The 144179-nt window shown below is 39.1% G+C and overlaps 1 protein-coding gene across 12 annotated transcripts; it reads right to left on the bottom strand.

Moving 5' to 3' along the window:
* Positions 1-869: 869 nt before the first annotated feature.
* On the bottom strand, positions 870-119851 carry L3MBTL3 (L3MBTL histone methyl-lysine binding protein 3). Of its 12 annotated transcripts, none has more exons than XM_033407459.2 (25): positions 119773-119851; positions 116157-116230; positions 110462-110507; positions 109103-109187; positions 97945-98060; positions 89773-89884; positions 89328-89402; positions 87728-87887; positions 86448-86580; positions 84487-84571; positions 82792-82883; positions 80756-80860; positions 75363-75498; positions 73143-73234; positions 70484-70635; positions 56914-56990; positions 53906-53991; positions 52024-52134; positions 43147-43261; positions 40402-40504; positions 32579-32728; positions 19320-19399; positions 8592-8761; positions 8093-8155; positions 870-2704 (listed from the first exon to the last, which is right to left on the bottom strand). In XM_033407459.2, exons 5-25 carry the CDS (start codon positions 98044-98046, stop codon positions 2561-2563), a joined length of 2343 nt encoding a protein of 780 aa, XP_033263350.1. In that variant the 5' UTR covers positions 98047-98060; positions 109103-109187; positions 110462-110507; positions 116157-116230; positions 119773-119851; the 3' UTR covers positions 870-2560. The 12 variants fall into 12 exon arrangements, with proteins under 12 accessions (XP_033263350.1, XP_033263326.1, XP_033263353.1 ...); XM_033407435.2 differs by lacking the exon at positions 119773-119851 and adding an exon at positions 117773-118068; XM_033407462.2 differs by lacking the exon at positions 110462-110507.
* Positions 119852-144179: the final 24328 nt, after the last annotated feature.

Below are 144179 nucleotides of genomic sequence, written 5' to 3' on the forward strand. Positions count from 1 at the left end.
GGGGGGGGTGGGGGGGCGGAGAGATAGGGGTGGAGCTGCAAGGTAACTGCAGTGAAGTTTGGCTCAGACATGCGCTGACCATGAGCTTTATTGTCTCTTTCTGACCATGAGCTTTATTGTCTCTTTCAATGGTGTATCTGTCTCCAGTGGACAGCATGGCCATGCCACTTGGCAAATATTCAATATTTCTTGACCAACCTAATCCTATTTTCTTTGGAAGCTGAGTCCACTGAATCTAGAAGTTGCAAAATAGCAACCTGGGGTAATATTTCAACCGGTAGACAGGACGGACTCCTTTGGCTTGCAGAGTGTTTGTAATTTTTTAAAATGCCTTTAGAGATGGGAAGGTTCTGTCAAGTTCCACATTCCCCATCCCTCCCTTTTGTCTTACTCCAAGCCTGCTTCTCTCATTTCAGGGACCTCCCTGTTTCCTCTGTTAAAACTTAGACTATACTTAGACTATATCCCAGGGATGGAATGGTGAAAGGTTTCCTCTTCTTGTGGAAGACTCTTCCACCCTAATAGGGATGCTTAATGCCTTGCCTCTAACATACAACAACATGCTTCTTAGAATGAGTAGATGTTTTCAGTAAGATTTAAAAGGCTCCTCTGTTACAATATGTGCTTTAAACTAGAAGGGAAAAGTTCTCAATGCGTGTGAATCCTACTTGACGTAACCATAAAATTGATTTTTTTTCCTTTTTGTCACTCTTCACATCATCTGGGACATAGTTTGACAAACAATTCCAAATCCTACAGATTCATTCATTACACAGGTATCTAGCGCCCATATGTTTGATATTGTTCCTGCTCTCATATGCCCCTCCTATCTGACAAGGTTTCTTAAGAATCATACATATATAAAAAAGTATCTGCAATTAAGATTTTATTTCATTCATGTCAGGTATAACAAGTGCAACTTGAATGTACAAATTCTGAACAAAAAAGGAGAAAAGAACTAACAACAAAAAACTTTTTTTAAAGCAGATTTATGCAAAGAAATGAAGTGGGGGGCGGGTCATGGGCCCTGTTTTACCTTGAATTATGACAAAAGCAAAGGACCACTCATAGACTTCCAATACAGGGGGGAATATCAAGGGAATCCTACATGAGAAAAAATGAAAGCAACTAAGGAAAGAGGTGGACCTTTCCCCAGAATTCAGACAACATGCTACAAACTTACTTTCTACTTTTAAAATAGTTCTTAAATAAATATCCAATCCTGGAATTAAAAGTTACATACATAGGCTGATAAAATAATTTACCTTTTGCGTTGGAGATGCATTCTTGCAAAAGTAACACTACCAGCTATCAGTTTATAGGTCATCAAGGGCTTTCATTTAAAGTGCATATGTATGCTTCTATACTGAGGAGAAAAGAGTCTCTCCAAAACAGAGCTCCTTGAATAACTGCTCTGGGAAGGTCGCCTCCCTCATCTGTGAGCATTTAGAATCTTTGTGTTGACTGGCGCTGCTCCCTCAAATCTTGCCTCTTGGGTAAAATCTATACACTCTCTCTTCAGCCAATCCTAAAAAAAACCTTTGGGTTTGGAGGACGCTGCAAGGTCTGAGACAGAGCTCTTTCCAGGTTAGTGTTTGTATCAATAGAATGAGCCCTTCATCTCTGAAGAGCACCACAGTTACTTCAATGACAATCAGAAGCTCAAGATCATCTCATAAATAGTTTAAGATCATACAAACAGCCCCCCAATATAACTGCATATTCCTTTGATATCACTGGAGTCCTGTAAACACACAGGGCACCACGATGGATGAGACTGATGTCATTCAAATACATCACCTAATTTATTTATGTTTATATATTTTATTTTTCAATTCCATTATTTATATACATGTTTTTGGTAATTAAGTCAAGATGCTGGTGAAAAGTAATTTGTTTAACATTTCATAATTGCGTGCAAAAGTAAAAACACTGATTTAAAGAAAGGTAATTTTTACAACTATTCAGCCCCAACAAATTATGACAAGCAGTTAGGCAATATCATGACTTGCAAAGTATACTTAGCATAATGTTGCAATTCAAAATATGGCACAGAATTAACAAGACAGATAACAGTCCCACTGGCTAAAGTTAGCCAGGTTTTCACAAATTTGGTTTAAGTTGAAGTTTGATTATATAAAAAGGTTCCTGAAAGTGTTGAAAAAGAAACAGTGTACATGAAAGAGAATTCAACAATGTTTACAAAATGCCAAAAATTCTTACTCTGCCCTCCCCCACCCCCGCTTTTTCCATAAATAATTAATGAAGTCCCCCTTCCCTCCCACCCCCCAGCCTCAAAAAGATTTACAAAGATAAATTTAGCTCAGTGAACAGAACCGAAAGAAGACTGTTGTACTGTTGTTAGACAGTACCTGGTTAAAAGCTCAAGCACTTTCGTAAGAATTCGTATATATTGTCTCTTAAGGAATATAAATAATCTGACAGCATTGCTCTTTAGAGTTTTGGAGACTTCTCGCTTAGGAGTTACTGCTGTCTTTGTGCTTTGAGTAAAACATGAGCTTTAAAGCAGAAAGCTGATGGCGCTCAAAATTCACCACCTTCAAAGTTCATTGTGGGAGTTCTTCTCTGCGGCTTTGAACATCAGGATAGAATTGAAAATTTTGAGGGCAGGGCCCAACTTAATGCTCATAATTTTCACAATGTCTGTCTGGGTCATAAGCAGAAATGCTTCTCCATCAATTTGCTAAAATGGGAGGAAAAACACAAAAGATTGTGAGTTAATCGGATGTAGGGTTATGGGACATATTCAAGGTTCAATTATCAGCTCTCTTCTACACGGTAACACTAAAACGGCACAGATGGGCAGTTCATGTGTACAAACAACAGTTCCTCATAAGTGGACCTTTCTTATCTACAACAACACCCCCAAATGTGGACTGGGAACAAAGTCAAGTTCATTCATCTGAAGAATCAGCTCATAGGAAAGCGGAAGGTGCTCGTATCTTTCTGTGATTATTCTGACGTAGGCGCTGAGTCAAGAATAATTTGGGAAAATCCAGGGTGCCTCAAATCCAGTCCTTATCAGGGCAGGTTTTAAAATGAGAGATGAGAATAAGTACATAAATACTTGTGGATAAACAAAGGAATTCAGGCAAACACATCGGCTACATGCCTTCCACCACGAAGAAAAGAAAATCAGTGATAACATTCATTTTTAGAGTAGCCACAGTTATTTTTCAAATACAGAAGAAAAGGAATTACTAACAACCAACAATGGCAACCACCAGTATAGCTGAAGGAATGTAAGCCTGGTGGGAAGAGGTGTACACTCTAGGCTGGTTCTTCTACTACTTGGGGAACGGTAAGAAGCATCCTTCCTCTCTCTGGGTCCCTTCTAAGACTAAAAGTCTACATTTCTACAGAATAGGATACTATGAGGTTCAAAGATACAACTCTGTGAAGGTGATGTTTAGTTCAGTGGGTAGAGCAAAGGAGTAGTCTTCTTTTTGTATAATTTTCAGCTCTTGGGGAGTCCATCATCTTAAAAAAATTAATTCACTTCTCTTTCAGTCTTCTCATTTTGTACAAAAAGTAAAACACACTTTTGCTCTCTGCCTTGGAGGACATTAGAAACCTTGACAGCAGTGTACTATTATGGGCCGAACTGTGTTCCTCCCAAATTCCTGTGTTGGAGTGCTAACCTCCAATAACCTTAGAATGTGACCTTATTTGGAAACAGGGTCACTGCAGATGTAATTAGTTAAGATGAGGTCATACTAGAGTAGGGTAGGTCCCTAATGCAAGATGACTGGTGTTCTTATAAAAAGGGGAAATTGTGACACAGACACACACAGAAGACAACAAGAGAACACCATCTGCAGGCCACAAAGAGAGGCCTGGAGCAGCTCCTTTCCTCACAGACCTTGAAGGAAGCTACTTGCCAACGCCATCATTTCTTGTGTTCAGATTTCTAGCCTCCAGAATTGGGAGGCATTACATTTCTGCTGTTCAAGCTACTGGTTTATGGTATTTTGTTACAGCAGCCCTAGCAAACAAATACTACTATAAATTCTGTCAGCAGTTCACTAAATAAAGCCTAATGTAATTAAGTTGCCGTTTCTTGAAATTTTCCTTTCCTCTAAAAATAAAAACCTGTAAGTCTAAATTGCTTATATGCTTAATCAGTAAGAACAAGAGTCATCTTATACAACTTTAAGTAACAATCATGTGGAAAAAGTTTGCTAATTTTCAGCAAGGAAACACCCTGCTGTCATAAACTAGAAGTAAAGACACTGCAGTGTTAATTTCTAAGTGTAAGACAAGTTAAGTGGCAGCTATGAGAAATGTTCTATTGTTTTTTTGGAAACATTTGCTTTGGTCTCATTTGCTTGTGCTGTGACAGGTCTCTGATAAACAAGTCCAAGCAGAGAGGCAGATCTACTAACACTTCACTCAACCCAGACAGACCTTGGTAGAATGAAGGGTCTGATAGAAGTCGTCTAAGACATTAACTAAAATGTCAACATACCGGGTTCCCATAGAGCTCACTACAAAGAGTGAATGGTTTATTATAACCTTGGGCCCTACTGAGTCTTCTTCTGGGACTAAGTAAGAATTTAAAGTGACAGATGACTGATGAAAAGGAACATGCAGAGAATGAGGCTGGAGTCTAAAAGCTAGGAGTGGGATGAGAAGGATAAGTTTTGGTAGATTATTATTTTTAAAGCTAACCTGGGAAGAAAAAAGTCATCTTGAGGCTAGAGCCAAACTTTAGTATATTACATACAAGCTGCTCTGATGTGTAGCCATAAGGATAAGCCTCAACTGGAAAGAAGTAAATAATTTAAGAAAGTACTTTCTGAAAACTAATTACTGCAATGGATTGCTGCGTTTATTTTTGGTTTATACTTTTGTAATGTATATAAACTGGTCTAGCTCCAGAGATTAAGTATCTTGCTAAAGGCCCAAAACTCTGAAGGAGGATTTGGAACTTGGGGTTCTTGCCTTCCATTTCATTGCTCTTTCCACTGTGCACTCATGGTTCTTTTCCAGTGTTGTAACTCTGCAAATCACAGCGATATGCTCTTTGAATGTCTTTCTCAGAGTGTAAAGGTATGAGTCTATTCATTAAACAGAAACTTATTAAATACCCATTAGAATCTAGATATTATTCTTGGGCCTGGGCATATAGCTCAGACTAAAACCGATAAAAGCAAAACTAAGCAAACAAATAAAAACTTGTAGAGTTTACATTTTAGTAGTAGGAGACAGACTATAAGAAAAACCATAATAAGCAAATTAATTAGTAACTAATTCTAAAAGGTGATTAGTGGTATGAAAAAACTGCGAGTCGGGGAGATGAGTGGACAGTAGGGCCAGGATGGATGTGTGGTGGCAGGTGGCAGATTGAAGGAGGATAGTCAGGATAGGATATTGATAAGTGGAGTAAGCTATGTGAGCACCTAGAGGAAGAGCATCCCAGGCAGAGGGGGGAGCCAGAGTGTACCTGGATAATCTGAGGAATGGCAAGGAGGTCTGTGTGTGGAACAGTGCAAGCAGGGGACAGAGTGGACGAAGAGGTCAGGCGGTGAGAGAGGTGATGGGGTGTCAGACTGTCGCCCTTGTGAGGCTCTTGGCTTTTGCTCTGATTTAACTACCGGAAAGACCTGAACAGAGGAGTGACATGATTTGACTTTATCTTGTAGCAGAATCAGCCCAGCTACGCTGGAAATAAATTACAGAGGAGCAGGGACTTCCCTGGTGGTGCAGTGCTAATGCAGGGGACACGGGTTCGAGCCCTGGTCTGGGAAGATCTCACATGCTGTGGAGCAACTAAGCCCGTGCGCCACAACTACTGAGCCTGCGCTCTAGAGCCCGCGAGCCACAACTACCGAGCCTGCGCTCTAGAGCCCACGAGCCACAACTACTGAGCCCGTGTGCCACAACTACTGAGCCTGTGCTCTAGAGCCCAAGAGCCACAACTACTAAGCCTGTGAGTCACAACTACTGAAGCCCACATGCCTAGAGCCCATGCTCTGCAACAAGAGAAGCCACTGCAATGAGAAGCCTGCGCACCGCAACAAAGAGTTGCCCCCGCTCACCACAACCAGAGAAAGCCCGCGTGCAGCAACGAAGACCCAACACAGCCAAAAATAAAACAAATAAATAAAATACTATTTTAAAAAAAGATCATAGAGGAGCAGAAATAGAAGCGGGGAGGCCGGCTAGGAGGTTATTGCTTTAATCCAGGCAGGAGAGGATGGTGGCTCTGACCACACGTAGTGGGGGAGGGGGGAGAGGGAGCTGGGACCCTTAAATGCTTTCAAAATACATCCAATAGGGTTTTCAACAGATTAAATGCGGAGTATGTAAGAGAAGGAGTCATCTGGGATGGTTTCAAATAACAGCCCACACCTGCACTTTGCCTTTTAGAGATGACTTACAAGACTTTAGCTAGATTTGTTTTCTCATTTTCATCTAGGACTCAAAACCCACGCCTGCTGACCTGGTGAGACATGTGAGAGCAAGGATCATGTCCTATCATCTCTGAATTAACCCTCTTACTAGAGCATGACATGGAGTATCATACAAATGGTAGGAATTTAACAAGATTTCACAGGGTGAATGAATAGTGGAATGAACACATGAATGATACATGTTGACAGAGAACATTCATCGCCTCATTCTTCAAAAGAAGGCTCTGTCTTTGAGGATATTAGGTGCCTGGGGAGTGTCTCCAAAGATAATATGAAGAAAAAAGTTATTCAAAGAAATAACATATCATTTGAATTTGAATCTTACTTAACCTAAATAACAGAGCAAATCTATATGGATTGGCTAGATATCAACAGAAGCAAAAGTAGAATTTATAAAATAGATGTGCTAGAAATTTATTTTTAAAATTGTTTCATCATTTTCAAAGGTAATGTTACTACATGGCTCTTTCAAAGAAAGAGCAACAGCTCCCTGCAGGAATCTAAGTCTGCTCAGGGATCGAAAATCGACTGAGAGTAACCCACAAAGACACCTGGGACCTGGGCTTTAAGAAACTCAAAATCTGAATAACTGCAAATTCTTTAATTTGACCTTCAACTAGAAAGACAGAACATTTCTGAAAGTAAGACCATAAATCAGAAAAGGGCTGATGACAATCAGATCCTTGTGCATTTTAACAGGCGCCCACATAAAGCATAAACGATACCTAACAGTATAATGACATTGGCGACCGGCGGCTCAATTCTTGGCTGTGCCGACACTCTTGCAGTGTTCTTAACTGAAAGTGTGCTATTTGAACAGTGGAGGCTAAGCATAGGAGCAAACAAGGTATCTTATAGCTGCAGACAGCAGATGCTGGACAAAGCCTTCTGAGACGACTTAGTCCTCATTGTACCTTCTGAGATCAGGGTGATAACTGACTGGTCTGCTTGGAGGAGACGACAGGCAAGTGGCTTATTTTTAAAGGTCTCTAGTGAAGAGTCTCCTGCTTCTAGTGTAGTTAGAAGTAGAATTCCTTTTTGTCCTAATGCTCACTAGAGGTGGTATCATTATTAATCATCCCTTATAATTGAAGTTTTGGACAGGCAGATGAAAACAACTAATAAAATCATCTTCCAACAGCAGACGGTAATAGATGTAATGAGTATCAGAATAAACATCACTGAGAAATGTATAAGATCTAAGGGATTGTTTTAGTAATAATGGTAATATTAATTATCAGCATCAAATGAAGTTAATTTTGGTGTTAAAATGATGTTTGAAAATAAAATGGGAACTAATTTTACTTTGTTAAAAATGAAACGTTGCTTCTTTCTTGCGTTGGTTTCTTTCTGTGCTATACACTATATAAATGCATGTTTTTAAGTTTTGTGTTTGTTTTGTTAAATAATGAGCTTAGTGCTACTGCTGTGGGGCGTCAATAAAATGGCACAATTTCCTTTGCATCTAATTTTATACAAACACAATTTTATACAATTGATTAATGCTGCTTGTTAGACAACTCGATATCACTTTGTCAGTTTCAACATAACCCGTCTCTTCCTTCCTCTGCCAATTTAGAACATTTCACCATTCACTGCCATTCAGTGCTTTGTCCCCCCTTAAGTAACATCCTGCAATTTAGTGGAATACTTACTTCGTCTTTAAATACCTTTCCATGTTCTTCACATCCAGGTAAGCTCTGTATGAACTCTGACACCTGTTAAAAATATGATTAAAATTCCAGTTTAAAAAAAGAAGCCGGGGGCTTCCCTGGTGGCGCAGTGGTTGAGAGTCCGCCTGCCGATGCAGGGGACACGGGTTCGTGCCCCGGTCCGGGAAGATCCCACATGCCGCGGAGCGGCTGGGCCCGTGAGCCATGGCGGCTGAGCCTGCGCGTCCGGAGCCTGTGCTCCACAGCGGGAGAGGCCACAGCAGTGAGAGGCCCGCGTACCGCCAAAAAAAAAAAAAAAAAGAAGCCAGGATCTACATGCTACAGGTTCAAAATATTTAACCTATACTTTCATTGTTTCTCTCAGAATAATTTCTTCTCTTTCAGAAAAAAAAGACTAAATCCCACATGCATTCATGTTGCCCTCTCCTTAAGCCAGTACTCCTACGTCTGGCCCCTGGCAGACCAAGAAAATAAAATATACCTCATCTGTGCTCCATTTGGAAACTTTACTGGCAGGGATGCCGGCTACAGTTGGGAGAAGTTTGCTCTGCTGCTCCCAACGCAAGGGCAGACATGGAATTGGGGACTTAAAGGACAGAAAGACCGCCGACCGCCGCTGTGCCTGCTGTACGCTGGGTTCTTCCCGGGCACCTGGTTGACAGAAACAATCAGGAATTCACTCTCTGAAAAGCAGCCAAAAAAGCCCCCAATGCCATGTGTCGCCCCCAAACAATGAGTAGCATGGAAGCAAGGTAAAGCATTGGTTCAACATTACATTCATTGAATAATTACACTCTCGTTCATCTTTACTGAAAGTCACCATAAGAAACAACCTAAAGTTCAACTGACATGTCTGCCACATCACCCATCACTGAAGACATGCATCATTACACCATTCAACGTTCCCTCTTCAATGCTTCAGATAAGAAATCTGCCCCCGAGCTTCAGTGACAAGGAAAATAACTCTCACCCTACGAAATTATATTTGGTTCCCTTTTGGGTTTGCATGTCCTAAAAGTAAGAGCCAAGTTGCAGGCTCAAGTCCAGCCGCTGTGTTTACCCTGCAGTTACCATACCTGTTCTCTCCTTTTACTTCAGCCCTGTTCTGTTCTTCCAATTTCTATTTACTAATCACATCGATTTTTCAAATAGCCAACTTATATTTTTTGAAAGGGGATATGAAATTATTGAAATAAAAATAAAATAGCATAAAGGCAAATGCTTTTGTCATTCTTCACTTGTGAAGATCAAAGTTAAAACTACAGAATATTCTATTTATCTGCTAGTTCTTCTGAATCCAAACCTAGTTTACCTGCTGCTCTTCTAAAACAGCTGTTTTCTAGCCAATGTTTTTTTTTTTTCCTTGGGACTCTTGACTTAGAGTTTGTCCATCATTATCTCCGTAAGATCGGATCCTTTAGAACGGAAATCTTTTCTGAAAACTACTGACTCAAAGCCCATCAGAAGAAGGCACCTCCCCACACTTACTCTCCGCTCTGCCCACCAGCTCAGCTAAGAACTGAAGGTGGCAGCACACCTAGAACCCCCTCCAATCACACCCCACCCAGCAAGGAAGCCACTTCCCTGACTTCGAACACCCTCGCTTCTTTTGCCCTGGTTCTGAACTGTAAGTTTGATGGAAACTTGGTATCTGGCTTCTTTCTCTCAATAGTGTCTGTGTGATTCATCCACATTGCTGTATGTAGTTGTAGCTCACCTGCTCTTTGCTGTGTGGTTTTTCGTTGTTATGAATATTTCACAATTAATTTGGAGCTGATGGACATTTGAGTTGTTTTAAAGTTTTGGCTAAGACCGACAGTGTTGCTGTGCACGCTCTCGTACATATCTTTTCTTGAATATATGTATGCCTTTCTGTTGCATACATACTGAAGAGTGGGACTTTGTGGTTATGACGTTTGTGTACATTAAGTCTCAGCAAATTCCACCAGTTTTCCAAAACAGCTGTGTAGTACACACCTACTAACAGCATAAGTGTTCCAAATGCTCCATACATGTTCTTATCAGCATGTGGTACTGTCTATCTTGCTCACTGTAACCCTTTTGGTGCGGGTGTCATGGCATCATATTGTGGTTACAACTGCATTTGTCTGATGACAAAGTTGACAATCTTTTTGTAAGTTCATTGGTCATATGGAGAACCTCTTTTGTGAAGTACTTATCTATTTTATGCCCATTTTTCCATGAGGCCATCTTGCCTTTTTCTTACTGATTTGTAGAAGTTATCTATATATATATATACTCTGGGTAAGAATCCTTTCTTGAAAATATGTATTACTTATATCTCCTCCCACTCTGTGTCTTCTTTTTATTCTCTTAAAAAGGTCTTTTGATAAACAGAAGTTCTTAATTGTAGTAAAATTTATTAATTTTTTCTTTTAGGGATAGTACTTTTGAAGAAATCTTTGCTCACCCCAAGGTCCTGAAGATAGCCTCCTCTGTTTTCCTCTGAACACTTTATGTTTTACCTTTCACGTTGAGATCACAATCTGTCTGAAATTTATTTTTGTTATGGTATGAGGTAAAGATCAATATTCATGGTTTTTTTCCACATGGATTTCTAATTGCCCAACCATGATTTAATGAAAAAGACCAACCATCCTTTCCCTGCTGTACTGCAGTGCCAGTTTAAAAATAAATCTAAATGTGTTTTCAAATATTCTCTTCTGTTCCACTGGTCTCTTCACACTGACCCACAGGCTTTAATTACTCTCATTTTATGAGTGTACTGATATCTGTGATCTAGGTCTTCTTCAAGACTCCTTGACTATCCTTACCCCTTTGCGTTTCCAACTTTAGGATCTGCTTGTTAAAAAAAATGCTAGGATTTACATTGGGAAAACCACTGAATATACATCAATTCGGTGAGAGATAACATCTTCACAATATCAAGCCTTTCAATTCAAGAACAAGGAATCTCTCTCCATTTCTTTGGATCTTAAAATACCCCTCTTCAATGTTTTGTCATTTTCATGTAGAGGTCTTGCATATCTTTTGTTAAATTTATTTTTGTGTGTCTGATGTTTTCTGTTGCTATTATAAGTGGAATAGTTTTTTAAAAACTACTTCCTACTGTTTTATTGTGGCTCTTTGATAACTTTTCTCTTCAACTAGCCTAATGTAAATTTGAATTGCTCTGAATGTTAGAAAAGTCGCTATACTGAATTAAAAGAAAAAAAAATCTATCTTACTGGAGTTAACACCCACTGGTCCTTGCTCTACCTGAGTGAGCTCATATAGAAAACTGTGTCTGCTCCCCATGAAACCTTCCAATGCTTCAAATATTTTATAAAAAACCCTTCATGGTCCCTCTTTCCACATTTCATCCACCGAATCTCATATAATTGGTTTTAAGGTTTTAGGTCTTCATCCTATTTTACTGAAAATCTATTATGACCCAAATATACAAACCTGTACCAGTTTGTTTTTATTCTTTTAAAATTGCCCAGAGTTCAAGAAAGCTTTGTTTTGCATAAATATGGGGTAACTTTAAAACATTCCTTAATCTCAGACAGTCCCAAGAGTTCAGCAATTATTTGCAACACATTATTTGTAAATCCTTCAGGAGATGGACTTACATGAAATGGTAAGAGTTCTAGTTCCACACTAGAGTAAAACAACACAGTCTACTTTGTAACTTGTATTTGGATTGCCTGCCACAGAGTGTCAGTTTTTTCCAAAGCCATACACTTTCTTCTATAACTATTTATGTTCTGTTGACACTTGGCACTGTTTCCTCCTTCACTGAAGCTCCATTCTATGTTCATTCTATTCCTGCTAAAGTTGTATTATTCACAGTTCATTTCTAAAGCTCCTACATCATTATTCCTTAGAAAAATAACTGAGCCATTCTAAAGAAGTGACTAAAAACCCTAAAGCTCCTATATTTCTGGTAGCGTTTGCATGTCTTCGAAGCTGACATCATACATAGGCCTAGACTCATACTCCAATACTAATACCAACTTTGCATCCTTCACCTTAAGACCCCCCTTCCTTTTGCTGATTCTTTCATGTTGACTGATGCCCAGTGTTATTTTCTGACGAATGGGGCAACTGTAGCATTTACCAACCACAGAATATGCCATCTCCTCAGAAGATGTTAGGTACACGCTCCCAATCCAAAAAGGATAAAGAAAACAACTTCATTTGAGTGGCTATGTATTGGATCCCTTGAAATGCACAGAAATGTGACTCCAGGTGTTTATTTTAACATGTGATATAGACTAAAATAAACGCACAGAGACTCTGGCTCAAGTAGCTGGCTCAGTGCAAAGAGGAGGGAAGAGTAGGTTTGAATGTGTATAATGTGCTTTAGAAAACAAAGCTTTTTTATTCTGGAAGACATTTCTGCCAATAGCATTTTATGAGGGTCAGATTTCTCACCACCCTCCTCTCAAATGATTTAGCTGCATGAAAAATAATATTTTTTAAGGAGTTCTATGTATTTTTTTGAAGTTTCCCAAGAAGAAAATTTACCCAAGGTATATGGTCAAACTTCTTCTCACTACTCCCACACCCTGACTCTCTTTCCTCCTGGGGGAGAACAGTAACTGAATAACTAGCCCCCCAGAACCACCCTTGACCAAGATAAGACCTTGGGAAAAGACACTCTGCAAAGGTGAGCAACAAGATACATGGAACCTGACTTCCTAATACTGTTGAGCACCATTAAATCCTGGAGCACCTACCTTTGAGCCTCCTCCATGTGAGAGAGAGATAGACTGCTTTTTCCTGATATAAACCACTTGTATGGGTTTTATGTCACACACACACACACACACCCCCCGCTAATCCTAATCACTACCAAGGTTTACTGCAAGAGTGTTTATAATAGTGAGAGACAGGAAATAACTAGCTTAGATACCCACTAGAGATTGGTCCATTAAATGATGCTGCATTGATCATCGATCCACAGAGGGAATATTTAATATTATTTTGTAATTAGTATAAATAGTTATGTAAAAATGATTGTAATATTATGTAGTTAGAAAACTGCAGGTTACAAAGTAGTTAGTACAATATTTCAGATATTAAAAAATCCCAAAAAAACTCCCCAAAATTCAGAAAATGGTGTGTTGGAAAATAAAATTACAGATAATTTTGATTTTCTGCTATTTGATTCCCTGTATTTTCTAATTATTCTATAATAAATATGTTATTTTAACAATAAGTTATATAAAACCAGAAGCTGATATTGGATAAGATACTTATTGTTACTCAAAAATAATAACAAAAAAATGAAAGCCTCACTTTGGTGACTTGGAAAGCAATTTAATGCATTTTTGGAAATAATTATTAAAACATCAATTGCTGGGCTCCCTTAATAACAGAAGCAAGAAAATATTAGATGGGAGTAGCGTTAAGAGAAATAACTTTGTGGATCTTTGGTCTTACTGCTATTTCATCTCTCTAGACAATTATCAAATGAGGAATATTTTTCTTATGTTGATACTTTATGGATGGATAGTAAAGCCCTGCCTCTACCATTTACATATATTGTTTATAATATGGAAATCACTCATTCAGCAATTACTTATTCAGCACTTACAATGCAATGTGGAGGGCTACATCAATACGGCATATTCTTGTAGACTTTCTTGAAATGAAGTTTAATAGATAATAATGTAGTTATCCAAAGCAGAAATTTGCAAATACAAATGTCTCTCAGTTCTGGCTGAGAATAGAGGTATTAAAATCCTTGATTTGGCATAGGGTAGGAAAAAGTGAAGGAGAAGATTAACTCTTGTGAGAAGACAGGTCTGATAAAGGTGATCCTGAAGAAATATATCCTCCAATGTTTCATGCAGAATCAAGACAATAAATCTTCAGAATAGAGACCACCATCTAAACCAAACATGAAATCTCCCAGTAGAAAGAGATGTCTTCACTACCATGGAGCATGAGAACCTGCTTCCTACAGGACTGTTCCCATTCGGGCCCAGTAGAACCACAGGGAGGGCAAGATCCAGAGAAAAGGAAAAGTTCTCTTCATGCTCCCTGCTGCTTTCGGACTCAGATCCCATTCTGCTTCCTGTTTCCAAGTCTGAACAATGCTAAATCAACAAGCCACAGCATGACTTTCCACTTGTCCTGACTCATTCCTATCCCTTGAAGCCAGTGACAGAAGTGAGACCAGAATCTCCAACTGCCTTGTTTCATTTTAGTTTCAAAACAATGCTAGGAGGTAGCTAACCCGAAGATGAGGAAAACACATTGTGAAACAGGGCAAAGCCCAAAGCCACCCTGTGAGATAGGGGAAGCATCAGAAAGTGACCCTGGATCTTCTGTCTCCTAATAAGAAGTATAGGGTCATGGTCAAGGGGGTGAGTTTAAGAGTCTGATATACATGGATTCAAGTCCCTGTTCTGCCACTAACTAGCTCTAAATTTTGGCTAAATCAATGGAACAGGATCACTGTAACGACTACATGATATTTTTAAAAATGCTTATTCCAGTGTCTGACATATCGTAAAGACTCAGCAAGTGGGAAAACTTATTCCTATCTTGAAAGAAAGGCATGCCACTGAGAGTATCCTGAATATAAAAAGGCAAAGATGAAAAGGAATCAGTGACCCTTTTAAGCTAATATTCCACGAGCCTATAAAAAAATGCTCTTAATGTGAAAGGGAAAAAAGCCAGGAGAAATGGGATACATCTGTCAACCAAGTTTTTTTTAATGGAGTTACTAACTGGTGACTAAATATAAAAAGGATGAACAATAACAATGATTGGGCAAAATAAATGGATCACAGCATCAAGGAATGTGGATAAAATTAGCTCCAAGATCCTAAACGCGGGCGTGAAAAATATTTGAGGATCATTTCAAGGTTAACAACCAAAATAAAAACCAATTGCTATGGAAGCAAAAGGCAAGCCTGATTCTTCAAGTGAGAATCTAGTACATTACAAAATAAAATTCAACTCTTTCTGCATATCAGCACCCCTGAGAGAGAATATTTGCAGAAGGGAAAAGAAAATTACACGTTTCCCAGGAATACAGGAGTTTAAATTTGAAGGTCAATTTATAGGATCCTTTATTAATGGACCTTCCTACAATGGAGGAAATGAATTAGTTTATCTTTCAGGCAAAGGAGACAGAAGCCAACAAAAAGAAAAAGAAGAAAAAGTGATGCATTGTATTCAGTAAAGGTCCCCAGAGGTCAAATTCGGTAGCATAGTGGCAATCATCAAAAAATCAAAAAGGCTCATAATCACACATGTTGTATGGAATTAAACTGAATTAACTGAAGAAACAAGGTAGGAAGACGTTTTTCTAGGGGGAAGTGCTTTTAAAAATCAATTTGCTGTAAGACTCCAAACAAAATAGTTCTCATGGGCTTACTGAATCTTAAATCCTACTAGCTATAAGGAATACAGGGCGGCTTCTTTTCAGACTCCTCGATACTAAATAGGGCACAAACTGCAAGAAGATTTCTCTCCTTTCCCCTATTCCACCACTGGTGAATGATATTGTGAATGAACACTGGTGAGCACCTACTAGGCTCAGCATATCTACCTGACCCTCAGGCTCAGGTGTGAAAGAGGAATTCTACTGGCACCCAAATGGGAGCATTGAGGGGTAAGTGTTCTTCACAAAAAACCTGGGGAAACTTCTCTGCACTCAAAAATGATAAAATAAAAAACAATCACCAGGGGCCTCTGATAAGTTCTACAAAACATTGGGAGAGGACCACTGATTTACTGACAGAAGCGTTTCATGATTTTAGTAAGGCACAAGGGAACATGACGTCTACAAAACAAAACAGGCTATGAAAAGAAAAAAACAAGCCAGTGCAGGAAATTAAAGGAAAATAAAAACCACTATTAAAATTCATGTTAAAGGCAGTAACTAGTAGACTTGACAGAGCTAGAGTAAGACATTTCAACTTGAGAAATATGTCTAGAATATCAAAAAATGCATAAGCTGTTGAAATATTAAAATACTTCCATAATGGCTGGTACTAGTCCCCTCCATCCTCAGCAGTCAGGCCCTTGCGGGACTTCCAGATGCTGCACCGAAGTACAGCAGGGAGCTTCCAAACTCTGCTCCAGCACTAAGGCTGGTGTTTGTTTTAACTGTCCTGTGCAATGTTGGCTGTCAAACCAATTGTTAAATATTTTGAATAACATCCTTTGGATCTAACCCAAGAGTAAAAGGTATTACCAATCAAAAAGGAGAAAAAAACAAAAGTAATAACAAAAATAATAACTGAAGGAATTTTTCTGAATTAAAAAAAAATCCTGAATCTAAAAAGAAAAGGTAAATAAAGCGCATGACATCTCAGGCAAAATAATGAAAAGACTGAATTTAGGAGCCAGATTCATTGTCTAAAACAAAAAGATTGGATTGAATTGGGCCTAATCCCACATATGTGAAAGGATGTTCTGGTTTGTTGTTCAGTTTTTTCCAGTTCTGTTTGATTTTTCTTAAAGGAAAGTCAGAGACCAAATGACTAGCTAGGTGTAGTGGACACTGTGGTGGGCTCCCTCTTCGGAACCCAGAGATTCATTCTCCTACCTGCTGACTGCTGATGCCTCAGAGCTACCTCCCTCTCCAGGAACTGCCCTAAGGCAAAGGGAGGCTCCTTGCCCAAGGACACGGCCCGTCTCAGCCAACATCCAAGGACTGGTCAATACAAAGGCCTGGTCCTCATGCCTAAATTCGGGATAACTCGGAAGGGTCATCTGGAGCTCATTTGTGGGATCGACTGAGGCTTCTGCTATAACTGCATCACAGCTCATTCTGCCCACTGTTGCTTCTCTCACTCTCTCATTGGTATCGTTCCCAAAAGTACCCACCAAAAACCTTCTGCACACAGCACTCCCAATGTCTGTTTCCAGAGAGCCCAATCTGAGACACTGGGTCATGGCTCTACTGAGACCTGAGAGGCAGGAGGACAGAAAAAACTAAACGCATGCACCCGCTGACTAGGATCTGAGATATCACCAACATCACCAAGATACAGGAGCCCTCAGACACCATAAGATCTCATTTTGGACTGAAGGATCATGGGGTCCAGGGAAAGACAACCAATGAACTCTTAAATGGTAACGTCAGGAAGTGAAATTCAAATCTTTTCCATACAACATGAATCTGGAAAAAATTTTCAAAAAAAAAAAAAAAAGAAAGAAAGGAAATCTAAAGCTGAGAAAGCAGTTAAATAAAAGCTGACAATCATAATAACATGATTTCACTACAGTAAAAATTAACTTTATGGAAGTTTTACATAAAATGTTTCAAAAGAGAAGGGAAGTCATCAAACTCATTTTAGGAGGCTAAAACTGGATGAGATATTAATATGCGAACCTTACTTAGGAACATATGTGCAAAAATTCTCAAAGCAGCTTGTTTTTATGAGGCTCCCTTTCACTAATGAAAAATAAGACAGTAAGTAAAATACGCATATTGAACTATAGGTTTTATGGGTGACAAAAATAACAGAGTTATATATGGATCCTAGCAATGTTTCTTTGGAAAGAATTGTAAAACAGAAAAACTCAGGCAATTCAAATTTAAAAAATAGGATAAAAATATACAAAGTTTGAAAAGACATAAAACTATCACAGAAAAAGAGAGAACACCATGCATATCATGTTAATAAACCTGAAATTCTCCATTAATTAGACTATGTTCAGAAAAAAGTGATCAAAATCAGCTCAGCAAATAAAATGAAAAGTGAATTGCATCATGAAATTAGGAAGAAACTGAAAAGGTTGTCTAATTATTACTCCCTCAAAAAGTCAGCCCAGAAGATTTTATTATGAATCTATCTAAACCTTGCAATGATCAGATAATTCCATGCAATAGACACTCATTTCACAATACTACTACTACTTCTGCTATTACTACTACCACTAGCAGCTAATACTTTGGCCACTGATGCATTTATTCCTCATAATAATCCAGTGATGTGGGTACTATTAAGAAACTGAGGAACAGAGAAGTTAAATACTTTTCCCAAAGCCAGCCACACAGCTAGTACTGGTGGAGCTGAGAAGAGAATGAAGGCCGTGCTCCTAACCACCATTCACAAAGAAAGGCTGAAGCCTTTGATTAAGAACCCGATATACCCTGATGACAAAAGCTTCGTAAATTAAATGTTTTTCTTCCTTTCTAAATGACCAGAAACATTATAGCACTTATTATGTGCCAAGCACTGTTCTAAGCAAGTTACAAATGTTACTGTACTCAATCCCCATAACAACTGTGGGAGGGAGTTACCATCATCAACCTTCTGGACAGATAAGGAAACAAGCACTGAAACGTATTCCATGAAATGTCCAAGATTACACAGCTAGCAGGTGGTAATAGATCAGGGATGCAAACCCTGGCCATCTGAAGGGTTTGTATGTGGTGCAAGACTAAACACCATAAAACATGTTGAGGACAGCAGAGAATATAACTTTTAAATTAATCATAAATTACTGCTTTATGACAATCAGATATGGAAATCAAAGCATCACTTATGGAATAGGTCATTATAGGCAAACAGTCCTTAGGTGCCATTCTACAATCTTATAAACAGTCTAAACCAAATAAAGCACATGACAAGCAAAGTCCCCAGGGACAATCATTAAATTCATAATCGGGACAACATTTTCTTATAAAAAATAATTATAACACTATGCATAAATTATAAATACCGTTTATACTATGAGTAACAGTCATTACGACTTCATTGTTCAGTTAAACCACTGTAATATCTATTCAGCAAAGATGTAAGACAAATTACTTTCTCCAATACAACTTAAAACTTTTGTTCAAGCAATTTCCTTTTCATTTTGTGGTATTAGATTAAGACCATATTAGTTCTATTGGAATTTCAACACATTCTGAGATGAGTCTGAAACATATGAAGCAAATGATATCAACAATATCAAAAAAATTTACGACAAGGACCAAACAGAATGCCTTATCCAAACTTTATATACAATATTGTACAAATATGTGAAACAGACTGTAAATACAGGTCACAGATGGACCCATATCATTGTGAAGTATACACCAAATTTATCCTGAACAATAAACTTTTATTGCCTGTGGTAACAGAACCAACCAAATGAAGTTTATCTTTAATATATAAAAGGGACTGCTACATTCCAGTTAAGTTTTGATTGTTGAGTACTAATAGTAATACCCATCAATACCCATCAATAATACCCATCAATAATATGAGATTATTATGGGTACCTGTGGCTTCATGTGATGTCCTCATTTCACTCTCTGTTCTCTCTTCAAAGTCTTCTTTGACATCATCAGCATGCTGGTCTCTGAGAAAAAATAGGTGTTTTAATATTTTGTAATAGAAACGTTTAAAGAAATGGGAAAGTGGGGGTGGGTGGTAGTGGTGGGATGAACTGGGAGACTGGGATTGACATATATACACTAATATGTATAAAACAGGTAATAAGAACCTGATGTATATAAAAAAAATAAAATAAAAATTGAAGTACAAAGAAAAAGGGAATGGCTCAAAACTGCACCTCAGCAACTGTTTTTTTTTTTAATTTAAAAACAAATGATACCATTAAAATGTTAGAAAGGATTTTCAGTTTTACTAAGAAGCAGTTAATACTAAAAACACCTATAGGGACTTCCCTGGTGGCGCAGTGGTTGAGAGTCCGCCTGCCGATGCAGGGGACACGGGTTCGTGCCCCGGTCCGAGAAGATCCCATGACCCATGGCCACTGAGCCTGCGCGTCCGGAGCCTGTGCTCCGCAGCGGGAGAGGCCACAACAGTGAGAGGCCCGCGTGTCGCAAAAAAAGAAAAAAATAAAAAATAAAATAATAAAATAAAATAAAAACACCTATAAATGTTCATTTTCCTCATTATCAATTTTCATTTACTGTTCAGAAAGATTTTAAAGCTAAGAATGGTATTAAGGTTAACTATTACGGAAAATGTGGCCACTGAATATTTCAACTTCAAATTGGGACATGTATCCATGAGGAATTTTACTTGTACTGTATGGTAAGACTACAATTTTAAGTAGGAAAATGGTTTTAAAGTCCATACCATTTAATCAAGTCACTATATACTAATCAGCTCCAGAATTTGCGATTGAGGCTGAGATTGCCCAGGAGAATCAAACTCAATTCTAGGAAGCTTTTCCTGGCTTAATCAGGTCAAATTCATAGGCTGAACTGATTCCACCTCTTTCTCACCAGGAATGAACTAATGCTAATCTAACCATGCCAAGAATGCTCTAAAGTGGAATGGACCCATTCCAATCCTAATTCAGAGCTTTACCCTGAAGTCAGTGACAAAAATGGCTTTAAAGGAAACCAGGCACAGGCTACTTATATTTTCTTTAAAACTAAACTTCAGGGATTTAAAAATTTTAACCTAATGTATTCCGTTCTCAGGGTTCAAAATAAATCCTTTATAATACTCTATAATACTCTGTACTTACGATGTTCTGTTGTTTCAAATGCTGTTACCTTTACAAATATATCCTTAGTTTCTTGAAGACTCAGACAACACTTCTGTTCAGTGTCAAGAAAAGGGATAATATCTTTGAAACCAAATATCCCAACAAAATATAAAGGAGTTCTATAGTCTTAATTACCAAGGCACTAATTTACTCCCTTTTTGTAACAATAATAATTTAACACAATGATGCCAACACAGTAAGCATGAGATAAATAAAATGTTCACTAGTTCTTAGAAAGATCATTTCCAGGGACACATGAAATTTCACTGGAATCTGAGCTCCCTGGCTTACTTCATACTAAAAACAACTTATCACAACTGCTCAAGAATACTTGCTTATCTGAGAATGGGAAGAATCACCGTTATTATGCAATAAAAATTTTTTTCCAAGAGAAATCAATTAATTACTATGGAGGCTCTTACTCCATAGAAAGTGGGGAGATGGAGGTAGAGTGAAAATAAGAAAATTGCTGATAACTGGAGAAAGGACACTAGTTGAAGTGAGAGTAGAAAACTGTCTTCTCTGTAAAAACAGTGTTGAAGTTAGACTTGGTAATTACAACATGTTAAAAATCAGCTTATTATGCTAAAATTAGCTTATGTGATCTTCTGAATTTGTTTCATATTAAACTGGAAATAATAACCTTTGAGCCCACAAATCTATCCCAGTAAGTACTGTGGCCACTGAAATAAGTGGTTTGTGGATGGCTATATTAATAGTTATTAGAAACAATCACACATTAGAGTGACATAACTTAAAATTGGCATTTTTCAGAGTCAAAGAAAATAAATTCCTAATTAATTACTGTAGATTGCCTAAAAGCTTTAATGAATGGTTAAAAAAAAACCAAAAAAACCCCCCAAACAAACAAACAAAAAACCAAACTGAGCCCAAAGGCTAAAATTATATCTTAGAATTTTCTGCATATTTCATTTTTCATGATTGAAATTGTCCACTGATAATTAACAGTTACATGTTTGTGGTTTCCATAATGCATATTATATTTTCCTTTAAAGTAAACTTTAGTAAACTAAAGCTATAAGACCTAAGTATGAGGAAAGTTCTTCTGTATTCTTATACCCAAATACAATGCCAATGACTTATTTTATGAAATGTAGGAAAAGAATCATTTTCTAGGAGGGAACAGAGATAGAAAAGGAAAATAAGATGATTGACCCCAAAAGTTTCTTCATCCTAAATGTGCCATAATCCATCGCTGAAGAGAAGCACAAAAGCAGCCTTCTGCTTGTATATTCGTGTTCCTTCATTATAGAAGCGTGTTCAGTTCTTACTCTCCTTACTTTAACTCGTGATATTTCATTAAATTTAACCCATATAACTTGGGAATATATACATATGGATATTTATCTTCACCGAAAAACAATTCCAATGCAGGACTCCAAAAGAAATGTTCACTGAATGTTTTATTTCCAATCAATAAATTGATTTTGCTACCTCCTTAAAATTAAAAGTGACTAAGCCCCTTTGGGTTCTGATGCTTCCTTTAGCTAGAGGGTTGGCAGGGTGGGGTCAATATGAATAGTCTTTTAGAAGGGGTATTACGAAACAGATGGATGAACAGAACCCCTGAAGGAAACAGAATCCTGACCAAGCACATCCAGAAATGTGGAAACAGTATTAATAAGAAGTAATAATAAGAAAACAATATACTTAAGAACATATTATGCACCAAAGATTGGCCGAGTTCTTTACATGTCCATTATTTCATAACAATCACTGAAAGAAGGTTCTGTTGTTATATCCACTGAAACTTAAAGAGGTTAATCCCAAATTTTCAGGGCAAGTATAGCACCAGGTCTTACTCACACCAAAATCTATAATTAGATTTAATTATTATTTGTTTTTTTACCCTTGTGTTTTTCCAGAATACAGTACCATATCCTTGTTACATGCAGTTAAAGGGAACTGGCCCTCTGGTGTCATAATCTTATTTTCAAACCGTCTTTTATTGATAAGGTCAGGAATGAGGAATCTGACTCACTAATATTCTTACTTGTTTTATATTTTATTTAAAATAAAAGTCACTTTCTCAACTGGGCAACCAATATTTCTCTCACCTATAAGGTTAGAAATTTCACTGCTAATTCTCACTGAATAGGTACTGTGATTAATTTCTCAGTGCAAAAATGAAATGCTTTATCTAGGATATCTACTTCCCAAGCAAAAAGTTATTCTAGCTGCACAGTCTTCCAATTATAAACAAAACACGTTTATATCACAATGTCAAAACTCTGTGATAATATTGTAACACTCTGGAACAGAGTGCAAGATATGCTTGTTGACAGATTTTTTTTTTTTAATGACAAGCAAAAATATTTTTGTTGTATTTTAATATGACAATTTTCCTCTACTTTAAAACTCCTTTATCTTCTCCTCTTGATCGACATTTTTCATTACCAACAATTTTGTTTAGGAAGGGAATACAAGCTGATTAGGCACAGGGGAGTGTATCGTAACATGGAGAAAGCAGCCCAGCAGTGGTGACGCTGATGGTCTTTGAAAGTGAAGAGTCCTGGTTCAAATTTCAGCTCTGCTACTTACAAGTTCTATATGACCTTCAGCAAGTTACTGAACTTCCCTAATCCTCAGCTGCATCTTCTGTAAAACAAGGATAATAAATCCTTTACCTCACAGGCTTTTTGAGGACTGAATAAAACGATGTATAGGAAGTGCTTAGCATACAGCCAGATACATAAGTAGGAGCATGATAAGTGGCAGCTATTACTATTTAAGAATTACTTATATTTTAGGATAAAATTATCTACTGACACCTATTTTCTTTAAGTAACCTGTTCCCCTCAAGTTTTAAAACAGCCTTTAGAGTAATGGTTATGAGCCAGCCTACAGTCAGACTGCCTAGGCTGCTACTTACTAGCTGTGTAACCTGTAACCGAGAGAGGTCTGTCTGCTGAATGGGGATGTAATAATAACGCCTACCCCACATAGGCATTATGAGGGTTAAATGATCTAAACATAGCTAAAAGCACCTAGAAGAGTGTCTGGAACACAGCAATTTCTCTTGGGATTTTAGAATGTTCAACAACCAATTTATTTCAGCATTTCTTTAGCCTGAACTGAAATATGATCATAACTAAAATCTTACTCAACAATACTCTTTAGGCTTTTAATTAAGACAGTGGAATACACTCAAACGGAAAAATGTTTTCTTTTTGAGTCAGCATTCTCTTTTTCTGTGTAATTATGTGTCATGCTTTAGATGTCTTCCTATCTTACTCAAATGAGATTTGTGGTAAATATTAGTGAAACAAACATTAGAAGAGTAAATACATAATAACAGGATCGCATTTGAATGCCAACAGCTGTTTCTTCAATTTTATTTTTCATTTAAAAACAATCCCTAGCCCGTTATGTTTCAATCAGTCATCAGTTTGTTAAAAATAATATTGAAACAATATGAAACAATTCTTTTGCTTCAGTTCAGGGATTTCAGCCAGCTCTCTGACTCCAGCATGAGTTTGGCTTGGCTCGTACCTTAAAACCTCCCAATCCTTCTCTTTCCAGAAGAGCTTATTCTAGTCTCACAGGGGCTTTGTCAGAGCTGCAGAGTACCTGTACTCCCCAGGAACAAGTGGGGACACAGTGAATGTACAGAGAGCTATAAAAAATGTAGGGTTTCCTATTTTGAAGGTTAAAATGATGTCTCTTTGCATGCCCCCAGCATTTTGAAAAAAAAATTCTGGGCTGAGGTCACTCACAGGTAAAAAATCAGAGAATGGGAATCTCAAGGTTGTATGTTAGAGGTACTGTAAAAGAGAACCTGAATTGTCTCCAAAATGCCCCCTACAAATAAAGAGAAGACTGTGCTTTATGGCTCCAGGATAAGGAGGTCACCATCTTCAAAGGGATTCGGAAAAGATGGCAAATAGAACCAGTGCAATTAAAACTTCCATGTCTACAGGTAACATTCGAATAAAGAGTTTTTATAATTAAATCCCTTTTGAGACTATACATGAACAATAGTTTTAATAGAGTTTTCATAAACACAGCCCAGGAGAGATAAGCATAGTTTACTATTTATCTAATGACTACAAATAAAACATTTTGATTAATAAGGCTATTAAATTAAAATTTAGCATAAGGAACATACGTTAGTGAAGAAAGGGATATAATGAGTAAGTAAATAATAGTGGATGTTATCAAGATGCCAAGGAAACTCCCCAGTAAAATGAATTCATCAATTAATTAATCAGTTCTCTTATAAAATGAAAAGCCCTAACCAATAAGGTGAGATCTGGGACATAAAGATCAGGTAGCATAAGAAGAGCAGGACTGCACTGCTTTCACGCTGCTGTCACAGGAAAAAGAACAGATATCATTGCTTTTCTACTATTTATAAAAGAGTCTCCTGAGTCAAGAATAAGTGCTATTCAAGGAGAGAAAATCAGACTCTGTTACAATATTGTTCTAACAACTTCCCGGGCATCAACAGTAACACAGTCATCTCTTCCTTACACTCTGAATGGTTGCCTTGTGTCACAGCCGTTGGCATCAGGACTGTGAGTGTTTTAACCAAAACCCAGCTTCTCCCTGGTGCACACAAACAACTACATAGATTTGACTCAGATTCCCAAGAACTGGAATATTTGAAAATTTCCACAGCTCCTAATCCATATCTGGCAGCCCATCAACAAAAGGAGGGAAGAGGCTTTACAATAGGCAGGGAATGACCAATCATTAAAGGAACTTTCTGAGTGTCAACATCAAGCCCTCAGGACCAGAAAACCTTAGGAAGCAAAACAAAGTTTCTGAAGAGTCCTAATTAACTTTTGTAATCTTTTAGAACTTCTGTCTCTAAATTAATTTTATACTACTAGATTTTACAGTTTTGCAAATAAAGAGATGTATATATGCTTATAGTTCCATATTTTATGTTAGCCTGTATTCCCATCTGTTTCACAGGGCCCTTCTCATGGGGTACAGATGGGCAAATCTGATTCATCCTAAATATATGAATTAGATTGAAGCTGCAATTCCTGTCACTGCTCCATGTAATTCTGAGAGTACAAACACTAGACCTCCAACTTGAAAAGCTGTAGGTTTTAATGGCCTATAAAGAAGTGAATTGAATTTTTTCATTGGCTATAGGTTAGTAATTACCTTTGCCTTGCAAGGTAATACAAGCATTAGCAGGTATTTTTAAAATGCTTTATTGTACTTCTGTGGTTATCCCTAAGCAGGCATAAACAACATGGAACCTTAAAACATGATGTGGTTTTTAATAGCGATAGCACCTAATTTAGAAACACAATTACAAGCACCTCTAGAATATATTTCATGAGTGTAAGACTATGTGGGATAGATGCTGATGTTCTCTATTTGGTAACACATTGTGAACTATTACTCCGCAAAAGGGTCTTTATATTCAGTAATGATTCTCAAGGCCTGGTTTATAGATCACTTGCATCCAATCACCTGGGGATGCTTGTTAAAAATGAACTGGGGGCTTCCCTGGTGGCGCAGTGGTTGGGAGTCCGCCTGCTGATGCAGGGGACATGGGTTCGTGCCCCGGTCCGGGAGGATCCCGCGTGCCGTGGAGCAGCTGGGCCCGTGAGCCATGGCCGCTGCGCCTGCGCGTCCGGAGCCTGTGCTCCGCAACGGGAGAGGCCACAACAGTGAGAGGCCCGCATACAGCAAAAAAAAAAGAAAAAAAAAGAAAAATGAACTGGGATGCAGCTTACATTTTCTGAATCAGTATCTCTGGAGATGGTACCTCCAAGGTTGGATTTTAACAAGCATCTGATACTTCTGATGCAACACAAAGTTTGAAACCCACAGGTTTTATACAGCTATACAGAGAAAAATAAACTTTCTTTTACTCAGCTGTAGACACATAGAGACTTAAGGTTATTGGTCCCCAGGAAAAGCTCCTCCACCGATTGGCAGAGCCCAGACTAACCACCTTGCTGCCAGCAGCACGGCAAGGGCAGAGATGAGCTGCTGCTCTCCCAAGTAAGAATATCTCACTGAAAGCTCTAGATGCGGCACAGACACTTCTTACGCGTCTGATGAATGAACGGATAACTGGGAGAGGATTACATCCTCACATTTCTACCTAAATACACACTGGGAATTCATTCCTCAGCTGACCACCCATCTGACGAGTCTCTGTAGGAAAATAGACCCAAACATTCAGCACACCCACAAAAGGACTCAAGGTAGAGCCCTCTTAATGTGAGGCAGAGCTTCCCAGCTAGGATGCCCTGACCCTTGGGTACCAGTGCTCTGAGATACTGTTGCCTGTGGCCCCAGCCCTTGACAGCCAGAGGCAGCCCTCTGTGTCATACAAATGTGGTCATTTCCACAGTACCATTTTCTCCGTGGGCAGGTAGTTAAACAACAGTTTGGGAAACACTGTCCTAATTCATACAAGTGTAGGTATGTGTTTGGGGGATTTACCTCTTAGATATCCAGTGTGGGGATTTTACAAAGTTGAGAAAGTAGCAAGTTTTACTGGAATAAAAAGAAGGTTATGAAGCAGTTGCCTCTTAGGCTATGTCACTGATAACATCTCCTTTGAAGGCTGGTGGGTGATTCATGGTGGCCTTCCAACCTCACTGAGTGCCAGGTAGTGTGCTCGGTGCTGAGGGCGTCTCAGGATCACAGAAGACGTGGCCTCTGCGCTCATGGAGCTTATCATCGAGCAAAGTACACAGACTCAGAGAATGTATTTACGCAGAAGTGTCAGTTGTGTTGGGATGTGTAACACAAAAGCACATAATAATGAGGGATCTGACCCACAGTCTGGAGGATCAGATAAAGCTTCTCTAAGGAAACGGGAGTTAACCTGAAGCCTGAGAGGTAAGAGACTCGCTAGGAAAGTGTAGGAATGGGGGTTCGAGGTAGAGACAAAAGAATGTTTGAGGACCAAGGTGGCTGAAGCGTTAAGTTTAAAAACAGCCTAGTAGAGGGCTTCCCTGGTGGCGCAGTGGTTGAGAGTCCGCGTGCCAATACAGGGGACGCGGGTTCGTGCCCGGTCTGGGAAGATCCCACATGCCGCAGAGTGGCTGGGCCCGTGAGCCATGGCCGCTGAGCCTGCGCATCCGGAGCCTGTGCTCCGTGGCGGGAGAGGCCACAGCAGTGAGAAGCCCGCGTACCGCAAAAAAAAAAAAAAAAACAGCCTAGTAGAGAAAAAGCTGGAGAGTTCGGCAGGGGCCAGATAACACTGGTTTTGTAGGCCATGTTCAGAATTAGGGTCTTAATTCCAAGGGTAAGGGGAAGTCGTGGAAAATTTTAAGCAGGAAGATATACTCCCAAGTGAATTTTTTAAATGCAGACTCCTAGGCTCTAGCCTGAAAGATTCTGGCGGCCTGGGCTGGGCCCTGTAATCTGAATTTTAGAGATCTCAGGGAATCAGACGTGGAGTCAGGTTTGGGAAGCATTGCTATGGAACACTGGTTGTCCATGGGTCTATCCCAAGCAGGTGGCCTGTGAACTGGCCCTTAAAATACCATTTCTGGTATGGAAAGGACATACATATTCCTTGCATTGTTCACTTATCTGGCCCTATTATGTCTGCTCCTGGATCACAAGCTACGCCAGCATACTTCATTCTGGGGACCGGCTGGCATTTGAAATGGGTGAATGGGCTGGTGCGGCAGACATTGTCAGGGCTTGGCCCATATCTCCTAGCCACACGCTACCCCTTCAGTGCACAGCGGCCGACTCCTACCTACCTCTCACCTGCTCTGCCTTCCCACAGGATTTACTGGGGCTCTGACCGCTCTGCCTGCTGTGCGGCAGGGGACGTGCTGGGGAAATTAACTCATCCTTCCTCCCCTGGAAGCCTAGCTCCGTGACCGAAGAGGAACTCGTGTTTTAAAATAGCTCAGCTCCCTCATCCCTATGGTGGGAAAACCTGAGATGTGTGTTTTACACAGCCTCCCACAGTGCCCCCAGCAGGGCTGTGTTCCCGCTGTCCACAGTGGTAGCTGGGGTGACAATGAAGCTTTTACTGGCTGCCTTTCCTTCCCGGTCTCACCTCTCCACTCCCCTAGTGGCGTTTTCCTCACCTCTCAAGTAAACCACTTGCCGTCAAATCTCTGTCTCAAGGTCTGCTTCTGCGGGTGCAACTGTCTCCTGCTGTGCCAAATGCCTTTTTTTTTTAAAAAAAAAGTAGAGTCTGGCAACCAATTTTTAGCAAGTTATTAAGAAGGATGCAAAGAAAATGTGTTAAAACCTGACTGGGAAATTCCATCTACGTGAGCAATGATTATGGAAAAAGAGGAGAGACCGTAATCTGACATTACGAGAATCATCTTGTTTGAGTACTCTCTACTCAAAGTTTAACCTAGGAATATTAAAAAAGAAAATGGGCCAGCCTTACTTTGCTCCTCTGAAATAAATATTGTGAAACAAATAAGCAACCTATTCCTCTTGCAACAGCACTAATAAAAACTAACATTTATTGAGGGCTTATTGCTTATCAGTCACTGTTCTCAGAGCTTTGCACAGCTCACGATTTCATTCTTAAGTCCAGGTGAAAGAATCAGTGATCAAAAAATTTTATGTTTGCTATACACACTACTATATATAAAATAGATAACTAATAACGACCTACTGTACAGCACAGGGAACTCTACTCAATACTCTGAAATGGCCTATATGGGAAAAGAATCTAAAAAAGAGTGGATCTATGTATAACTAATTCACTTTGCTGTACACCTGAAACTAACACAACATTGTAAATCAACTATACTTCAAAAAAAAACTTTTTTTAATTTTAAAAAGGAAAAAAGTAATTAAATATGTTCATACAGATTCACTTAAAGCAAAGAAGCCAGATAACTGCAACTCTATTAATTCTACATTAAATCAACCATCCTCAAGCCGTAAGATGAGGCTTCTTTGTTAACAACCTTTCATTTGTTAACATCTGCTGTGCTGCTACCCCATGATCATTTATACCTAAAATACCACGTATCATTTTGATTGTTGTTGAGAACTAGTGACTGCCTGGAGAAGAAAAAAAATAAAATAATCTGAAGCCAACTTTTTAAAATTTAAAAGAATACCATCTATATTTAGAAAAGTAAATAAATCGATGTTATTTTGGCTATTTTGGAAATGTTGTTTTTATTCATAATGAAGTGCTTAGATTGAAATATCATGATATCTGTAATCATTTCTTAAAAATACTTAGCATAAAAAGTAAAGCAAAAAAAAATCTCGGTCAAAAATGTTCACCTTAAAAAGTCTGGGATCATTAAGGGATTGTCTCCCTCATGTTTCCTTCGACAACGTAATAACTAATCAAATCTCTCCGGTTACTACTAGCCTCCAAATAAATAAATAAGTGAGTCAGAATAAATAAATAAAATAAAAATAGTTAACCTGGGAAGTTGAAGACGAGAAGAAATCTGAACAAACTCTTCAAAACCATGAATAACATAACGCTCATTTACCAAACCCTGGTACCCCTGAAGCAATTTAACTTTAACACAAATAAGTGTAAATATTAATTCACAGAGAAGTAATGGCAAGTTAAAATTCACTGAATCAAAAGACAGTATGGGCTAAAAATCTATGTAATGTAAAAATTATTTAGATATCAAACATGTGCCATGGGTTACGATAGAAACCTTAAAATCTCTAAGACTGTCTCCTTAATGACGGGTGATGATGTGAAGAACCATGCTCACATCCTCACAGAAGACAGATCCCTGGAATCATTAGAGCCACTATAAACGTCACTCTTTTCTAGAGATCAGACTTGTGGTTACCAGAGGCAGGGGATGGGGGAGGGGGAATTGGAGGAAGGCAGTTAAAAGGTACAAACTTCTGGTTATAAAATAAATAAGTCCTAAAGATGTATAGCATGATGACTACAGTTAACACTGCTGGATGGTGTATTTGAAAGCTGCTAAAAAGTAGATTCTAAAAGTTCTCATCACAAGGAAAAAAACATTTTTTTCTTTTTTTCTGGATGTACGTGAGGTGATGGATGTTCATTTACTGTGGTAATCATTTCACAATATACGTAAGCCAAGTGATTATGTTGTACACCTTAAACTTACACAGTGCTATATGTCAATTATATCTCAGTAAAACTGAAAGTAAAAAATTACTCTTTTCTTACAAATATTTTGAGTTAAAAAGGACCACAAACATCACCTAAACCAACTAGGTCTTTCTGCTGTGAGGAAACTGGACCCAGGTATCCAGCCCAGAGCCCAGAAAGTTAGTGAAAAGCCTGTGAGATGAAACTGCTAGCCCTTCAGAGTATCCTGATAAAATTGTAAACAATATCTCAGCTTTTGAAATCTAAACTTCAGGGATCCTTACCTCCTTGTGAGTCAATGAACTCTGTTTCTGTAATTATTACTATGTGAATTAGTACTTTATTTGTCTTAAAGTAAATTTCCTCAAGTGATATGCCCTCATTACAGGGCACTGAGTTGGGTATATGAATTTATGTTACATTAGTCATGGTTTTAAGGATTAAAGACAAATCATCAGGGACTTCCCTGGTGGCGCAGTGGTTAAGAATCCGCCTGCCAATGCAGGGGACATGGGTTCAAGCCCTGGTCTGGGAAGATCCCACATGCTGTGGAGCAACTAAGCCCATGCGCCACAACTACTAAGCCTGTGCTCTAGAGCCTTCGAGCCACAACTACTGAAGCCCACGCGCCTAGAGCCCGTGCTCCATAACAAGAGAAGCCACCGCAATGAGAAGCCCATGCACTGCAATGAAGAGTAGCCCCCGCTCGCCACGACTAGAGAAAGCCCATGCACAGCAACGAAGAACAAACACAGCCAAAAAAAAAAAAAAAAAAATCACTGTTGTTGATAATTAAAGAAGTTACAGCTCTCCCCGATCCATAGGGCGAAACTGCTTTTCTCTAAGGATTTTGATACTTTAAGTGCCATTACTCCAATAACACTGCTGTGAGCTAAGAACAAGATTTAAAAAAAATTTTTTTAAATTAATTAATTTTTGGCTGTGTTGGGTCTTCATTGTTGTGCGCGGGCTTTTTTCTCTAGTTGCGGCAAGCAGGGGCTACTCTTTGTTGTGGTGCATGTGCTTCTCATTGCGGTGGTTCCTCTTGTGGAGCACGGGCTCTAGGGTGTGCGGGCTTCAGTAGTTGCAGCACACAGGCTCAGTGGTGTCGCTCGAGGGCTCTAGAGCTCAGGCTCAGTAGTTGTGGTGCACGTGCTTAGCTGCTCCGTGGCATGTGGGATCTTCCCGGACCAGGGATCGAACCCGTGTCCCCTGCATTGGCAGGTGGATTCTTAACCACTGGGCCACCAGGGAAGTCCAAGAATCAGATTTATTAATTCAAATGTTCACTTGGTTCATCCATGAGAACAAAAGTTACAAAATATTAACCAAAGAACTACATTGTCTTAGATTTTAAAAACTCTCCATAAAAGAAAGCCCCAAAGCCTAAGGATCATCTTTCTATTAATGTTTTCTTTTAGTAATATCTTTAGTTAATATAAAGGCAGAGACCATTTACTTAAAACATCAAACAAAACTTGGTTCTTTACCTAATAATCCACGGAGGTTAAAACATTCCAACTCAACTCTACAAGTGATATCAAAACCAAATGACTGGGCATACAGTACAACAAATATCCTAATAATTAAATGAAATAATGTAGATGCAAGTAACTTGGCATATAATGAGCACTAAAAAGAAATGTCCATTCTTCACAGGGAATCTACCATCTTCTTTGTGAAGGATGCTTTTATACAAATATTGATCCGTTCATTCAGAGTATGAATTGGCATGAAATAAAAAGGGGATTTCCAAACTTCTAACATCAAGCAAGTTCAACTAAAAGATGAACAAGTAATACGATATCCTGCCTGATTTGGACATACTTTTATAAGTACCATCGGCCTCACGTTAAGTCAGGTGCATTTTCAATAATGTACTAGAAGACATCACTACAGAACATAAATCACCTAAGGAAAAAAAAACTTCCAACTACAGTACCTCTAAATAACACTAATATTTCCACTTTAGTTACCTGGTTTCAGGAGATGAAGAGATTTCATTTGTGTCTGCCCTTTTACTTCTTGGAAATGATGGACTAGCCGCAGGCATCTCACCACTTAAGCGGTCTGGGAAAATTCGGTCTTTATTCAAATTGATTTCTGAATAGGGACAGGTGGCAGCACTAAAACATTGAAATTTTAAAAAAAACGAAAGAAAAGAACACTCCTGTTAGAGCATAATTACTTCTTCCAATTAAAATGACAAGCTAAAAATATAAAATGCAAAAATTTAACTGGATATATATATTTACATAGATTAAACATACAGTATGAAATATTTTATCTTTAAAACATAATTTAAGGGCTTCCCTGGTGGCGCAGTGGTTGAGAATCTGCTGCCAATGCAGGGGACACAGGTTCGAACCCTGGTCTGGGAAGATCCCACATGCCGCGGAGCAACTAGGCCCGTGAGCCACAACTACTGAGCCTGCGTGTCTGGAGCCTGTGCTCCACAACAAGAGAGGCCGCGATAGTGAGAGGCCCGCGCACTGCAATGAAGAGTGGGCCCTGCTTGCCGCAACTAGAGAAAGCCCTTGCACAGAAACGAAGACCCAACACAGCAAAAAATAAATAAATTAATTAATTAAAACAAACAAACAAACATAATTTAAGTATATTCTGATGGAAAATATGTCTTTGCATTAGATTTTTAAATGCAGTCTTTGGAAGTGTGTGATGGTCACCGAAGGACTCCCTCCTGTGTTGTCCAAGGGCAGGGCCTGTGCATATCTCTAGGAACCATCAGCCCAAGAGAGAAATGCTTAAATAGAAGGGTGGGTGATAGAGGTGGGACAGAGACAGAGTGATTGACAGATGGAGCAGATCCCTTCCTAAAGTGATCTTCCAGGCCCAGGGCCATCACAAACTGTTTAATTTCCTTTATAACAGCTGCTACCCTCCAAAGGAAGGAGGTTCCCCCCATTTCCTGTCTCCAGGCCCATATGTATACCTGATATCCTAGAAGAAAAAAATCAATCTGTAGCTATTCCCATCCCTAATATGAAAACGGACCAGAAGCCAACTTGGATAATGACCCATCTAGCTCCCTTCCCTTCTATCTGTGACCACTGGTTCGTCTCTCAGATTCCATGGGGGGATCACTCCTGTTATCCAAGCAAAGGGAATCTAGGTCACTAACTGTTAATTCAGCATTAAGTCAGCATACTCCTGTGCCTGGGCCTCAGCTTTCCAGTCTCCAGAAAAACTGGGCAGCCTCTATCTCAATACATAATCAGCCCCTCCAACTAACTCCCTATCTTGCCCCTTGTATTTTTTTTTTTTTTCCCAGTACGCTGCCCTCTCACTGTTGTGGCCTCTCCCATTGCTGAGCACAGGCTCCGGACGCGCAGGCTCAGCGGCCATGGCTCACGGGCCCAGCCGCTCCGCGGCATGTGGGATCTTCCTGGACCGGGGCACGAACCCATGTCCCCTGCATCGGCAGGTGGACTCTCAACCGCTGCGCCACCAGGGAAGCCCTGCCCCTTGGTTTTTAGGAAGCCTCCTGAAATCTGGAAATGATTGGGACTTAGGTAAATTATATTAGTGTCTTGCATATTCTTTTCCTCAGGTTAGGTACTATTTGGAATGTTGATAATCACCTAGGGAAAATTTTTAAACACTGACTTTCTGCCCTCTACCAAGGGAATCTGACACATTCTCCTGGGAGGAGAGAAGAGTCTGCAAATGCTCCCAAGTGATTCTGATAATGGTCTATAAAATTTATCACAGATACCTTGTAAGCAAAAGTACAATCTTTATTTTCTTTACTTACATGCTACTTTGATATTTATGCAAAAGAGGAAAGTAAGTAACATTTGACCATGTGTTGACATAAATGTATATAATGCTAACCCAACAATAACAAAAACAAAACCAGTGATATTTACGGAGCATTTACTATATATAGAACACCATGCTAAGTATTTTACATCCAGTATTTTACTTAATCTTTACAATAACCCACAAGGAAGGCTTTTCATGTGACAAACTAAGTTTAAAATGGTTAGATAACTTCACTCTTGAATTATTTCATTCATTTGATCGACAAGTATTTATCAAGTAACTACGATGTGCTAATCACCTTTCTAGCCATGGGAAACACAGTCAAAATGAAAAAGACAAGCTGTCTGCTCTCATGGAGCTGATATTCTAGAAGGGGATGGGCTATACATGATTTATGTAAATAAACTGGACAACCCCACATAGTGACAAAAGCCAGAATATAATGTAAGAGAGACTGAGGGGCTACGAGGGGGGCGGTGAGGAAGGGCCTCTCTGAAGAAGGCATTCCAGGAAATGGGAAGAGTAATACAACACAGGGAAAGCCAGGCATGAGTAAGGGAAAGACAGACCAGCTAGGCTAGAGTGAAGTGATCAGGGGCAGGAGATGGTGTAGAAGCAGGCAGGGAAGTATTATGTAGGTCCCAGCAGGTCATAGTCACCAGTTCATATTTTTATTTTAGGTTCAATTTGTAGCCATTGGAGGACCTTTGAATAAAGAAATGATATGGTTTGATTTACAACTGAGAATAATCACTCAGGATTCTAGATGTGCTCTGCAGCTTTATCCACAACGAGCGGGCACAACTTGGAGGACTCTGTTTTCTCATTTGTAAAACGAAGATGACAACGACAAACATTACCACAGACTGAGCGCGTTACCCGGGCTGCGTGCTTTACTTGCATGACCTCGTCTAACTCCTGGGAAGTCACTCCTATTCTAATGCTCAGTTTATAGATGTTGAAACTGAGGCTTTAAAAAGGGAAATTGTGGGCTTCCCTGGCGGCGCAGTGGTTGAGAGTCCGCCTGCCAATGCAGGGGACACGGGTTCGTGCCCCCAGTCCGGGAAGATCGCACATGCCGCGGAGCGGCTGGGCTCGTGAGCCATGGCCGCTGAGCCTGCGTGTCCGGAGCCTGTGCTCCGCAACGGGAGAGGCCACAACGGTAAGAGGCCCGCGTATCGCCAAAAAAAAAAAAGCCTGGGCTGAATCCCAGGTCTGCCACTCTCTGATCCTGGGCACTTTCTCAAGCATTCTAAATCTCTCCTTCCACTTCTGTAAAACAGAGATTAGAACAGTGCCAGCTTTATAGAACTGCTGAGAGAATTAAATGAGATAACAGATCTAAGTGCCTCACAAATAGGAAGCCACAAAAAAAATCTTGCCTAGGATTATTATTTTAAAAGGAGAAGAAGAGTAACACTTAACCCCTACTGTGTAAAAGACCATCAGTAAAAATAAACAATAGCATTAAAAACTCCATAATATGCCCCATTTATGGAGGCTCTCTGCTTCCCTCAGGAAAAGTTGATGCTTCCCTCCGAGTGCTACTCATTCATGCCTTTCCAAAAATCTGTTTGTACCACACTGTTCTTAGAAGTAGGGGCCCTCTCCTCTGTACAGCCCATCACCTAACCCAGTATCTGCATACAGCAGACACTCAGTAAGTGTTTGTTCCACGAATGGATGGATGTTGAACGAATATGATGACTCTAGTTTGCAGGTATAAATCCAGAGTTACTAATTTTTTAAAACTCTCCATGGACTTTATAAATATCCTTTAAGGTTGCAGGAAGTACTCTCTGTTTTTTCTTTTCTTATTTAATTTCACCAAGACAAACCTTACATAGGAAACATTTCCTTCTGAAGGCATTAGATATGTAGAACATTTAGTTTTATATAACTTTAGTTATCCTTTAATCTCCTCCCATTATGACCTCTCGGTAGGCCAAATGAATGAATCAACAAAGGGAAACACCATGACACAACCAATATTAATGCTGCCTTGCTAGACACAGAATTAAGTCATCTGGCTCCTGAACATCCCTAGAAATGAGAACACCGTATCCACATCCAACTCACTCACTGATTGTTTACATTTCAACATTGAAAAACATCACATTCTTACATTTCATTGTTGAGAACACATTTCTGTTTCTAACACTTCTTAGATCAAATTCAACTATTGTAATTTCTGGAGACTCTAACAACACATGCTAGTCAAAACACAGGCTTTTGCTTACACGTTCATAAAATTGATTATTCGTGCCGAAAGAGCAACTTTCCTTGTTATCTAAGCAAAGAATGCATGTTTTGATTTATGTGGTTTCTCAGTAGATTAATCCAAGCAGAATTTTCTCGTTGTTTTCCTAAGCACAGCATTCTCAGTAAGGACAAAACTAAGCGCCAGGGAAATGAACCTTTTAAAGAACAGCCATGATGCAGCAGCTCGTCCACAAGCCTACCAAGGAAATGGAAAACAGGCTGTGACTGGTAAGGATTAATATCCTGCCAGATAAAGAGCTTTGAGTGCTGAAAAGAGAACAGCATATTCAGGGAGACTAAGAAAAGCCAGCTGAGAGGGCTGAAAAGAAGGGAATATAGGACACAGGCAGGAGCTGACACTAGTTCTCTGGATCGCATCCCTGCCCCAGAGTTATATACAGATCTGCCGGTTATGTCTGATACGTGACAAGGAAATGAACACAATGAACACGACTTCTTTATCAATGCATGGCTTCTAAGCCATGAGGTGTACTTCTTCCTCTCTCATTCCAGAAAACAATGAGTCATTCTCCACTATGGTTCCAATTATACTGGTAGATTTTTTTTTTTTGGATCACATTTCTCCATAACATCTTTCATGATCCTCCCCATAATTTCTCCCTTCATTTAGCAAACACAACACTGCATCTTTGAAAAAAGATTCCAGAGACAGTCACTGAAACTTTGTGAAATGGGTGTGGACCAGGTGAAGGACCCTCAGAGGTCCACAGCACACTTAGGGAAAGGCAGCCTTAATGAATGGCTGCTGCCATCAGGCAGGGGACAGGACTGTCACCACAGACCTTGTTGTGACAGGCAAACCTCTGTGCTCAGACCTACAGCACTCCTAAAGAGATTATGGACATTGTTACAAGGTGGATTTTCTTCCCAGAAGACCAAAAAAAAAAAAATTCTTTGTACATTTTTCATTGTATCCCCCAAAACATAATGTCAGTATTCACCCATTTTTAAGATTTCTTTTTTTCCTTCATAATTTGAGCAAATTGCCTTTGGTTCAATGAACATCTTGGGGTTGTACAGTAGAGAGGTACATATGTCAAAGTTTCAATATTAGTTACTATTTTGTATCTTATATTTTAATAAAATTATGTACAGCTTTTATAGGTCCATTAGTCCCTGAGTTCTTTGAAGGCTGGATCTGTGACTAATTCAGGGAGCCGTGCCCTGAGAGTCAGTGAGAGGGGTTGGTCAAGGGCACAGTTAGACTGGGCACCATTCCTGGCTCCCCCGTCACCAGCAGTCAAGTAGGCAAGTTAGAAAAACCTCTAGAGTGCCATGGTGGCTTCATCAAAAAAAAATGGCGGAAATAATAGTTCCGTATTATAGGGTCACTTGAAGGTTATCCAATACATGTAAAACAATTAGTGCAAAGCTCAGAGAGAGTAAATAAATGCTCAATAAATCTTACTAAAAAAAAAACCCACTGCTCAAAAATATGTACTAAATGGAAGAATTTATAGATATATAATGGAAATTTAGCATACTAATGAGTTTTTGGACTTATATACAGTAGTCACTCCCTACCCGTGGTTTTGCTTTCTGTGGTTTCACTTATCTGAGGTCAACCAAGGTACGAAAATATTAAATGAAAAATTCCAAAAATAAACAATTCATAGGTTTTAAACTGTGCGCCATTCTGAGTAGTGTGACGAAATCTCACGCTGTCCTACTCTGACCTGCCAGGGAGCAAATCACCCCTTAGTCCAGTGTATCCCGCCCGTTAGTCACTTAGTAGCCACCTAGGTTATCAGATCCACTGTCGAGGTATCACAGGGCTTGTGTTAAGTCACCCTTACTGCACTTAATAACAGCCCAAAGTGCAACAGTAGTGATGCTGGCAATCCAGGTACACCAAAGAGAAGCCGTGAAGTGCTTCCTTAGGTGAAAAAGTGACAGTTCTCGACTTCATGAAGAAAGAAAAAAATCATATGCTGAGGTTGCTAAACTCTACAGTAAGAACAAATCTTCTATCTGTGAAATTTTGAAGAAAGAAAAGGAAATTCATGTTAGTACTGCTGTCACACCTCAAACTGCGAAAGTTAGTGTATAATAAGCATTGAGTTAAAATGGAAAAGGCATTAAATTTGTACAATGAGATATTTAGAGAGAGAGAGACCACATTCACATAACTTTTAATATAATATATTGTTATAATTGTTCTATTTTATTATTATTGTTGCCAATCTCTTACTCTGCCTAATTTATAAATTAAATTTTATCGCAGGTATGTATGTATAGGAAAAAACATAGTACATATAGAGTTCAGTACTATCTGAGGTTTCAGGCATCCACTGGGGATCTTGGAACATATCTCCCACAGGGATAAGGGGGGTAAGGGAGATACTACTGTAATGCCTAAAAGTAATCCAGCTGCTTTCACTTGCCAATACTGAATCACTTCTAAGATGCAGTATTTTTATGTCCCTTTAATCATACAGCTTTTGGTTTGCAGTCATACAAGCCATGAAAAGGATTTTTAAATGGATATTTGCAAATGGAATCATTATTCTGTCTATACATAGACTTTTACTCTGGAACACACTGAACCCCATAAAAAAACTTGGCATGGGCTTCCCTGGTGGCGCAGTGGTTGACAGTCCGCTTGCTGGTGCAGGGGACACGGGTTTGTGTTCTGGTCCGGGAAGTTCCCACATGCCGCGGAGCAGCTGGGCCCATGAGCCATGGCTGCTGAGCCTGCGCGTCCGGAGCCTGTGCTCCGCAACAGGAGAGGCCACAACAATGAGAGGCCCGCGTACCGCAAAAAAAAACACACAAAAAAAACCCAAAAAAACTTGTCAGGAGTGTTGCAAAAGGAAGATAAGCAGCATTTGAGGCTGTAGAGATTTAAGAAAGAGGAAATTATATAAAGATAAAATAAGCACACCAATTTAACAATTCCTATTAATTCTTAGAGGAACAGGTAGTGAAATCTTCAGATTTTTTAAAGACCTAGATTCACAACCTGTATAAACTAGGTAAACAAGGAATCATTATTATTACTGGGCCATCCAATTAACATACAGTTAGAATACTTATACCAACAAATTATTATTCTAATATGTACGTGAATTAGGTGATGCCTCTGTCCTCTAAAAATCCCAGTTAAATCACAGAAATTTCTTACTATTTCAGTAATATTTTAACGTGTCTACAAAGATCCCAAATTGCCTAAACAATACATCAAATTTCAAATGTACAAATTTGGTTTCTTTCAAGTTACTTAGATGTGAGAGAAAAATATTGAAAAACTTTATTTTTGACAATGTGTTCTGATGTTTGTCTATTTATATTTGTGCCTTTTGTGATCTTTGCTGCTAATCTACAATAATCTCACCTCGTTATTCAAATTGTTGAGTCACCCAATCATAGAATATTCTACCAAACAAATACTTTCAACAAGGCCTGCCCCCTTCTCATTATTAATAATCAACCCAAAATGACTATCTCAGAAGTTCAGTATCTATAAAACTAATCAGGTTGCCAAGAAAAGCCAAGTACCTAGAGTAAATCTATTTTAAATCATGAACGCATTCTTTCCCAGGCAAATTTAACTACAGATACACGCTTCATTTTTACATGGTCACCATGGTAACCACATTTCATATGGATCTGAATGCAGAATTAGTTAATATCTATTTAGTATACATGGAAATCATTATCTTCCACATACAAGGGACAGGCACCCTCTGACCACATAAGGAATCTCCACCTGAGTGGCAGCACCACATACCTGTGAGGGCCCAGGTGTCTTGCTCTCTTAAAATGGCCAATCCCTTTACATCCTGGGGTTGAGCATCCACCGTGTTCCGAGGCTTCCATTAATTCTAAGGGGCCTATTAAAAAGCCAAAAAAAAAGCAAAAATTTAAGGCTATAAGAGTCAAATGTCTTGGATCAGAATAGGGAAAAAAAATCCAATTTTTCAATCAACATGTATAAACAGAAAAAGAAGGTCCTACAAAATTAAAAATATGTCTAAAGTCTCTACTTATAAAGGTTTTCCCCTAGGACTTTGCTCACACTTCAACAGTGAAATGGTAACCTTTGATCCAACCCTCTTCCAAAATGTCACAAATTCCAGAGATACCGAAATCTAAAATAATGAGATGATTCTGAACATTCTGATCAAGTAAATAACATAATTAATATATGAATACCTGCACACTGTGAAAACTTCAAAGAATACACCAGAATACAGAAAAACAGTTACAGATCCCCTCAAGCAACTCTCCTCACATTTCATTCCTTTTCCTAATCATGTTAATGTGTAACCTTCCTAGATGTTCCAAGCATTCCCACATGTATCTATATTTGTATATATACATGTATCAAGTTCTTGGTTTTGTTTTATTTTGCCACATAAAAGGCACAACATAGATATGTACAATTCTGAAACATTCTTCTTTGGTCTTTAACTTCATGTCTTATAAATCTTTCCATCTCAATAGTAATATTTTTATGACTGTTGCATTGTAGCTGTAGCATGAGTGCACCATAATTTATTTAACCAATATTTGTTTCCAAGGTTTATTACTTTAAACATACTGTAACCGATACCATGTCTGTGTATTCTGGTGCCCTTATGTAGCTTCTATGTGGCACCCAGAAGTGAAGCCACCAGGTGGGGAAGGCATGTTAAATTTTTAAGAAACCCGACAATAATGTATTTGCTACATTTTTCTTTCTACAATGTATGTATTTTCCTGCAAAACGGAGATCTGGTATGAAGTTCTCAGTGTACCTTTTTTAAATAATTGAAGTTAACTGAAATTTTTATTGAGGCGACTGTAGCTTCGCATGCAGTTGTAAGTAATAATACACAGGGAGATCCCTTGTACACTTTGCCCAGTTTTTCCCAATGGTACTATTCTGCAAAACTACAAGATAAAATCACTATTAGGATATTGACATTGATACATTAAATTTTGATAGTCTGACAAATTGTCTTCCAAAATTTAGTACTAGTTTTAAAAGATGATGATACTGTTAAAGTCTAGAAACACCCTATTTTTTCAAATATTAAATTTTTTCTTTTATGTATTTTTGACTATCAGGTAACTAAAAATGCAGTAAGAGGCAAAAGGATTAACCAAAGAAGAAATGTACAGTAGAGAAGTATTGGGTTGGCCAAAAGGTTTGTTCGGTTTTTCCCATAAGATGGCTCTAGTAGTACTTAGTTGTCTTTAACTTACTTCAAAACAATTTTGTTAGATTTTATGTGACAGCTGTCATATTAGCATGCATTTAAAAAAAGACATCAGAACTGGTGAATTTTTGTGCAGCCATTTTAATACTGAAGATGGAAGACAAAAAGCAACATTTCTGGCATATTATGCTTTATTATTTCAAGAAAGGTCAAGAGCAGCCAAAATGCAAAAAAAGATTTGTGTAGTGTATGGAGAAAGTGCTGTGACTGATCGAACATGTCAAAAATGGTTTGTGAAGTCTCAGGCTGGAGATTTCTCACTGGACGATGCTCCATGAGACCAGTTGAAGCTGACAGCGATCAAATCGAGACATTAATTGAGAACAATCAACATTATACCAGGTGGGAGATAGCTGACATACCCAAAATATCAAATCAAGCATTGAAAATCATTTGCACCAGCCTGGTTATGTTTATCGCTTTGATGTTTGGGTTCCACATAAGTTAAGCGAAAAAAACCTTCTTGACCATATTTCTGCATGTGATTCTCTTCTTAAACGTAATGAAAACATTCCGTTTTTAAAACAAACTGTGATAGGCAATGAAAAGTGGATACTGTACAATAATGTGGAACAGAAGAGATCATGGGGCAAGTGAAATGAACCACCACCAACCACACCAAGGGCCAGTCTTCATCCAAAGAAGGTGATGTATATATGGTGGGACTGGAAGAGAGTCGTCTATTATGAGCTCCTTCTGGAAAACCAAATGATTAATTTCAACAAGTACTGCCCGCAATTAGACCAACTGAAAGCAGCACTCGATGAAAAGCGTCCAGAATTAGTCAACAGAAAACACATAATCTTCCATCAGGATAACGCAAGACCGCATGTTTCTTTGATGACCAGGCAAAAACTGTTACATCTTGGCTGGGAAGTTCTGATTCATCTGCTGTATTCACCAGACATTGCACCTTCGGATTTCCATTTTTTAGGTCTTTACAAAATTCTCTTAATGGAAAAAATTTCAATTCACTGGAAGACTGTAAAAGGCACCTGGAACAGTTCTTTGCTCAAAAAGATAATTAAGTTTTGGGAAGACTGAATTACGAAGTTGCCTGAAAAATGGCAGAAGGTAGTGGAAAAAAAGGGTGAATACACTGTCAATAAAGTTCTTGGTGTAAATGAAAAATGTGTCTTTTATTTTTACTTAAAAACTGAAGGCACTTTTTGGCCAACCCAATAGAACGAGAAGGTAGAGGAAAAGAAAATATTAAGCACACTACACAAGAAAATGGAAACATTTCTTTAGGTTATCACTGTGTCTCTTACTCAAAGGAGGCTGAAGAGGATGCCCGGTTTTTGAACACCAACCGACGGGGTGAATATCAGGAGAATCTGCATCTATCCAGTAATCATAGCAACTATTCCAGCCATCAAAGTGAACCTGGATAACAAAAAGAAATTAATAGTATAATTTAGGTCACGAGAATTCCTACAGTAAAAGTTTTGCCCACCATAACCGTCTTCATTCTCTTCTAACTTATTTAGTACATTTAATATCCAGATAAATTATCCAAATTACTTCATCCTAGTATGAGAAAAGAGGTACTGTTGGGGCTTCCCTTGTGGCGCAGTGGTTGAGAGTCCGCCTGCCGATGCAGGGGACACAGGTTCGTGCCCCGGTCCGGGAGGATCCCACATGCCGCGGAGCGGCTGGGCCCGTGAGCCATGGCCGCTGAGCCTGTGCGCCCGGAGCCTGTGCTCCGCAACGGGAGATGCCACAGCAGTGAGAGGCCCGCGTACCGCAAAAAAAAAAAAAAAGAGGTACTGTTGAACTACATTATCTAACCATAATTAAATGTCTTGCCAAGGGCACTTTTTGGGTAATACTTCTACAGACATATTACATGTATCTCCCACTACTATAAGCAGTTTGAGTACCTAATATCTTCATATGAGCAACACTAAACACCCAATAAATATTACTGAGTAATGAATGAATCAGGGAAGGGAGGGAGGAGGAGGGAGAGTAGAGAGGCAGGACCTTTCATATAAATGTCAAGTCTCCTAGAATTATGCTAAAGAAGACTTAAAAAAATTCAGCAGATGGACACCCAATTTACAAAATATGCCTCCATCAAATGCATTTTAAAATATTTTTTCTCATGAATAACTACAGCATCTCTCAAAGAGATTTTACAGGGTGGTCAGGGCTACCGACTTTTCGGCCACCATGTAAAAGGGCAGTTAGTGTTTCAGGCATGGTTACTGAGGATCAGCTACATCTCTTTCAAGTATCACATAGTTTTTATCTTTTAGAAGGAAAGGATATACTAAAATGTTAGATATATTTTATTTTAGATCAAGTTTGCCAGCTAGATTTCCTTCTTAAAGTCTATGAATCTCTTACTACTAAAAACACAATAGATGCCAGATGGATAAAAAAAATCCGAACACTGAAAACTGAACAATAAAAGTTCTAGAAGAAAGCATACATTAATATATTTATCTTAGAGTGCAGCAGCCTTTGTAAGGAAGACACCAAACTCAAAAGCCATAAAAGAAAAGAGGCATCAATTCGAATACATCAAAATTTAAATATTCACAATGGCAAATATTACTGCTGGCAAGATGGAAAACCCAAAAGAAACCTGAAAAACACATCTGTTAACATGTGACAATGTACTTCGTTCCTTAATTTGTAAAAACACCATATATCAGTATAAAAAGATGAAAAATCCAACAGAAAAGATGGAAAAGATACAAATGGCTCATAAACAAGAAAATAAATTGTTAGTAAACACGTGAAAAGACAATCAATTTCACTTATAACTAAAAAACTACAAATTAAAATCACAGGATGAAATTCTTCTTTCAATATGCCAAAATATTCCATTTTGGTGACTTCTAGAGCTGATAAGTATGAGAATAAATGGACGTTCTCATAGACCACTGACAGGAGTGTTGACTGGTGAGATATTTCTGGAGAGTTATTTGGCAATAATGGGTCAACACTTAAAATATATCATCTTGGACTTGATAATCTAAATAACTCAACTCGTTGTAGTAGAAAGCAACCAGAGTGTCTACCATCAGGAGACTGGTTAAATAAATTATGGTATATTTATATGATGGAATAGTACAGAGTTATTAAGGTATGTATATATGGGTTCAATATAATGTCCATTGCAATGACTCCACTTTCTCAAGCTTAGAAATTAATTAATCCTAGAATTAAATCCCACAGAATTCTACACCTGCAGGAAATCATGGATAATATTTTAAAGAGGAGAAAAGATCACAGAGCTAGTTAGGAGGAGTAAGAGGCTAAAATTCATGGATCCAAAATAAACTGGTTCATCATTCACATACATTGCATATAAAAGCAGCACTTAAAGTTGTTTAACTTGAAACAACGCTTTCCTTTCCTCTGATCAAAAATAATGTTCAAATAACACAGAATGATATTCATGGTAATTTTCCAAAGTTTATGCTATCAATGCCACCAATAAATGAGCAGTCATAATTCACAGCATTATAGTTAAGTTTTAAGCATTCTAATTCTCAACTAAACATCAAGTGATAATGCTCTATTTTACTGGATACACGAAACTCTTATGTTTTCTCATCTTGCTGTTCCTGAATTTCACTTCTTCTATACTGGAATCAATGTCCCCATATCTCATGTTCCATTTGTTAAATTTTACAAAATTTAGCTATCTTCCTATAGCAAACAAACTCAATCCTAACAAGTAAGTGGTTCTCCAACCTGGATATACACTAGAATTACTCATGATTATTGAAAAGAAGAAAAAAAAATACAAAAATGGCTGAGCCCACCAAGGAGGTTCTGAACTTATAGCTTGGGTTCTGTGCACCTATATGTTTATTTAACTTCTAAGTAACTCTGCTGTGCACTCAGAATTGAGTCCCACTGACACTGAACAGGACACTACTGTACAGCAATATAGACTCCAAAAATCTTAATATCATCATAAATAATAGGGTTCTTTTAAAAATTGCCTCCCATATACCTTCAAGAATATGTTGGAGCTACTATATCTGGTGATACCATGACCGCTTCCTACCTTTCATTAAAACTGACCTCTCAGTTTGGCAATGAAAAGTCATCTATCTTAGATGACAGATATACCTTAGTTACTACTGTAAATAAGTCTAACATCTCCTACAAACTAGGTTGGCCGGCAATCGGGAGAATCCTAGTACTTTAAGGTTAAATTTCAGAGTTAAAATTTAATTTAGATATTATGAACAGAGGTAACAATACAATTCACTAAGTAGCAAATGCACTTAAAAACTGCTACCTAATCATTTATATGTGGAATCCAAAAAATAATACAAATGAATATATATGCAAAACAGAAAGAGACCCACAGATATAGAAAACAAACTAGTGGTTACCAGAGGGGAGAGAGAAGGGGGAAAGAACAAATTAGGGGTATGGGATTAACAGATGCAAACTACTATGTATAAAATAGATAAGCAACAAGAATATATTGTACAGCACAGGGAATTATAGCCATTACTTGTAATAACTTTTAATGGAGTATAATCTGCAAAAATACTGAATCACTACACTGTACACCTGAAACTAATAAAATATTGTAAGTCAAGTATACTTCAATTAAAAAACTGCTGTCTGAAATTATGCGAACATTAATAATATATACAAAATTAATATTAACCCTAATTAATATTCTTACTCTGGAAGCCCAGATGAAATAAATTTATTAAAGTTTATATAATTTCATTTCATCTTTACTACTTCAGTCCCTGGCACATTAAGAGGCTTTAAACAAACAAAAAAATCAGACACTCTAGTAATGGTAACTGATAGCTTTTCTCTTGCTGGGTCCTATTTTGAAATGAAATCAAATGCCTGACAGAGCAAGAGAGGAAGATACATAAACATACAACACGAAATATTTAAACATTGTACAGAACATAAAAAGACATCCAAAAATATTTATAATAGAAATGTCCCAGTATAAAAACAATTAAATATAAAAGCAACTCAGCAACAAGGCTGAATTTAATTAAAATTCTAAAGAAAATAGACTATTATGTATCAAAGCATAGTACAGATGATTTAACTTACACATATTTAAAATTATAGTTTAGAAAACTGAATACATTTTTTAACCTAGGAGTGTAATTTGGACGCTTTATAAAAACTTAATACTCGTTATTGAAAATTTCAAGATTAAGACAGATAATAGTTTTAGAAAGCACACTATTTCTTTTTTAAAAAAATGATTTGGTTGTATTTTCTGTTCAGGTGAAAGGCAACTCAGTAAAACACATTTTAGACCCAGGTGCTTATTTCTGCCCTCTTCTGAAATGAAAGTTATGTTTGAAAAGGTACAAACCCAAAAGGACAAAGGACAAATGGAGAAGGAAAGTAGCTGATAGGTGAGAAGTGGCAATGATGTATGTGGAGGGCAGAAGCAGATGAGGGAGTGCTGACCCACTGGTAGAGAGTGGGTGGGTTGCAACCCAGATGCCTAGAGAGGGAATGCAGGCCCAGAGTGAACTGGCTCACAGTGCAGAACCCAGAAGGACTCAATGTGGAGGCAGCAGGTATGTGAGGAGGTCTGGAAAATGACAGGATTGCCTCAAACTCTGAATATGGAGTGGTTAGACCTCTAGGTCTGATCCTCTATGCCACCCACCAAAGTAACTGCCCCTTCAGCAACCCCGCAAGAGTAGAGGTTTACTTTCTAGAGACATAAGCATGGAGGTTTTAAACTCCAGGACAATGGTGACAGGCAGGACAGAAAGCACACGGACTGAGTGAGAGCCTGTATCCTCCAACCCCATCCTTCTCCCTGCCTCACACAGCGGCCACCAAGTTTGCCCCTCCCTAGGGAGGAGACTAGAAGAAACGAAAGGCTCTAGACCAAGAATCCAGACGCTGAAGAATGGGGACCTCCCTATGAAAAAGCTGACTCTCTGCTCTCTTTTCCTACATGAAGCCCAACAGCCAATAAAGCCCACCTTATCGACTAAAAACAACTAATGTTAAGCGCCTTTTCTTACTGTGAACAGCCAACCAAGGTCTTGACGTTTGAAGAGAGGCTCTAATGTGAAAGCAGAAGCCAAACTAACTCAAAGAGGAATTTAGAGAAAATAAAAGGAAACAGAAGGAAAACTATCACTGGTGTCCTCAGATAAGAAACAATATTGCTTCAGGAAATAAAAAGAGGATGCCATTTTGAAAGGGGGGAAGGGAGAAGACTAGAAGATAAGAAAAAGCTCTTGAAAATTAAAAAAAACATAGTTGTAATTAAAAATGCAATACAGGATTTAAAAAACGGAGTGGATATCTCTAAGCAAGAGGAAAAAAAAATCAGAGAAGCATAAGAAAGAAAATATAAGAAAAATAGGGGGTCCATCCCAGAGGTTTAATACCAGAGTGTAGCAGGACTTGCAAAAGAGAACAGTGAGAGAGAAGGAAGTCATCAAAGCAGTAATGTAAGAACATTTCTAAAAACCAAAGGATATGAAAATCCACAGTGAAAGGGTATTAGTGCCCTGCATGATAAATGAAAAAAGACCCTCACACCAAGGCACGTCACCACAAAACATCAGAATATCAGAGACAAAGATGGTCTTGAGAGTTTCCAGAGAGAAAAGGTACATCACCCAGAGAGAAGGAACCCAATGGCCTTGGATGTCTCAAAAACTAACACTTGGGCTTCCCTGGTGGTGCAGTGGTTGAGAGCCCGCCTGCCGATGCAGGGAACACAGGCTCGTGCCCCGGTCCGGGAAGATCTCACATGCCACGGAGCGGCTGGGCCCGTGAGCCATGGCCGCTGAGCCTGCGTGTCCGGAGCCTGTTGCTCCGCAACGGGAGAGGCCACAACAGTGAGAGGCCCGCGTACCGCAAAAAAACAAAAACAAAAACAAAAAAAAACTAACACTTGATGTGGGAAGATAGCAGAACAATGCTTGTAGTTTCTGAGGGGAAATGATTCTCTACCCCATCACAGTATGAATCAAGTGAAAGGCTAGTATATTGACATTTTCAGGTATGCAAAGAGTCGAAAAATATGCCTTTCATACATCCTTCCTCAGAAAGTTACAGAAGATGTGTTTCAGCAAGGTAAGAGAGTATACAAAGAAGTATAAAGCATGAGACTCAGGAAAAATGAATATACAATATAGTGTGTTGGCAAAGAGGAGTCTCAGGATGAAAGCTGTGTGTGAGGCTGAGAGGGTAACCACGCTGATCAGAATAGGTGGCTGTTAAGCTGTGGGAAGAAGGGTTCAGGAAAAAAAGAAAGATAGATGCAAGATTCAAAATACACTTGAGCTTTTTGACCAAAAGACTTGTCAGATTTATTGGAGCATTTGTTAAAATCTAGTAAGAACACAGACAATTTAAAATCAAAATAGAAATTAATTACTGACTCTAGGAAAAACAAAGTATCATAAGAAAAAGACTCCTTTGCTCAGCAGTGGACAAGATTTGTTTACAACAGTAAACATGGAAGAGTGAAAAAAAAAGAACAAACACTGTGAAATAATTACTGAAAGGATAAGCGGAAGGGAAGGATGACAAGATCTAAATCCTGAACTACCAAAACAGGAAGGAAATAAATATATTTAAAATTGATGGATTCAGAAACAGCAGAATGCAGCTACTATTTTTTTAAACTGCCGATCAAATGTCATAAGCAACAGCCAAAAGAGGTGGAAGTTCCTGCCTCTAGGGAACCAGACCTGGCGGCGGGGATGGGGAGGGCAGAACAATCTTACGTTCTGTCACGAAAACATAAAAGACAAGAGCAAAAATATTCTTGTCATTTTTCTTCAACAGCAAAATATACCAGGTTTAAAAAAATTTAACCGTAGTAACTCAGTGTGAAATATAATGTATTACATAACTTAAAAAGTTGATTTTATTTAACTTAAGAGTTGATTTTTATCCTTGAGAAACTTAAAATATTACACTACGCTAATGACTTCGTCTCTATTTTCCGCTTTCTTGTCCTTCCTGAAAAAGAAAAAATAAGCGTTCTTGCTACATCATCTCCCATATTATTAGAAAAACTTCTACTGTTGAAAGCGACCTGTATTTTCACAAGTCTCTGATGAATCCTCAAATTGAGTTACTGTCACCTGTTCACTAACCTTCTGTGGACTTCATAAAAACACAGATATTTGTCCACTGGTTTATGTTTAGCTATGAAATTCATTCCAGTATTCTAAAAGATGATTGTCAACTATATACCTCACTAGCCAGTTCTTTTCTGTGTATTAAAGATTGACCCGGATGTTGCACTGGAAAGAGAATTCAGCCAGAAGCAAAAAGAGCTGGATTTCTAGTCTAAACTTTTCTCATTAACTAACTGAACCATCCACTTTAGAGTATTTGACCCCTCTGGATCAAAATCACAAAAGTAATACGTGTTCCTGAAACCTGATAATTAAAAAGAAAAACCTAATCATGTATAATCTTAACAGAAAACCACTGTCAATATTTTGCTTTGTTTATTTCCATAACTGCTTACGTATGTGTGTGTGTGTATATATATATACACACACACATATATATACACATACATACATATATATATATATATACACACACATACATATATATATTCTTTTAAAAGACAATACCAGACATTATATATAGTATTAAACCCGAATTTCTCACTTGCCAAAATTAAATATTTTTCTAAAATATGAAACAGCATGTAGACGTATAGTCATTTATTTTTACCCATCTCCCACTCTGCTTATTCTCAATGCTAAATACCATAAACCACTGGCTCTGTTATATCCTCCTGGCAGCTTTTATCTTTGCATATTCCTTTTGGTTATTCCTTTAACATAAATTCCTAGGACTGAAATTCCTGAATTAAAGGATAAACAACATTCTAAGACTTTTGATGCCTATCACCAAACTGCTCTCCAGAAAGGCTGAGACACTTTATCCTTTCCCCAGCTGTATGTGGGAATAAACTTTCTGCACCCAAGCCAAAACACTTTTTTTTTCAATTCTGACCAATTTGATTTATAAAAATAATGTATTACTTAATTCTAAATTTCTAAGGAAAACTAACAAGAAAACACACTTGAAAAAGATTAACACAGGTCTTCCATTACTTATAAAATTTTCTAAAATGTTATATGATTACACAATCTTAAAAACAGTGAATTAAATGCTAAAAGTTCTATTTTATGGAAATACTACATTTGTACAGGTTTTCCATGTTATTTTATAATTTATTTTCCTATATATTATCTCATTAGAGATACATGAAGATCTGATTTATTATTACTTAAAGAACATGAACTTAGACTCCTGTAGCTTAGGACCCTGACTTAGTTCTGCCACTGCCCATAATTAATAAGTAATTTATTCTGCGCCTCAGCCTCATTGATAAAGTAATGACAATAACATAAATCTCCCACACTGCTATCACCACAAATATCAGATAATGGAAGAATACTACCCTGTAAAACTCCATGCAAATCTAATGTCTTGCTGCTCTCATAACTAGTATTATTCTTAACAGAAATTCTAAATGATCCTGTGAGGTAAGTAGAAGGCACATCATTCTGGTTTGAGAGTGAAGTTAACGCTGAAGCCAGAAACAGAGACGAGAGCCTGAGGCTCCTCACCGGGAACCGCTGCTACACTTCACTTTATCACATCTGGACATGGGCTGAACCCATCTTCTTACACGTTTGTTTACTTTATGAGAGGTACTTGACTTTTATTAATCCAACTCTAATAAAATCTGACTTTATTTATAAAAATATTTCTCTTAACTTGTCCTGTATTAAAAAACAGGATATTCTGAAAAGTCGACATGCACTATACCCCATAAGAAAACACTGACCTTAAATATTTTTTAAAAAGAACACACTACTGGAAAATGAAGTATTATATCTTCTCCGGAATAGATGAGCTTAATATGATGTATCTACTTTTTTCCTCCAAATATATACTTAAAATATTAAAAGTCAGTCATAATTAAAGAGAATACTTATGCAAAGTGAAAAAGTGGAAAAATACTGACTCACAAGGATGTGCGCAGCCACTTAATTTGCATATTTCTATGGCTTTACTACTTTAATTCTCGGACTTCACAAATTAAATATCTGCTAAAGTTTTCGTCTAAGATTCTTGTAAAAAAAGACCAAACAAAACCACAACAGAACACTTACTTTTATCCGGTGATCATCCATGTCTGCAACTGTTGCTACTCTAATAAACATGGGATTTCTTTTGTCTATGACCTCAAGCTTCATTTTTTTCTGGAATCCATGTGGAGGTTTCTGCCATAACAGAAAATTTTATACAGTGAGATTCAGAGGAAGGGAAGGTGAGCTCTATGTCACAAAGACAGAATTAAAAAAAAAAAAGATGAGTTATTAAGGGAACTAGCTTTTCAAACTCAAGTTCCTAGAATGGCTTTGGACCTCACTCTCCCTATTGAAAACATAATCCCAAATCACATGGCCAAGCCCACAGGCAATAGAAACAGCCTGGGCAACTAACTAGTCACAGGAGCAAACAGAAAGCCAAAGATCTTAAGATGAAATTCAAAATACTATAGTTTTTTTGATTAGCCATAGGGATGACGAGTTTCTTCTCATTGGTTGGAGGTGTCTTGGCAAAAATCAACAAACATGAAAATTATTTTTAAAAAAGAGGGAAGAAGCTTCAAGTGGCAAAGATGAGACACAGAGATTAGAGGTGGTAGTGGGACCAAAAAGCAACAGATGTCTTTTTAAGAAGAGAATTAGCAATCAAGACATGCAAGATGGAATTGCTCTACTAAGAACAAGAATGAGAATGAGGACCTACAGCTACCCACACCTCAATACTCAGCAAAAACCCATCAGCCTCTGAAAAATTTACGGGCAGAAGGCAAGGTGATTGCTAATGGGTGTAATAAAAGTGTTACTGTGAAAATCAAGTGTGAAAATTATGTAAAGGATGCAGAACAATTAATGCAAGGTACCTAAAGACCAAACGAGAGAAATCTTAATTTTCCCTCTGATATCACTGTGACACTAGATATGCAGACTGAGCTTGATGTAATTTTATCCAGTTCAAAGCAAAGTGCAAAGCAGCTCTTCTTTGTACGAGGCTACGTTAAAGTCAGAGAGTCAGGTAAAATCCATAAATATGACATGACTCTAAACATTACTCATTTATAAATCCTGAATCTACTCTCAGATGGAGTATTTACTCTCAGATGGAATCATACATATTCTTTGATATGGCTTTTCTTCATGTAATATAGGTTTTCTCTCAAAAATTTTGATGTTCTTTTCTTATGTATTTGGGTCCATGCCTACTAATTAATTCTATCATTAAACATCCTAGAAATTTATGCACAAAAGGATCCATTAAATAAAAGTGTTGTTTATGATAGACTGTTCACATTTTTTTAAATAATTTAAAATATCTTTCTTTCCCTTTAAATTCATGGGAAAATACAAATTATAAAGATATATGAGATTTAAAAAATTTTTAAATACATTTCATTTCTTATTCCTCCCTTGCACACAACTGAGATTAACTCTGAATCTTAATATGGAAGAAGCAATGACCCTGAGTTAGAAAGTTACTATTATAAAAACAGACGACCTTGCATTTTGGTAGTCAAACATGCTGATTTATAGCAATAAAAGAAAAAAAAAAAAACCCAGCTTCTCAGCTTGCCATAAACAAACCCAAAGGAATGATCAAATATAATTTTCATTATAAAGCAATATCTCGTCCTGTTTGGTCTTTCAGAATATCTAGCTGGAAAAACAGAAGTGTGCTGTACAACCAACTCACTGCAAACCAATTCAAATATAAGTATTTTCCAAGGAGACTTTAAAGTCCAAAATGGAAGTATTTTTTAGATGCCAACAACAAAACCCCCAGTAACAATTTTGCTTTTCAAAATTGTAAAAATTCAGAAACAACTTCTTTGGTCTTCTGTTTCTCTCCTATTCCTGTTCACCAATACTCTTTCTGTTCTTAAATTTCAATGACTGAACACTATCATCAACACAAATTAATCAAATATTATAAAATATAATATCTCACCACTTTGAAAGCTCTTGCAGGAGCAGGTAAAGAATTGGTTTCTTCTAAGTATTTATCCCAAGAAAAATGTTTCACATTTGGATAACCTAAGAATAAAAACAGTAAATCCTGTCAGGTTTAACCAAAATGATAGTGAGAACCACAAACTGACCTATAAAATTATGAGATATTGTTATCATTATAATGAAGAAAATTATGTTCATATTACATAAAATAACTTTAAACTGGTTACACATTCAGAGCTACTTGTAATAATGAAATCATTTTCATCTAGATCATGATTTATCAACTTTTAAATGAAAATTTAATATATACAATTTTCATTCTCAGGTAAGGATAGTCTTACAACACAAAATACACACAAACATAACTACCCTTTAAAAGCTAGCAATTTTACTTCTAATAATCTAGGAAAAATTTCTTATGTGTATACAAAGAAAATGCATCATTGTTTGTAAATGTGAAAATGTAAAAACCAGTTAAATGACCATCAATACAGAAATGTGCAAAATATATATATATACAGTAAGTGTAAAACAGAAAGCATTTATTAAAAAGAATGAGGCAGGTTTATATATATCAATATGTGAAATATTCCAGATAGTCATACTGTTAGGCCAAACAAATAAGTTAAAATAAATCATGGAACAGTATTAACAAAATGTCTAAAAACAAATATCCTTCCTCCCTCCCACCCTCCTTTTGCTTCCTCCAGAGTCCAAAACCCAGTAGGAAGACATGAGTAGGAATTAATGTTGGCCCAGTAGGGTAGGAAATTGGCTACTTTATATAGTCCCCTTTATGGGGACTGAAAAAATAAGTAAATATACTGGAGACAATAGAAGCCAGATTTCTCAATAGCTAAAAAGAGAGGTATAAATATGAAAAGTGGAAAACCAGAATGAATTCAGTGGTGTTGGATGTGAATTGAAGCTAATGGTATAAATTCATGGTTTTCAATATCTACAAATGGATATAGAAATACACATAAATTTTTTATATGTTTATATAACTGTATTTCCTATGTCTACTGAGAGGCCAGAAGCAGCATTAGTCCAGTAGCAGTGAGCACACCTAGTGTCTAGGTCTTAGTGTCTAAATAGCATTCTCTATGAAAAGGAACCATGGAGTCTGGGAGAAATGGGTGACTTCAGGGTTGGGTCAGGGAAAGCACAAGATAAGCCTAGCTGTAGCAGAAAATAGGAAATTCTCCAAAAAATGATAAAAAAAAAAAACATGTCAAAAGGACACAGAACCCAGCTTAAAAGGGCTCCCAGTGGCCAAATCTGAGAAAATCTGGCCATAAAAATAAATAAGGTACTATAGTAATGGATTATAACCCATTGATGACAATAGTAATGTATGGGTCCATGCTGATATAAATAAACTGAATGATAAATAGGAAGATGAGAAAACTATTCTTTGCAGAAGAATGTCAACTAATTACGTACAAGGAATGATGGAATAAGAAAAATTACCATTTAGCAACTGTCGGAATAATAATTCACACTAGAAATATCAACAGATGCTACAACTAGTGAGTGACATGGAAATGAAGTGCAGGATATTTATACAATCTCAAAGTGTCTCTCCCAAATACTTATCAATTACAGAGAGAAAAAAAGTGACATCTGTGAAGAAGCCTGGTAACTACCACCTTGATCCATTACTAGTAAAAGTCAACCAGTAATGACACAAACGGACATCAGCTGCCACGTGAGAGGATGCGATGAGAACACAGCACTGTTTCTGGGATATTCCTGCCAAAAATGCATGCCCCGGGTCTAATCACGAGGAAGCACCAATCATGCCCAAATTAAGTAATATTCTACAAAATGACTACTCTGTAGTCATTAACTCTCAAGCATATGGCGGTCATAAAAGTCAAGCAGAGCCAAGTGAAGGAGACCAGAGAAATATGACAACCGAGTAATATGCCTGATCCTTTGGCTATAAACGACATCACTGGTACAACGGCCAAACTTGAATGGGTCTCTGGTTCAAGGGTATAGATGAGCCATTTACTGTTCTTGCAACTTTTCTGTTCATTCTACTGAATTATAAAAGTCCATGAAAGGAGACAGAAGACTTGGTAATCTGCCTCACATCAGAAGTCACTAATAATGCCTGACCCCACCCCTTCCCAGGGTACCTAACCCAGTGCTGTGAAAACACAGCCAGGAACCTGTTGCTCACTGGTCCTGTTTATTTACTGGATCCCTGATGATCACTAAAAGGATGATAAGAAAAAAAAGATCATTATCAAACTGGGAAATCCAAAAGAATCCTCACAGCAATTCAGATGGTGATAGTGGCAATCACTATTCACCACTCCTAATATGACATAAGCCACAGGACTCAGGAGGACTGAATGGGAGAAATCTTCCAGGCAGCAACACATTTGGGCCACAAAACCATTAATACCTTGCTTTAACACTTTACAGTTTATGTAAATGCTCTTTCATCTTCAAAACAGCTCTGTAAATCAGTAAAGGACAGGAGCTTTTATCTGTGAACATAGAAGAAAACTCAGAAAGTGGAAGGGACTCGCCTCTCCCATCACAGGAATGGTTGGTGCCCTGAGTGAGTAAATGATCAGGTACTAACTGAGACGCAGTATCAAGGAACTGGGGACAAGCCTAAAACTGACACCAGCTGGCAGAATGGAATAAGACAAGTATTTGAAGCTCCAAGCTGAGTCTTTATGCTTACATGCTGCAGGCAACAACCACACAACAGCTCCTGTAACAAACCAAGGAGGCATCCTTTCCCTGTGATAATGACAGTCTTCATCACTCACAGGAGTATCCACAAGCAACCACATATACCACAGTGATGCTCTGTGTTAGCTAACCACCCTGTCATTTCATATAAGCAGCAGCCACGGCACATTAGTGATATGCTCAAAAACTCACTGCCTTATGATGAAGCCACAGAATCTGTTCTTTAGCACATGAAAATAAACTCAAATTGACATAACAAACAGTAGACCCATAATCAACACAAACCTGGAGGAGTAATAAGGGTTCTTCGATGTTCTTTACACCAACCAACTGGATGAATGTGTGGGCTAGAGGCTTCACACCTGTAGGTTATATAAATTTAAAAATCGTAATTATCAGGATAAATTCTCAAATACTAGTAAAAGTTCAAAAATGTTAGAGATTGTGAACACCTTATACAGAGTCCTATTTTTTACCATCTATCTAATTTGAAAAAAATATTTGCTATACCAAAGGATTTTTCACTCTTCCAATATATTAGTACCAAGTAGATTTTTATCAGATACATATCGTATAAACTTGATACCAGGGAAATAGTTTTTGTTCCCACACAAATTGTGTTATATTCCGCAACTTCAAAAATAGCAAAAATTAAAAGATAATAAATTTGTGCGAGTGTGAGTGACGGGAAGTCCAGGACATTTGCAAGGTTTTGGGCATGGCCACTAGAAGAGTATACTTACCATTTTTTGAGACACGAAGAATGCAAACACAGCCTGACATTCCAAACAGTGAATGAAGAGTTCTGTTACTAACATGTTTAATAAACAGGTCAAGAAGTAGATAATGAACACAAAAATTTGGAGTTCAAGGGCAAGATCAAGGCTAAAAACACATATTTAGGAGTCATCAGCATTTGAGATGAGCAGAGAGGAGCAGAGATGCGACCATCCAGAAAATGAGTACAGAGAACAGAAAAGAGAAGAGAAGAGACAAAGAAGTCCAAGAAGGAATGACTAGTAAAGTAAGAGAGAGAAAGAAAGATGAAATCAATTGAGTCAAATGCTACTGCTAGGTCAAAGAAGAGACAAACAAGAACTGATCACTGGATTTACCAACATAAATGTCATTAGTATAGTTGAAAAGAGTTGTTTTGGTGGAGCTGGGAATGGGAAAGGGCAAAAGCCTGAATACAGTGGGTTTAAGAGAGAGTGGAAGGAGGAGATTGGTTCAAGATGACAGAGTAGAAGGATGTGCTCTCACTCCCTCTCGCGAGAGCACCGGAAGCACAACTAACTGCTGAACGATCATCTACAGGAAGACACTGAAACTCACCAAAAAAGATACCCCACATTCAAAAACAAAGGAGAAGCCACAATGAGATGGTAGGAGGGGCACAATCACAATAAAATCAAATCCCATAACCGCTGGGTGGGTGACTCACAAACTAGAGAACACTTATACCACAGAAGTCCACCCACTGGAGTGAAGGCTCTGAGCCCCACATCAGGCTTCCCAACCTGGGGGTCTGGCACCAGGAGGAGGAATTCCTAGAGAATCAGACTTTGAAGGCTAGTGGGATTTGACTGCAGGACTTTGCAGGACTTCAACAGGACTGGGAGAAACAGAGACTCCACTCTTGGAGGGCACACACAAAGTAGTGTGCGCACTGGGACCCAGGAGAAGGAGCAGTGACCCCATAGGAGACTGAACCAGACCTACCTGCTAGTGTTGGAGGGACTCCTGCAGAGGCAGGGGGTGGCTGTGGCTCACTGTGAGGACAGGACACTGGCAGCAGAAGTTCTGGGAAGTACTCCTTGGCATGAGCATGCCCAGAGTCCACCATTAGCCCTACCAAAGAGCCGGGTAGGCTCCAGTGCTGGGTCGCCTCAGGCCAAACAACCAACAGGGAGGGAACCCAGCCCCAGCCATCAGCAGACAAGCGGATTAAAGTTTTACTGAGCTCTGTCCACCAGAGCAACACCCAGCTCTACCTATCACCAGTCCCACCCATCAGGAAGCTTGCAGAAGGCTCTTAGATAGCCTCATCCACCAGACGGCAGACAGCAGAAGCAAGAAGAGCTATAATTCTGCAGCCTGTGGAACGAAAACCACATTCACAGACAGAATGAAAAGGCAGAAGACTACGTACCAGATGAAGGAACAAGATTAACCCCCAGAAAAGCAACTAAATGAAGTGCACATAGGCAACCTTCCAGAAAAAGAATTCAGAATAATAGCAGTGAAGATGATCCAGGACGTCGGGAAAAAAATGGAGGCAAAGATCAAGAAGATGCAAGAAACGTTTAACAAAGACCTAGAAGAATTAAAGAAAAAACAGAGATGAACAATACAATAACTGAAATGAAAAATACACTAGAAGGAATCAAGAGCAGAATAACTTAGGCAGAAGAACAGATAAGTGACCAGCAACACAGAATGGTGGAATTCACTGCTGTGGAACAGAATAAAGAAAAAAGAATGGAAAGAAATGAAGACAGCCTAAGAGATCTCTGGGACAACATTAAACGCAACAACATTCACATTATAGGGGTCCCCGAAGGAGAAGAGAAAGGACCAAAGAAAACATTTGAAGGGATTATAGTCGAAAACTTCCCTAACATGGGAAAGGAAATAGCCACCCAAATCCAGGAAGCGCAGAGAGTCCCAGGCAGGATAAACCCAAGGAGAAACACGCGGACACACACAGTAATCAAACTGACAAAAATAAAAGACAAAGAAAAATTATTGAAAGCAACAGGGGAAAAATGACAAATAACCCACAAGGGAACTCCCATAAGGTTAACAGCTGATTTCTCAGCAGAAACTCTACAAGCCAGAAGGGAGTGGTATGATATATTTAAAGTGATGAAAGGTAAGAACCTACAACCAATATTACTCTACGTGGCAAGAATCCCATTCAGGTTCGATGGAGAAATCAAAAGCTTTACAGACAAGCAAAAGCTAAGAGAATTCAGCACCACCAAACCAGTTCTACAACAAACGCTAAAGGAACTTCTCTAAGTGGGAAACACAAAAGAAGAAAAGACCCTACAAAAGAGACCTGATAACAATTATGAAAATGGTAATAGGAACATACATATCAATAATTACCTTAGACGTGAATGGATTAAGTGCTCCAACCAAAAGACACAGGCTTGTTGAATGGATACAAAAACAAGACCCATATATATGCTGTCTACAAGAGACCCACTTCAGAACTAGGGACACATACAGACTGAAAGTGAGGGGATGGAAAAAGATATTCCATGCAGATGGAAATCAAAAGAACGCTGGAGTAGCAATACTCATATCAGACAAAATAGACTTTAAAATAAAGAATGTTACAAGAGACAAGGAAGAACATTACATAATGATCAAGGGATCAATCCAAGAAGAATATATAATAATTATAATATATATACACCCAACATAGGAGCACCTCAATTCATAAGGCAACTAACAGCTATAAAAGAGGAAATCGATAGTAACACAATAATAGTGGGGGACTTTAACACCTCACTTACACCAATGGACAGATCATCCAGGCAGAAAATTAATAAGGAAACACAAGCTTTAAATGACACAATAGACCAGATATATTTAATTGATATTTATAGGACATTCCATCCAAAAACAGCACATTACATTTTCTTCTCAAGTGCACATGGAACATTCTCAAGGAGAGATCACATCTTGGGTCACAAATCAAGCCTCAGTAAATTTAAGAATACTGAAATCATATCAAGCATCTTTTCCAACCACAACGCTATGAGATTAGAAATCAATTATGGGGAAAAAAACGTAAAAATCACAAACACATGGAGGCTAAACAATATGTTACTAAATAAGCAAGAGATCACTGAAGAAATCAAAGAGGAAATAAAAAAATACCTAGAGGCAAATGACAACAAAAATACGATCAAAAACCTATGGAATGCAGCAAAAGCAGTTCTAAGAGGGAAGTTTATACCAATACAATCCTACCTCAAGAAACAAGAAAAATCTCAAATAAACAATCTAACCTTACACCTTAAGGAACTAGAGAAAGAAGAACAAACAAAACCCAAAGTTAGTAGAAGGAAAGAAATCGTAAAGATCAGAGCAGAAATAAATGAAATAGAAACAAAGAAAACAATAGCAAAGATCAATAAAACCAAAAGCTGGTTCTTTGAGAAGATAAACAAAATTGATAAACCATTAGCCAGACACATCAAGAAAAAGAGGGAGAGGACTCAAATCAATAAAATTAGAAATGAAAAAGGAGAAGTTACAACACACAAGGCAGAAATACAAAGCATCCTAAGAGACTACTACAAGCAACACTATGCCAATAAAATGGACAACCTGGAAGAAATGGACAAATTCTTAGAAAGGTATAACCTTCCAAGACTTAACCAGTAAGAAACAGAAAAGATGAACAGACCAATCACAAGTAATGAAATTGAAACTGTGATTAAAAATCTTCCAACAAACAAAAGTCCAGGACCAGATGGCTTCACAGGTGAATTCTACCAAACATTTAGAGAAGAGCTAACACCCATCCTTCTCAAACTTTTCCAAAAACTGAGGAGGAAGGGAAATTCCCAAACTCATTCTATGAGGCCACCATCACCCTGACACCAAAACCAGACAAAGATACTACAAAAAAAGAAAATTACAGACCAATATCACTGATGAATATAGATGCAAAAATCCTCAATAAAATACTAGCAAACAGAATCCAACAGCACATTAAAAGGATCAGACTATACTACAAAGCTACAGTAATCAAGACAATATGGTACTGGCACAAAAACAGAAATATAGATCAATGGAACAGGAGAGAAAGCCCAGAGATAAACCCATGCACCTATGGTCAACTAATCTATGACAAAGGAGGCAAGGATATACAAGGGAGAAAAGACAGCCTCTCCAGTAAGTGGTGCTGGGAAAACTGGACAGCTACATGTAAAGAATGAAATTAGAACACTCCCTAACACCATGTACAAAAATAAACTCAAAATGGATTAAAGACCTAAATGTAAGACCAGACACTATAAAACTCTTAGAGGAAAACATAGGAAGAACACTCTTTGACATAAATCACAGCAAGATCTTTTTTGATCCACCTCCTAGAGTAATGGGAATAAAAACAAAAATAAAAAAACGGGACCTAATGAACCTTCAAAGCTTTTGCACAGCAAAGGAAACTACATACAAGACGAAAAGACAACCCTCAGATGGGAGAAAATATTTGCAAATGAATCAACAGACAAAGGATTGATGTCCAAAATATATACACAGCTCATGCAGCTCCATATTAATAAAACAAGCCACCCAATCAAAAAATGGGCAGAAGATCTAAATAGACATCTCTCCAAAGAAGAAATACAGATGGCCAAGAAGCACATGAAAAGCTGCTCAACATCACTAATTATTAGAGAAATGCAAATCAAAACTATAATGAGGTATCACCTCAAACCGGTTAGAATGGGCATCATCAGAAAATCTACAAACAACAAATGCTGGAGAGGGTGTGGAGAAAAGGGAATCCTCTTGCACTGTTGGTGGGAATGTAAATTGATACAGCCACTATGGAGAATAGTATGGAGGTTCCTTAAAAAACTAAAAATAGAATTACCATATGACCCATAATCCCACTACTGGGCATATACCCAGAGAAAACCATAATTCAAAAAGACACATGTAGGGCTTCCCTGGTGGCGCAGTGGTTGGGAGTCTGCCTGCCGATGCAGGGGACATGGGTTCGTGCCCCGGTCCGGGAGGATCCCACATGCCGTGGAGCAGCTGGGCCCATGAGCCATGGCCGCTGAGCCTGCGTGTCTGGAGACTGTGCTCCGCAACGGGAGAGGCCACAACAGTGAGAAGCCCCCGTACCGCAAAAAAAAAAAAAAAGAAAAAAGACACATGTACCCCAATGTTCATTGCAGCACTATTTACAATAGCTAGGTCATGGAAGCAACCTAAATTCCAATCAACAGATGAATGGATAAAGAAGATGTGGTACGTATATACAATGGAATATTACTCAGCCATATAAAGGAACGAAATTGGGTCATATGTAGAGACATGGATGGATCTAGAGACTGTCATACAGAGTTAAGGAAGTCAGAAAGAGAAAAACAAATATCGTATATTAACGCATATATGTGGAATGTAGAAAAATGGTACAGATGAACCAGTCTGCGAGGCAGAAACAGAGACACAGATGTAGAGAACAAACATATGGACACCAAGGGGGGAAACTGGGGGGCAGTGGTGGTGGTGATGGGATGAATTGGGAGATTGGGAGCAACGTATATACACTAATATATATAAAACAGATAACTAATAAGAACTTGCTGTATAAAAAATAAAATAAATAAACAAAATGGAAAGCCAAAAAAAAAAAAGAGAGAGAGAGAGTGGAAGGAGATGGGAATAGCTAACTCAGAAAATACATTTAAGGGGTTGTGTTTTAAAAGGAAGCAGAGAAATGAGAAATTAGAAAAAGGGAGGTTGTTGGTTTTTTTTTAATTTGGGACATACTTAGGGGAAGCTGGATTAGGCATATATGGAAATCTCTGTACATTAAGTTTGGAATTACTTCAAAATAAAACTTTTTTTTAAAAGATGGGAAATATTACTTCATTTATTTAAGGCATATATGCTGAGCGACTACCATGATCAGGGCACTGTTCGAGGTGCTAGGGCTACAACAACTATCAAAACAAACAAAAATCCTTTCTCCTGCTTGGGTACCGTATGAATAATTCAAAAGAGAGGGATGACCCATCAATGCAGAAGAGAACTCACTCTGTGCGAGGGAACAGAAAAGCGTGAGAGCAGGGGGACATCACGCACAGTTAGAGAGAAGGTTCCACAGAGATCAGAAAGGTGGGGAGACTACATGGTGGGAGCATGTGGACCTCTCTTTTGACCATGTCTATTTTGTCAGTGATACAGGAAGCAAACTTATCAACTGAGTGGGAGAAAACGAGAGGGGCTGTGAAAGATTTGAGGGAATAAAAAGGGGAGTGAAATTTACTGGAAGAATAGACAAGGACATGTAGCAGGATTATGGGGCAGGACTAAGGGCCCCGTTGAGGTTAGCAGTCATGAAAGTGAGTTAGGCCAGTCAGCATGTTGCGTCTTTCTCCAGCTATATTCAACCGCTGAGGCACAGGCAGAGAGTAGGCAGAAAGTCAGATTCAACCAGAACTGGGATTTTGCCAGGCAAACACAATATAAGGAAGTAGAGGCTATACTTACAAGGGAGTAGTTATAACAGTATTGCAAAATATACAAGCATCTAGAGGCATATTACAATTAAAACCTTAAAAAAAAAGTTGGTAGAACATTTCCCATCTGTGTTCTCAAAAATGATAGGAATCATGAAGTTTAAAAAAAAACGTCAGGACCCTATGATCAAATATTTGAGGAAAATAACACATCTCCCTCTTAGAGATTTACAAAATACATCACTGGCATATTAAAGACTGAAGTTATTCTACACCAGGCATACTTCACCTTATTTCACTTTGCTTTACTGTGCTTTGTAAAGATCACGTTTTTTTACAAATTGAAGGTTTGTGGCAATGCTGTGTTGTCAGAAGATGGTTAGCATTTTTTATCAGTAAAGTGTTTTTAAATTAAGGTATATACATTGCTTTTTTAGACATAATGCTATTGCACACTTAACAGACTACAGAGAACTTTCTAGGAAATGTTGCAAGTGAACTAACATCCAGTCACCACTTTCCAAGTCAATCTTTCCAAGTGAGCAGCTCTGACCAGTAACACAAGATGAGCTGATGGAACCCCAACTTAATGCTGATTTTTCTCAAAATTATTTCAGTAGAAAATAACTTTAAATTTATAGTTGAAGGGTTTTATTCACTTATTGAATATCTCCTACCCACCCTCCCTGACACTATTATTTTTCTGAATCTATATAGGGTTACATGTGTATGTGTATGTCATTATTTTAGAAATATGAAAGGAAGACATAATGCCGCCCAGTTCATATGGCAATTGGTACATTTCTTACACTATACATTGTCATAAAAGATATTTGAATACCCATTTCCTTCCGAGGCATTATTATAAATTGTATAAGCGAAACTGTGGCGCTCGATTTCCAGCTGTACTATTCTTTCCTAGACAATTATTTGGTTATGCATTATTAGTAATGATGCAGCCTTTATTTTAGGGAAATTTTTATTTTATTCTAGGGAAAGCTGTTAATTGATATAGGGATCCTTAAAAATGAAAAAATAAGTATATAATACTTTAATTTTTTCCTTCCCAATTTAAGACAACTATCAAGTACTTCTAATTATCTGCCAGGTTCGCGTTGATTGAAATACAAGCATTAGACATAATTAACTCTTTTGATTTTACTGGATTTCTCTATAAATTATAAGCGAGGAAAAGACTGTAGCGTATTTTGGCCACTCATTCCTGTACTGCCTGAATCTTATATAAGGTTTTAATATTATTTAAATATTGATCAAAGTCACCGTCTAAAATAAACCAGGAAACTGTCTCAATAATGAAAATAAAAATAGCCCTATTTTTATCTAGTTTACTTATAGCTCCTCAATAAACAAACACCACTTCGTTCAGAAGTTGGAAGCCTGTGAAATCCTTTGTTACTATTGAAACACAAGTCATCTCTTAGTCCCATCTAGTGTTCAGAAGCAGAAATGTAACCAAGAAAAGATATACTGATGAACAACTGATGGTGAAAAGTTTGCCTTTCCTTTCTTTCTTTGGGGTTTTTCTGTGTATTGTTAAAGAACTCCATCTCCAAAAAATATTTTTTTTAAGTCCACTTCACAAGTAAGTGCAAATTATTTATGAAGGCTGCTAAGATCCAATCAGACCTAGACTGGTAGATAATAACAGAAATAATAATTCATGAAAAATCCATGTTTGTGATATAAAGCGAGCAAACATTAAGATCCTCATTTTATGGAAACACTGAGAGGTTAAGCGATTTGGGGTTAAAAAGAAAGGGACCCTGGTTCTATCAGTCACAGCCAAAAGCTAAACGAAAGTCAGGCGCACACGCTGGGCTCCCCAGATCTCGGCAGAGAGTCAAACAAGAACATTTCAAGACGCTCACTTAAGGAAAACCTCAAAGTCTTCATTCAAGCAATGGTTTAGATTCTTTGAAGAAATACAGCACACTTGGTCCCTCTCACTCCCTAAATCCAGCGCATGACGACTGTCAATTTATTTCCCAGGGCCCACTTTCCTGGCTCCCACTCTGCGCTCACTCTTCAGGGCTTCCAACACTCTGTTCTACTACTAAACCCCGAACCTCATCATACGGAGTCATCACAGTTCTTTTCATCCCTAACTCATTTCCAAACCCATTCCCCACAGTGGCTGTTTTCAATATTCGTAATTTGCTTCAAGATTAAAACCTGATTTCACTAACACAGTGACTACTAGGAACAGATAAAGGAGGTCCCACCACCTCATCACTCTAGCGTCAATTTTCCTTTCCTGTCTTCATTTCCTCCATGAGTGAGAATAAAGCTTATTTCTTCCCAAGGCTAGCGCCTCCTACAGGACGCGGTATCCTCAATTATTCAGTCTCAGATATCTCCGCTCTCCCTCTACGGTGGCTTCCTTCCTTCAACTAAGCTCAACACTCTCTGTGTGCAGGAAACCCTCCTTAAGGGTTGACTCCCCCTCAGGCAATAATCCACTTTCACCTTCAGGGCCAAACTTCTCTGCTTGATGTCCTTTACATCTATCTCTTTAACCTTTTGCAAACTGGTTTCTGTTTCTAAAATTCTTATTTTAATCCTCACACCACCTTGTGAGATAGGGACTATTTAATCCTTTCTGCAAAGGGGGCAACTAAAGCTTAGAGGAGTTAAGTCACTTACTGAATCCCCGGGCTGCCATACCCCAAACATACCATTTTTGCCCCATGGGCTTAAACATAAGCAGCGCTTTCCGGGAATATTTCATCCCAACATCTAAGTACTAATTCCTATCATTCTTCATGGTCCAGTTCAAATCCCATGTCCCCAGGAAGACCTCCCCGAGAACCCTCCAGTGAGTCAGTCAGCCTTTCCTTCCATTTGCCACCAGAGACAGCAAGCAGTTGGTTCCATTAAGCACTAACCACCATCAACTCTGCAGCCAAGACAGTAGTGCTGCGTTTCTCTCCGTTCCCAGACACTGAGCCCCTCAAGACTGAAATGCAGAGCTCCCTAGGTCCCTGTCATCTCTGCGACTCAGCACCACCATCAAGGGTTGCTTTCCAAATTTAATGGTTGATGACAAACCCGTTAACTTTGACAATGCTCTAAGAAACTGACAACGCAATGCAGCTTTTCAACATTATTTTGGGGAGACACATAAAACTAATATTACTCTCACTGTACAAATGTGAAAGAGCCCCATCTCTAAAAAAAAAATAAAAGTGTGCAATCCACTTGGAAACAACAGTAAAAGGTCCCAGCCCCATATTTGTTCTAATTCACTAACTCAATGCTTCTCTTTTTCATAGATCTGTTTGATGATTTTTCAGCCTAACTCACTGGGATACTGGACTGAAATTCAAAGACGGCTGAAGTGGCAACCTCATGCTAGTCCACAGTCGCCTAAGTCCTGTTGTCATGGCTTCCTGGTTCCCAAAAGACAAGGTCACGTGAAAATAACATTTTGGGGGGGGGGGGTTGGGTCACATATTGCTATTATTTATTATTATTATTATTATCATTTTGTTAACTTTTTATTTTATACTGGAGTATAGTTAATTAACAATGTTGTGCTAGCAAAGCGATTGATTCGGTTATACAAATACATGTATCTATTCCGAAAATAACATTTCTTAAAAGCAAGATTCCTTCCCAGGGCCTGAGGGAAGAGAGGGGGTGACTCCTCATTGTGGAGCCCAGCCCTCAGGCATCGGAAGATGATTGAGGGAAAGAGGCCACACGCTGCGCCAGGAGGATGGTGGCATCCTCACTGGGAGGGCTTTCCTTCTGCCATCCTTAAAGTTCTTTCCAGTATTCCAATATTCTGTGATATTTAGGATTATTCCTAAGTCTAATCACTGTCAAGGGGATAGAATTAAACGACTACCAACTACCAGTAATAAAAGCACAGAGGAAACCCAGAGGTAAACCAATTATTATTCTAATATATGTATATTATTTCCTTTCATTAAAAACTACTTCAATCCTACATAAATTTAAATCCCACGTAGCACTCCTCTTTGGAAGGAAGAAATGTTTTACTACAATTAAACACGCAGTACCACAAATGTGTGTGTGTGTGCGCGCACGCGTGTGTGTGCATGCGTGCATGAGCGCTTTCAAATTCCCACTAAGGTAAAAAGAGATAAGATCACTGTCCAATTCAAAGGGAAAAAAATCTCATTTCCAAACTATTTTAAATTGGGAAAGCAATCCAATTTGTATCCTCAATTACACACCTAAGTAATTTATGCAGATACTAACCATTCCAAAATTAGAAGATCAAAGAACATAATATTTAATAAGGCTGGAGAAATTCCAGTGCACTTAAGCAATTTTCAATGTGCCTTAATTGTATATTGAGGCAGAGAACACACCGCTATTCTTTTTCTGACAATTAATAAAATATAACTTCAAGAGTTAGAAGTATAAGTATATCCTCAAAGTACATTCCATTCTAAAAATAATTTGGTTGTGCTCATAAGAGTGCAAAATCAGAGCTGAAGGAGATCAATTTTTCCCCCTGCTCTTTCTAATAAGAACCCAGGATGCTTCCTAGTCCCTAGGCATTTGCCATCAAAGAAAAATGTGACAAATTCTTCTAGAATTCCTCATTACTTTTTTCCAGAAGAATGTTTTTAAAGGAAATGCATCTTACGGCAAATAAGCAACTTAACTTTTAAACCCTATAATACTTATAAGACCACAAAAATAACTGAAACTAATATCCACCCATTTTGTTTAAATCAGGCAAAAGCTCTAAAAAAAGTTCTCCCTAAATGAATCAGAACCTTAAAAACAAAAAGCTCTCATTTCAACAAATTCTAACTACTGTTTTAAAGTATCATTTATTAATAAAAGGACTGGATCCTAGTCATCAAGTTGATACTGCCACCATCACAGCACATCAAACAGAGGAGGGAGAAATATGTTCCTCCCAGGACAGATTACAATATTTCTAAACGTACAGTTTTCTCATCTATTCACTCACTCAAGATAGGTACACATAATTTTAAATGAAACAAAAACCACCAGTTTGCAGAAAATACGAAAAAGAGAAGAACATGGTAAGCAATACGATGAGGATTCAATCAGCAAACCCAGAATGTGGGAGACTCAACAGGAAAAACCACCTGGTTTCTTCAATAAAAGTTACGAGGGGAAGAAAATGATGGAGGAATAGGAATCTATAAATTAAAACTGATCAAGAGAAACATCAAAGCAATCATAAAATGTGCATCTTATTTGGACCTAAAGCAAGCAAGAAAGAAAACCAAGACAATTGGGGGAGAATGTTTAAGTATGTTAGTGACATTATGCCATTTATAACTTTATATATTTGAAGAAAGAAAAAGAATATCTTTAGAAGAGACATTCACAGATGAAATGCCATGGTATCTGGAATTTGCTTCAAAGCAATCCTGGTGTTGGGAATTTAGGAGGAGGAAAACACAGGAAACAAGACTGATGTAAACTGGTAACTGCTGGTGGTAGTTAATGGCTGCAGGAGGGTCACGCTATTATTCTCACTTTTGTATATACTTGAAATGGTTTATGTTTCAATAATAAATTTGATAGCAAACTGAATAAAAAGATATCCTATGAGGAAAATTAGGCTTTGCAGAAAAAAGCTGGGTTAAACATACTAAAATATTGACAAGTACTTGACTCTATGCGATGTGATCATGGGACTACTTTAAAAAATTCTGTGAAAACCGTATGTAACGTGTAATTCAGATTTTTAAAATTCACCGTTTAAAAGTCTGAATAGCAAATGGCTTTCACTGTCTCTCCTTTTTTAAAACAATGCAAGTAAAACTGATGCCTGTCTGAGAATCCAATTTGAGGATTAATGGAAATTATTGATGGCTCTACTGAATATTTAAATATACACATACTGAAAAAGACAGGAAACAAGCTTTCCTGAAACTGAGCTACATTTATATAAATTAAACTCCATTTGCTACTGTAACATTAGCCTTATTTTATAAAGATGTCTGTCACTTCTCGTTGTAAGTATTCTCCAGAAGGAACCAAACAGTGCAGAAATGACTTTCACCAGCAAACTGAATTGTAGTTTCATCAACGAACATGAATTTGGTATGAAAAGTCATTATTTCAATTGCTTAATCAAAATCTCATGGTTTTATTATAATTATTTTATGATTATGTAATTTTATAATTATGTTGCTCCCACCACTTTATGTAGTATAGTCAACACCCATAAGGATCAAAAACAATATTCCTCAATTAATAATTTGTATTTCAGCAATTATAAATAGTTAAGTTAGCTACTGGGCATGAAAACATGAAAGGAAGATTAAAATATTTTCCTGAAAAATGAGATGAAGGGGAAGTGTGAGTCCGTGCATACATTCACGTGTGAGTGTCTGTTGGGAGTGTGGTATGAATTGCACTTCCACAGGAGGAAGTCAACTAAAATACAAATCACGAAGTAGAATTAAAGGATGTTATTTAGAAATATACACCATATGGAACAGGTAAAAAGTTAAAAATCTGAAATGGGAAAGAATGGGACAGAGCACTGTTACTTTAGTCATAAGCTTTGCATTATTACTGTTTTTAAATCATGTACTTGGATAAACACTCAATTAATAAAGCACACAGCAATGGAAAAAATGTCTCACCAATAGTCATAGCTCTCATCCCAGTTGTCAAAATGTACGAGGAAACGATTGTCCACCATATCTGTTACCGTAGCAACACAGATGAATGCAGGGTTCTTTTTGTCTACAGCTTCAAGCTTCATTCCAACTCGAAAGCCTGATGGGATCACTGTCTATGAAACATACAGATTTAATTAGAGATAAGCACACACTTAACAGCAAGGACCTGCACCCTCTCTGCACCTCTGCCTGAAGGCCTGGCATCCATCAACTGTATTCACATAATTTAAAAATCAAGAACCACTTTTACAGCAGAGTTGCTTTCCAGCAAGTAGCAATAAGAAAAATGTCCTGTTGCTACACCCAATTAACTATCTGGACCTTTAAAACTTACACACCCACAACCTCGCAAAGTTAATTAATTTTAACATGTGTCCTGATACTTTAGATGACTACACGAGTTAGGCAAGTTTTATTTACTGTAGAGTTTACTTTCAGTTTTTCTTTTCCTTTATTACAGACTTAACAATGAAAATTATTTCACACAAAATAAGCACTTAAGCTAAAAATGTGTGTAAGTCAGTATAAATTCACTCCCACTTCTGAAAAGGTCTTTCAAAAGAGTACTCTATTGAAAGTAGGTCATCTTCCTATACAAAAGGCTACAAATTATTACAACTTTGATTCAACAATACAGATATTATTCACAATAGCACGAAAAGAACTGGCTGTTAACACATACAGCCATTCAAAATAGTTTGTAACATAAGGAAATCCACAGATTATCAGCCATCTGGGACATGAGACTAAGACAATAATAAGTTCAGTAAGACTTAGTGCTTGAGGTGCTGCAGGTGTAAACATTCCTTACAATCTTTTGTGAGGAAAAGTATCTGAATCTCAGAGAAGTACTTGAATATCAGTTATATCAGTCACAACACATTACAAATCACTTCAGCCCTTCTAAAAAAAATCCTTCTGTCCAGACTGAAGCTCACAGATACTATTCTAATCACTTTAAGCAAAGTAGATGTTATCTCTCTTTTTACTATAATTATACAGCTATCATTAGAAAAACGTGGACAGCCATGTATCTGAATATGTTAGAGTGAAGTTCTGTCTGAGTCGAAGGATCAGGCAGTAATGCTACACAGATACTGTTACTACATATTTAAGCCCTGAAATTATTTATCAGTGTTCTGACCGTAAATATTTGAGTATTCTGAGGTAGAGGAATCTAGAAATAGAAAAATTAATTGCCTCTTAGATACCGAACACACAGCCCAAGATTAAGTTTTGTGCTAGCAATGCACAGAATTTAAGACGATGGTTCAAGGCAGTGGATCAAATCCCTGACTGAACTCATCACCAGACAACCAGACAAGGATTAGGAAACTTGGAGCAGTGACAGCAAGCAGGCTGCTGAGTTTTCCACCTGACTGATCTTCCTCCCTTGTCTTGACAGAGAATGATGCCGAATGACTACGCAGTATTTACATTTCAGCAATTAAGTTATCCTCTCAATTAAGACATTTAAAAATAATAGCCTGGCTCATTATCTCTATTAATTACCTAAATGCGCACACACACACACACACACACACACACACACACACACACTCCCTCTCCAGTTCTCTAACTCAACCTGGCTTATGTTCACAATTCGATTAGAGAATGTTTCAGCCATGACTGATGCCCTCAAAACACCCGGTTAATGTCATTTCCCAAATGAGGGTATTTGGGGTGTGTGAGAAGGTTTTCCCCACTCCTGATATTTATTTGGAGGGAATCCCTAGTGAAACATGGCTGCCTCTCTCTACGCTCTCACTCACTGTCCCTAACTGGTGAATCTGGAAAGAGGAACTGGTCACACCTTTAAGAGTAAGCTGGCCTACAGGACATAACAGTCTCCACTCTGCCCCTCTAGGAGCAAGAGCTGTCCTGCAAGAGGGTAGTCTGCCCTGGTCCAGCGCTCCTGGGCTTGGCTGGTGAGGCGGGAAGGGCCAGTAAATCTCTTCAACCCCAGGGCTCAGAATCAAGAAATGCATCTGCCAGCAGATACAGGCATGCATGTACTCCAACTGAGCCCTTAACAACTATGAAGATGAGACTTTGGTTTTCCACCTGCTTGCTCTCTGTTCTTTCCAATGAGATCAGAACTAGGGCAGGGAAGAAGACTAACATATCAGGCCTCCTCAGAGATGCCAACAGGTCAAGAAGTGGAAAATACAAACACATCCAGACTTTGCTTCTGTTACACTGCGGAACAGAGCTAGAAGCTGGAGAGAAGATTTAAATGATAGTCCCTAGCATGCAAACCTAAATGGGGCTACGTGCATCTCACTATGTGAATCCCATCTGAACAGCACTCCTAAAGCCAAGTGACAATAACAATGAAATGTCACAATTTTTCTTAGGCACCTTAATTGTAAATTATAGCTAGGTTTTATACTATGTTGCCTTTTATTATTTAACAAAAAAAGACAGCCATGTTATGGCCAAAAACAGATATTTATTCAGGATGATTTTAAGCTAATTTTAAAGTTTAATTAAGATAAGAGCACTGTATTTATCAAAGCTATAAAATTTATTATAGTTTCTTGTTATCCCTTGTAATTTATCTAGTGAAACACTCAAAAGCCAGTTCCTGTGAAAGGAGAAGTATTTTGGAGGTACTTACTATATTCTGATTTTCAAATAATGACTTGGGAGCAGCCTGAGCTTTGCATGTCTTGAGATAAGCCTGCCAATTAAATTCTTCTTCTTTATACCCTAGGGTAAGCACATATAAACACACAGTAAAATACCAAAATATTTCACACTTTAGCTTTCCCTTCCTACTTTTTTTTTTTTTTTTTTTTTTTTTGGCGGTACGCGGGCCTCTCACTGCTGCGGCCTCTCCCATTGCGGAGCACAGGCTCCGGACGTGCAGGCTCAGCGGCCACAGCTCACGGGCCCAGCCGCTCCGCGGCATGTGGGATCTTCCCAGACCGGGGCACGAACCCGTGTCCCCTGCATCGGCAGGCGGACTCTCAACCACTGCGCCACCAGGGGAGCCCCCCTTCCTACTTTTATCTGTAACTCCAACATGCCAAAATCAAGCAATCAGGTGACTCTTAAAATAGACAGTATTTAACTTATAATTTATATCTATGTATTTTTATACACAGGGCATTGATTTCCAACAAATTATATTATGTTTTTCAATTCTGAATGAATGGTAATGGATGAAAAGAAAAGGTGTAAGAAAGCAAACATATATTGTATGGACTTCTTTTTATTACCAGACCATTTCTACCAGTATTTAGGTAGAATTCCTCAGCAGTGAGCTAGAGTAGTTGAGTTCTTTGTTTTTCCCTCACCGTTCTACTCTGGGAGACTAACTTGTAGGAACAAGTGGGAAGCTGGAAAAAATGGTAATAACAACAGATAAAATCTTTCTGGCCTGTCACCACAAGAAGGACAATTCAAGATTTATGAAGTAAGCATGTTGGCAAATTACAACAATGGAAACGTCCTTGTCTTAATTTTCACAATTTCATGTTTAATGCTGGTAAAACCAACATTTTCTTCAAAAAGGAAACTGAGCATTTAATTTTATCTACTCATGTGCTCGCTTCTACTTCCATCAAAGTCCCGAGGCTGGTGTGAAAGGAACAGCGAATAATTCACCATATATAACAGGCCAATTTACACAAAGGCTTACAGATTTTCTTTTTCATCCTTAACTTTTCTAGGTGCTTCTGTTTGATCCTTCAGTTATCAGAAAATGCCATTCTGCCATTAATTTTTCACTTAAAACCAAAGGATAGCTTGTCCATTAAAACCCAATAACCCTGAGACAGGCCAAAAATATCAAACTAGTAACCTGGTTCTTTGACATCAAGCAAGAAATACTGAATGTAATATGAAAAGGAAGGAAATAAGAAATTATTAAATATATTAGGGATGAACTGAAAAAGACAGGATCTGTTATTCTTGGATGTTTTGTATACATGAAACAGACAGAAGCATTGGCAGACTGTAATATAAAGAATTTAATAATAAAAGAGTAACTGCTATTAGTCCAACCCCCAGCTGAACTGATTTTCAGTGTTATATTCTCCTTTCCAGTCTCCTAAATATTCAGATATGTAAGTTCAATGCATAATTTCTCAAGATTTTTTATTTACTGAAATGTCAGTAAACAGTTAGCTATGTAAACAGGTTAGAACTAACTTTTCAATCATATTTCAAGGATGTATTTGTGCGTGTGTTGTGTGTGTGTATGAAACAGAAATCTGTAGCTAAAACCTGTAGTCAAAATTAAGTATCAAGCAGATGTTATGTGACATGCAAGTAAGTACATGGACATAGTTTATTCTCTTAAGTAGGATTCTATTTTTTAAATTTCTTTCACTTTATTTTATTTTATTTTTAATTAATTTATTTATTTTTGGCTGTGTTGGGTCTTTGTTGCTGCCCATGGGCTTTCTCTCTAGTTGTGGCGAGTGGGGGCCACTCTTCGTTGTGGTGCGCAGGCTTCTCATTGCGGTGGCTTCTCTTGTTGAGGAGCACGGGTTCTATGTGCGTGGGCTTCAGTAGTTGTGGCTCACGGGCTCTAGAGTGCAGGCTTAGTAGTCATGGCGCACGGGCTTAGCTGCTCCACGGCATGTGGGATCTTCCCGGACCAGGGTTCGAACCCATGTCCCCAGCATTGGCAGGCGGATTCTTAACCACTGCGCCACCAGGGAAGCCCTAAATTTCCTTCACTTTAATAAACATTTTTCATCATTAACAATAAGCTTAAATTTGGGCCCACCTGAATAATCATAAAGTCTGAATTCTTAAAAATCTAAATTAAGATATAAGAAAATGAGTGTTTCAGAATATAAAATGTGAAACTAAAAAGTGACAGTACCTTTTGGAGGATGGAGCTTGTGGCCAGTCTTCTCACACCACCCAACTGGGTGAATATCCAGAGCGTCTGCATTTACCCAGAAGTCGTAACAATCAGAATATCCGTCAAAGTGCAGCTTTATCCGGTACCCACAAACCTGAAACAGGTAAAGGAGGTCGATTAAAAAACAAAACAAAACAAAAAGCCCAGAATATTTCTGCACATGTACAAAAATAAATTAACATGGATATCAAGTATGATATGGATTATGTTAATCAAAGCACCCTTGTTAACAGCCACAAAAACAAGTGAACAAATAACAAAATCTAAAAGCAAAGGCTATTACATTGGGAAGAGCTGAGCTACAGTGTTCTGGCATCATCCTCAGTTCCACCAGGAGCACATGCATCCTGGGTGACAATTCTCCTATGCAGACAAGTCCTCTGTTCACTCCCTACATTGTACAAGCACATGCTACCAAGGGGAGCTGGCAGCACAGGGTGCACAGCTCCTGCAGGGTGCCAGAGTGGGTGCCTTGCTGTGCAGTGGCTCAGTGCTAGCTCTCTGTCCTTTATAAAGTTCCACACACAGCGATATCCAGCCAGACCATGGCTGGTGCAGACATGGGGAGAAGTCAACTTATTCTCCTCTCCACTAGTAGCAGAGTGGCGAGAAAGAAAGAAAAGCCTCCCCAGTTCATACTCAGATGAGACAGGCTCCCTGGAATCCAGTGAAAACTCACTCTATGTAATGCATGCCGAATGCTGATGCCACATATCTGCGTAAATTAGGGCCCCACTCAGGGGAGTTCTCAGTTGGAAAAAAAAAAGGTTATGTAGGTTTCTGGGGCCTTTGCCGGGTCACACTTGGCCTTGGGCTCTCAAGACAGTTCAGCCTCTCAGTCTCCTTCCCACTAGCACAGCAGATGTGTTCAAGTGGAACCACATGCCACATCAGACCTCTAACCACTCCAGGGCACCTGCCTTGCAGAAGTCTGAACAAGCAGCTTGAGATTAGAGCACGGAGCCAGGGCAATTCACAATCCCAAAGTAATCAGGAAGCTGTACGGTTACTGCCATGAAGAGTTCTCTAGGGCATACTGTTAAAATTCAAGTGGCAGAACAAACTTACAGAGTGAGTCACAGTTTATGAGAAAAATTATATTCATGTGAGTCCATGTATGTATTTATGTATGTTTCTGTGGGTATATGTATGTTATTATGTGTGTATACATATATACATATGCCCACACATATATACATAAATACATACATGGACTCACACACAAAAGTATATGTATTTAGACACACACACTTATATAAATACTTACATATATATGTAAATTCACAGTAAAAAAAAAGTCTGGAAGGACAGATCCCAAATATTAACAATGATTTGTTTTGAGAAGTGGGAAAGAAGAGGCAAAAGGGAAAGATGGATTTTTAAATATTTTATCTTATATATTAGCATTAAAAAAAAATAAAAGGTAGGGCTTCCCTGGTGGCGCAGTGGTTGAGAGTCCGCCTGCTGATGCAGGGGACGCGGGTTCATGCCCTGGTCCGGGAAGATCCCACATGCCGCGGAGCGGCTGGGCCCGTGAGCCATGGCCACTGAGCCTGTGTGTCCGGAGCCTGTGCTCCACAGCGGGAGAGGCCACAACAGTGAGAGGCCCGCGTACCGCAAAAAAAAAAAAAAATTAATAAAAATTAAAAAATAGAAGGTATTAATGCTGCATATATAAAAGTGAAAATAAGCTGACTCCCCCCAGAGAGATAAGAACACCCTGCAGAGCCGAGACTGGGGTCTCTAGAAGCACGATCGTTCGAGAAGGGTAGGTGGCTGCCCCCCACCCATCCCATGCCAAGGAGGAGCTCAGGGGCTGCTTCTCTTACAATCCTTGGAGCTAGGCAGGCCCACCCTGCCTTACCCTCAGTTGTCTCTGGTCAATACCTAAGAAGCAAGCCCCTTCAGTAATTTATCCCTTCAATCCTTCAGGGTCATACTGCTCTGAGCTTCTGCCCCATGCGCTGTCAACTTCCCACTACTCCCCCTGTAATCTCTCTACTATAGCTCACGCCCTCCGAAACCCTTTGGTAAACAGCCTCCTCCACCCTCAGCTTCCTTGCTCAAAGGCACATCTGCTTCTTCCCTCTGAAGCCTTCCCTCAAGTGGAGGCTGCTCTTTCTCCTACTCTCCATCCCTCCGAGGCCCAAGCGTGGCCTCCTGCCTCAGGCCACACCACGCTCCTGGGCCTGTTCTCCACCCTGCTCCTCTGAGGCCTGTGCCCTGTGGCTGCACCACTTCGCCCTCATCATCCTGCATACTACCTCCCAAACATCCCTTGTCACTCATCACACTAAGCATTGGCTCACTCTCTTCCTTTCCATCCTGAGTAGTTCCACCAGGCACATGGGTGACTCAGCCAATACCGCAGCTCTTTCTCCCTGCACTTCCTCTTCTCCCATGGATCTTGTCCCATCAGAAACTGCGCTGCCTTTCAACGATTAAATTAACACATCCATTCAGTTTGCTAACCCAGTTACTCCCGATACACTTCCTTCTGAATCTCAATGAAAACTCTAGCATCTCACCTTGATTCCTCTACTTTCTCCCTAGCATCCTCCTTTCTCTGGAGCCTCCTTCCTTAGCAGTCACTTAAAATATTTTATCAACATTTTAAATTGTTGCCCTAAAATGTTGTCTGACAAAATTCCATTATCCCAAGGATCCACCCAGTCTGCACCTATACCTGGTCTAGGGACTGGCGCTAAGGGAAAAAGATGACACACAGTCAATCCTCATTATTCATGGTTTCCGTATTTGCAAATTCACCTTGATAACATACATCTGTAACCCCAAAATAATATTTGTGGGGTCTTGGGACATGTGCATGCACAGAGTGGTGAAAAATCTGACTCACCCATCATGCAAGTTTCCAGCTGAGGCTGAACAAGGCAAGATGCTCTGCCTTCGTGTTTCGTACCTCACCCTACGAGCAAGTGTCCTTTATGTTACCTACTTATTTAGTGTCACGTTTTTTCATGTTTTGTGCTTTTTGTTGTGATTTTGCTATTTAAAACCGGCCCTAAGCCTAGTACTGAAGTGCTAGGTAGTGTTCCTAAGTACAAGAAGGCCGGCAAGTGCCTGACAGGGAAGATCTGTGTAACAGATAAGCTTCATCAGGCATAAGTTACGGCGCTGGTGGCCATGAGTTCAATGTTACGGAATCAACAATAGACATACAGGTTGTCTTCACACAGAAACATAAAACAAGTTAGTGCTGATCGGCTGACGAGAATGTTGTGACCAGAGGCTCCCAGGAACCTAACCCTGTATTTCCCCTAAGTGCAATGGTTCAGTAGTATTTACGGAATATAACTACCATAAATAACGTGAATCAAATGTACCTGTTTACCGCACTCTCCCTACTGCACAGCAATCCTTCTAGACGTGCCTGGCCAGTTCCCTCTCCCATTCTTCACAATGGCCTTTTTAAACCTCCTCCCTCTCTTTCAGCTACCAATCCCACTATCTCTATCCTCAATCTCAGCTGACGCTATACCTCCAGAAGTTGCCTCCAAACTGGCAAACCTGCCCACGCCCACCACACCCATCCTTTCCTGCTCTCCCCTGCAGAACTCAAGGAAAGACTCCCCCTGCTGGCGAAGGCTTGGATCTCCTCATATACTCTGGATCCCATCTTCTCCCATCTCTTCTTTGTCAATTATCTGCTCTCTCTGAGCCTTCCAATCCTCTGCTCCCCAATGACTTCTTCAGAATTCAAGCATTCTCTAGCCAGTCTCTTCTCATTACAACAAAAAGGGAGGGATGAGGGAGAGAGCAAGAAAAAGCAAAGAAAAAACTATCTTTTAGGCTTAGACAAATTCTTGTACACTCTTGGTGACAATCTAACGACTGATAAACTTTTTTGGAGCACAAAATAGCAATATGCATCAAAATTTAAACATCCTTAACTTTCAACCTGGTAATTCTAGGGATGGCTCCTACAGACATACTCACTATGCAAAAAACAAAACAAAACAAATAAAAAAAAAGCCAACAAAAAACACCAAAATATAAAAGGATGCTCACAGAGGCACTGTTTGTAATAATGAGAAAGTGAAGACCACTCAGTTGTTCATCAATATGAGAACAATTAAGTAAACTGCAGCAATTCAGTGAACTGGAATACTACTCACTGGTTAAAAATAATATATATGTATAATATAATATATAAGATACAGTGTCACAAAAGCAAGTTGCATAATATTATGTATATCACTTACATGTAAAAAAGAGAAAAATATATTTATACATATTTTTACATGCAGAGAAAACATCTGGAAGGAACACCATGAACTCATAAGTGTCGTTATCTTTGGGATACAGAATGAGGAAAACAGGGTGGACACAGAACTTGTTTTTTAATTATATATACTCTTACACCAGCTGACATTTCCAGGATGAGCAAACATTACTGTAATGATAAAAAAAAAAACTAGACAAACTAAAATAAATTTCCTTGAAAACCAAGTGTTGAAACACACACACACACACACACACACACACACACACACACACACACACACACACACCCCTGCCTTAAAAAGTTTCCCTTGTCTTTTACAGCCAACTTCTTAAAAGCAGTCTATACTTACTGAATGTTTTCATAAATCTCAATTGTTCTGAGAACTATATAAGCTAATACATGGAAAACACTCAGCTCAGCATCTGTCCCATGGTACACACTGTGTAACAGTATGTTATTATTTATGGTGACTGCCATCATCCAGCTATCAGATGAGACTGTGTTGTGTAGGAGCCAAACTTCTTACAAATCCACTAAGTCACTGAAGGAAAACTATGATAACTAAAACTAATACACGTGATGGTCTTATTCTTTGAGGAAAATTTTAAAAGATACATACCCCTGACTCAAGGAAGAGAACAAGGAGGGAAGCACATAAAGGAAAAAAAAAAATTCTAAGAGCTTTCAGTAATATATTGGACTAAGATATACCTAATTGACTTGGACATCTTTTCGTGAAAAATTTCAAAGAGATACCTTGAAATACTGAAAGTAATATAAATATCCGTTGGTCTGTTCCTTATGTTAAGGAACATGGTATGGTAAAGCCTATGGCGTCAGACAGACCAGGGGTCAAATCCTGGTTCTACGACTTTGAAGCTGTGTGGCCTTGTATACCTCACTTAACCTCTCTGAGCCTCAGTTCCTTCATCTATAGAACAGGGATGAGAAGGGGTTCTTGCAAAGATTAAATGAGGTAATGTTTACAAAACGATAAGCACCGCGCCTGGCATAAAGTAAGCACTCAACAAATGGCACCTTTTCCCATTATTAAATCCCTATAATCACTATTTTGTTTTAAAAATAAAGATGAGGCAAAGCTTACCTCAGCCACAGTGAGGACGCAGTACACGGACTGATGCTCAGGGTCCACGCCTTCTAATTTCATGCCAACTTTAAACCCATTTTTGTTATATGGAAAAGATTGATACTAAAATGCAAAATGACAGCAGTTTTAGTGAGTGATCACCATTCTTCAATAAAGACTATATAACCAAATACATAAACAACTCCTAAAAATCCAGAAGAAAAGGATCACTGGGTCATCTCATGGAGAAATGCACGAAGACTATAAACAGGTGACAGAAGAGGAAATTTAAATGTCTTATCGACTTAAAAAGATGCTCCATCTCCCCCATAAGAGTCATACAAAGTAAAATTACAGTAAAATATACTTCACCTGTCAGACTGATAAAGAGCAAAAAGTTTGGTTGCAGTGCTTTGGCAAGGCTCTAGGGAAGGAGATGCACACATACATCGCTAATAGGGACATAAACTTGTACGACCTCTAGCAATCTCATGATATCCATAAAAAAGAACATTCTCTTTGACTCAGCAATTCTAATCCTGGGGAATTATCCAACAGAGATAGCCACATATGTGCTAAAGGAGAGGTGTACGAGGTTATTCACCAAAGCATTTACTTACCAAAAGACTCATGTATATATATTATATAGTCCATACATACAGATAGCATTTCCTCTTATATCTGTTCCATGATAATTTAAGGTGGTCCCTACCGACTGACACATATATGTGTGTCATACTCATGTAATATACATGACATACATATATGACATATATGTCAATCAATAGGGAGCAGCTTACATTATTATGGAACAAACATATGATGGAATACGATGCATCAGTATAAAAGACTGATGAAGTGGTTAGATGAACTGAGATGGAATAATCTCCAAGCTAAGTTAGACAAAAAGCAAAGTCCAAAACAGTATGCGACATATGTTATCATTTGGTTAAAGACAGGGTGGGGAGGATTTGTGTCTATATATTGCTTATATGTGCATACAATTTTCTTATAGCGCCTTCATGTTTTAATCACATGAATGTATTACTGATTCAAGTAATTAGCTGTATTTAAGCTTTTTAAAAAAAATTGTAAAAAAGCCTATTCTGCAAAGGACCAAAGTTGCAGAAAATAATTATACAGAACAAGTCATATGCAATTACTATTACATATTAAATATTTTAATGTAGATGTAATCATCCCAACATTTACTATTCACCACTTTTAAAAAAAATTTTATTGAATACTCACCACTTCTTAAAAACTCTGTGTTCATACATATATATAACAAAGTATTGATGGCAGATTACATACCATGATTAAATATAATTAAATCATTTAAACCAAGGGTCAGCAAACTACTGTCTAAGGGACAAATCCAGCCCACCACCTGTTTTTGTAAATAAAATTTTATTGGAATACAGCCATGTTCATTCATTTATGTATTGTCTCTAGCTACTTTCATTACAAGAACAGAGTTGAGTTGTTACATCTGAGACCACATACCCCATAAAGCCTACAATATTTTCTATTGTCCTTTATGGAAAAAGTTTACTGACCCGTGGTCTAGCCCAGAGACAGCAGTTCCCACTCAGAACTACTTTTATTGATTTTAACTCACTCATGATAAAATATTTTTCCATAGTTATACAGTAACCCATCTTTCAATGTTTTGTTGTGATATTACGTAAACCACAGTAACTCATTTTTATTCTCCCAAAGACATGATGTTGACATGAAATTTTACGCTAGTTCTTCTTCATCTACTAGTTTTTCAGTAGTAGTAGAAACATCCCTTTTAAAATCAGTGAGAAAGCCTGGTAAATATTGAGAAGAAAGAGCACGCGCATGTGCGTGCATGAGGTGTGCTCACGCACATGGCACTGGGGAAGGTGTGCGTATAAATGCCAGCTGCCCTCGGAGGCACCCCTCCACATATGAAAAATAATATGTTTGAGAAATTATCCCAAGTCACATTTCCTAAACAGACAGTAGAAACGGCAGTACCAATTCCAGAGAAGCGTTATGGACAGTGTTTCTAGAAGGGCCTGTACCTCCTTGAACAGCTTTGCTGGCACTGCCACAGCTTTTTCCTCTTCCAGGTAGGATGCCCAGCACCAAGCTTTCTTTCCTTTAGGAGGCAAACCTGAAAAGCGAATGAAACTAAAATGACAGAATTTCCAAATCTAAGAAATCAGAGTGGTACGCTACGAACTTCCACTTCCCTAACTATCCCCAGGCCTGGCTCTTCTCTTACTTTCATGGCTGGTATTTCTCAATCTCTTTTCCTGGCTCCTCTTCCAAAGAAATGAGAGCTAACAAGTGAACTGTGTGTATATCCAGGTATGAGTGTAGAGAAAAGAAGCAGAAGAACTTAAGGTTAATGAAGAAGATGTAGTAGGAAGCCAAGAAAGAACAGTACATGGAAGCTATAGCAAGTAAGAGCTTCTTCTAGAAGCAGGATGCTCAAATTTCTTTTTCCTAAGCAATCAGGAAGTTGAGGACTGAGAAAAGGTCAGTGCACTGAGTGGTTAGGGACTGACTGTTAATCTTTCTCCAAGATTAAAAAAAAAAGGGGGGGGGAATCAAGGTGCCAAAGGCCAAATTGAAGTAGCAAAAGAATACATAAATGATAAACATATGGAGTCGGCTAATATCAATTTTATTTGGGATTAATTTGACAAAAAATGAAAATGAAAGGAAGGGTATAACAGCTTGATGGGTATTAAAATTGGGGGAATGGTATTTTGGGGATGAGATTGCAACAGGCAATGATGAAGCTCATGAAGAGGAAAAAAAAAAGGGACACCTCAGAGGGGGAAATGACTGAAGGAACAAGGTCACAGAAGGGCCAGAGCCCTGAGAGTAGAAATGAAGGGGAAGGGAGAGTCAGGATAAAGACACTTTTGAGGCAGAGTGCAGAGTAACTGAGAATTTACTCCCTTTAATTTCAGTGACATAAGATAGAAGGTCATCTGCCCCCAAATGTAAAAGTCAGGCTGTGTGCTTGACGCAGGTAGAAATATCTCAAACTCTTTTTGAGGAATTAAGAGCAGAATGAGCGAGGAACGCAGCCAAACCCGGAAGAGGAGCGCTGGGTTCAGGCCTTGATCTGCAGGGACAATGTGACTGGCAGGTCAGAACGGGACTGTGCAAAGTACAGTGACCGAACGTGGAGGACCGGCCAGGCAGATGTGGCAGGTCCTTCCTTTGGATACAGCCTAGTGGGGCACACGGAGGCTTCTATGGAGATGACCCAAGGTCCACGATGAGTAAGGCAGCGAGTTCATCCACCAAGTACTGAAGGGCAGGGCCTCATGAGCATAAAGGACTAGATTCCTCATGAGAATAAAGTGTTCCTTGAGGAACAAAGAAAAAAAAAAGGTACCAGGTCAGGAGGTCATGGTTGAGAGGAAACTTTAAAAATCTACAACCTTAGGAAATGAATAAGAACAGAGGTTTTAGTCAAAGTGCGTAAGTGAAAGATATCTACTGGATGGAAAAATAAATAATGGAAAGTGGTCTCAAGTTTGCCCTGACACTACTCAAAAGTTGCTAATTTCCACTTTTCCCCCTTATCTACTTCTTCTAAACTCTAATTTTTATTGACACAATTTAGTCAAAGAGAACCCCCAAACGATCTTTTAACTGCCATAGTGTGCATTACAATTAAGACTAAAATGTGTACCTGTGTGAAATATTTTCAGCTTCATAAAGTTACAAATAAAACCTTCCTTTCATCAACTCACCCTGCTTTAATACAGCCGAATCACCTCGCCTTTTCCTTCGGGCTCTCTGCGAACCCCTCAGGATTCTTCCATCTTGTTTGTTTTCCTACAATAAGGAAGAAAAGTTTATGATTTTAAAAAGTTCATGAAATTGGCACTGATGAAAAGTTAGAGAGCTGTCAGAAAGCATTATTTTTTTTTGGACTCTTCTTCAATTTCACTTCATAACTTTTAAAAGAAAGTAAGAATATAGGTCACTTGAGAACTGTGTTGCTTTTGGCCTGAGGTCCTTACAAAATAAGAACATTTCTAAGAATTACACTCTGTTATAGTACAGATACAGCTCCCACCTCCTTGAAACACTTTCTTCTTTCAGCTCCTGGACCACTCTGTTCTGGCTTCCCTCACACCTCACTGGCCCCGCTTTCGCAGTCCCTCTGCTGACATCTCCTGCAACCTAATCCCCTTCTCTTCTTTATCTAATCATTCTCCCTAGGTTTTAAAGATCGTCTGTCTGCCGAACATCCCTCATCCATATCTCCAGCCCTGACCTCTTCCCTGGCTCCACAGTCATGTATCCAGATGCCTACTTGGGATCTTCACTTGGATGTCTAATAAGAATCTCAAACTCACGACGGCCAAAGGACTCTAGACGCTATACTCCACTCTGGCCTTCCCAGTCTCAAGTAATGGAATGATTAGCCAGTCCGTAGTTCAAGCCCAAAAGCTAAGGGTTATCTCTGATTCTTCTCTTTCCCTCACACACCCTGACAACCCTACCTTTAGCATCTATCTCAAATCCGCCGACTTCTATCTTAAACAGCCCTCTTATTTAGTCACTGCAATAAACTCCTAACTGGTTTCCCTGATTCTACTCTTGCTCTCACATGTCAAAGCTAGAGTGATCATTTTAAAACATTAATCATATCAAAGTATTCCCCTGCCTTCAACTTTCCAATGGCTTCCTATCATACTCAGCATAAAGTGCAAACCCATTACTCTGGTTTACCATAAAGCCCTGGACCACACAGAACTCTTCAGCCTCATCTTACTCCATTCTCCCCTAGCCCTCAAGGCTCAACTACCTTGTCTTCTTTATTTCCTTAAACAAAACATGCTACACGGATTCTTACCTTATGGTCTTTTCCCTAGCAATTCCACTGCCCCACGGGGCTTCTCACTCCCAACTTTACATCAGGCTCCTTCTTATCATTCAGATCACATTGTCCAAGCCACCCTCCCTAGGAGGCCTCCCTGATAACCCAACTTAAAGCAGTCAGATCATCTTAATGCCCTATTGTAATTCTCGGCATAGCGCTCATCACAGGTTGATACTGCCCCTGTTTATTTTGTTAATTTTATGTCCCCTTAACAAGAATGTAATGTCCCTGAGAAAAGAAACCCTGTCTTCCTGCTGTCTTATTCATCCCTGCATTCCCAACTCCTAAAACAGTGACTAGCCAATCATCGTTGCTCAATATTGATCTTAAGGAAAATGCTTTGAGACCTCAAAGCTCTCTTTTCATATAGAGTTACTAATAAATATTTTAGAGAGGGGATGTTTATGTTTTAATTAGCATATTGTGAATTAGTTTTAGCTAAATATACCTGACATTCATCTGCCATTTTATACCTACTCACATCGTTTTATGAGATCTGTCTGCAATTTACCAAAATGGGACTGGCATTTTGCTGTCAAGAGGAATCTAAAATTCATTCGTGCAACTGAAGGTTCTCCTGGTGCCTCTCTCACTGCAGCAGTAAATTCCAGAACATCCTACTTCTTCACCCTGAGGAAGGGGTACTACTATTTATAACTCCCACCTTGAGATGAGGACAGTGACATAGAGAGGGTAGGTGGGTAACCTCCTGATGGTAAAACAAGGTCACGGAACCAACATGTGAACTCGGGTAACTGGCTCCAGAGCTGGCGCCTTGGGCCGCGGTGCTACCCGCGAAGGCGCGGCCCTGTGGGTACTAACCGTCTCCTCATCTCGCTCTTCCTCCTCTTTGGAGTCCGCTTTCAGAGATAACTTGGGCTTCTTCTTCCGACTACACTTAGGATCTTCCTCCTCATTGTCTTCTCCCACGTCCCTTTCTTCCTTCTGATCTCTGCTGAATTTATAAACCCAAAAAAGTGACAGGAGACAATACCCATCAAATATCTGCACGCTGATTAGCAACGCAAAACTCATTAAAAAAAATAGTTAACCACCAGGAGAATGGTGTACATATCATAGATAAGAGACACTTCAAACCACCCTCATGTATAACACTGTCAAGACAGAAAGTGGAAATTAGCTTACGTATTAATTTATATAATTATTATAATTATGTAATTAATGATATAATTTTAAAAGGGCACCAGCACTACAGGTGAAACAGGTTCTAACAAGTTTAAAATTATTTGTCTTCCACAGCTGCCATCCATACTAATGAAAGAATCGATTATTTAGAGATATTCTGGTCTTCAGGGGCAATTTTAAAGCCAGGATCTAGCAATTATTAAGAATGCCAAGTCCAACTGAAAAAGGCCAAGTGTAACTTTGTAAAACATCAGGTGGCTAACGAAAACAGACAATTCTCCAGCCTGTTCTGACTGAAACACATGGGAAACTCCACTCAAACATAAAATGCCAAGTCATTTACTTGTAGTATACAAGTATGCACAGGAAATACACCTTGTTGGCGATAAGCTGACCTCGTCAGACAGTTCCCAATGGCAGTCACACCACCGTCAGTCACAGCTGACGGCCCTGACTCGGAATCCTCAGTCCATCCTGAGATCAGCAGTAACACAACTACCACACTACTCACTATGGCCATTCAGCGGATTCTCAGTCAGGGGAAGCTTTAGTCCATTTGTGGAGTTTTAGCTGAATTACCTAAGACCTCCCAAAATATAAACAAAAGTGTGTTTCCACAAACATGAGTATCATTAAAATGTGTATGTAGCCCAAAGAAATCTAAATACTCTTGGCTGGGGAGCGATAAAATTAATGTAAACAAAAGGCTATAAAGAAAGAGGCAGAGGTTGTATTGCAGCTAGGACGTGAACAGCACAACTCAGTTCAGACATGACCAAAGACACCAGTCCAGTAGTGGGATCAGGGTCCAAGTGTCTCCAAAGGGAAAGTCTCTGGGGGAAAAAAGATATTTTTGGATGACAGACATCAGAGAGCACAAAACCTCGGTATTCCCAAGCACCAGGACCTTGGACTCTAAAACTCATTTTATAGATGGAATGGGGGCAAAAACCTACTTGTCTTTGATATGCCGAGCACAATTCTGGCTGCAATAGTTTCCTCCAGAAAGACACTCATCTACGTTGCCATACTGACAACAGTTCTCACAGAATTGAAGCCCTTCTACTTTCACTGGATCCTTCAACCTGAAAGGCATCCCAGTCTTCTCGGAAAAGACTAGAAGACGAAAAGAAGAAAAAAAAGTTAAAACCATGACAGAAATCATTGCAAAACACATTTAGACTTTTTCTTCTAATAATTTTGTTAGCAACACAATAAAAGAATAATGTTTGTTGAATGAATGAATGCATGATCAAACCACACAGCGCTTGGGAGGGAGAAGAGGATGGGCTTGACAGGAATCACTCAAATTATTTACATAACACACAAAAAAATTCTTCAGAACAGGTAAACAAAAGCTTGTCCAAGGCCTCTTCTACAGAGTTCAAAGTAAAATGAAGAAAATTTCATTAGTCACTAAATTCGGAAGATGAAACCAACCATCCATAGAATCCTATACAGCTGTATCTTTTTGACAAAATTTTAAGAGGGTTATCTCTGTTCTATCGTGTTTTTGATGAGTGACTCTTTCACTTAATGGGCTGAATCAACATCTTTCTATTTTACTTTTAATGCAGAAGATCTCCTAAATCATAATTATCCATATTGTCTAGGAGCTCACATTTCCTTTTGCTTGAATCGTTAGGCTAATCATTCATTCAGCAAACATTTATTAGGCACCAATTTACGCTAGACACTGATGACAGTATAGACCTTGCCCAAGAGAGCTCACAGTCTAGAAGAGAAGACAGACAAGAAAACCAATATTTATAATAAAATGTGATACATGCAATAATTGAAGCATGAACAAGTTCCAGAAGTAGTACAGAGGAAGAAGTGACTCATCCTTCCCGGGGGGAGGTCAAGGAAAGATTTTCTGATATAAAGCCTCAACAGGGTTTTGAAGGCCAAAGAGGAATTTACCAACTGGACAAAGAGAGAAACAGCATCCCAGCCAGAAGAAACAGCATGAGCACAAAAGGCAAGAAAGTATGAAACTGCATGATACGTTGGGAGAATTTTATGTCATTCAGTGCTGCTGGCCCTGTCAGAACACAGCATACAAAGAACAGAACAGAGAGCAAAGACACAAAGCAAGCAGGTGGGTGCGCGTCACCCAGATCTTTGTCTGTTTTGCTAAAGAGACAATAAGAAGTTGGTGAAGTGTCAGATAAGCAATCTACACAAGGTCCTCTGACTTCGGTGTGCAGGATAAATCGGGGGAAATCAGAAGCAGAGTGATTCTTTAGGAGCCCGTCTGCAGTAATTCAGGTGAGAGGTGATTAGGCCCTCAACTAAGGCAGTGGCAGTGATGATAGGTAGAAAAGGCCAGATCTGAGATGTATTTAGGAAATAAAAACCAAGAGGATTAGGTAACAGGCTACGGGGCTGGGAGAGAACAAATTCAGGATGACTCCTAGACTTCTCGCTTGTCCACTGGGTGGATGGTGCTACCATCAATTGATATTACGGGCTACAGAAGAAAAAGCAGGTTGGGGGGAGGGGAGAAAGAAATAGAAAATGAATCGCATTTCAGACATGTGGAGTTTGAGGTACCTGTGGGACATCCAGGTGGAGATGTCCAGTAGGCAGGTGGAAATACGGGCCTGGAGCTCGGGGGAGAGGTCGGGGCTGGAGATATAGATTTAGGAGTCATCAGCATATAGGTGTTAGTTACAACCATCGGAGTAGATGAGAAAAAAGTGGCAGGCTTTTGGCTAAATCACCTGGGTAGGTTATTACAACATGGATTTACTTGATAATTTCCAATTAACCTAATGCTATGACAGATCTGGCATAAAGAAAGAAGACACTTTATAGTTATTTTAAAATATAAAAGCTGGTTCCATATTAGTTTTGTCATAGAAATTTACCTAAGAATATGTGACACAAAGATCACCCAGGATTTTCAAAGTTCCAGCCTATTATAAAACCTTAGATATTCTTACATTAAAACTCTTCAAAAAAAAAAAAAAGGACAATGCAGATGACCTGTTCTTACCTTCTTGAGCAGTTGGTACCATCCAAGTTGTGGTGGCTGTTGCTTTTTTAACATTTTCCATCTCACTCTCATCTGTAATAACTTCCAAGGCGCCAAACTCATTTACACGGAACTAGCGATAATAGTAGAAAGAGGCAAAATTTACAAAGTGCTCAGAAAAGTCATCATTTAATGGCTGGCACATGTAGTCTTTAAGCAAATGAACTACGTTTTTATAAAGTTAATTTCAACAATTATATCCAGAAAAGCCCACTACCACTATTAAGCCCTTTGCATTTACCAATTTTGGAATTTCAGGAAGGGGGAATAGAACAATGCAACAAAGAACTTCTTAAGGATACAAACAACCACCCCTGCACTGTCCTATGGAGTTGCCAGCTCACTTATATGGCTTATAATTTCAAACACTGTTTTTTTTTTTTTTTTTTGCTAAGACTGTTTTTCTTGTTTCATATTACTGCTTATTTGATGATCAAAGTTAGTAAAAGGAGAATTACTGTTTTCCCAGGAATCAACTTGTCTCACCCAAGTTCACCTAGTTCAAAGAGCAGGAATATCATCATTCTAGAAACTGTGACTTGCATGTCCCTATCCCCATATTCCAAGATATGAGGAAGGAAGGCTAAGCATGAGTCATGGGACCCCCAGCCCTATACCTCCTCTTTCTTTCACTGCTCTTTAGAATTCTGTTATAATCATTCACTTCTAGTCCTCCTAAACTAAACCACTGGTAACATCTATGAGATGTGAACAAGCTTACTAGCTTCAGGCCAATTTTATCACTAAAAAGTAAGGGCATCTTGATTTCATGGGCATTTTTGACCCCAAATATTGAAAATTTCCTCTCACCTCATGGAGAGCCTCAAACCAAGTGTTCTTCTGCAATCTCCTGGACATACAGTTTACGTGTTGAAGACTTTTAACCACTACCTGTGTGCAGGGGCCCCATTCTCTTTGAAACAGCTAGGTTTACTCTCACTTTCATGAAGGTCAAAGTTATTCTGTATTCCTTCTGTTTTTCCATAAAACAGAATGACATTAGGGATCCACTAATCTTGACAGGGGATGAAGAGCCAGAAAGCTCAAAATTCAAAAGGATTATAAAACTTTCGGCTTAAAGTTTTTAGATCTCTCACAGAAATATAGATGAGCATGCAAATATGAAGTATTTAAATAAGGCCTTCCACTTCCCAATCTAAAAATCTATTTGGTCAACATGCCAACAGAATGATTTATTTTACCAAACTAGATTCAGACTACAAGTCAGAAACATCATAAGCAAAATTTACAACTAATTATTCTTTCCACCAGGTGAAAATAGCACCTTAAACAATTTTCTGCACATAGTCTACAATTATTAAAAGCTTTCTAGACTGAACAAGTGACATACTTACGGAAGGTGAAAATGTTTTCTCCCTATTTCATATTCCAGATACAAGTTCCCAGGTAACATGTATATACTAAACCTAGTGGGTTCACCTAAAAATGTCTGTTTAGGAGGTGGTAAAAAGTCAATTGGAAGGGAAAGAGCTAAAAATAACTTTACTTTTTGAAAAAAAAATAAAATTTTAAATGACCAACTCTGAAACCAGAATATTTCAAAATAAAGCTGACAGTACCATCTACTGGGCAAGAGTAGAAAAGCCAAGCCATCATGATTATTAATTAATGATGTTAAAAACTATGGCAGAAAATCAATTCTGAATGAAAAATTTTTAAAAACTGGCATCAGCCCAGGTAAGTAAGTTTACTTTTATTATATGCTGATGCTAATTTAAACTTTTTTGACAAATACAAAATGTGGGAAATAGCACAAAACATTTACATTACACAGAAAGTGTCCTGTGGCTTAAATTTCCAAATTGCTGCTAAACTACACCTTGGCATTTCAAACACTGAGAAAGAGAACACAGCTGAGTGGAATCTTCAAATCAAAATTCAGACCTATGACACCTGGGAGTTTTAGGTTCCAATACTTTCAAAGTTAAAAGGTAATATTCCCACATCACAACACTTAATTCCAGTTATCTTTTCCCTCTCGTGATAGTTACTGCCAGTAACTGACCTACAATCTAAGCACAAAGTAAAGATGCAGTGCACTTAGGGAAACAGTTAACTCCCGTAAGCCAGGGACCCATGGACGGACTTAAGGGGTTGATAAATCTCAGGAAATATATGCAAAATTATGGTTAAGGGCATATATATATATATATATTTTTTTTATTTTTATTTTTATTTTTTTTTTTTTTTGCGGTACGCGGGCCTCTCACTGTTGTGGCCTCTCCCATTGCGGAGCACAGGCTCCGGACGCGCAGGCTCAGCGGCCATGGCTCACGGGCCCAGCCGCTCTGCGGCAATGTGGGATCTTCCTGGACCGGGGCACGAACCCGTGTCCCCTGCATCGGCAGGCAGACTCTCAACCACTGCGCCACCAGGGAAGCCCAAGGGCACATATGTATTTATCTGGGGATAGAGTTTATAAGTTTTATCATATTCTCAAAGGCATCCTATAACCCTGAAAAATATTTAAAAATCTACTCTAACCAAAGTTACTTTATTTCAAAAATCAGAACATTCTCTAACACTATATATAAAAATAAACTCAAAATGGATTAAAGACCTAAATGTAAGACTGGATACCATAAAACTTCGAGAGGAAAACATAGAACACTCTTTGACATAAATTATAGCGATAGTTTGGGGGGGTCTATCTCCTAAAACAAAGGAAATAAAGGCCAAAAAAGGGGGGACCTATTTAAACGTAAAAGCTTTTGCACAACAAAGGTAATCATCAACAAAAGGAAAAGATAACCTACAGAATGGGAGGAAATATTTGCAAATGATATGACCAATGAGGGGTTAATATCCAACATATATAAACAGCTCATACAACTCAACACCAAAAAACAAGCAGCCCAATTAAAAAATGGGCGGAAGAACTGAATAGACATTTTTCCAAAAAAGACATACAAATGGCCAACAGACACATGAAAAGATGCTCAACATCACTAATCATCAGGGAAATGCAAATCAAAACCCCAATGAGATATCACCTCACACCTGTCAGAATGGCCATCATCAAAAAGGATACAAATAACAAATGTTGGCAAAGATGTGGAGAAAAGGGAACCCTCCTACACTGTTGATGGGAATGTAAATTGGCGCACCCACTGTGGAGAACAGTGTGGAGGTTTCTCGAAAAACTAAAAATAGAACTACCATATGACCCAATAATTCCACTCCTGGGAATATATCCAAAAACCCAAAAACACTAATTTGAAAAGATACATGCAACCCAATGATCATAGCAGCATTATTTATAATTGCCAAGATATGTGAGCAACCTAGTGTCCATCAACAGATGAATGGATATAGAAGATGTGAGAGAGATATGTATATCACATACTATATATTATATATATATAACACACACACACACACACACACACACACACACACACAATGGAATAATACTCAGCCATAAAAAAGAATGAAATTTTGCCATTTGCAGCAACATGGATGGAATTGGAGGGCATTATGCTAAGTGAAATAAGTCAGACAGAGAAAGACAGATACTGCATGGTATCACTCATATGTGGAATCTAAAAAATATTGATACAACAAACCAGTGAATATAACAAAAGGAACCACACTCACAGATATAGAGAACAAACTAGTGGTTACCAGTGGGGGGGGGAAGGGCAACATGGGGTAGGGCATTAAGAGGTATAAACTATTAGGTATAAAATAAGCTACAAGGATATATTGTACAACATGTGTAATATAACCAATATTTTATATTAACTATAAATGGAGTATAACCTTTGAAAACTGTGAATCACTATAGTGTACACCTGTAACTTATAATAAAAAATTAACCTCAAAGTGTTTTTAAAGTATCCTATCATATGCAAAAAAGACACAGGGATCAATTTTTTGATATCTCAATTTTTTTGTCTTCCACAATATTACTACTGTAAAAAATGTTGGACAGCATAGGCTGTTAGTTAGGTGCTGCTAACATTACTGAGTTCCACTGATGAAATTCCAGAAAGACTGACACATTTCCTAACATTTTTTTCCCCAATAAAATACTCAAATTCTGAAATTGGTAATGCTTTTATGAATGGTGCTGCAACTATAGAAACTTGATATAATCACTTTTTTTTAAGTTATTAGTTCTTTTAACCTAGACATCTAAAAAACACTATAAAAAATTAGCAACTGACTCCATTCTACAATCAAGAATGTCAAAATTATAAACTTTACAAAAGGGCTTTATTAAGCAAATCAAGCATATCAGCTGACACTGTAACTTCTGTTAGTGGGTCAATCAGAAAACAATTACGCCTGAAATATATAAGGGGTTGAAAAGGTTTCGTTTGTTTGTCTTGGCTTAAGCTACCTTTTATTTGATTCATTCTCTTTATTTTTGCTTATAGAGGCAAAGGATCTTTAGCCTATTTGTGCCTATCTTTAATAACAGATCATTAAAAGACACTGCTGAGATTATTGTTTTCATTACTTTCAGTGTTGAAATAGGAGTTCTACTTAGCAATCTGTTTCAAGGACAAAGATATTTAGTAACTACACTGTTCTGAACGTCAAACAAGACAAGGCAAAACCCTGCAATAAGAGCGCAGTGAATTTTCCAGTTGGGTTTCTGCATCACTGGTGCTGGGTCTTGCTCTTGGTTAAGTGGCAACTATTCTTTTGAGATAAGATGCTATCACTCTCAGGAGTGTACTGACATTTTACTGAGGGACTCTGGAAGACTAAATCCTTATAACCCAGAGGAATAATTCTCTGCAGATAAATTTCAGAAATCATAAGAAGTTTAGGCAGAGAATCGCTTAGGGACAGCAAGCCCTACCATGCATCTTTCCACAAGCCTTACCACTTAGTCGCCTGCCTGTTCTTACAGTTGGCCCTCAGATATTAATCTACAAACACAGATTTGCATTTTAAAGGAACAAATTAGGCAACGGTAAAGTTTACAAAGTTTGTTTAAGTAAAAATGTCTTGCTAATGACTACAATATTTTCAAGAGGTCCGGTGGACACTTGTTGTTCTTCCCTAACACTATACTTTTGGATGCTAGCCCCTCTTCTGTATGCCCCTTTCTCTCCCTCCTCCCATCCCTGCCCCCAAAAGTCTTCACACAGTTTCCCACCTATTTTCAGGCACCTAAACCTCACGACATCTGCTTCCAAAGCCTTCCTGATCCCTCCAGCTAACATAATACCTCCTCTAAATTGCTGTAACATTTCCCTTTCATCTCTTTTGATATGAAAACGTTTCTCTTGTTAGTAGAATAGTAGTGGTAAGTAAATCAGTTTTAAAATCAGAAAAGCCTGGTTTTAAGACCCAGTTCTGCCAGTAACGCACTGTCTGACCTTGCTTGAGCAAGTGACTTAAGCACTCCGGGCCTCTGTTTCCCCATCTGTAAACCGACAACAGTGACAGAAACTCCCTCAAATGGGTTAAATAAGAGAATTAAAAGATGTAGGTTAAGTGCCCACCAGAGAATAAATTCTCTATTCTTTCTGCTACTGCACCCAAATAAGGAGATTTTGCGCTCTGTTTTATATAAGGGTTGGTTAGCCCAGTGTGAAGTGGGGAATGGGGATGCCAGCAACAGGGACCAGTAAAAAGGGACCAAGGTGTGAGCTAGCTGGCTGGGCTGGAAACAGGGTGGCACAGAGGAGTGAAATGAGATGCAGCTGGAGAGGAAAGTAGGGGCTAGACCACCAAAAAATTCTTGTGGTAAACTTAAGGGGTTTGAACTTTATCACGAAGGATACAGGAAACTGCTAAAGGATTTTAAGCAGAAGAGCGATATCACTTGACTGGCCAGCAGTCATGAGGCTTTTACAGAGAAAAGTTCTTTCAAAATGGCAATAAAAAAAAAAAAAAAAGGCAATAAACTGAAGCATATTAAAACCTGTTCCCATGATAAGAAACCAACTTCTACGTATTAGCTGAATTAACCTCAGCTGGGTTGTCTTAGGGATCGCACATTAAGAAAGCCACATGCCTTCGCCCATTAAAAAAGAGAAGCTTCCAGTGTCAAATAGGCAGAGCATGATGCGGGAGAGTAAACTGCATGATTTATTCAAAGTTCTTTCCAATAACTTAATTATGAAAAACCAATTGCTTAATCAGTTCTCTTAGGCAGCTCCTGTAATACGAGGAGCAAATGAGTCAGATATCCTAAGCAATATAATCAACTGGCTAGTCTTTGAATCTCCTCAGATAAAAAGGGTTATAAAGTAGAAAATTTTTTTTAATTATTTTTTTAAATAGGGTATCTGTCAACAGCAGATAAAGTGAACTGGATACATGGCAATTACCCAAGTAATTAGATGAGTCTAAAAGTCAAATCAAATAACCCAGATGATAATACCCACTAAGTGGCTTAATTATCTGATTACCTTTATAAAAGTAATAGGTTAATTCCTAAAATCCATTGCTTAGAAAACCTTTAGGCAATCTAAATTTCTTAGGGATGGAGACTTCACTCTACTGTCAAAATCTAACTGAACAAAAATTATAAATTTCATCATCCACCTACATGGGAAAAAAAATAAGCCATTCAGAAGGAATAAAAATGTACAAGAAAAATAAGACGCTGAAGCAATAAAAAAAAGGCAGTTTACATAATATACCATAAAGCAAGAAAAGATACAATTTGTTAAGTGTTTTACATATATTATGTTTTTCAATCCTTATAACCAGCTTATGACATAGATCCTATAACCCCATTTTACAGATAAAGATTGTGAAACTTAGAATTTAAATAACAAAGCTCATTTAGCTAATTATGTGGCTGACACTAACAGAATCTTGAAGAGTTTTTCTTTCTCAAAAATTTCAGCACTCTATTTCCATCATATCTAATCCAGATGAACATTTGGAGAATGTTAGAGAAGATAAAACCCTTGGCATTCATTTAATTCCTTATTTTACCAAAGAGGAAATTGGCCCCAAAGAGATTAACTGACTTGTTCAAGGTCACATAGAACTAAAACTAAAAACCGAATCTCCTTTCCGTATTTCACTAAACCTCACTGCAATATTTTTGTTAAACTAAACTCAGATAGATGTGTTGGCACACTGCACTTAATTAAACCTAAACCAACTAAAATCTAAGTATTTTTCCAACAAGAGGTGAACTGTCCAAATCTCACCACTGAGGATGGACTAGAACAGTTTTGGCTCAGATACTTGTCAAGTGGCCACTAAAAGGGATTGGATTCCAAGAAGTCAATATTAGGGGGCAGGAATTTCTATTCAAGAACAGGCCAGAACACCAAGCATCAGCAAGGCAAGCCAAGAGACGGCCAGTTAGGGAGGTCGGATGTTCAAACACCTGAGTGACTAAGTACAAACACAAAGTCTAAAGGGCCATGGACAGGTTCAAGGTCCCAGAGACAGGATCAGAGCAAAAGCAAATTAGAAATGAGAGGTGGGGTGGCTGACTTTCCAGGTGGGTGCTTGCACAACCCTGTCCCAGGGTGCAGCAGATGTGGTCCTGGAGTAGCTTTGGGGGGCTGGGGAAAAGGGGCAGGCTGAGCACCTAGAAAAGGAGCAGACTGAAGCAGTGCTCTCTGAGGAGGGTTCTCAGCTATACAAAAGCAGTCTCATTTACAGGAAGGACCAGCTTCTGAACAAGTGATTACACAAAAATCCATATTTACAGTTTACAGTATAAATAATTTAAGGGAGGTGAACAGTCCTGTTTATTCAACATTTTAACATTATCCAGTTTTAAAATAAGAAAACTAGGACACAGGGAGTGTGGTTTTTCACTTCAAGTTACAAAGCCTATTACTACAAAAAATATACAAAGCTAGACCTTCTAAGTCTACCACTTTTACATTTATTGGCCATCCTGATAGACTAAAACCTGAAACCATCTTCCTTGAAGCTATACATGAATTTCTACAAAATGCGTACAGACTGCAGAAATACTTCTAAGTCCCCTACTCCAGTTGACAAAGTCTTCTGCCAAACCACCAGCGTTTATCATCTTGAGATGCTGAGGACCAAGCATCATATAAAACTACAGCCACTATGCTTAATCCTTTTAATCCTTATTTCACATATGTGCTCAAATTCATTTTAATAATAAACACACACACACAATTTTATGTAATAAAGACAGCTTACCTTTAAATCACTTCCTGGTAATGTACCTACTCCATCCTTCCAATCCATAACACTGAATACATCAAACTCTTGACCACTTGTGCTAGAGGCAGATTCAGTCATGATTTGTTTTTAACCTGGAAAAGGAAAAAAGGGCATATCACTTAAATATTCTACATACAAATCAGTTTTTATTTTAGTGGTCATTGCTTCAATTTCCCTTAATTACATAATTTTCTTGATCATAATATCGCATATCCAGAGATTTAGAAATAATTGCTTCAAACATATTTTTCCTAGTGCAATCCATGGTAAATTACAGGAGAAAATATATTAATAAAAGTTCTAGGTTAAACAAAAAGTGCCGTGGTAAATTTTTGCTATTGTTAGAAGAGGAATTCACTGTTTCATAGCATACTCACTTAGAACAAAAAATCATGATGACATATGGATAGAATTCTTCACCCTCTAAGGAGTTCCCCCCACCCCAAGACATTCAAAAGAGAGTAGATGTGGCTAAAGGATAGTATCCAGTATAAAATGTTGAAAAAGAGGCCATTTAGACTTTAAAAAAGAACAAGAAAATTCAGTCCATTATTGAATGCCATCTACCCTAAATTTGACAGGTAAGTCTGTTCTATCAATACAATGAATATACAGTATGATTGATTCTTTCATGAAACTGATTTATTTAACTCAGTTGAAATATCTGCCAAGTTGATGTTCTGAGAAACAGGAAAACAGTCTCAAAATGTACAGCAAACACAATTAGGCTATGTTAACATAACCAATTTGGCTAGCTACACTGTGATAATGCTCTTCATTTTCATTTTCAAAACAAACTTTTTCGTAATCATATATCCATTGGTGGTAGTATTGTTATTCTGAAACTGCTGTCTGTGTGGTATGGGATAAAACAAATAAATAATTATGTTGGTGTCACTGACAAGTGATCGAAGATCAATGGGTCCTAAATCTGAATGGAAGTATCTGTATAATTTCATGATGCATTTTATGTTTAAAAAATATGCATATTTTCTAGCTTTGCCCACTGACAAACTCTAGAAACAACCACCAATCAATAGTAATTAACAGCCTAGTATTCAGATTGTGGTCTCTAAATACCATTTCTCCCAGGCCTTCCCAGAGGTGGCAGGAAATGTGCAAGGTGAGCCTGGAACATCTTGTCAAATAAAAAAGCAAGGAAGGGGCTTCCCTGGTGGCGCAGTGGTTGAGAGTCTGCCTACCAATGTGGGGGACACGGGTTCGTGCCCCGGTCCGGGAAGATCCCACGTGCCGCGGAGCGGCTGGGCCCATGAGCCATGGCCACTGAGCCTGCATGTCCGGAGCCTGTGCTCTGCAATGGGAGAGGCCACAACAGTGAGAGGCCCGCGTACCGCTAAAAAAAAAAAAAAAAGCAAGGAAGCTATCAAAGACAGCAGAGGTCATACCAAAGGGACTCAGAAGCAAACTTGAAGAGGCTTCTGTTGGCCAAAGTAAGGATATTAGCTGCAGTGAACTGAAACACATCAAATAAGTTTAAATCATTATGAGTTCACAACGATATTCAAAACAAACCAACCAACCAAGAACACCTCATTGATCACCTTTTGATTATACAAGGGAACCAAGCAACTTATTATTTGGAAAAATAAACAAGGTCTTATCCTGCCCATATTGCATGAGATCGATAAAAAGTGTATCTCAGGGTAACCAAATCATTGGTGAGAAGAAGTTTCCTTTCAGAAAAAAATTCTTGCTAATAAATAGAGAAGGAATGATAGAACTGAAACATAGCCATTTGCAACCATTAAAATAATGACTCTAGCAACGATCATCAATGCCTTCTAAGAATATCTACCAACCCAACACCATCTATGAAGTATTCTTGCCAGGAAAAAAACTAAATCAAATCTGTTGTGATCAAGTCTATTTACAGGAAATACCAGAGACAAAGGAACATGTGAAATCACACCATAAAGACATAAGAAGCAAAACATGGATTGTACTGGGAACCCTGAGACCTTTCCAAAAGGCCCAAGAAGTCAAAATTACTTTCATAAAAATATTAACACGTTATTTGCCTTCTTCACTATGTTGATATTTACACTGATGGTGCAAAGCAATAGTGGATAAAACTGCTGAAGCATGCACTCACAGTAAACAAATGTCAGATTCACTAAGAACCACCTTTGATGAAGTAAAATAATAAATTTTATTACGTCGATATTTGAATATATATCTTTTTAATATTCTGTGTGATGAAACAGAAGTATGCACAAAGTGCTCGGGCATGGCAAAATACCAAGGCTGTCTCAAGGGAAAGCACTTGTGAACTGTTTGAGATGCAAGCTGAACAAGCTGCTTTTTTTTTTATGGAATCCCACTTTTACTTAAAAAACGATGTTTATTCAAGTTTGGATATTTGGAAAATATTCTGTCACACTGACAGCATTCGTTACTAATGATACAATTTCAGCATTTTGGAAAACCTGTATCCACCACCATGAGCCTGACAGCTTCCCCAAAGCTATAGACTTTTCTAAGGAGATGGGTGGTGATATTCATGAATATGATTTTTTAAAATAGTTCATAATGAAATATGTCAACATTTGGAAGATCTACATAACTCAGTGAAGTGATTTTTCCAAATGACCAATGCTTACAGTTACAAAATTATGCATGGCTAAAGGATCCATTCAAAGTGCAACACAGACTGATGGATTTTAATGTGACAGCGTACAGAAAGCTCACTGATAGGATTTCAAATTGCACACTGCAACTAACCTTTAAGAAACTACCACATGTCAAGTTTTGGTGTAATATTAAAGAAGAGTGTCCATCATTAAATGAAAAACTTAAAATAATCCTCCATTTTCCAACCCCATACCAGTGTGAAGCAGATTTTCTTCATATGCGTCAACCAAAACAAAATACTGCAACAGACTGAATGAGAAGCAGGTATGAGAATCCAGCTCTCTTCTATTAAGCAGACATTAAAGAGATTTTCAAAAATGTAAAACAGTGTTACTTCTCTCACCTTTTCTTTTAAATTTTGGAAACTGTGATTATAGTTCATAAAAATTGTGCTTATACATACTAAGGTAATCAGTTTACTATGTTATAAGTCATAATAAATAACCAATATACTTTTATTTCTAAGGCAGTAAATACTGATACATATAACCGAACAATAGATCTTTGGGTTTTTCACTTTTTAGAGCATAAAAGAGACTTGAGACCAAAAAGTCTGAAAGCCACTGCTATACAGGATTAAAAACTTGTTTTCGGCACATACAAAAAATTGTAAGGAATAACTAATAAACAAATGAAAGAGGAAATTTGAAATTTAGATTAAGAGACATATTAACCAATCGCAATACTGCATTTCATAGCTCTTGCTTGAAGCCTGATTTAAATTATTTAAAAAAAAAAAAAAGATTATTAGGGACTTCCCTGGCAGTCCAGTGGTTAAGGCTTCGCCTTCCAATGCAGGGTGTGTGGGTTTGATCCCTGCTTGGGGAGCTAAGATCCCACATGCCTCGGGACCAAAAACCCAAAACATAAAACAGAAGCAATACTGTAACATATTCAATAAAGACTTTAAAAAATGGTCCACATCGGGCTTCCCTGGTGGCGCAGTGGTTAAGAATCCGCCTGCCAATGCAGGGGACATGGGTTCGAGCCCTGGTCCAGGAAGATCCCACATGCCACAGAGCAACTAAGCCCGTGTGCCACAACTACTGAGCCTGTGCTCTAGAGCCCGCGAGCCACAACTACTGAAGCCCGCATGTCTAGAGCCTGTGCTCTGCAACAACAGAAGACACCGCAATGAGAAGCCCACGCACTGCAACAAAGAGCAGCCCTCGCTTACCGCACCTGGAGAAAGCCCATGCGCAGCAACGAAGACCCAACGCAGCCAAAAATAAAAAGAAAGAAAGAAAATTTTTTTTAAAATGGTCCACATCAAAAAATCTTAAAAAAAAAAAAGATGATTCGACAGGAGGAGAAATATGAATACCAACTGACTATTTGATGATATTAGAGAAATACCATTGCTTTTTTTTGAGGGATGATGATGATACATACTTTAAAGAGAGGAGGTCTTCCTTGTATTTTAGAGATACAAGCTGAAATTGTGAAATGAAGTGATATAAGGTGAGGAAGTTGCTACAAATTAATTAAGGGGTAAAATGGTGAAATAAGACTGGCAACATGTTGGAACTGTGAAGATAAAGATGAGTGAAGGGTCCAGGGTGGTTATTACACTACATTCCACATTTTAAATAGTCAATAGGAAAAAAACAAAACAAAACCCTGTGTTTCTTTGAATTATAGCTATCTTCTGTTGGAGTTTACTAGATGCTTCAATATTCTTTCTTCCTTTATCATTAAGACTTAATCCTCAAAACAGGAAATAGGTTGTAAAGGCCTGAGGAAGAATTAATCTAAGAAACAGTAAAAATATGAAATAAATTAAGACGCATACTGAAGTTCTCTATGACTCCTACCTCACTAAATACATAAAGATCAGCAACAAACCTGACTTTCTAAGGTAGGAGTGGCAGCTTTTCCTGATAGATAGTAGAGTGACAGAATAATTTTCCCCCTGGTGGATAAACCAGGTAAAACCTGAGTGATCCTTTAATAAGAAAAATTTTTCATTTATTAGTTCAATCGCATCTTCTTCCAGAAAAGCATTCAAAACATCAGAAAACTTACACAAACTATTTCATTTATTTGTTACTCACAGAAAGATGGGTTCTATCATCCCTCTAGTCGACACTGAAAAAAGTGCAGAGTTCAGTAACTCACCCAAAACCACACTTGGTGGCACACCCAGGATTTTAACCCAGGTCAGTCTGATTCCAACCCTGGGTTTTTTCTCAACCACCGTCTTGTGCCGTCTCAAAGTCTTACCCCCTCCGAGAATCTGGCTAAGCCTACTTTTCCCCATTTTACTCCTTGGAACACAGCAAGTCCAGAAAGCAGTTTACTAGGTCCCAAGTTCTCGATTTACGTACATCAGTACAACACGTATCCTTTTTAGTTAAGTGCCATCAAATACACGCTCATTAACAAAATGTCATTGAGACACATATTCAACACAAGTAGATTTCTGGTCTTTTCCTACCTAAAAACCATAAAGGTATGAAATTTACAAGAGCAAAAATGCTGTCTGTGACCAGGAGGAGGAATAGAAAATCGGGGTAATCTAAAAGCTATCACTGTACAAAAGCTGCAGAAAATGTTTATGACATATTTTAGGAAATAATTAGAATATGCTTTTGCTATACAAAACACTGGTAATGTTACACAGTATGCTCTGCCTGCAAGCACATATCTAAAATTTATAAAAATTGTTTCCATCCATTGTTTCATTCTAAGGCTTGTGGACATTTTGTATAAAATATTATAGCATAAAAATATTCACTACATTCTCCTTTCCTTTATCCAATTTTGAAGCCACTGGCTACTTTCACTATCGCATGAAGTCTGAACAGCTACAATAGATTAGGCATTTTCCCACCATCTCCTAATCAGGTAGAACAACCAGCAACCAATATTATTTGAACAGAAGCTGGTTTTATGACACCCTAAGTCGTCCTCCTTTTTCACCTTCTGTAAGTGTGTGCACTTGCATACAAACATACAAAGCCTTTTCACTTCAACAAATTGTGCTTCTAAGAGTTAAGCAATTTTTTTTTTTTTTTTTTAGTACTTAGAAATGCTATGCTTTATATTTTCTTTAAATTTCACCTGGTACTATTCCATCATCCCACGTGTAACCTGTATTCCACGGGCCTGAAAACCAGGTAGATAACGTCACTCACAATACAAGTCACAAACAGTATTTCTCATTTGCAGAAAATCATACGCCAAATCTCTTGTTAATGCTGCTGAGATTTCCTAAGGAAGTATCTTAAATATGTACCATGATGGGTCCTCTGTGTTATTAGCCAAGATCTACCACTTTTCTCCTAACCTCTTCTAAAGGCTAATGGTCTCCAGCCACTGCTGATGTCAAAAGCGACAGCTTTCGAGATCAGATATCCAGCAACTGCATCCACGCAGCTTCTGATTCCCACTCACCTATGTTATGGCTGACAATGGCTAATATCAAGGGTACTGACACCCAGTGTGCTCCCACCAATGCCCATTGCGGAGGCCTCATCAAGGAGCTGATAATTTTACTGAAGGTGAAGACCATTACTGTTGGTACCAATGCAAATGTATTATACTCCCAAGTCCCTCTTTTGTGAAACAGTTCACTTTAGCTTTTACTCATTTTTATTACAATTTCCTTGCCCTAAGAATTCAGCAAAAGGGATGGAGGACAGACTAAATGACATTTTAACACTGTCCTCAGAATTACCTCTTCTCTCTCTCCTGCACCGCTCCTTGTCTCTAAACCAAAGCTGTGCAACGTGGCTCTCCCTGGGAATCCTGTATCGAATGGATGCACTTCCTCCATCTCTCATGCAAAGAAATCTCTGGAAGCCCTAGCCTACCCTGTACCACTAGTAATCTAGAAACATTAGGCGGTGATGAAATTAGTTAACTCCTTACATTTAAACATCCTATGTTATAAGAATATGGAGATGCAAGCCCTCTCATATACCGATGGTGGCGCTATTGATTGAACCAACCTCCATGGAGATCAATTTTCAAGAACATATCCTCCAATTCAGCCCTTCTACCTCTAGAAATTTATCCTATAGATACTTACATGTATAAAAAAAGGTAAAAGGTGATTCATGGACTACAGCACTGTTTGTAATGTTAGAAAACTGGAAACAACCTGACTGTCCATCAGTAAAGGACAGTTGTGGTACAGCCATATACAATGGTTAAAAAACAATGAGGGGGACCTCCCTGGTGGCGCAGTGGTTAAGAATCTGCCTGCCAATGTAGGGGACACGGGTTCGAGCTCTGGTTCGGGAAGATCCCACAGGCCACGGAGCAACTAAGCCCATGCGCCACAACTACTGAGCCTGTGCTCTAGAGCCCGCAAGCCACAACTACTGAGGCTGCGCGCCACAACTACTGAAGCCCGTGCACCTAGAGCCCGTGCTCCGCAACAAGAGAAGCCACCGCAATGAGAAGCCTGTGCACTACAACAAAGAGTAGCCCCCGCTCGCCGCCATTAGAGAAAGCCCGCGCACAGCAACAAAGACCCAACACAGCCATAAATAAAAAAACAAAAACCAAAAAAAACCCCAAAGAACAATGAGGAAACTCTTCACATTCTGATATAGATAGAGCTCCAAGATACTATTAATACTAAAATTTTATGCAAGGTATAAAAACTGTGTGCTACCATTCGTGTAAAACAAATGGGGTATATATAAATACGTGTATTGCTTATATATGCATAGCCTCTCTTTGCCAGGATTTGTCAGAAGCTGGTAACACTGGCTGCATCCAGGAAGGAGCAACGACTGACTGAAAGACAACCAAGGGAGGGAACCTTCTCTCTGTGTAGTGTACCCTTTAGTACCTGTTGAATGTTTAAACGTGTGGGGTTTTTCGAAGAAAAAAAGTTACATTAAAAAAAAATGTTTTAAAATCCTGTTTCACATTTATTTAAAGTACTCCATGTTTTGAAAGGCATGTCTTCTTACGAAAAATACTTAGCTTGTTACTGATGCCAACAAATGAAGCTATAGACTAGAAGGTGCTAGGAAAATCAACTTCCCCAAAGCTCTTGGGTAATTTAACTAGTAGGTATTTAACTATATATGCAAATGTATCAGCTCCACAGATGGGTGAAGAGAGAAAGGGTCGGGTTCACTTCTCCACAACTGAGGTATCAAAAACATACAGTAGAACCTTGGCATTCACAGACTATTTATGGTTTCTACCATTCCTGAGTGACAGCTGAAGTTCCCATGACATTTAGTAATTTGCCATTTTGCAGAGACATGATTCTGAATAACACTCCATAAACTGGGAGTCCCGGCCAAGGTCCAGGTGTGCTCTGAGTCACAGTGCTTTGTCTGAGTGTTATGACCACTGTAAATAAAGTGATTAAAACTTTGTTTCTTGTTAAGAAATGAAACAAAAGCAAGTGCTAGTTGATTCTAGAGTTGATGACACAACGAGGAGAATACGGAAATGTTTATGAAAGTGATAGGTCCCAGCCACAAAACAGAAGTTTCGGATAAATCAAAGGCTGAAATGTCAAATGCAATGATGACTCAGACACACTATGTGAACAAAACTACCAAATGCTCCGAAAGGAAATAAGTAGAAAAGATGTGTGAATTTGTTTCCACAAGTGCTCTCGACAGTACAAAATTTGCTCATCAAGTGAGATAAGTATTTAAGGTCTAGAGAGATCATTTACATTTTTCAGTTATACTTTAGTAATTTGAAGGGAGGAATTACACGCTACAATGATTTTTTTCAGGTTGAGGCTTGGCGATGGTCTTGGGCTGTATCCCTCACAAATGTCAAGAATCTACTGTATCTTATTTTGACTGGAGATAAACAGAGTCCTTCACAATCCTCCCTTCATATGATTCCTTCCCTCACATCTACCAGGAGAGGATAAAATGGTGGCTCAGAGTGGGAGCAGAGACTCCCCCAGGGCTGCACTTCTATAGCGAGTTCAAGGTGAAGAGGCCTCCTGGGGCTGTGATGGAGAGAACAGTCCCCTGAAAGATAAGCAACCCAATCTAGTACGTCCCAACATAAAGTGAGAGAGTGGGCCTTGCCTATAAACCAAAAGTCTGGATCTGCAGATAAGGTGAGAATTAAAGATTACTAAAGAAAGTGTACTAACTGTAGCCTGGCCATGCCTGCTCAAACTATTGTTTTCAAAATATTACAGTATTTAAAAGAACGGCTAGTTACTGTTCACTAAGACCAGTTAAATAGTTTTAATAATTTTACGTGAGGTTGCCTTTTTAGAATTCCATTTTACAGCTTTACAGTTAACAGGTGCATTTTTCAAAAATAAGTTAAAGAGATGACAAGGCCAAAAGCTGGTAGTAGTTGTAAAACGGGGGTAGACATGACCTCAGAAGCAGCATCTGAGAATCAGATTTAAATTCTGTCATTCAGAGAGATGCCGGGGCTGAGATCTCAGTGCCTGGTGTCAACGGACTAAACTCATCAGTTTGGGGTTCATGAGGGCAATGTTATCTTTTGTGAAGTGTAAGTCAGGAATGTTAACCCTAAAACCATGACCACGAAAGAAACAAAAGTGAGAGCTATGCAGAAGAGTAAGACGGCAATAATAAAAGTCAGCCTTCACTGTGGGGATCCAATGCCTTGTTGCTTTGATGCCCACATTAATACCATCAACTGAAGCTGGCTTTTGGTGTACTTTGTAGAAATCATCGATCACTAACCAAACGCTGTCGGCACATTGTGACGTTCTCAAAAACGTCCTAAGCGTCGTCTTCGGTAATATCATCAAGAAGGCCTCTGCCCACTGCTAAACACGTTATTAAAGTGGCATATAAAACTGTTTTGGGCCTCCGCATCCCCACTCACCCTGCCCCTGGTCATCCTTTCATAGACAGACGCAAATCAAACACGTCATGTATCATCCTCAAAACCTGCCACACTCTCTCAAGTTCCTCTTTCCATCCCTCTCCCTTTCCTAAACAAACCACAGCCTTCCTTTCCTCCCTTCAATTCACTTTCCAAAGATTAACAATTACCTATTCTGTGACATAAGACCAACTAATCCCTTGAAGCCTCAATTTCCCCACCTGTAAAATGTGGCAAATAATAGAACTTTTCTTCATTGGGCAATGGTGAGGATTACATGAGAGAAGCCAGGTAATACCTCAGCACAGTGCCCATCCCATAGTAAGCAGCCAATAAAATCTTAACTTTCTGCTCTAATTACCTGGTCTAACAATTACTTGCGCTCATGAGAGTCACTCTGTGACCTCAAAAGATTAGTCAGTGGCTTTTTTTCCCCCTTTCCCTTCATTTTATTTCAATGGCATCTCTTATAGTAAGCCACCTGTATTCAAAGCTCCATCAGAAGATGTCAAGATCACTACATAAAAGGACATGTTTCATTGTTAATAATAATAATGCCTATATTTACGTGGCTCCAGAAATGACTAGCTTTCTTCATAGAACAATGCCTCTGAAGTAACGGAGAGGGATTTGCTGTGTGCGCAGGGAGTTGGACCCCAAGGCCAGGCTCTCTCGGCCACCATGCTGGGCTGGCACCACACTGTGCACCAGGCTAAGGCACGTAAACAGGACGAGATGAAAAGCTAGGGCCACATTTCTCAAAGTCTGCCCCTCAAAACGTTTAGACCATTTCTGCATGTCCCATGATAAAAGTTTTGTGGTGAGAGAGATGTGTAACCCCCCCCCCCCCGCCGGGGTCGTTAGGAGATGGATGGCGCACGTCAGCAGCAGCGCAGCAATCTGTGTAGTGCTGTCTGAGCCCAAGTTTCCCACAGTCACTTAGCCTTGTGGCTCTGTTATCACAGTATAGCGAGGTCCACGGAATCCCCTTTTCGGAAGATGCTGAGTTACAGAAAATAAATTCAAGAAACAACAGGAGAGCAGGCAGCATTTTACAGGGTAGAATTTATCCATCTTCAGGTTAGAGTCAACTACAGAGGTGCTACCTCCTGGCTGAGCTCGCCATCTGCATGCATGTGTTGAGATCTGTAGTGTCCAACACTGGGGAATGCCCTCAGGACCTAGAGTCCAGGCTGGAGAAAGTGATGCTGAGAAAGGCAAAACCTCTGCCTCCTAAGGTCTATCTAGGGTTTTCTGATTTATTCTCTAATGGCCTCCTATGTACTTTCATGACACCAGAGAGGTACACAGCCTGTAACGGGGGAACTCACATACCCACAAGCACACGGCCATGTAGGGGTAGTCACACAAAGCCAATAGGCCTAACCCATTCCAGAGACACAAACATACTGGAGCCGGAGGCTTTCTTCTATGCTTTGCCATTTTAAAGGCTCTTACCAATACTAGACTAGTTGACCCTCACAGCTACCTTTTAAGATGGCCAAGAATTCTTAGCCTCATTTTACAGATAAGAAAAGATCACCCAACCAATCAACAGACTTTTACCTCCCAAGACAGTGCCCCTCAAACTATACCATACTGCCCAACACATTGTATTTTAGTCAATAAAGAAGCCAGTCTAATGTAAAGGTGAAAAGCACAGCAACCAGAGTGCCTGGGTTGAATCCTGGCTTCACAGTTTACTCGCTGTATAATCTTGGGCAGGGTACCCAACCTCTCTTGAGCCTCAGCTCCTTCATCTAAAAAAATGAAATAGAAATATCTACTTCATATGGATTAAAAAATGTTTTAAACATGCATGTTAAAGTGGTTTGTACTTTTTGGACACTCAGTCCACAACAGTTACAGTTATTTTGAAGAAAAGAAACAAGCTGCTCTCCAGTGTCCACATTACCTCCAAACATGGGTTTACCAGATGTCTGAAGTATCCCAGGGCAGAGGAGTTGATAACTCTGCAAAAGCCAATACCTTTGCACCACAAAGTCCTATCTGATTTCTTAAGAGTCCAGGGGTGAAGGTGGAGAAAAGTGGAAGTTAAGAACTGTGGTAGGATTCTGGGATTTCATGGACAAATCAAATTTCAAAATGAATTTGGGAAGCTGATGAAAGGTCAATAAGTATTAGTTTTCCCAAGCTCTTACAAAGAACATGTTAACAAGGAACCAAGTATGAAGGACATAATCTCTGAACAGCGACCCAAGACTAAGCCACTGGCAACCTTACTGTGACATTTTTGCTGAGGAGGCATAAAAGCTTCCTTGCATACCAACTGTGGTTCCAGGACCTGCTTTCAAGAAAGCTGGTGCAGAGGCCAACAGAAAGCACCGTAAGAGATCGCAGCAAGAGGCCAGGAGGAAAGAGTGATGAACGCTATGGATCCTCTCCAAAGGGGACTCAAATGACTACAGTGAGTCTTTCTCTGTACAAATACTGGAATATGTGTACGTAAGATGCCAGGAGAAGAGGGGCTGGAAAGGCAGAATCTATACCCCAATTATAATACTTATTACATCATATCATGATCATTTACTTACAGGAGGTTTTGGAGGAAAGAAAACTGGGTTTCTTCATTTCGCTATCCCATGTGATTATCCACAGTAGGAATCAATAAAAATTTATCAGATGAATGAATAAAATAGAAGGGGAAAATATAACAGATTAGTTGTGGGCAGGCACTGGGGAGAGAGGAAATCAGGAAACGATCTTCATTTGTCCATCTATCTCTTATTCTCCAGTGAAAATTCTAACTAACAACGAGGCTGCTAAGTATTTATTTACCTCTTTGGCAGAAGGATAACATTCCTGCTCCAAGAAACCTTCCTTATTTAAGTGTCAGTGAAGAATACATGAAAAGAAGTTAAATTCAAACCTCTTAAACAGGCTTATTCAATAAGGATAAGAGAGAAATCTAAATTCACACCTGAAGCATCTCTCAACAAACACATTTTGCTACAAAGAAAAAATTTCCTTTCAAATCAAGCATGACAGATACCAGCTTTGATATTCTACTCACCCTGACTGGCAAGAACTCTGAATCGCACACATACTGGAACTGAGATCTGTTGAGGAGAGATGTGAAATTTTGCCCTGAGGGCCCAAGTTCATAGATTTTTAGGCAGGTAAAACTCTAGATCATTTCAATGTGAGAATTGAAATCTCGGTAGCATCAAGAACAAATCCTTGAGAATCTGGGTCTCCTGTCCATATATATGCTTATATAGTAGATGCCTTCCTTTAAATATGAAATCAGTTATTAGGACAGTTCCTTCTTATTGATACTTTTTCAGAAACACCCCACCACCACCAGTAGTTATCTACTGGTCATGTTTTAATGAAAATGACCCTAGTTATAACGTGTTGATGGTTTCTCTGATTTGCTACCTTTTCTGCCACGGAGATTACATGCAAAGGGGTAGTCACTGAAGGCAACCTTTACGAAATCTCAACTTCCTGCCCTTCCGTTTGTTACTGTAAGAAGGATGAATTATTTGAGAGTCTGTGGCCTAACCTACTTACTTCCTCTGAAGGAGGAACAGAAAATTAAAAATGCCTTTCAAGAAAAAAAAATGTACATAGAAAATGAAATCACAAACTGACATTAACAGTCTTACAGCATATTTAATACACTCTCTTCAAATGCTTTTATTTGAAGTTCATTTTCAGTGTACAGACTATATCTCAATTTGAGGCAAAAATATCCTGAAAAGTGCTATCACGTCATCAACATATTACACTAGTAGCGTAATAATAGAAATTTTACACCCATTAGAGGGATTCAGGGGAATAAAAAGAGCAAGAACCTGTCTCACACAGATATTTCCCTGCTTATGCAAAATATGCATGAACTTAAATTAAAAAAGAAAACTAAAAGTAGTATCTTGTTCTTTTTTCTTATTTCACTTCGTAATTTTTTAAATGCTAAAAGCAGTATCTGTTTTCTTATTCTGCTTCGTATTTTTATAGAACATAGAGCTAGAATTAAAAGATTTACACTTGATTTCTCTTTTGTATATGATAAATTAGATTTGACCAGATTTTATTTCTGTCACAGAAGTCATGTCTACAGGGCTTATCCTGATAACCATTTGTAGCTAAACTCCTTATCAATAGATTGAACAGCTAGGCCTCCAATCTACCAAATAAGACCACAAACCAATGGGGTGAAATTATCTAAGACCATTTAACAACCAGACCAGGGATTTCAATTCACAGTTCAGGGTTCAAGCAGTGTTAACAGATGGGAGAAAAATAATCAACTGATTTTGGTGCCTGAACCATCCTACCAAAAGTGTTTTAGGAACTGAACTGGTTTAATTCTATAAAATTTCACATAACATAAAGCTATAGTCCAATCTTGAAAAGGCCTGGCACACAGCAGGTACTCAAAAAAATGTACTGGATGACAGTGTTTCAACAAAGCAGAAACAGGCTGTACACCTGAAACTAACACAACATTGTAAATCAACTATACCCCAATACAAATGTAAAAAACAAAACAAAAACAAACAAAGAAAAACAAAGGAGAAACAGCCCATCACCCTATAATCAATGCCTGCAGTAGCATCCTTCTAAGCCAGACAAAAGCTCTGCTTGAGGGACCAGACTCAGATGATAGAAATATTATGTGACTCCCACTGTAATCCAGAACCGCCCAATGAATCAAAAGCTCTTCACTTCATTTTGTAAATGGGCCTACTCTTCTGGTTAAAGAGTATAATGTCAGTAGTTATCGTATTTTGGTGAGTATATTCTTAGTCATAGTCCCTGTTATCTTTATTAAACTTTGATCCTAACACTACATTCCTCCCTACCCCCAGCTCCTCACCACCATTATCTCTATCCCTCATTTTAATTTTCTTCTTTTATAATCACAATAAATTCCATCATGTTTTGAGTTCACAAAATGGTAAATTTAGGTCCCAATCTTTTGATTGATGATTGATTGATTTACACTTTTTGATAACACACCCTACTGCCTTATCAGGTCTCTTCCTATACAGAACAAGTGAAATCTTATTTATATATAAACCTAGTAATTCCCAAAACTAATCTGAGTAATGTTTTATTAACAGTTAGTGATCATTTCAAGGCCATGAACTAGACCAAGGTGTTCTTTTCAGTATAACTCAGTCTTTCCCCAACTTTTAAAAAAAGGAAAAAAAAAGAGGAAAGTGAAGAGATAGTGTTTTCTTCCCGTAATTTTTTCTTACACCAGTTTGCTATTGCTCATCTTAGTGAACCAACGTATAAGAGCAAATACATTAATCTGGAAATGTGTTTTCTTAGAAATATTCTAAGAATTACTATTTGGAATATTAGAAAGTTAAAGACGTAACAAAACAAAAGCCAGTGTCATTTTCCCTGGTCCCACCCCTTTCAAAGTACATGATATGAACTAAGACAAGTTACTAAGTATCTCTGAGCACCAGTCTGCTCTAAAAGAGAATTAATAATACCAAATGCTCAAGGTTAGTGAAAGTATTAGGGATAATATTCAGTGTCTAGAACAATACCTGGGCATACAGAAGGCACTCGCTAAGTTTTTGTTAGATGAATGAATGAGTGAATCAATGAATGAATATAAAATATCTAGCTTAATGCTTGACATTCAGAAGGCACTCGATACACAATTACATTGACTATATCAACACTTCACAGTGTTTTGCAGAGGGCACCCTACCTTCCAGGACCGTACCTTAGGAAACACATCCAGTAGTACCACCACAGTACTTACCTCTATCTACCTTTCGCTGGCACTGAACCATGGCTTTGTTTTGGTAATTACCATTGTATGTGTATAGATCATCTCCTCAACTAGATTATGAACACACTGAGGCCAAAGACTGTTGCTTTCTCTGTAGCCTCAACAAATTCATTCACTTCACCCTATTCTCAGTATTCATTATGTGAAGCACTTCCCAATGGAGACTTACACAAAATAGACACCAATAAATATTTGTGGACTGACATAAAACACTGACTTACAGAAAGAATAGTAGATAATAATAAAAAGGTTTTATTATAATACACATGTAATTCTTCTAATCACTACCCAAGTCATTAACTATAAGTTCACTTCTGAGGAAGAAACTGGAGCCACATCCAGGATCACCCAACTTTATACAAGTTCCTCTCAAAAGTCCTTGTTCTTTCCTTCAAACCACCCTGTCTCCTACAAAAGGACTTCTCTTAAAGGCTTTTTTCAATTCGACTTCATAAATCAAACTCCTGGGGTAAGCGTGTAGGGAACTCATCAAGGGCAAAGACCTAGTCTTTCAGTGTTCAGCACTGTAAGAGCTCAATAAAAATGAGTTAACTAGTAGAAACATCACTAGAGAGATTACTCAGGTTACCCAGCCTTGGGACCCCAAAGGTACCCTTGTCCACACCACATAAAGTAACTTCTTTTGTAAGTTTCCCATCCTATTATAAACAGCTTTTGTTGATATATGTATTTCTTAGAAATAAACTACCAAACAAAACAAACCAGTGGAATTTTTCAAGAACCAACCTTCAATTCCTCAGGGGTGAATTAAACAGGACATATATTTTTTCTTTCCTTCACTATTGGGTTTTTGGGTTCTTAGCATATTGATTGGATAATTTACAAGAGAAGTGAGATAAACTAAAACTTTTCAGAGTTTGTCAAGTTCAGTATCATCAAATTGAAAACAATGACAGACAGTACTTGTGGTTTTCTTTTTTCTATCTAGATAACAGTTGATTAGAATTAGAATAAAGCAGCAAAGAGGTCTAGAAAACATGGGGGGGGAAAGCCCTACAGGTAGCTTCCCCTAAATCCAGTCATTTGCAGTACACATTTTCTAGCCCCGAGAGTTTAAATTCTTACTACTCCAGTTACCTATTTTCTCATCCTCATTTCCCAGCAGATTCACACAACTAAACTATTAATTACAGCACATGAATTCCCCTCACACCAACCCTTCTACTTTCATCACCCTACCATTTCCACAATTTGGCATCATTTTATATTTAAAAGTATTTATTTCATCTACTCCTACCTAGCAAATGACTAGTTTGGGATAAATAAATATCAATTCGTATTCAACACCATGTTAAAAACATGGTCCCTTCTCTCAAGGAGCCAAAGTTGTAAAAGAGAAACTACTAATTTCCTATAGAAAAGAAATATCCCCCAGAAGTACTGTGACAAGTCCGTATAATATATACACCAAAAACTAATCTAATAATTTTAGCCAGGAATTAAATCACTGTTCGGCTCTTAAAAACCTACCTCCTGCCCTTTCCAGAAAACGTGGCTAAGATGAAATGGTAATATGACAACCATTTCAAACATCTGAATAGCTCTTCATAGCGCTCAAAACCTTGCTTTATTTGATCCCTTCAACAAAGAAATCAAGGCAAGCATTGTTGCTCCACTTTTCCAGATGGGGAAATCTAGGCTGAAAGAGTTAAAGTGACTTACACAAAGTGGTACATTCAGTGGCTAAATTGTCTTCTGATTCCTATTCTAGTACTCTATCTACACTCACGGTGATTCCCCAATTGAAGAAAAAATAATCACTGTCTTCCACTCAGCACATCTAAACATGAAACTCACCACCCTAGGAAACACATTTCACTCTGCCTGAACTCTACTTCTGTCTGGGTGATCTTCTTGGAGCTGTTCTTGCCCCCTTGTCTCTGCTGCATCACCTACGTGGACATCTATTTATTTTGCTAAATTATACTACTCAAGATGATCCACAAGCAGAAAATGACAATAAATTCCCTTTTAACAATCATTTTTATATTGGTATTTATTCAGTTATGACATCGAGACCACATCTACCCTGGTTATAAGGTGGCTCAATAGGGATTATTAGTCCTGCTAATTTATTTTGTTTTCTTTTGTTTTTGCCAAACAAGAATTAGTAACTCCTTTAATACTCAAGACAGAGAAGGAAAATGAAAGGCAGAAAAAGAAAGGGAAAGATCAAAAGAAAAAAGGTATACATAGTAGAAAGCACTACAGTAGCACAAATGTACTTTGATGCTCTACCCAGAGAGGGCCCCCCTTTGCCTGAGAATGACCTTTGTCCTGAAAGTAGGCCCTGGATTATTGGAGACAAACCAGCACCCTCCAAAATTACCAAAGGGATCTTTACTGGACAACAGTTGTCTTCCCTGTGGTGATATGCTTAAAAGTTGACAAGTTTATGCTAACACACTGGAAACTCACTATAACCTATGATTCGATATTTGGCACAAGTCAGACCACCATTGGACTTGAGTCACAGAATATAAGTTACTTAAATATCCCCAAAGATCTTGTTGTGAATTTCACCTACAAAATTTTACCAAGTTCCAGAACCTTCCATATCACTGTGTACTTATACAACAGTTATATTAATTCACAATTGCTTTGTTCTAGTTTTCCCACTTTCTCAACTCCAAAGAATAAAACTATTTATTTTCAGCAGAAAACAGGTGCAATTGGAGCGTGAATTAAGAATCTAGCAAAAAGCCAGTCCAAAGGTTATCCAGAACAATCTCTTAACTTTTCCTAATGTTTTAATTAGAGCCTCAAGCCCACTCAGTGTCAAGACTTCCATGCATTCAAAGCGGCCCTCACAAAATGATGTTTTTCTGCCAACCTTGTTCCACACTCTCCTCCCTCATCCCCAAATGCAGCTTTTAACATTTGCAAGTATATCAAGGAATTTGTTTCAACATGCAACTCTTACCTAGTTGCAGTGAAGAAATAACTGTCTGATGGTCTTTAAGACTGTCGTCCACCCTCAAGACTTCTTCCGGAGGTCTAGCATTGATTTAAAAGGAGGACAAATAAAATCAAAATATTGTCATTAAAAAAAGCCTTCAAACCCGCAACTAATATGTATAAATTTTGAATTGCTGATTTATTGCATAATTTCATACATTACCACTTGATATGTTAAAAAAAAAACTAGTTCTGAATGAGATGAACTAGATTTTATCATTTATATCATTGCCCTCCCCTAAATTCCCCCATTAAAGTCTCTCCCATTGTATGACAAGCAGATGAAAGTTACAAGGGTCATTTGGTTCAACTTCCATTTCTCTCATTGCTTTTCTTAAAACTAAAGTTACTACGCAGAACACACACTGGCAAAAGAATAGATTCTATGTAAGCAAGTTTTGTCCGTATATCAAATATTTAAGCGTTTAAATCACAAACTATACAAAGCGTTCAGAAATAATGTATTTTGCAGTGAAACAAAATTACACTCTTAGCACTAAAAGGGGCCATTTATTTTATGACTATATATAACTGTATGTTTAAGCAACTAAATACCAGCCTTAAATTATATTTATTAGAGAATAAAATGATCAGCTCACATAAAAGGCACATTTCAACCAAAGGTCTTTCTCATTTTTTCGAAGTTTTAAACACAAATTGCACTTTGCATTTTTATTAACGTTCAAATGAAATTATCCGCTGTGACTCCGGATTAAAAGTAGATCAAATGTGTAGACAACGATAAATATAAAAAACAAATTGCTTCTAATCCAGAGAGTGACCAATCTCAAATCCCAGCATAAAAGCAAAGTGTTTTTTCCCATAGAAGTAATGAAGAGTGGAAGTTGTAGAGTCTGGGTCCTCAGATCTCATTTGCTCTCCAATGTACTAAACTTTCTACTCCTGATCAGCATCCTCTCATACAACATCTGGCTGCTCGCTCGGGTCGTCTAATTACTTCCACGTCTGAACGGACTACGTAGCTAAAAGTAAAGGCCAAAGTTTGCTCTCGGCCTTCCGAACTTAAAAAGATGCGTTTAACCACTAGAGGTCTCCCCTTGGCCAGTTTTGTACGTTCGCTATTTTGCTGCACTTGAAACTTTCCGGAGAAATGCTCTACTCGAGTCAGTGTTTTTCTAAAAACTTGCGCAAAAATCCACGCGACCGAGCTAGCCAGTACAGAGACTCTCGGGCTCCCTAAACCGATAAAGCTATTACAAACAACCCTCTAGGAAAATCAAAATTAATATTCGACGCACTCGCTCCGGCCGCTCCCCCCCCGCCCCATTCTTATTTCTCATCTCAGTTTCCCTGAACTTAAACTCAGAACAATCAAAAATCTATTTTTGTTTCGGTGCACTCTGAAGGATCTCTAACGCATTTTTCTGGCGGTAGACCCGAGGTGGTAGAGGAGCGGGCCGAGGGATGCAGGGAGGGGGAAGGGCCGTGCTCACAGCGCCCGAGGAAGTTGCATAAGGAAAGAGACTCCGTTTTTTGGGTCCCCTCAAAAAATCGGCAGGGAGGGGGAGGAAAAGGAAGCGGGGAGGGGGGAGGTAGGAGGGAAACCGAAGCGACGTTTACCTTCGTCTCCCCGTGTAAGGGTGGGGTAACAGCCACGATCTTCGCGACCCCGGAGGGCGACTCGTTACCCCCACCTCTCTCCGAGCGCAGACGGACAAACAGATACCCCCACCCCTCCGCGGGGAAGGCGGGGAGGAAAGTGCCCGCTTTTAAACTTTCTCTCACGGTCGCGCTTGGGCCGGGCTTTGACCAGAAAGGGTGGGGGAGACTGGAGGGCCTTTTTCTTTCAAGGTAATTAAAGTTTTACCACCAGCACAGAAGTTGCGCCCCCCTCCCCCGCTGCCAGGGCTCACAAGTTTTCCTCCCGCTCCTCCCCCCCCAACCCGCCCCACCAGCTCGCGGGGCGCGCGGCGGATGCCTCGGCTCCTGCGCTTCCCGATCCCCACCCCCGCCGGCCTCTACTTCCCCCCGCCGGGCCGCCGCGGCGCGAGGACGGCCCCCCGGGCCCAGGACGCTAGTGTGCAAAACCCATTATCCCGGAACGGCACACGCACGCGGCGCGAGGCGGGCGGCGGCCCCGCCTCGGACCCCTCTTTGCCTCCCCAGTATAAGCACAGCGTAAACAAGTTGCAGGAAAAGCAGCCCCGCGCCTCCACCCCCACCCACCCCCGCCCGCCTCCCCGGCGCGGCGGCCACCGCCGCCCGCCGCTACCGCCGCCGCGGCCGCCGCCTCCAGACACACGCCCGCGCCCGCACCCGGGCCGGCGCGGCACGGCGCGGGGCGAATGCAGCGACGGCGCGGGCTCCCGGCCCGGCCCGCGAGCCCGCGCCCTGCGCCCTCCCCCGCGCGGACGGCCGCCGCGGGCCCGCGCCGCCTCGCTTCCCGAAGCACTTTCCTGCCTCGGGCAGAAATAAACCGGAGGGTTTATTTTTGTGCAACTTTCCCAAAATGGCGGAAATTGGAGCTGATCTATATGAAATTCTCACACAGTCGGTCGGGAAGGGGGAGGCGGCGAGGAAGAAAACGCAAACTCTCGGCCGCCGAGCCCGCCGCGGGTCCGTGAGTGTGTGCGTGCGGGTGAGTGTGCGTGTGCGCGGTGGGAGTCGGGGAGGCCTTTCCGCCGCGCGCGCACACACACACACACACACACACACACACACACACACAGAGCACACGCCGGGGAGACGCGCCTGCACATTCAACCAGTCCATTCTCCGCAGCCCGAGCGGGTAGAAAGTGGCCCGGCCTCTTTTCCCACTGCCTCGGTCTCCCGTACTTGTACTTCTCGCGCTCGCTCGCTCGCTCTCCGGTGCGCGCCCGGCACAAAGGCCACACGGGCGGAGGGGGCCGCAGGGGCGGCGCGCGGGGCTCGCGCCTCTCGCCGCACCGATCCGCGGCCCCTGCCGCCCCCGCCGGCGCCCCCAGCCTCGGCCGCCGCGCTCGCCGCCCGGGCTGCGGCTCCGCGGCGCCCACTCGGGCACGCACCCCGGCGGAGCCCGGCGCCGCCGCGCTCCCCACCCCGCGCCCGGTGTCATGAAAGCGACCAAAGTGACAAGCTCGGGGGGCGCGGGGGAGGGGGCACACACGCATCTGGCCGCCTGCGCGCGGGCGAGAGCCCGACGCGGCCGCCTCGCCCCGGCTCCTTTCCGCACGGCCCCCCACACCCTTCCCCGTGTGCGCGCAAAGAAAAAAATACAAGTCTCTCCTCCCCCCATTTTTTCCTTTCTCTTTTCTCTCTCTTTTGTTCCTCTTTCACACTCGCACTCACTACTTCAGAGTGAGATGCCCAGAGACTCCCCCTCCAGCCGTTTCCGAGTCACTTGCCCACTTTTTTCCCCAGGATTAAGTTTTCTTCTCTTTCCCAGAGGCGCAGAGAAGTGGGGGAGAAACCCCTTCTGTCCTTTCCCCTCCCCTGATCTGTTTCACAAGACGAGGGTGCGCTTCCTTCTCTCCATAGGTCTCTTAACTTTCATCCTCACCCAGAAAAATAAATGAATGGCTTTTGCACGGACAAATCTTCAGATTAATAAGAGATTAGATCCGATCAACCGCTTCTTACCCCCAAATTTTCTCTTTTTTTTTTCTCCGTCTCACGAGTAGTCCTGACAAATGGTCCAGGGCTGCGGGCGCACTGCGCATGTGCGCGTAGAGTCAGGGCTGGGGAGAGGGGAAACTGCGCTGGTGCCGGTGCCGCCGCCGCCGCCACCGCCACCGCCGCCGCCGCCGCCGCCGCCACTGCTGGGGAAGCTCGCTCTGGCTTCCCTGTTAATGCTGCTGCGCCTTCGCCGCTGGAAAGCAGCATTAAAGCGGGTTGGCAAATGCAGCAGCCCGCAGACACTGTTTCAGGTGCATCTTTTCAATACCCTTGTCACCGGCTCGGGGCTGGTTCAAGAACAATCAAAACAAATATGAAAGACTGCTAAGGTTATACATTTCTTTGTGTATTTTTCACTTTACTTTTTTAAAAAGGCATTTCTCAGAGCAGCTAATCCACCATATACTGTTAAACGTATGCTTTCAGCCATTAAAGAGTGGGATTAGTCTTATAGGAACACAACCCAAAGGCTAAATGCATGCTACAGGTCATGAAAAATAAGAAAGTTTGAAGTTTTTACGCCCTAGAACCTCCCCCGCTTTTAGGACTGGAAGAATACATTATAAAGTGTGCATGTGAGGTGTGCACGTGCTTTGCGTTTCTTAAGTGCTGGTCTTTATTGACAGCTTAAACGTGTTAGGCCTCTGTTGTGAAATATGTTGGGACACGTATGTCAACTTAGAAATCAGTGTTCAAGTCCTCTGTCCTCTGGCAATAAGCAGGTCGAGGACGACCCTCTGAATGTATTCAGTCAAGATTGCTGAGCGGTCCTAAATAGCAAAACCTGTCTTTGCTAAGGCATCAAAACTAGATCAAGCGAGGGTATTGTATTTCGGTATTGACGGCTTTCCACTTATTGACTACAGGCCTCCTTTTGGGCCGCTCACCATTCTCCTTTTCTACTAGATACAAGTACTTAGAAAATAATTAAAGAAATTGAAATTGTGATCAACACCTCTATGTCAATAACGGAGCTTGCTTCGCGAGAAAAAAAGTAGCACGTCAGGAGTGGTGGAAGCAGGTGTTACATTTTGCTGGGGTAGGGAGATAAAGTAATGCCCCCATCTCAGAATGGACTATTTAGTTTGCATCTAATAAAGGGTAAAGGAGGCCCTTTTCCAAAATTGCTGCCTGAGGCCTAGAATTTAAATATATCACAGATGGAAATTCTGTATTAAAAATCCTTTTCCAAAATGTAAGTAATAATATTCTTGATTGAATTTTTTCACTTAAAGAATGTTCTTTGAACCAGTTTCAGAAAATAAACTGTTAAATTCTTTCCTTAGGACCATGAAATTACCCTAGAGAAGCAGACTACCCGACAATGTCTTCTGTTGGTATAGTGACCAAATTCTCCAAACCAAAACCCAGGATATATGGCTTGACATGTACTCAAAACAAAGGAACAAACTCTGTGAAGCTGAAATGAGTTCATAAAATATGCTTCATATTTTGGGAAACAATTGGTTTAGGGATGTGAGTGGGGAAGGCTGGGTTAGTGGGAACTATAGATAATATCATTGATTTCACCCACCACATCCAACCTTTTTCTGAGTTGCTCCCAAACAGCCTAATTAACTGATCTGAATTTCAGCTTCTCTCCTTTTCTCCCTAGCCCTTGAATAAGCAGTGAAATGGCCAAAGGGAGAGAGACTACAGGAGGAGAAAGGAAGCAAAGCCAGGGGCTATGTGCAAAACTAAGACCTTACCCCAAAAGAAACTAAAATTAATTGTAGATTCCTCTTTCTAAAAATCCATTTTAGATTTGTTCTCTCTAATTTCTGGATGATGTTTCTACTTCACATATATTTTCAGAGATTTCCACAGTCCATAAACTTATCTTAAAGGCCTACCTTGTGCTAATCATTCTACAAGGTGTTGGGGATAAACAGATGATCAAAACTAGGCAACAAGGAATTCAGTCTGGCAAAGGGGACAGTCTAGTGCACTGGGCATTGCTGTACAGCGTGGAAGATGTTGTACTAGGGGTATGCAGAACAATTATAACTGAGGAGCACCTATGGCAATAGGAAAGGCTTTCCAGAAAAGGTGGTAACTAACCTGATTTGTGAAGGACAAGTGTCCAGGGTATGTGCTTCTACTTTTTTCTCTGAGAAGATGATCCAATCAGAGGAAGCCTGAGTAAAGGTCCAAGGGTTTGGAGAGCAAGGCTTGCCTGAGACCTATGCACATGTCGAGATTCACTAACAAAAATAAGGTCTAGTTGAGGCTCTCTACAATATGTGTCTTTCTCCCCCAGAGATCATCAGGAAAATCTCAAAGATTTAATCTAAATTGTTCCCAAGATGTGGTTCTGGATGGGAAATATTTTGAAGGTACTCATATGTAAGGGTAATGCTACCAGATTTTTCTACAAAGAATTCATCAGTGTTACCACCTGAAACAGAGGCAGAATAAGATATTAGAATCTAAATAACACTGCATTATTCTTTATATAAATTGGTAGTATTTACAGAACCTTTCTCCATCTGTTCCCTAAATGGTAATATACTAGTAGAAGCTTTTTGTTGTTCCTTCACACTTCCACCATTCAGTCACTGGTTAGTAATTCACGATGAATCCCTTCTTTCCAGCATCCCTTAATCGCATCACTCCCCACCACTCTCCCCACTTCCCATCCCACCCTGCTCTACCCTATCACACGTACATACCTAATCCATCCTCAGACCAGGTCTGTAACTTCCCTGATGTCCCAAACTAAAATATTAGCCACTCCTTTACTTTTCTTTATATTTATTTATTTATACCCAAACTTGTGCCCTGCCCCCATGACTTCAGGCTATTCCATTTCTAAATATTCTGAAGCTTAAGCCATTTTACATGGAAAATGTTTTAAATCACTGTACTCACTTTTTGAGGCTTCTCATCACCTCCCAGATGAAGGTCATTCAAAACCTTTCTCACTATACTCCATCCTGTAACCTCTACTCTGTGTGAATTCAATTTAGAAACCTATATTCCCTTTTCCTAACACGAAGCTTGTTCTGCATTGATAGGACACACTCCTCCTTCCTGGAACAATTCAAGGATGACCTCCTCCACCAGCCAGCCCCTCATAAATTGAAAGTGACCAGGAATGAAGTCCAAGTAATCCAGTCCTGCCACCACCCACTGGGAACTATTAGGCAGGTCACCTCATATTTCAGGGTTTGAATTCTCTCACTAGTTACACAAAGAAAAGAGAGTAGTAATTGATTTCTGAGATCTCTTTGAAAGCCATGTCCCTTTCCATCCTTCCACATAACAGTAACATTGCCACATTTTAGTACAAATAATATGGAACCAAGGAAAGAATTTTAAGTAAGGAGTGAAAAATCCATCCATCTGCTAGGTATCAGAATGTTATCAGTTTATAGCTCATTCAGTTGGTTTAGGCCCGGTACTAATGAGATGAAGGTCATGAGTTCCATTCCCTAATGGCTAGTTAGTTTTGATCTGTTTCATAGCCACAAACTTCTTTCCTAACCCCAGTTTCCCATGTTGTAACATGTGCTATTGGTCACAATTCTTAAGGTAAAATTGAATCTTTCCACAGAAATTTTCTAAAATGAACAATACTTGAAATCATTCTTTCAATGTATTATCTTACTTTTAAGTGTGAGTCACGTTATTTATTTTTTTAGCCTATATAATTGTGTGCTCCATGTTTTTCCAAGTATAAAAATGACATTAACATTGATTTGGCCAAGATTCTTATTATTGATATTTATTTATAAGAGCTGAGTTTGATTTTCTTGTTAGTGTTCTAGATAACACTGAAATGTAATACTGGTAATCTTTACTGTGACACATCTGTATACATTCTTAGCAGAGAGCTTGTGATAGTGAGATGTAATTGAAATGCTAAGAGTAAAAGAAAAAGGATCTGTTACTCATCAGGTAAGGAAAGGATCATAATGTAAATCTTAAATCCTCAACATCTTGAGGAAATTAATTCCGGATAGATGTGAATATTTATTATAATTTTGTTTAGATGCAAAGGTAAAGTTAGAAATATGACAGACATATTCAAAAGAGTGGAATAATATGGGACTATAAACTGACTTCTAAATTAAAAGGAAAGAGTTTATAATTTTCCATAACACACTTACTCACTTAAAGCCTAAATTTAAGAGCCTTATAACTAAACAGTATTAGAGGAACAAGCCAGACTTCAGAACATGTCTGTGACAGTAGCCTCTGATACACTTAGACCCTGGTTCTAGAATGTTCTTTCCATTTGACCTGGCCTCCTGGCCACAGCTGACTGGTCCAGAAGTGGGCATTTAATCCAAGGACTGAATCAAGTAGGGGTGGCCTATGAGTCAGCAGGGAGTGCTTCCCCATGTGAGTAAAAGTGATGAAATGGAACAGTCTATTCTCACGCTTGAACCGGAAATATTGAAGATGAAATTAATTGATAGGCATTACAAAAACTAAACTAAATGATTCACAAAGAGAAAAAGGTAGAGTGCAGGTACCGTAGCTGTTAGGCATTAGAAACTATGCATAAGTAGAAATCATACGGTAGGGCAGAGCAGAAGTTAGCCAGCCAGATAAAGGTGCTAGAGCTGCCCTGGGCTCTACATGACCTCCTATCCCCAAATGTCATTGTAGTCTTGGAAAGGCCTGGCCACTTTGGGACATCATGAAAACCACCTACATAGCTAGAATTTCTGTCTTCACTAGTATCACCATGATAGCTCCCCATCCCTTATGAAAAATTGAGTCATTTTTTGAATTGAGTAGATAAACAAAAGACCCCCAGCAACAGCAGAACGTATGACTTCTTCTTTTGAATCTTACAGATTTAAAGGGGACCACGTTAGAAAGTCAGTTTAGTCAGCCCAGTACCCAATCACCTGGTGCCCATTAGTGGAACATGCAGGCCAGACGGTAAGGATCAGATCCCAACACCATCACTTGCTGCTGATGTGTGATCTTGGGCAAGTTGCTGAACCTCTCTTACCTCAGATTCCACGTCTGTAAAATGGGAATATTTACAGTACCTAGCTCATGAGGTTGTTAGGATTTAATGGAGTAATAGAAGACTAAACCTTGGCATGTGGTTAGTAATGAATAAACGTTAGCTTGTGAGTTGGGGGTTTTTGCCTGAGTTGTTCCCTGCAATATTCCTAACACCCAGACTTGTACCTACACACAGTTAAGTATGCAATGAATATTTATTCAGTGACTTAAGGAAATACTATCATGTGAATTATTAGGTTCACTCTTTTACTTGCCCCTTTCCCAGCTGGTTACTAGGCCAGAGGTGTCATGTCACAGGCGTGCCCATGGACAACATCCTCCTAAAAGTTCCTGAAAGCATGTAAACAGAGAGTGCTAATGGAATTCATAGGCCCTATTTCAAAGGAGCCTGCTGTTCAGAATATATTATCTTTATTTAGCATTTATATTACACTTTTATATTTTCAAAGCCCTTTTCAGTTTTTTAACTAAATATTTGTTATAACATTCCTACGTTATCTTTCATAAGGGAGGTAACTGAGGCATGGTTCCAATCGTTAATACCTATATCTAGAATAAGACTCATCACATAAATACAGTTAAGTGTAACTGTACAATAAAAAAAAAATCTGGAACATTACTTTGTTCATGTAGAATGCCGAATGGAATGTCAGCGTTCGAGAAGAAGACAATCTGTTACTTTAAATTATACTAGCTCTGCTTTTCACTTGGTTCTATTTCAGGAACTAGAATCAATAGAAAGGTTTTTAAACTGGGGTTTCTCAATGGGTTTGAAGACTGTAAGGAATAAAATTTTGAAATTCAGTATCGAAACATTTCACCACATCTCAGTAATTTCCCAATCTTTTTCTACGAAAACCTCTCCAAGAAAGTAGTTCTTTCCTCCTGTCAGTGTGTTGGGGGTTTCTGTATGCATGCCCTTGGAATTTGTAGACAGTGACGAATGAAAGGGTAAAAATCAGTATACCATTGATGAGCTCAGTCAAGAGTAATCTAGTTTAAGGAGATTTGGGAAATGCCCAAATCCAATCAGGTGTCTCTGTGGAGTTGCAGGAAAAGTCTGAAAATGTATTGGACTGAAAAGAGATACTGAGTTTTGGTCACTATTCTGATTGGCTTCACTACAGATTAAAATAATCCTAACTCAGAGGAGCCCTCAATAAAGCTGGATGATCTATTTCTTTGACTCTAGTTGACTTCCTCTTCTACAGCCCAACCAGCTGTGTACAAATCTCAAGGCCAGATTCCACTCCAGGTTTCTTCTATCCCAATGGAAGCTCCTTCAACTTCTAAATCTCTCTCTTTTCCTCTCCCATCTCTAAGGAAAAATATCCCTACTTCTTCCCCAGGCTGTCTCTCTAAATGTGCTCTTGATCATGATCACACCCTCTCTCTATTCCTCCATAAATTTTCATTATTCTCCCGATATTTACAGTTTGCTATTCTCCACTGGCTTTCTTACAGCCCCCAAATGTGCTCATATCTTCCCAGTCTTAAAAAAGAAAACCTTTTGTGAGTTCTACATCCCTTCAAATTCTGTCCCATAATCTCTCCTTTCCTTTGCTGCCAAACTTCTTGAACAAGTAGCTTACACTCAACCTTCTTAATTTCCATACATCTGATTCATTCTTTAATCCACAGACATTACTGAATATGCTTTCTTCTTTTAAAGTCTCCAGTGACTTCCTAAATGTCAAATCTAGTGGCCACAGTCCAATTCCTATATAAGTGCTTCCTAGAAGCACTTGACAAGTGTTGACTAATCCCTTCTTTGAAACTCTCTTCTCACGTAACCTCTTTGTCAATTCACTTTGCTGGCTGTTCTCTTGTCCCTTGGACCTAGTCCCTCTTTCTCCTCCCACCTGATAAATATGAGTCCTTCTGGAGTTAAGTTCTGGTCTTCCCTTCTGTTTTTATACTCTATCCTGAGGGAACTCATGTACTCCCTCAGCATCATTTGAACGCATCTTTGTGTAAAGAACTCCTGGACCATATTTTTGTTCATGAGCATTCTACAGAGCTTCAGACTTACATTTCCACTTTCTTGAGCTATAAATCCACGTGGATATTCTATGTGTTTGAAGACAATGGAATAGTGTGGGGGTTTAAAACAAAAAAAAAGCTTTGGGGTTAGACCTGTGTTGGGGTCCCATTTCCACTACTTAACTAGGTATTAATAACTTAATCTACCTACACTGAGTTTCCTCCCATGCCCAATAATATCTCCTCTACTGGCCATTATCAAGATTAAAGGAGATAATGCATGCAAGGTGCCGAACACATGAGCTTAATGAATGGCTTCTTTCTTCTGCATTCTCCATCTCAGTCTATAATGTCCCAGTGCTCTCAGTCACTGATTTAACTACAACTTCCTCTTGCTGCCACCCACATCCAGTTGGTCACCAGATCCTACTGATTGTTCCTCTATAATATCTCTCCTCTAATCCCTCCCTGCCTTTTACTGTTTCCTCTGCCACTGCCCAGCCTGGTCTCCTGCCAGGCTTATTACCCTATGTTTCTAACTACATCCTTGCCACTACAATCATTCTCCTCGAGTCCAGAGTTAGTAATATTACTCCCCTGCTCCAAATACCTAAATAGTTCCTCAGAACTTTAGAAAAAATTTATCTCATTGGTCTGGTATTTCGTGCCTTTCAAGCAATGGAACAAACTGGCCTTTCTATCTTCAGCCAGTACACCCCACAAACCCATGCATAAGCCACGCCAAGCAAACCCAATACATTGTCACCTGTCTTTGCTTTTGTTCATGCTGTTTCCTAAGCTTGAGATGCCCATTCTCTGTTCCCACTTGACCTATCGAAATTTCTAACTCTCTCAAACAGACATTTGTACCTCCATGTTTACAGCTGCATATTCACAATAGCCAAAAGGTGGAAACAGCACAAATGGCTATCAACAGATTAATAAACAAAATGTGGTGTATACGTGCAATGGGAATATTATGTAGCCTTATAAAAGGAAGGAAATTCTGACACATGCTATATGGGTGAACCTTGAAGACATTATGCTAAGTGAAATCAGCCAGTCACAAAAGGACAAATATTGTAGGATTACACTTATCTGAGGTACCCAAAGGAATCAAATTCACAGAGACTGAAAGCAGAATGACTATGGGAGGGGAAAATTGGGAGTTGTCATTTAATGGGTACAGTTTCAGTTTTGTAAGATGAAAAACGTTTTGGAGATGGATGGTGGTGACAGTTTTTTGGCAACAATGCAAATGTACTTAATGCCACATAACCGTACATTTAAAAATGGTTAAAATGGTCAATTTTATGTTATGTATATTTTACCTCAATTAAAATTTTTTCCTAATTCATCTTAAGTTACATATATTAAGTACCAGGGACCTAGGCACCTGGAATACAAACAAACAAACAGATAAATAATAAAGTGCTACCTGTCCCAGAAGGGCATATAATTGAGAAGGCCTCAAATTCTACCTCTACCGTGAAAAACTCCAGGTCATTACACTTGAAATTTAAAGCTTTCTTCTGTCTCTACCTATTTTAGCACTTGTCACATCCTGCTCTATATTATATCTGGTCCTCGTAAACGTTTGTCTCTCTTTTGAGATAATAAAATGCCCTAAGGTCAGGAGCTCTATCTTATCTATTCATTTTTTAAATCTATCATAGCACTTAATACAGTTCATTGCACATAATGGGGGCTCAATAAATACTTGTGGAGTAGAACAGAATGGAAGGGAAGTTAAATTCAGCCATCAATGATGTTTCAGGTGGAAAATGACAGCATCTCTTAGACAGGCCTTCCTCAAAAGGGGCATACTGACCAATAACATACTCTAACACGAAGGTCAAAGGAGAGCCCCGCCTCTCTAACACAACTACATCACTCAGTACCGGGTACTTACAGCTGCTCTGGATTCCATTTAGGATCCTCAGTAAATGGGCTATCATCTCACATTTGAATGAATTTTCTAAAATTTCAAATTTAAAGCCATGGTTTAAACATAGATGGATGGACTTCGGCACTGTCTGGCATGTTTACTGTCAGAACTGTGAACCGATCATTAAGAGTTTTGTGAAAAGAGGTATAGCCACTAACAGTTGGTTTCCCTTCCTGACCCACTGGAGTTTGGAGGAGTCCATCTGACAGCTAGTTTGGTTTTGAGTACATGGCAATAATAATCAGCACAAAGAGCACTTGGGAATCTACAACTTTCTGTCTTCTGATAACCCTTTAATTATAAATCATCCAGGTAGCATCAGGCACTTAAGACTATTTTCTTGAGTACTAGGAAAATCTTTCCTTCATCAGGATGGGATTTCTCTTTTCATCTTCAGGAGCAGAGTTCTCTGTTTTACCATCTAGATGAGACTTAGGTCCCCCGGTGCTTAATAATTATGCCTAATAATTTACTGAGCGACTACTGTGTGCCAAGAACTGTGCAAGGCACTTCTTATCTCAGTCTTCTTGGCAATGCTATAAGATAGTAAGGTGGATTTGTTTTTGTGACTACCCGAGATTCTTTTCCTCTTCTTTCATTGATAGCACCAACTTTCCCTTTAGGGAGCTTGCAGACTCATTCCATGTGGCCTCAGGTACCTGTCAAGCCCACAGCTTCCTAACACCAAGGAATGGGTGGGTGATGGAAGTGAGGCCATTCAGACTCTGTCAGGAGTGTTGATTATTGATTCGTGGGCCGAGTGACAAGAGTAGCTGGCTGTAGGTAAGTTATTCCAGAGTGCACTCCCCCGAATTCCTGAATGATATCCGCAGAGTAGCCCCAGTGCCTGTTTTCCCCCAGGCCTGATCACTTAGCTTTTCCTTCAACTTTTCGACATACTAAATTTTGTTCTAATAAATTCTGCTTTTTAAAAAAAATCTAATTTTAGCCAGAATCAGTTGTTGGTAACCTGAAAATCTGCCTCATAAGGTAGTATATTTGTTTCTATTGCTGTGTAACAAACTTTACCACACCTAGCTGCTGACAAATACACACGTTTATGCTCTCACAGTATCTATGGGTCAAGACTCCAGGCATAGCTAAACTGGGTCCTCAGCTCAGGGTCTGACAGGCTGCAGTCAAGGTGACGGCCAGGGCTAAGGTCTCATGTGAGGTTTTGGAGGTCTCTTCAGAGCTCATGTGGTTGTTGGCAGAATTCTTCTCCTTGTGGTTGTAGGACTGAAGTCCCTTTTTCTTGCTGATTGTCTGCTGAGGCTGCCTATTGTCAGCTCCAGAGGCCCCTGCAGTTCTTTGCCACATGCATAGACGTCTCACAACAGGAGAGTTTGCTTCTTCAATCCTGGCAAGATTAAAGAAGCAAACATTGAATGTCTCTCTCACTTTGAATGTCTCCCTTCAGGAAGGCCCTGGACCCTCCTTTAAAAGGCTTACCTGATTACGTCAGGTCCACCCAGGATAATCACCCTTTTGATTAACTCAGTCAGATGATTAAAACCTTAATTACATCTGAAAAATCCCATCTCTTTTGTCACATAATCTAATCACTAGAGTAAAATCCCACACATTCATCCCACAGTCAAGGAGAGGTGATTAGACAAAGAATACAACCAGCTGGGGGGAAACTTGGGGGCCCGCTTATAATTCTACCTAACACAGATACCTACTCTTATTATCCCCATTTTACAGATGAATAAACTAAGGTTTAGAGATGTAAGTCATTGGTCAAAATGACAAACTTCTAAATGTTAATGTCAAGTTTTGAACTAGGCCGATGGCCAGTGTTTAAGCTAACTCATGGTATTCTTGAAATGATTTTTATTTCCTTCATCTAAATCTTGTGCTTGCAAAAACTTTTCTGTATTTTTAAGAGTTTGTCTAGCTTTTTCCACCTTTTCTGAATACTCTCGTTCTCTACATCACATGTCTGTATAGACAATGGGGGCAAGTCACTACAGAGATACTAAGGCATTTGACATCTTTAGAACAATATCATATGTGAGTCATCATGCTAGACATCATGAGAAAACCCAAGATGGACCCTCAAGAAACCCATTTTCTGTCAGAAGATACAAGATCAGTCAAAAAAGTATGAATGCATGTGGGAAAATAGTAAAAGAGTGCACGAAGAGGGAATAATGAATTCTAACTGGAATGAAAGGATGAGAGAAGTTTTCTCAAAGGAAATGAATAGGATCTTGCCTTATAGGAAAGTGAGGAGGTGGCAGGGAACATGGGGAAGAAGCTTCCTGAAGCTCCAACCTCTCATGAGTTCCTCCTCACTTGATCCTTGCTCACGTAAGTAGACACAAAAGAAGTCTTTTCAGAATTAAAAATATGATAAAGTTACCCCACATCTTGAGATTCTGCTTTCTCTGGTTGACCTAAGGTAGTTTAGAAACCAAGGAAAATAAATCAATTTTGATCAAAATATAGAAAAATAATCTCACACTAAATAATATCATCTAAAGCATGTTTTCACTGGGCTATTAATGTGTATAGTATACCAGCTTATTGACTGTACTTTTCTTATGTGATTTATCCTATTACTTTTTGGAGAATCCATTTTTTTCTCTTAGGCCCAAGGTGCCATTGATGGCTAATAAGGCAAATAGCACTAATATCACTAGGGAAGGTACAGAAAACAGAGGAGAAAATAGCATTCTAAATTACATCAAACCGTAGTATATCTATACCAGAAATACAATGTGTATTTGTTTTGCTAGAAATTTTATATGAAACAGTAAAACAAATGATGTGAAAATAGGGCTGTTTAAAGTAGTTGCTAGGATATTGGGGACTTTTAAATTAAAATTTCCAGATATCAAGAGCCCATATTTCAGCTAAATTTGTTCTTCTATTTATTCAACAAATATTAATTGAGTATCTACTATATGCCAGGTAATATACTAGGTTCTGGGAGTAAAACACATTAAATAAAACACATATCATCACTCTCCTTAGGATGTAAAATATAGTGGAGATGTTATCAATAAATGGGCAATTATAATACATCACAATATATTCTAGAGAAATACTGGTGGCAAAAGTACAAAAATAAAGAAATATCGTAGAGAGTACAAGATGCTTTGGGAATAGGAAGGAAAATAATTTTGTTGATTTTAAGGGAACCTTGTGAGGTTTCCTGGAAGAGGTGGCATTTAAGTTGATATATGAAGATAAAATGGGAGAATATGGGACACCAGATAATCAGCCAAAGATCAATGAGTACCAAAAACATTGTGACGCTCATCTGGGGACAAGAAGGAGGTAACGAAGGACTTTCTTTAAATTTATTTGAAAATGTTAAGATTAAAAAAAAATCCTCCTACACAAAGATGCTTCATTATATCACTTACCAGCCCAAATCTATGAGCTATCCACACTTACCCGCAACATCTAGGCAAGAACTTATCTTGCTTCTCTGCAACAGTCTTTGCCTGGAATTCATCTCCACTAGGCTCTGAAATCTTGCTTCTGCAATGACAAGCACCATCTCCTTCACCAGCCACTGTGAACTTGGAATTTACAAATGCTGCAACCTTGTGCTCATTGGTGCAGTCAGTGCCAGCTGCTTCATGGCCTCCAGCAAAAGAACAAATCATTTCAACTATAGACCAAACAAATGCCAAAACTTATAACTTCTCCAAAATGACATCCATGATATAGAACATTTATGGACAATCAACAATATGCCTTATATATTACAATAGATTTTATAGCTTTCTTAATTTTTATATTTTAAAGTCAATTTTTGCTCCAAAACATGTAAATTACATGTATGTATGTATGTACATACCATTCAACTCTGCTATACTCACCCGACCACAATGTATATGTAACATTGATGTTCTCTATTTTCATAAAGCTGTAATAGATTACTATTAAAGACTACTTGCTTTTTTTTGGTTAAAAAAAAGCATAAGCTTATAAGTTTTGTAACATATATCAAAATTACATATGCACTTGAATATTTGGCCAGCATTTCTACTCTCTCCTACATAGCTTCCCACATGTGTGTGGCATGACATAGGTACAAGGTTATTCATTGTGGCATCATCTCTAAGAACAAAATAACTAAAAATTCACCAATATAAGACTAGGTTTTAAAATTAAGGCAAATTCTTACAAGGAGATAACATGTAGCCATAAAAAGAATATCTATATGTCCTGACAATGGAATGATTCTGAAGACATGTTGTTAAGTTCAGAAAGCAAGGTGCGGGATCAGTGAGCATAGGATGTTTTGTATAAGGAAAGGAGAATACATAAAGAACATATATATATATATATATATATATATATATATATATACATGTATATTTAATATATGTTGCTATAGATGGCATGTTACTGTCCCCCTAAAAGTTATATGTTGATCCCCAGTATGATGGCATTAGGAGATGGGGCCTTAGGGAGGTGATTAGGTCCTGAGTGCAGAGCTCTCATGAATGAGATTAGTGACCTTAAAAATGAGACTCTGGGGAGCTCTCTTGCCCCTTCCATCATGTGAAAACACAGCAATAATGAACCCATTACATGGTAACAGAAATATCATATTTTTATTAAAAATAGCTGGGTTTTTCAAAATAAAAAGTTAAGAGTGGCGTATTTTTGCAAATCTCTTGAATGTCTGGCTTACTAGAAGACATCTGGATTCTCATATCTGCTTCTGCATTCAATCTGTTGTGATATGTTGTTCTGGCGGAAGTATAAGAAGAAAATATGGTTTCACACAGTTAAGAGGCTGGAAAACAGAAGTATTTCAAAAGGCATTTTAGATGATTGTAGCTATTCTTCTTTGCTATTATGCCAAAACTCAACAATAGTTTTTTAAAGGTTAACTGCAATGTAGTGTCTGAAACTATCAAAGAGCTATTCATACCCAGTTACATTAAAATCCACTGGTCTGCCTTGCACTTTGAATACTTCTTTTACCCCTGCATGATTTTTTAAGATCATGCATTGGTCATTTGGGAAATATTGGTCCATTGAGTTTTATATATATCTTCTAAAGGCTAACACATCTCATTTTATAACATTAAAAAATTGCATTTGCTGTAACACCACCAATTTCATCAGAAAAGTTTTTAGATACTGTGAAGTTATTGAGCTCACACTGGTGGATACAAATTTTCCAAAATTCTAATTTTTAGTTAACAGCTCAAATTTTATAATTTGCAGCTTATACTGTCATTTGCTTTTCTTGAATTAACCAGCACATTTTGTTCATTTTTAAGAAAATGTTTCCAAAACAACTGCATGAATAACCATAGTTTGCCTGTCATTCTCTCAAGTAAAAATGGTGTTCCATGAAAAATGCAGCTTTGGGTTTGCAACTCAAACGACCACGCAAGTGCATTCCCTTGAGACAACCTGGTACTTTGGTATGCAGAGAAAGTGTTTCATGTGTACTTCCCTTTGCATCAGACAGAATATTAAAAAGGCACTCAAGAGTCAAGATTTAATAAAATTATTAGCTTTCCCTGCTTCATCAAGGACATTCTTAAGTGAAATTTGAATGTTTTTAGCTGTGAATACATGGTAGGGAACAATACAATGACTCCTAGTACAGTTTAGTGCTACTGTCTTGACTCATGTCAAGGTGCCAGGGGTCTTATCCACCACTGCTTTTCCATCACCGGGGAAAATGTCAACAGTAAACATGGCAAATGTGCCTCATTATCATTACAAAAATAGTTCTGATCTCACAGACCCTCAATGCATCTTGGAAACCCACAGGGGTCAGTGGATCACAGTTTGAAAAATATTAGCATAAACAATTTCTGGATTAATAAATTAGAAACTGGTGACATTATTCTCCTTCAGTGAGGAGCACTGGATAATTGGGGGACAGGTGTGGGTGGAAGATGCTTCACTCTATACCCTTTTTACTTTCTGAATTTGAACCAAGGGAATGTATTAGTCATTCCAAGATAAATGTAGAAATGATTTTAAAGAGCATAAGACACTTGAAAGCTGGACAAAGGAAAGTACGGTGACAACTTGTATTTATACTAGGATAATATTCTGCCTGGCTGCATAGTTGCAAATCATCTGGCTGGTATAAAACTCAGATGATTTTAGAACCATGGCTCACAGGAGGCTTAGCCTAGAGTCATTGGTTAGGCTCACAAACTGCCCAGTAGTTCAGGCATGGAGAGTAAGCAGAGGACTTGAATAAATCACATTATAATTTTATAATAATAAAACTCAGGGAGAAAAGTCAGAAAGCTATATGTTACTGCAAAAATTAAGGACATTTGGGGATTCCCTGGTGGCGCAGTGGTTGAGAGTCCGCCTGCTGATGCAGGGGACGCAGGTTCGTGCCCCAGTCCGGGAGAATCCCACATGCTGCGGAGCGGCTGGGCCCGTGAGCCACGGCCGCTGAGCCTGCACGTCCGGAGCCTGCGCGTCCGGAACCTGTGCTCCGCAACAGGAGAGGCCGCAACAGTGAGAGGCCCGCGTATCGCAGAAAAAAAAAAAAAGAATTAAGGACATTCAATAGTCCCTGATTACCATAGACTTTTCTTTCCCCAACAGTCCCATCCCTACTCCTAAGCAATAAGTCTACATGACAAAGGTAAGTGCTGGTCACATGGAAGGAGCGGCCCTTTTCTATAAACTAACCATCATGTGTATCCTAATCTCGGCCTACCTGACCCACCTTGCCCTTCTATCATCTAAAGCAACACTCAGATGCCCAGAGGTTCCCAATAGGTAATGAGTCAGGCAGGCCAAGAAGAAGAAATCCATTACCCCCTGTCTTGTACATTTCCACTTCTGGTAGGAAATGTTCCTCTTGACTCTACCACATGAAAAACAAAAGTTCAGGTGTGACAGTACATGGGAACCGACAGCTGGCCTCTGTGTCGGGAGGATGATACCTGGCGGGACCCTGGTGAAGCGGAGCGCACAGGCCTGTGTCAAGAGGGCGCCTGCTCCCCGGCTCTTCTTAGCAGCTTTGGATCTGGTGTTGCCATTGGATATGTACACTTGGTGTGATTGTCATCTCTCTCATTTTACAAGAAAAGAGAAAAATCTGGATGCTTTATGGGACATTTTCTAAGTTTTGAAAATAGGGAACTAACTGAAAAAAATCTTTTAATGACTGTGTGCAGGCAAAGAGCATCTTGGCCAAAGAAAATGTGCCTGTGGGCTGATTTCATAATATAGGCTTATAGCTTCTATCTCTGATCTAAATTAACTTTCTAATATCTTTGTGAATGCCATTTGGGCCCAAAGAAGGTTCCATTGCAGCTGACCTGTTTCTCTTCATCAGGGCAGCTCATTCTAGCTAAGGGTAACTCCCCAGTGAAGGGAAAAAAAAACTACCGACAAAGACAGTTTGGTGTTACACTAAATTAAAAGGGCTCAACATCCTGATAGGTTTACATCTCACGTGAAGGCTGTGAGTAGCACCGGTGATCTTGAGAACTCTACTTGCATCAGAGGAGGGGAGCTCCGTTTTGCTATCTGTGTTGCTAACGAGAGACAAGAGCTCAGACAACCACACAGATACACTGCTTTGTAGGCACAATACTAGCCCATCACAAGAAATATTCCTATATAAAAACCCTGATCGTTCAGTCTCAGCCAGTGTTAAGGAAGGCTATCCTAGGGAAGCCAACCAATGCCTAGAGGCCCAGCACTTGGTCAGTATCCAGGGCTCCTAGCAGTGTGGTCCAGTGATAGGAGAGAGACTTCTTAAGCAAAACAATTTGATATATATCTTGGCATGAGATGCATACCCACAAATTCTGTGCTTCTGCATCTGGGGTCACTGTGGCCCACTAAAAACATTTAAAATAATCCTCTGGAATTTCTGATGACTCTACCTTTGGCATATTAGCATCCAAAACACAAACACCTACGTCATGTGCATATATGCAGGATAGATTTAACGGTCCAGAATCATTGTTTCAAGTCCTCTTGAAAGCACCTCCAAGCACCTCTGGGATACCATCATCATGTATTTTATCATTGGCTGCTCTCCTTTTCCTTACTAAGGTACAAAATTGTCTTGGTGGAAGTGTATGCCCTCACCAAAATGACATCTATTATCTTTACATGAGAAGACAATGCAGAAGTTTTTTACCTCCACAGACTGTCAACTACTTCATCTACCTATTCTAGAAAGAAAATTCTGTTCAGACCCTTCCATCCATATGTATCTATCTATCGACAGCAAATCACAGACCATTAGCCAGGCAGAAGAAGTCTTACAAAACTCATCTTCCTAACAATATATCTGGTCTACCACACTTGCTCTGTGCAGAACTCATTACAACTCTCCACCAAGAGCACTCTCCTCCAGTAACTCCTGTTACTTCCTTACCTCACCATCTTTCCAGCAACTGTGGAGTGCATGAAATCACTCCAAGCCACCCAAGAAAAGGTACAAGACTTGCTTGAACATGAGAAGGAACAAAAACCAAAAGCAATGGACCTAGAAGACAAAATCAGAATCAGAGATACCATCTGGCATTCTTCTTAATGCATTCATACTCCCTGGCTTTATAGACTTGCTAGAAGACTGTTTCTCAGGACTGCCAAAGCAAGGAGAGCAAAAATCACACCTCAAATTCTGATGAGAATAATTACATAAGGAAGTCTAAGCCCTAGGAAACTTCTGATTTATTTGTTGAACTTGAAAGTATAAAAATGAATAGTCTAATATCGAGGCAAAAAACCAAATCACGTACAAAAGAAAAAAAAGAAACAGGTTGGCATCACATTCTTTTCCACAGCAGTATTCAATGCCAAAGAAATGATAGAGAAATGTGAAAAAGATTTCTGAAGTAAAGAAAGTAGGACCAAAGAACATTTTCCCAGGCACGGTGTCATGTAAGTGAAAACAAACATACTTTAAAAAGAAAGAGCTCAGGGAATATAACACACTGAGATTTTCTTGTAAAGTAAAATATATTTGATGACAAAAATCCAGCTGATTAAGAAATGAATCAAAATTTAAAACTGGGAAATGGATAAGTGGTAGCAAAACTAAAAAAACAAACACGTGAGCAATTAAGCCATTTCCAAATAGACTACTGGAAAATACATAATACAAGTGTAATAAATCTTGACAGTATAAAAATAAAACAACTCAAACAAGGCAAAATTGAGAGGGGTATGAGACAACAAGCATAAGAGGGCTGCAGTTCTCATCTTTCATAGCAGTGAGTCAACTGACACTGTCTAAGACCAAAACATTCAATTGAAACAAGAAACACAACAATTTCAATCTCTTATTTTTTAACAAATTCATTTTTAACCTAAGAGAGTCTTTTGTAAAAAAGGAAATAATGTATTTTGTGATGAAGAAATATTTGAAGCCCACAAATTCCTTTAATTTTTTTCTCTCAATAAAAATTAAAGCTATTATTTTTATTTTTAAAATGAGACCATTTAACAAAAGTCCATTCATCCTGGGCTTCCCTGGTGGCGCAGTGGTTGGGAGTCCGCCTGCCGATGCAGGGGACACGGGTTCGTGCCCCGGTCCGGGAGGATCCCACATGCCGCGGAGCGGCTGAGCCCGTGAGCCATGGCCGCTGAGACTGTGCATCCGGAGTCTGTGCTCCGCAACGGGAGAGGCCACAAAAGTGAGAGGCCCGCGTACCGCAAAAAAAAAAAAAAAAAAAAGGTCCATTCATCCATCCATCCAATCAATTATCCTTATCACATGCATTCTGGATGAATGTTGACCTCTTGAGTGGTGCAATGTGGCAGCCTAGATGCTTTCATCTGTATACATGTTTATATATTTTCTACACATCTACCATGTGTGGAACGATGGTTAGAATGATGTCCCCCCTAGTGTTAATGGTATTTCTTGGGGGTAGGATTTGAAGTGATTGTTTCAACTTTCTCTTTTGCATTTTTCAATATTGCTGAAAAATTTTAAAGCATCTATTCTTTTTACAAAAAAAAAAATCTTTCCTTAAATAAAAACAAAGAAATACAATTTGAAGCGAACTATTAACCTTGAATACTTCCCCATGTATAAGGCAATCATCCAGAACCTATGTTTGTTTTCACCCCCTTGCTTCAATTTGATCTCCCCAGCTACAAACTCTTGACCCTGCAGTACCAATTTTGAGCCCACCACTCTCCTCTCTATACCCCTTATTTGGAACCTAACTTTCTCCTCTGGATTCCTATTCATTCTCCAAGTGTCCTGAAGGAAGTAAACTGTGGTTTTTGCTGCCTAAAGACTTCTGCAAGTCTGATATCACAGTATGTAGTGAATGTTGTTATTTTACTCAGAAATTAAGAGAGCACTAGGGTTTTAATTAATTTTACCATTTTGTAACACTACATACATTAGAAAGTTTTATTTTAAATTGGCTATTCAGGATCTGAACTCCTGCCTTTATCTGGGAAGTTCTCCAAGCTATGAACCTCTGTTCCATGTGCACATGGATGCTAAGAAGTCCAGAGCGTGCTCTCACAGCACCTCCATCTCACACACACCCAGACGTACATTTGTCCAGTCATTTGAACCAGCCTGAGATTTCAGTGGGGTGAGTAAGGCAATGAAACAGGGTGAGTGGGGAATTTATTTTAGCCACAGAAGCCACAGCAACAGTCACTAGAAGCAGCATCGACTGCAGCATCGTGCCTTGTGCTGGTGGAGACAGGTGGGTGAGCTGCAGCCTCCATTGTTCAGCCGTGGCCGTGATTCTAGCTGCTCAGCCTTCCTTTGTTCCTGCCTGTTTTCAAAGCCTGGCATTTTAGTCTTCCTGGAAATTCTGTGGGCTTTCCAACAACCTTTCAATAGATTCCTTTTCTGTTCCAATCAGCCTGCGTCCGTGTCTATCACCTGCAATTAAAAACTTTGACCTATGCTGTACTTACACTATGATTCTACGTACTTGTATTTTAAATTATTGGTATGGGACCTCCAGACTTAAATTCAAATTTGGATACTCCGTCTGTATTGCTAATTCTGCCTAGGCTTTTGACAACCCTGTTTATTTAACAATGGACTCCTCCGTTTTCATTTTCTAGTAATACATTCAACGGATAGTCATTATGCTTAACATTGTGCTGAAATCTGGGGATTAAAAAAAAAGAAAAACAAGACAGTATGTTTACCATCAAGGAATTCAAATTCTAATGGGGAAGCTAGACAAGAAAATGACAAGGTGGTAAATAGTGGAACAAGGAAGGGCACAGGGTGTTATAGAAATACAAAAGAGGAGTCCGGAAGAGTAGTACCGGAAGAGTCAGCAAACTCCATCCCATGAGGGCATCCGGATAGAAGGGAGCCAGCTGAAAGGGCACAGGCAAATGACAGTAAAGATATGACACCGAGTAGTTTATTCAAGAAGCCTCACGCAGGTTGGGTTTCTAAAGTGACAGGTGTTCTGGGTGTGTCTGTGGGCTGTTTCTCAATCTTGCGTGATCAGCAGAATCACCTAAGGCTTGTTAAATATTGGATATCTAGCCTCTTCCTCCAGGGAATCTGATTTAGTAGGGCTGAAGTGGGGCCCCAGGTGACTCACATAAAAGGGAAACTTTGTCCCGAGGAATGAGGCTGGAGGCAAAACGCATGGGACTTTGTATGCTTGAAAGTTTGAATTTTATCCTAATGGCAAGGTGAAGCCACTAAAAGATTTTAAGCAGAGTGGTGATAAGATCATATTTGCACTTTAGAAAGTTCATTCAAGCAGCAGTAAAGAACTGGAAGAAAGCTGAGATTAGCAGTCAGGAAATTTGTGGCAAGAAGACCATTTAGGGAAGAGATATGGGAACACATGTATATGTATAACTGATTCACTTTGTTATAAAGCAGAAACTAATACACCATTGTAAAGCAATTATACCCCAATAAAGATGTTAAAAAAAAAAGTACACTGGTTGAGAGAGAATATGGATCTGAACGAAGGCTGTCATTGCAAAACAGAAAGAATCAACAGCATACAGTTTAGTGTAGCTGACTTAGTTGCTGTTGGCTGTGGGTTAAGAGAAGTCAACACGGTGTCTAGGCTTGGGACTTCTATACTTATATAGGTAGGGGTGAAGTTCACCTGGATGAGACAGAGAAGAGAAACCCCCAAAATTAAAAACTGATGAGTTCAGTTTTGGCCATGTTGAATTTGAAGTGCACATGACATGACAGCCAAATATCTTTGGTATCTTATATACACGAGTCTGGATCACAGAACGTGGATAGGAAGAGAAGGTATAGACTGGCTGTCCGTCAGATATGGGTGGAAGTTATATCATGGTGCCACTAAAAAAAACTGGTATGAAGGCACTGGTGATCTGGCCATAAAGGCCCACTTCAAGTTGCACACATGGCAGGGAATTGATCTCAATATTCCATTCATCTGGAGACTTAAAAGAAGTGAAGACTCCTGGGTCCCAGTGGCTGAGGTCTAAGGTAGAACCCCCAAATCTGTATTTTTTTTAAAGAAGCTCCCTAAGTGATTCCCATGAGTAACTGGGTGTGAGAACGACTATACAGGGCAGTAGTTCCCAAATTTACTGCACGTTAGAATAACGTGGTGAGCTTTTTAAAGTCCCGCCCTCGTACCAATTAAATCAGCATGTCTGGGTGCGGACCAGGTGACAAGATTTTTTAAGATCCCTAGGTGACTCAATGTGTTGTAAAATCTGGGAACTACTGATATAGATTACTGATAACTAGACTAGGCCAAATGAAGTGTTTGTACATAGTAGTCAAAAGCAGGGCAGTCATAGGTCTAGGCATGAATACAGTCAAGGAGCAGAGTCCAGATCAGAGCTGAAGTGAGGACCAATCATTGGGTCTGCCGAGAAGAGGAGATAAGTAAAGTTGACCCATGTGACCTTCTCAGAAATGGGTTTAGAGCCCTAGTTATAACTTTAATGAGGTTCTATGAATAAAAACAGTGAAATAAAGAGATCCAGGTCCTCTTATTTCTGTGAACTGACAGCTGAAAGATTCTAAGTAAATTTATTGGAGATTTTAGGTAGCAACAGAAGGAGAATTAAAGAATGCTGAGTAAACCTTGAGGAACGTGGTCCCTTAACAGGCAAGCAAAGGAGCAGATAGTACTACTTAAGGGGAATGGGAAGGCAAGTCAGAGACGTAGGAGGAAAATCAGTAAGAGTCATAATGCAGAAGTTAATGGCAGAGAGGACTTCAAGGAGGGAATAATCAACAGTGTGGAATGCTACAGAAAGAAGTGTCAGGAAAACTGGAAAATGGCAATTGGACATATCTCTCCACTCAACTCTGAAAACTACTGGAGGGGAGGATGCTATTTCTCTTGCAGCCTGATTGATAACCACTACCCTAACCCCATGACTGCTGCATTCTTGAGCTAGGAAGGGAGAAGTACTATTCCAGTGCAAAGCTTATTATCATCATCCTCTCTCAAGCCCACATTGCACAAGAAGGATCTCATTTCTAACAGAAGCATCCCGAAACAGGCCTCTAAAATAATCCAAAGGAAAGGAATAAAAGGCTGCCTGTGAGCTCTGACTAAAAGGAGTAAAATGCTTAGTTTAGAGAGGTGAAGGCTGAGAGGGCTGTGATTGAGGCATCTGATTAGTCATCAAGTCTTCTCTATTCTACCTCTGCACCGCATCTCATTTCCATAAACTTATTCCCTTCTCACTTCCATTAGCCGTGTCCAGTCCCCAACATACAGCTCCCTTACTGGTCCCTGTGCTTCCAGAGTCTGGCTCAGCCAATGCATCCCTCACACTGACCACACTCACGCAGCTCTCTCCTCTTCAGGTGCCCTTTCCTCATCCTATTCCTTCCCACAACAAACCAGCCATGGACTTGGGCTCTGAGATTGCCTTGGTTTGTGTCCCTGCTCTGCCACTTATCTGTCACTGTGACCTTAAGCAAATAACTTAAGCCCTCTGTGCCTTATTTTTTATCACCTGTAACAGGGGTAATAGTAGTTCTTACTTCACAGGAACGTTATGAGAATTAAAATAGCTGTGCATGTAAGGTGTATGGTTAGCAGCTGTGTAATGTCATTCATCTTGCTCAGATTCTGATTTCTTATCTATAAAATGCCTGTGGAAATCTTATCTACCTCAAATTGTTACAGAGATTAAATTAGAAAATGCACTTAAGGTAAATCAGCATAGCTCCCGGTACCATCAACAAATGGTAGCTGTTATGGTTTTTAAATCCCAAGTACAATGGCACCTCTACCACAGGTTTCCGTAATCCCAGTGGAAAGAAATCACTTCTTCCTCCATGCTCTGCTCTGCATTTTAATTTTATATGGCAACTATTTCCCTCTCTTTTGTGCTCTTTTTCTTTTCTATTCTTTTCTGTATTGTTATCACTTATTTACATCTTCCTCCTCTCCCCCCCCCACCAGATTATTAGACTGAGGGCAGAGACTAAGAACCATATTTTACTAATCTCTGTAATTGTTGTGTAATACCATGTAATACCATGCCATGATTTTCAAATTCACATAGTAGGCTCTAATTTACTGGTGGCTGAATGACTTTACTGACATTTTTATACTGGACTTTTTTTTTCTTTTAAATATATATAGTAAATTTTAATGATACTTGGTACAGATGCAATGAAAATATGGGAAAACTGTAAATTGGAGTGTAAATTGGAGCAGTCTTTTGGAAGAAAATATGGCAACCAGAGTTTCCAAAAATAGGGTACTGGATATAGTATACTGATACAATGGAATAATATGGAATATTATCAAAGCTATATTAAAAATGTGTATCTCTACATATACATATTTGCTAAAGATCGCTGAAATGTATCATAAACATTAAAAAGGTATAAAACTATGTAAATTGTATGCTCTCTTTTGTGTAAAATTAAAATAAAGATAGATGTGAATTTATGCAGATTTATGCTTTTTAAAATTAGGAAGTATAATAAGCAATTGTTCACTTGGAGAGTGATGGTAGGGGAAAGACGGAAATGAGGTCTTTCACTTTTCGTTTTGTGACTTTCTGCACTGTTTAAATTTTATAACCTCATACATTCATTATTCCTTATTAAAGTGCTGATGAGAAGGGAGATTAGGGTCTACCCCTTTTTGGTTGTTTTATTCTTCATACTTCAGTGTATTTTTTAAAGTGTATTACAAAAATTTCCTCCATATTAAGTGTTTTTCAAACCGTACTTTAATAGTTGTGTGACACTCCATCACGTGATATATATCATGATTTATTAACCCTTTCAGTTGAGTATTTAAGTTGTTTATGTTTTGGCGGTTATAATACTCTAACAAGTATTTGATTATTCTTAGTTCTGGACATAGAATTGCTGAGGCAGTAGCAAAATTTTGTCATTGACAACCCTTCTAGGAACAGTCGGTCTTAGGATACTCTCCAGGATGCCTTGAAGGGCTTACTATGCAATTTTGGAATTACTAATAGAAATTTAGAAGAGCTGAAGTGCTCTGCACAATAGAGAAGAATTTTGAACCCCCAGAGGCAA

The sequence above is a fragment of the Orcinus orca genome, chromosome 12, assembly GCF_937001465.1.
Source record: "Orcinus orca chromosome 12, mOrcOrc1.1, whole genome shotgun sequence".
NCBI classification, from domain to species: Eukaryota; Metazoa; Chordata; class Mammalia; order Artiodactyla; family Delphinidae; genus Orcinus; species Orcinus orca.

Bases quoted from the DNA above. Each gene is read 5' to 3' on its own strand.
- L3MBTL3 (XM_033407427.2), bottom strand. From the start codon at position 98,046: ATGACTGAATCTGCCTCTAGCACAAGTGGTCAAGAGTTTGATGTATTC. The intron at 52,135-53,905 runs GTGAGATATTAT...CTGTTATGGCAG, and splicing joins CTGCAAGAGCTTTCAAAGTG to AAACCTCCACATGGATTCCA. The intron at 40,505-43,146 runs GTAAGAGACACA...GCTTTTTAATAG, and splicing joins TCCTCTTCAGCCTCCTTTGA to GCCCCTTAGAATTAATGGAA.